Here is a 144,179-nt window from a genome sequence, read left to right as displayed (position 1 = left end):
GAAGAAAAATAGGTGACTTCTAGGTTTTGCTGAAAAGAAAGCAGAGAAATGGGATCGTGGCTGCAGGATGAAATAGGTGTAAAGTTTTGTTTCATTTTGTTTTGTTTCAAGATGGGAAAAATGGGACCATGTATATAAGTTGATGGAAACCATCCAAGAGAAAGGGAGAATTTGATGAACAAAAGAGAAGGGAGATAATGTCAGTAGTATCTTCCTGATTAGGTAAGATGGAAGGAGATGTTGGCCTCAATAGAAGAATGGACAGTTTAACCCATTAACAAGAGCGAGAGCAAGGTATGTTACATATATCTTCTGATGGATTCTATTTTCTTGGTGATAAACTCTCCCTTACAACTGGAAGCCTTCTTTCAGACACATCATTCATATTCAATAAAATAACTCCTAAAAATTTTAAGTATTACCCTCTTGAATATTAGTATAACAAAGATGAAAGCTCTAAATGGCAAAAAAGCCTAACTCCTTAAGACAACAACAGCAAAAAAAAAAAACAAAAAGCCAAGGTGGACTTGGTAGGGAGATTGAACCATCTCTCTGATATTGCATCATGAAGCAATTATTCCTTTATCCCATTTGTAAAACCTGTTCCATTTTATCAAGGAATTAGTTGGCCTTCTGTTACTCTAATAACAGCTCATAATATGAAGAAATTCAACAAAAAATAAAGTTGGTACAGAACATGCTGCATTGGGTAAGATTATTTATGTCACTAGAGGCACGACGTCTTAGCATAAAACCAGACAAAACTTAGGCCAGGGAATTGAAATACAAGACTGAGAAATCCCAGCATTGACATAGAGATTAGCTGCTGACAAACCACAAAATTTCCTCAGAAGTGATTTCAGTCAACAGAAAGGTGGGAGTTGAGAGAAGCTTAGAAACCTAGGTGATACAGTTTTGTTGAAAGCTTAAAGAAATTTTATTCATAACTCTAAATCACATTTACCGTAGCATATGTTCTCACTGTATAAGAACCACATAACTTTTTTTTCAAATTGATAATGTGATTTCTCCCTTTTCTGTCCACGTATCTCCATTCATAGATGTTTATGCATCGATTTACAACGATTTCTTTCTTCTCTGGGGACTGCTCCTTCTGAAGAAACTAATCCATAAAACTGCTTTTTAACAGTATTATAATCCCCCCAACTCATGCTCTCTCCTCTAGGAATTAAGAATTGGGATCTCCAGTTTGCTTTTTCCTTTGATAGACCTGCAGCAAAGTCAAGTCAATTGTGGAAAACCCGTCTTTCTCCTCACAGCAATGACAGTGGGAGTACAAGAATACATTTGCTAAGCATAGAGAAGTGGAGATATGCACTAGCTCTGTGGTTTCTTACTTCCTGGTTAGTCTCCTTGCCGAGGCCTACTTTCATGGTTTCCATTGATTCCATGAGACAATTTTGCAACATGATATAAAATTTCCTTTAAGTAAGCCATTGCATTGTTTCTGCTACTTACAGACAAAACAGTTCTACTTTTCTCCAACCCTTTCATCCTATCTAGGGTCTGAAATAATTAAAGTAAATGTTCTGGCACTGTCTTAAGATAGCAATCCTTTTTTTTTTAAAGATATTTTCTGGTCGGAAAATATCTCAAAGCATGCATTCTGTGGTCAGATGATACAAATAATTAGGAGCATCTATGCTTTGAATGTCTGGGTCTGCACCAATTTCCTGTAAAATTTGAAGTCAACCAAATTTCTATCTCTATATACTTATTTGTAAAATTATTTTAGGAGACTAAGATGCTGTCAGTGAGAAGTACAGTAGCAGTATTTGCATAAGCTCATGGAAGGACCAGTTTACAGTAGGGTCCCTACAAATCTTTCTTTCTGGATGACAGCTATTATTCAGTCAAAAATTTTTAAGTATTTAACATTATGAAATTGATTAAAATCTATCCCAACATTGTATTATGATTTCCTTACTAAAGGGTTATTCTTAACCTTCACACTAAGCCAAAATACATGGTGATAATCTCTGATCCGTCAATGATTAAAATAAATCTGAAGGTTTAAAATAAATCTGAAGGTTTTCTGAGAATGAAGAAAACAGAATTCTTTGTCATTGGTAGCTATACTATGAGGCTGGTGAAATAATCTGTGAGTAATATCTTAATTAACTTAAGAAGTGGTGGCTACAGATTTAAGTACTTCAGAAACTCTATCTTACTGACCGAGGGAAAGACAAAACTTATAAGTGTATTCTTTCTACAGTTTGTAATATATATTCCATATAAATTACAGCCAGAGCCTTTCTTTTATGCACAAGACATCTCTTGACACATGTGTCAACTGTGTGAAAATTGTGCATATTTGCAGCTTCTAAGAGTAGGAGTTTTATATGTAGAGAAATAAACATGTTAGAAGATTCTAATTACATATTGGCTTTTGGGGATAATCATTCATTGTATAATTTCACTGTTATGCACAATGAATTTTCTCAAGTTTAAAATGTCATTGAAAGTAGGGGCATTATCAATTTAATTACATCTTTTGAGAAACAACAAAAAATGACCATATTAAATGGACACAGTTATGTTATTGTTGCTAAAGAAAATAGCACAGATTATTTTTATAATTACAATTATATTCATCTTTGGACCAAGAAGTAACAGGGACTATATTTACCCTCCATCTGAAACAACTAAAAACAGAGGACAAACTAAATAAAACTGATTTTCAAACATTGGACATCAAGCAATGCAGAGTGTCCCTGAGTTGGGGAAATAAATAAAGTAGACCCTATGATTGCCCCAACTCACAGCCTGGATAAAAGGTTCTAAGCCTCCAGGCAGAGAACAAAATCCTAAACAGACTCTGGTGGTTTCCCTGATAGTGGAAACAGAGTTGAGAGTCTGTGGACATTAAGTCAACTAGAGTTCACAGGACAGAGTACCAAAGAGGAGAGACCGGCCCAGGAGTGAGGGCTTTGCAGGGGGAAATATGCAGGGGGCCCCCCTTCAATCTTCAGTGAGTATTGATCAGCACTTGTATGAGGAAACTACCCACGGAGCCAAGCAAAGAGCCACCCAAAAGGATTAAAGGATGCAATCCACAAAGCTCACACAAGGCTGGGAACAGTTTGTATTCCTACCAGCCATAGAGAAAAAAAACCTAAGCACAAGCTAAATGAAGAACACTACACCAAACCTCATCATAATAAAATGATTAAAAGTTACCTAAATAACTCTCAGCATAAATGGCATATGTTTCACTCCATGTCTACACATTTTTCCCATTCTAAAATCCCTGTCAGCCAAAGGGATTACTTGTCTGTACAACGTATGCTACAGCTTTCCAACACTTTAGGGATGTCTATTCATAATATACAAAACAGGACAGAGTTTAAAACTCACTCACAGAATATTTGAAAACCACTCTTATGTGATCTTAGGGATCTGTGCTTATGTCACTTGCATTAGAAGTTGACTAATATAGTAGTTTATAATCTAGTAGGAAAGAAAAGCCCTCTTTTCACAAGAACTTATAATGTTATATGAAAAGATTCCATATTTAAAAGTTTTAATGATCTTAATTTGGACTGGTTTACTGCTACATTATTAAAGTTTTTGTTTAATTCCTCTGATCACGCTACGAGGTTATTTTCCTCATTTTACATCTGAAGAAATGGAGACTCAAAGAGGATTCATCACTTGCCTCCAATAGCTTAACTGGAGTGGATGGAGCCATGATTCAAACTCCAGGACCTCTGATTCGAGACTCTGGCCCCATCTTATGTATTTTTTTCATGCCTCCTATATGAGCATTTTATTTATTGAATCTGAGTCTTACATGTATGCTTTTGGATGAACCAACAATAGCTGACTTAGATCAAAGGGAACTTATTAAAAGAAGATTGAGTAGCTCAGGGAAGCACTGGGCAGCTGGAAAACCAGGCCCCGAGCAGCCTGAAATAGTACCCAAGATTTTTTCCAAGCCCCAGACACAGACACAAAGTTGGCACTATGCCAGACATTGCTTCTGGAGCTAGGAACATGAAGAAACCACTGTAACGGTTTCTCTCTGGTCATGGTTACAGGATTGGTTGTAACAAGGTCGAGTTTTCAAGGGCAGTGGGCCTGAGGTAGGTGCAAAGGTATCCAGTGTCAACTGTCAGTGGTCAAACCTACCGTGTCTTTTGTTGAAGAAATCATCTTCAACAAAAAGGATTTTAAAAAGTTGCATGGGTGGTTCAGTGGTAGAATGATCGCCCTACATGTGGGAGACCCAGGTATGATTTCTGGACCATGCACCCAATAAATAAATAAATAAATAAATAAATAAATAAAGCAAAAAGGCAAGTATATAAGTTAATTCTACCTGTTAACAAACCTAGTTGTTTTTATTTTATTTATTATTTATTTTTTTAATTTATTATTTATTTTAAAGATAAAACAGGACAAAACTTCTGCTATGGTTTGTGGTCAGTAACTCCAATATAAAACAACTTTCAAATGTTTTTATTTCTAAAATTAGCTTCATTAAAATGCTTATAAATAATTAAGGTTTAAATTATAAACTCTTATAGCAGTCACACTTACTTCTGAGATTTTACTGTCATTTCTAAATTCTGAAATGCTTTGGTCTTTGTATTACCTAGTAATTCCTAAAACTTAAAGTATCCCTACAACTTTTAAGTAACTAAAATTCAAAATTAAAGTTCCCAACCTCTACAAGTCAACATTACTCCACCTAGGAACCAACCATTAAAAACCTGTACATTTTCTATAGCACACTAGTTTAACCTATCTAGTATTTTCAAAGTCCCCTGATGGACTAGATAAAAAGTAAAACTATTAAACTTCCCCATCTGGAGAATTCTTGCTAGTCTCTTAAGCAGTAGGGTCTCCCAATTTAACAAGCGAAACAGGGAGAAGCCAAAGTCCCTATCCCTAGGGACTTGAGCTCAAAAAGCAAAACTAAATGCCCTCACCTGAGCTCTAGAACTTAGAAAAGGGGAAAAAGCTATGCCTTCCTCATCTGCATTCTCATGTAGCAGTGTAAAAGGAGCAAGATTTTCTCTCAGTTAAACACTACCAAGAAATACTCAATTTCTTAATGCCATGCTCTTACCAACAGAGAAAATAAATGTAATTCATTGCCCTGGTCATCAAAAAATAATGCTAACATCTCCTGAAATAACTGGGCTGATATGGCAGCCAAAGCTGCTGCCTGATCAATCAAGCCCCTTTTAAACCTCATTCCTGCAAAATTCAACTAGCCACATGCAACCTCTTATTCCTCAGTTAAGTAGGAATGAGCCACTCAGCTACAATTCACTCTTGGACCTAAAAAATGGTCATTTCCTTCCCTCTTTCCTTCTTCCAGGGAGAGGGAATGTCTCACTTGGTTAATGCTTTTCCTAGGCCCTCTCACTTCTATCCTCTTGCTATTGATCAGCCCTTGCATTTTTAAACCAAGTTTATTTCTTCCAGACTAGAAGCCTTTCACACTAAACCAATGCTGATGGGAGGATTTTTAGCTGTTCCAACTGCCCTCCAGTCTTCTCCCCTCTCACCTTAAATGAGATAGCCAGAAAGTTCTATGTCCCTCAGGCAGGGCCAACATCCACCGAAAGCCAGCTACAGAAGCCAGACCCTTGTTCCTCAGTATTCCTTAAGATTAAGGGCTGAGGACCCTCTGAGGGAAGTTGAGGCAGGCTAGAACGGAACTGAGAGAAGCCCTTGAAACAAGGATAGTTAATCAAGGTCAAGAAGGTTCCTGTCCTCACAAACTCCCTGCCCAGGAGCGACCCGCTTACGAAAAGCACCCGGCAGCAGCCCACCCATCTGGGGCCAAATGGCCTCCACCCAAGTCATCCACAGAGAAGGGAGGAGTCAACCAATTCACCCAGATGCATTATCTACCACCAGGCGATGCCCTCAAGAGAAGGGAAGGGAAGAGAGAGCCCCAAACAAGGACGGGGAAGGGGGAGTAAGAAAAGTTAATCTACAAAAGCAAAAAAAAAAACTTTGCCTCTTGCCTCTTGCTTTTCTCATCTCTGTCTTTGTGAGAGTGCCCACATGTCCTCTCACTTGTGTTCTCAATAATTTGGGGGGCTGTTTATTCTAAAAAACAAAGATTAATAGTTCATATTATGATGGTGTAGCTAGAATATGTTCCACTTAAACAAGCCTGTTTATGGCCTTAACACTCTTTGCCTGGTCTCCTTAACAAATATGTTCCCTTCAACTTTCCCCAGTGGCAGCTGCTCATTGCTCCTCACTAAGTTTACTCTGAGGTCAAGAAGTGGAAGTATTCTCCTCCCTCTCCCCGCACTTCTGCCCCACTTCCTTCTTCAGAACATAACTCTGTTTTTTTCAAAAGCCCATCCTCCTCTCTGATTTAACTCAAATTCCTATCCTAGCATTTAATTCTTAGCCCACTCATTTTCTCATTAACTGAGATATCTCCCTGAATCAAGACCACTGCTCCTGCACTGCCATCCTCTTATCCTTCTTAATTACATGGTTAATGATGATGATGATTATTATAAAAAATCAACGTTTATCTAGTACATCTTAGTGCCAATAATTTAAATGGCCTTCCAAGTTTTAGTAATTTGTTTATTTTCTCATTTAATGCTTATAAAGACTTTATTTACTCCAAATTTATAAATGAAGACACTGGAGGGTGGTAGTGTTGAGATCAAACAGCTAGAAAACCCTGAGACAGTGTCAAATGCAAGTTGCTTGACCCCAGGGCTTTCTTTCTTACTGCAGTTCTCCACCGCCTCCATAAGCATTTTATTTAGTTCTATCCCTATTATTTATTATCTATTGACCATTTTGCAAGATTCTAAGCTTTGTAAGAGAAGGAACCAGATATGTATTGTTCATCACCATTACCCAAAATTTAGACCCATATATGGCATAAAATGGGTGTCAGATTTACAATTATTGAATAAAGGAATGAAAAAACAGTCAATACTCATTCATTTCTGGATTGCAACATAACTGAGAGGAATGGCTGAACGTTGGTGATGGTTCAGTAGTTTTGTTTTCCTATGATAAAATAGAGCATATTGATTAAAACAAAATCATCAAGATAAGCTGTTTAGTACTAATTCATATCACATGGTGTCTTCATATTTTTATTTTTGTAAATTTTGTTTTCATTTGTGTGTAAACTTCACAGTTCAGACTGGTTGGAAGAAGGTGAGATTCAATTTATGAAATATCCTCTAAGGAATAAAATGTAATGGCTCAAAGGTACATTGCAATAAACCAAGGCATATATTGGTAAATTTGTTTAAGCAATCTGCTTAAATGATGAATGGATGGTTGAATGGGTGAATGAACAAAATTAAATTTAGTTTTATTTTTCAAATAAATTTTTTAAAGATGTCAATACATATACCCAAGACTACGCAAAGTGTTGTGAAGACCATAGAAGAAGTAGATGGTCTAAACTTTGTTCTTAAGCACTTTGCAATCTGGTTTGATATATGAGCCAAATAGAAAGAGAACAAGAAACTCTGATTAAATGATATTTTGTTTGATACAGTTTTTTTTTCTATCTGTATGGTGGGGTCACATCTCATTATTTTTCCATGTGAGTATCCTATTATTGCAACACCCATCGTTGAATTTTTGTTTGTTTAGGTTGTTTTATTTGGCTCGTCTATTTGTTTTTTGGGTCTCCCACATGGCAGGCGGGAGTTCATTCTACCACTGAGCTACTCTTGTCCTCCCACCCCCACCTCGTACGATGCAGATTTTACTGTTATAGGTATTCTGAACTGGAAATTCTTCCTGTGGGCTGGAGCAGTTAGGAAGGTTGGGGAGGAGGGTGAGCTTCGGCTGAGACACTATGCGCTTTCCAGGCGTAGAGACGAGGGAATTCTAGGTGAAGAAGAGAGAAGGATGGAGAAATGGTCTGGCTATGGGGAACTAGTAAATACAAACAGAGAGGCACATTGCTTGCTATGAAGAGGGTTTGTGATAGGATGAAGTGAATTATTGTTCTTCATTAAAAGCAAGGAGATTGTTGCTGGGGGACTGCCATAGCCAAGCTGAGCATTTAGACCAGTTAGAGGTAAACAAACCATTGTAGATTAAGAGCAGTCTCAACACTATAGAGCGGAGTACTAGGAAGATAATGTCAACCTATCTTTAGAAGGATGAAGGGAGAGGTAGAGAGATCAGCTGGGAGGCTACCACCGTTACTCAAACATGAGCTGAGGTGCAGGGGACCTGACTTAACATTTAAGACAGGAGGAATCAGAAGGATTAAAGAGATAAAAGAGAGACCATGAAAGGAATTGAAAGGGCCTGTTGACTGACTGGGAAACTGGATCTAAGGAAAGGCAGAAATAAGGATTATATCAAAGTTGTGAGTCAGAAGAACTGAAACAATTATGGCATCTTTTTTAGAAATGGAGGAATTAGTTGTGGACTCAGTTGGTAGGGTAGATATAGAAAATAAGTTCAGGTTCAGACACTCTGTTCTGGAGATATCTGAAAGGCATAAACCTGGAATTCCTTAAAGTTCTTACAAGCAAGATACAAATTTAATGGAAAGCCTTGGCTAGGAATTTACTTGGGAATAAAACACAATCTACAAATTATTAATTTAAATAAGTGATAATGTATATAGATTTTTGAAACATTTCTTCTTTTAAGGAAAGAAACATTCTACTTATAAGTGGTTGTTGACTATAGAGCAACTGAAATTTACCTGCTAGAACTCAGATGTACCTCAAAAATGTAACTTTGCTTTCCATGAGTTCTACTGTTTTCCTGCCCTTATCCCAGTGATGGAGGAAAACTCAAGATTCAAATTGCCTGTCGGGGATGTTTTGCCTTGTCATAGGGTTCCTGTCCTATCTCTTCCTTTACAAAATTCATTCAGATACTCATGGAGGCATGAGGATAGCCCTCTGACCCACAAATTGTCATTTTCACACCGTACTGCCTGCCATTGAGATGTGCTTTGTCTTACTTAATTTCTAAGCATCCTCAATTGAGTCTACCTTGAAACAGCCTTTTGCCTTTGGTCTTTTAGGACTTTAAGCCAAAACCCACTATAAAGCCCTTGTGCCCTGTCATAGCATCTAATTGATGCCTTCTCTATTCCTCTAGTTTCCTCAACATTTTCTTTTCACCGCATTTGGTAACTCTCCAGCTTTTGGCTACCACACATAGACTTCAAGCAATTAGGAATATTTTCCCAAGCCCATTCACTTCCTCCACCATTGCTGATTTTCTGCTCCACATTTATGTTGTTGAAAATGCCATTCCAAATTTGAGTCTTCTCTTTGAGATTCATGGTCTCCTCTTCTATGTCCAAGGAATCAGATTTCAAGGCCCAATACTTTTGGATTCCCTCAAATTTTGTTGGATGTGTTTTACTATCTCACAAGGTTTTAATTGTGAGGAAGAGAGTGAAACAAAGATCCATAAATTATTTAAAATTAAATTAAATAACTTTATAATTAAATAAATTATATTAAAAACAAAGATATGAATACTCCAACTCATTACTTTCTAATAAGTTTACTTCATTTTACTAATGTCTATGCTTTAAAGGTTATTTATGGGTATTTTATCTGAATGGTATTCTACTGCAACTCTTCTTCAATGACATCAGATTGGTTGATTGAAATTGGCCATGACAGGACTATTTACACCAGAGAAATTGGGCAAATGCTGCAATTGTTAAACACTTAACAAATACTACTGCTCATGTCTCACCACTTGCTCATCACTACTTCTTTGTTTCTCCTCCTCCATTTTTTTTAAGTGCTCTGAAGGCTTTATTACTTATGTTTTATGTGTGGCAAGACCTGCCCCTGGACTATCCTATTCTGAATTAAAGAAAAGCAATGATGGTCAAAGACTGACAGAGAAAATACTAGATTACCAAAAAGAGAGAATATACCAGGACCTGGATTTTAAAAAATATCATCCCCATCACCTTGCCAGTAATTTGCTTTCCAAATCTCATCTTTATAGTGAGTAGTTGGCCACATTTCAACCCAGGCTACAAATCATTCCAACTTCAAATTAATAGATTGTATTAGTGAAGAATTAGTATAGAAGCAAAGAGTGATAAATTGTCTATCCTCCGCTCTGAATAATTAACAATTGCAAATGTGCTTCCATATTTCACCACCTTGACATTCTTGGCTCTTCATAACTTTCTTAGTTTCTCATGATAATAAAGCAGTTTTGATTTAGCTAGCAATTAGTGGATGCGAGCAATTGTATTCCCTTGGCATCTTTAACAAACAGAATCACCTTTGTAAAGGAATCCCGAGGCAGAGAATTTTCTACTCTTCTGTTTCCACAAATAGTACAGAGGAGGTAGGTGATTGCTTCATTAGTCAATAATAATCATTTATAAAATTGGAGAAATTGCAAACTAATGAGTGTTTCAGTTTCTTTCAGCTCCTATTCTCAGCCCTGGTCCAATTAAGCTCCAGACTACTTTTCTGTTTTTCCTGCTCTGTTGATTAAATGACCAGATAAAATTTAAAAGAGTAAGCATTTCAGAAATGAATTTATTGTCAAATTCTCTGATGAAATGCTTCCAATTCCGTAAGTTATACAACATTTCCCAAACACAATAAACTTAAAACAACAAAGTTCTGCACATGGGGAAATTCTAGGATATTTTTGCCCCTGAATACTTTAGGAAATTGGAATTTATGTTGTTGAAACAATTAATCTAGTTATTCTGGAGGGTTTCGATGTGGATACTTTAAGGTTCTATAGTGCTTTTTACTTTTCTCCTTCAAAAGGAATAACTGAACCTCATATGACAAGAAATGATCCTTGTGGTAGATCGTTCTGTAAGAAATACAAATGTAGCTACCAAAACTTTGACTCTAATGCAAAGTCCACCCATCCAGATATCCTATATAGCAAGGTCTAAAGGTTTTGTGTGATAGTTCTCTCTCTGCTCTAATGTAAGTATTTTATGGGTGGGCAGTTTCTACAACTATGGTATCAATGGAAAGGACACCTTAGCGATCTGAAGGAACATAGATCTCGCATCATGTAGCCCAATTAAGTCTTTGTAGACCATCTATCAAGCAGCAATGCTGACAATTTCTTGGTCATGAAGGTAGCACAGTACAGTGAATGTAACTGTACCTCTGAAGCACATACTTGAGGGACTAGGGTAGTCCGGTGGTAGAATTCTGACCTGCCATGTGGGAGACCCAGGTTCACTTCCCATACACTTCACAAACAAATTCAACAATGGTTTTGCAATAGTGGGGTACGCACACGGGAAAAGAATGAAATGAGACCTCGCCATGCAGCATACAAAAAATTTGGTTAAAATGCAAAAATTTGTGTTATATATGCATTGCCACAATAAAAAAAAAATTAAAAAAAAATCTGGGGTCAGTTCATGCTAAAAAATTCCACATAAATGTTCTTTATATTAAAGGAGACTAAAGAGCATGATAGCTAAATGAGACATGTAATCTTGGATCCTATACTGGACAGAAAAAGACTATAAAGGATATTATGGTAACAATTAACAAAATTGGAATTTTAAATGAACTTCAAATAAAAATATGTTGTAAATTCTTAAATTTAAAAAAATTGATAACAGTACAGTAATCACCAGTAGACTAGATAAATAAGGTGTGATATTACTAAACTGAAATACTATATATTAATGAAAAAGAAGGAATGATTGTCACACACAAATATAGATGAATGGCACAGTCATGTCTTTGGAAAAATAAGAAAAGCACAAAGGGGTTCATTTTTCATGATTTTATTTATATTAAATCTAAAATCACTCTAAATAATCTCTGCTGATAACAGCCAATACAATCAATCAGTCACATTTGGCCGTACATAGTACTAGATAGGGCCTTGAGTTGGTTTTTGGAAGTGTAGGTAATTTTGGGGGGGAGGGGGCATGGGCAGGCTCCAGAAAACGAACCCTAGGTAATATTTTATTTATTCATGTGTGCAGTGTTACACTTTGAAAATTTTGTCAAATGTAACTTATGATTTGTACAATTTTCTGTATTAATGTTACACTTCCATTAAAAAGCTTCTATAATAAATAAATGTGAATTTTTGGAGGGAGGCTCTTTGTTTAGCTACATGATGATTGTCAAAAGAGAACTACTAAAAATACAAGCAAACAAAAACTTTATTTTCCTAGTTCTATGTTGGTTCTACTATACATTGTTGTCCTCCATATATCTAAGCCTAAGGGAACATGATTTTATTCAAAGGAAATGTTTGGCATCCACCTTCATTTACCTATTAAGAAATATTAATTCAACAAACTCACATTAGGAACATTCCGTTGGTATGGTAGTAAGAAAGGGTATTTCTCTCCTTTACCAATGAGTCAGGAGCATGAAGGCGCCATGCCCAAGCCATACTGAGAGTTTGTTGAGATCTGGCATCTGGGAATTGCCTGCATAACTAGCCTGTTATGTAATGATCACACTCCACTAGGTTCCTCTTGAATCATTCCAGAGAGAGGAGGAGAAAAAGCACTGTTATTCAAGCACAGTTTCATTCAATCACCTAGCCTTTGCATAATGAAGAAATAATCCCTGTTTGGTGACTCTGGTTCTCTGGTGCTCTCTACTTACCCGTCTCCTCTGACCTCTGACATATACCTCCCTGATGGGGTAACGTCAGTTGTTAATCCATAAATGTCAGCTATAGGAGAAATCATACAAACCAAAGTATTTGTTTGTTACAACAGTACCTGAGGCAAGTTCAGCTTTAAACTGAATGCAAATATTTCTCTCGAAATATCATAAATCATATTCTTTGTATCTATGATCAAAAGAAAGTGGAGGGCTTATTTTACCATGGGATTTCAAGAGAATGTGTGCATGTTAAAAGTTTCTTAAGATAAAGGAAAGGAGACAGGGAAATTATTTGGTTAAATGAGTATGGCTAAGAGATTAAATTTATTCCCATTTAAAAGGCTATATGAATTTTAATTGAGCATGGCCGATCAATCTTCTGGGTTGATTTCATCCATCTCTCACCACAAAGATAACCCCAAGGGACAAAGACAATAGAGGAGATCTCAGTTGACATAATATTTGAACAACTTTTGGAAAACAGAGAGCCTATGGGTGACTAGTACCTGACTTAGAGCAAAAGAAACTATATGTTAAAAGCTCACCCAGGAGAATTCTAAACAGAGGAGAATCAGTTTTACCTGGAGAGGCCAAGGGGAAGGAGACATCAGCTTACCTCACTCAGCTGGGCAACCATCACTGCAGGATGCCAAGCTGAGAAATCAGATCTTACACAAAAAATGACGAGCATCAACAATGGAAAAAGCAATTTTTCTTCTTCATTTGTTTAAATACCTATGATTATTGAAAGAAGGTTCTCAACCTTTTTTTTTTAATATTACCCCACATATACACACACCTTGGAGGCTAAGACATTTTTTTCTTAATCACTCTCTCTCATGAAATTTTAATACCAAAGGCATGTTGTATATCTGTATAATGTAATATAAATATGTGTGTGTGAGCTTGTACATAATAAGAATAAATATAAACCTTACTCTTTCTGTCCAATGTAGGGTTAAGAATGACTAAATGTTTTCAAGTTAAAAAATGCAAAATTTAAAAAGCTCTTAACATTTAAGCTAACTTTATAGCTGAATGATTATTACTAAGTTACTTCTAGTGCAATTTTTACTTATATAAATTGCATCAATTTCATATGTAAATTAGCAGTAAATATAGATAAACAGTAATAAGAGCAAAGCATTCAAAACTATTATTTTTCCAGCAAAAGCAAAATAATTTAAAATATGAATTTCATTCAAAAAATTTTAATGAACTTAACCTTCGCCATTTGTGTGATATGAAAAATTACCTTTAAACTCAACTGGCTGCTGGATTCAGATGCTGTTAGCATTTTCAGCATTTCAGCACTTGACATATGATGAATTGAATAACTTTTTTTTTTTCATTCAGTGTTTTAACATGATTACTTTACAATTAGGTATTATTGTGCTGTCCATTTTTGAGTTTTTGTATCTAGTCCTGTTGCACAGTCTGTATCCCTTCAGCTCCAATTGCCCATTATCTTACCCTGTTTCTAACTCCTGCTGGACTCTGTTACAAATGACATATTCCAAGTTTATTCTCGAATGTCGGTTCACATCAGTGGGACCATACAGTATTTGTCCTTTAGTTTTTGGCTAGACTCACTCAGCATAATGTTCTCTAGGTCCATCCATGTTATTACATGCTTCATAAGTTTATCCTGTCTTAAAGCTGCATAATATTCCATCGTATGTATATACCATAGTTTGTTTAGCCACTCTTCTGTTGATGGACATTTTGGCAGTTTCCATCTCTTTGCAATTGTAAATAACACTGCTACAAACATAAGTGTGCAAATGTCCGTTTGTGTCTTTGCCCTTAAGTCCTTTGAGTAGATTCCCAGCAATGGTATTGCTGGGTCGTATGGCAATTCTATATTCAGCTTTTTGAGGAACCGCCAAACTGCCTTCCACAGTGGTTGCACCCTTTGACATTCCCACCAACAGTGGATAAGTGTGCCTCTTTCTCCACATCCTCTCCAGCACTTGTCATTTTCTGTTCTGTTGATAATGGCCATTCTGGTGGGTGTGAGATGATATCTCATTGTGGTTTTGATTTGCATTTCTCTAATGGCCAGGGACATTGAGCATCTCTTCATGTGCCTTTTGGCCATTTGTATTTCCTCTTCTGATAGGTGTCTGTTCAAGTCTTTTTCCCATTTTGTAATTGGGTTGGTTGTCTTTTTGTTGTTGAGTTGAACAATCTCTTCATAAATTCTGGATACTAGACCTTTATCTGATATGTCATTTCCAAATATTGTCTCCCATTGTGTAGGCTGTCTTTCTACTTTCTTGATGAAGTTCTTTGATGCACAAAAGTGTTTAATTTTGAGGAGCTCCCATTTATTTCCTTCTTCAGTGCTCTTGCTTTAGGTTTAAGGTCCATAAAACCGCCTCCAGTTGTAAGATCCATAAGATATCTCCCTACATTTTCCTCTAACTGTTTTATGGTCTTAGACCTAATGTTCAGATCTTTGATCCATTTTGAGTTAACTTTTGTATAGGGTGTGAGAGATGGGTCTTCTTTCATTCTTTTGCATATGGATATCCAGTTCTCTAGGCACCATTTATTGAAGAGACTGTTCTGTCCCAGGTGAGTTGGCTTGACTGCCTTATCAAAGATCAAATGTCCATAGATGAGAGGGTCTATATCTGAGCACTCGATTCGATTCCATTGGTCGATATATCTATCTTTATGCCAATACCATGCTGTTTTGACCACTGTGGCTTCATAATATGCCTTAAAGTCAGGCAGCGCAAGACCTCCAGCTTCGTTTTTTTTCCTCAAGATGTTTTTAGCAATTCGGGGCACCCTGCCCTTCCAGATAAATTTGCTTATTGGTTTTTCTATTTCTGAAAAATAAGTTGTTGGGATTTTGATTGGTATTGCATTGAATCTGTAAATCAATTTAGGTAGGATTGACATCTTAACTATATTTAGTCTTCCAATCCATGAACACGGTATGCCCTTCCATCTATTTAGGTCTTCTGTGATTTCTTTTAGCAGTTTTTTGTAGTTTTCTTTATATAGGTTTTTTGTCTCTTTAGTTAAATTTATTCCTAGGTATTTTATTCTTTTAGTTGCAATTGTAAATGGGATTCGTTTCTTGATTTCCCCCTCAGCTTGTTCATTACTAGTGTATAGAAATGCTACAGATTTTTGAATGTTGATCTTGTAACCTGCTACTTTGCTGTACTCATTTATTAGCTCTAGTAGTTTTGTTGTGGATTTTTCCGGGTTTTTGACATATAGTATCATATCGTCTGCAAACAGTGATAGTTTTATTTCTTCCTTTCCAATTTTGATGCCTGTATTTCTTTTTCTTGTTTAATCGCTCTGGCTAGAACCTCCAACACAATGTTGAATAATAGTGGTGATAGTGGACATCCTTGTCTTGTTCCTGATCTTAGGGGGAAAGTTTTCAATTTTTCCCCATTGAGGATGATATTAGCTGTGGGTTTTTCATATATTCCCTCTATCATTTTAAGGAAGTTCCCTTGTATTCCTATCTTTTGAAGTGTTTTCAACAGGAAAGGATATTGAATCTTGTCAAATGCCTTCTCTGCATCAATTGAGATGATCATGTGATTTTTCTGCTTTGATTTGTTGATATGGTGTATTACATTAATTGATTTTCTTATGTTGAACCATCCTTGCATACCTGGGATGAATCCTACTTGGTCATGATGTATAATTCTTTTAATGTGTTGTTGGATACGATTTGCTAGAATTTTATTGAGGATTTTTGCATCTATATTCATTAGAGAGATTGGTCTATAGTTTTCTTTTTTTGTAATATCTTTGCTTGGTTTTGGTGTGAGGGTGATGTTGGCTTCATAGAATGAATTAGGTAGTTTTCCCTCCACTTCGATGTTTTTGAAGAGTTTGAGGAGAGTTGGTACTAATTCTTTCTGGAATGCTTGGTAGAATTCACATGTGAAGCCGTCTGGTCCTGGACTTTTCTTTTTAGGAAACTTTTGAATGGCTAATTCAATTTCTTTACTTGTGATTGCTTTGTTGAGGTCATCTATTTCTTCTTGAGTCAAAGTTTTTTGTTCATGTCTTGCCAGGAACCCGTTCATTTCATCTAAATTGTTGCATTTATTAGCATAAAGTTGTTCATAGTTTCCTGTTATTACCTCCTTTATTTCTGTGAGGTCAGTAGTTATGTCTCCTCTTCCATTTCTGATCTTATTTATTTGCATCCTCTCTCTTTTTCTTTTTGTCAATCTTGCTAAGGGCCCATCAATCTTATTGATTTTCTCATAGAACCAACTTCTGGTCTTACTGATTTTCTCTATTGTTTTCATGTGTTCAATTTCATTTATTTCTGCTCTGATCTTTGTTATTTCTTTCCTTTTGCTTGCTTTGGGATTAGTTTGCTGTTCTTTCTCCAGTTCTTCCAAGTGGACAGTTAATTCCTGAATTTTTGCCTTTTCTTCTTTTCTGATATAGGCATTTAGGGCAATAAATTTCCATCTTAGCACTGCCTTTGCTGCGTCCCATAGGTTTTGATATGCTGTGTTTTCATTTTCATTCGCCTCGAGGTATTTACTAATTTCTCTTGCAATTTCTTCTTTGACCCACTTGTTGTTTAAGAGTGTGTTGTTGAGCCTCCACGTATTTGTGAATTTTCTGACACTCCGCCTATTATTGATTTCCAACTTCATTCCTTTATGATCCGAGAAAGTGTTGTGTATGATTTCAATCTTTTTAAATTTGTTAAGACTTGCTTTGTGACCCAGCATATGGTCTATCTTTGAGAATGATCCATGAGCACTTGAGAAAAAGGTGTATCCTGCTTTTGTGGGATGTAATGTCCTATAAATGTCTGTTAAGTCTAGCTCATTTATAGTAATATTCAGATTCTCTATTTCTTTATTGATCCTCTGTCTAGATGTTCTGTCCATTGATGAGAGTGGTGAATTGAAGTCTCCAACTATTATGGTATATGTGTCTATTTCCCTGTTCAGTGTTTGCAGTGTATTCCTCACGTATTTTGGGGCATTCTGGTTCGGTGCGTAAATATTTATGATTGTTATGTCTTCTTGTTTAATTGTTCCTTTTATTAGTAGATAGTGTCCTTCTTTGTCTCTTTTAACTGTTTTACATTTGAAGTCTAACTTGTTGGATATTAGTATAGCCACTCCTGCTCTTTTCTGGTTGTTATTTGCATGAAATATCTTTTCCCAACCTTTCACTTTCAACCTATGTTTATCTTTGGGTCTAAGATGTGTTTCCTGTAGACAGCATATAGAAGGATCCTGTTTTTTAATCCATTCTGCCAGTCTATGTCTTTTGGTTGGGGAATTCAGTCCATAAACATTTAGTGTTATTACTGTTTGGATACTATTTTCCTCTACCATTTTGCCTTTTGTATTATATATATCATATCTGATTTTCCTTCTTTCTACACTCTTCTCCATACCTCTCTCTTCTGTCTTTTCGTATCTGACTCTATTGCTCCCTTAAGTATTTCTTGCAGAGCTGGTCTCTTGTTCACAAATTCTCTCAGTGACTTTTTGTCTGAGAATGTTTTAATTTCTCCCTCATTTTTGAAGGACAATTTTGCTGGATATAGGAGTCTTGGTTGGCAGTTTTTCTCTTTTAGTAATTTAAATATATCATCCCACTGTCTTCTAGCCTCCATGGTTTCTGCTGAGAAATCTACACATAGTCTTATTGGGTTTCCCTTGTATGTGATGGATTGATTTTCTCTTGCTGCTTTCAAGATCCTCTCTTTCTCTTTGACCTCTGACATTCTAACTAGTAAGTGTCTTGGAGAACGCCTATTTGGGTCTAATCTCTTTGGGGTGTGCTGCACTTCTTGGATCTGTAATTTTAGGTCTTTCATAAGAGTTGGGAAATTTTCAGTGATAATTTCTTCCATTAGTTTTTCTCCTCCTTTTCCCTTCTCTTCTCCTTCTGGGACACCCACAACACATATATTTGTGCGCTTCATATTGTCCTTGAGTTCCCTGATCCCCTGTTCAAATTTTTCCATTCTTTTCCCGATAGTTTCTGTTTCTTTTTGGAATTCAGATGTTCCATCCTCCAAATCACTAATTCTATCTTCTGTCTCTTTAAATCTATCATTGTAGGTATCCATTGTTTTTTCCATATTTTCTACTTTGTCCTTCACTTCCATAAGTTCTGTGATTTGTTTTTTCGGTTTTTCTATTTCTTCTTTTTGTTCAGCCCATGTCTTCTTCATGTACTCCCTCAATTTATCGATTTCGTTTTTGAAGAGGTTTTCCATTTCTGTTCGTATATTCAGCATTAGTTGTCTCAGCTCCTGTATCTCATTTGAACTATTGGTTTGTTCCTTTGACTGGGTCATATTTTCAATTTTTTGAGCGTGATCCGTTATCTTCTGCTGGCGTCTGGGCATTTAGACAGATTTCCCTGGGTGTTGGATCCAACAGTTTGGAAGATTTTTCTGTGAAATCTGGGTTCTGTTTTTCTTATCCTGCCCAGTAGGTGGCGCTCGTGGCACATGTTTGTCTGCGGTTCCCAGCAGTAAAAGGTGCTGTGGGTCCTTTAACTTTGGAAAACTCTCACCGTCTGGGAGGTTCACCAGCTGAAGCGGCTTGGAAGAGTGCCAGCCGGCCCGGGGTCCGAACGCGGGGAGGGTCGCCGGCCACCGCAGCCCGGGAAAGCGCCCGTCCGAATTTCCTAGTTGGCCCGGGGTGCCAAGCGTGGCGGGAGGGCGCCAGCCGCTGCAGCCCTGGAGAGTGCACCATTCCCGGGGAGTCACGTGTTTGGAAGGGGCTTCCCCCACCCGTCACCATTCTCCGCGGCCTGGGGAATTCCGATCCAATTCTCTCAGTTGGTCCGGGGGGCCATGCGTGGTGTGGGCGCCAGCTGCCGCGGTTTGAGGGGACCGCCTGTCCAATTCTCCCAGCCGGCCCGGGAAGGGGGAAGGGAGTGACTCCGGCCGCTTGCCGCCCTGCCCGGTGAAGCCCGCACCCCTCGGCGATCTCACCGGAGCGGGTTCTCTCAGCCAGTCAGCCGTTCCAGGATGGGGTACGCTGTCTTTTTTTATCTCTGTCGTGGCTTTGGGAGCTGTTCTTTATAGTTTCTACTCCCCTAGTAGCTGTTCTGGAGGAGGAACTAAGATCCGCGCGTCTTACTAAGCCGCCATCTTCTCCGAAAGTCTCCTGAATAACTTTTATAGAGTTAAAAAATAAATATAAACTATTTTGTTTAATATTCCAAGCCCAAATTACACACAAAGCACTGAGGATCCAGTGTAAACAGTACCCACTGGGCAGCCAGTGACAGCTGACAGAAGGCCATGTCTTGCAATCTGTCTTTGAGATGGAGCAATCAATCCAAAGAAAGAAAACCATGTACTTGCCATAATTTGGCAGCACTGATCTCCTGTACAATATGTGTATCTTCCAAGAACTTCATTGTCAGTGCTACTCATATGGTATGCAAGAAAACTCATGAGAAATTCAATTAAATTATAAGGAAAAAAAACTTGTTGGATAAGTTTGAGTCCTACAAGGTCATAAACCATTGTAACATCTAAGATTTATCAACCCCTGCTCCAAGAACCAATTTTCAGCCTCCAGGGGGCGATATCATCCCTGTTGAGAATGCATAGTTTAAAGCAAAAAAATTATAACACTGCTGAGGCGTTTACAATGTAGATATAATACACATGAAAAATTATATCACAACATGTGGGATGGAGATAAATGTAGTTATATGGTTGTAAGTACTAAGAAACCTGGACACACAATCTAAAAAAGAGGGAAAAACTCTAATTTGAAAGTGGCTGGTTCTGGGGAGAACAGTGGAGTAGGGAAGGATGACACAGTGTCTTTGGTGCTTGCTTTAAGTCTTATGCAACTATTTTTATCTATAAAAATATAGATTATATCCACAGAAAATAATAGATTATTTTATCCATATGAATAGATTATGTTAATAAAGAAAATATTTTAATGGAGAATCTTAAAATTAAACTGCCAAGAATATATATTAGATCCTTGTTCTTTTATCTAATCTGGTTTATAAAAGGCCTTATTTCCATTATGCTCAAAACATTATTAAGTCTGTTAAAGAAAAATAAGCTTACAGGAATGGTTGAGGTGAAAAAGGGAATTCTGAAGGGCACAAAGAACAAAGCAAATCACGTTCTATTAGAGGGTGGGGACCGCCGATTCCCCTTCTACCTTTTAGGTGGCGCATTAACTTGGCAAATTCTTAAGTGCCCCAGACCTGAGGTTCTTTTTCATTAATAATGCCTTAACTGCGTGAAAATGGGAGCTGTCATGGTAAAGTTTTCAATGTCTTTCTAGCTTGAAGAAATGCTGTTATTCCCTCTTTTCACCTTCTTCTTCCTCTCCATTTACTAAATCCTTTTACGTCTAATAGGTTTCAGCTCAGATATTTGGCCTTCATCATTTCCAGACCCTTACTCTAAATTCTATGTCATTTATACTTTCTCTTTGTACCCTATTATTTTCCTTTACGTATTTGTCACCATTTTTATTATATATTCATTTGTTTGTGTTTATGTAATATCAGTATTGCCTAGTATATTGTAAGTAAACTCAGCAAAAGCAAGGGCATAATCTGTTTTGCTCACAATTATGTCCTCTGGTTTGTATATAGGAGGCACTCTGTAATTGTTTCCAGAATGAAGCTGGAAACAGGCTTTTAAAATATTTCCAATTTGAGGGCAAGTTGGAAAAAAGTTTGAGTTTATCACTTCTCTTACAATCAAATTTTGACAGATTGGTAAGAAAATGTGGCTTTTTATCATATCATAAAAATAGCAAATGCTAAATGGCCAGCCTGATTTTTGCAAAGTGCTTGAAAAATATGTCTAGAAATTCCTGTATCACACATTACCTAATGTGAACAGAAATTGAGTTTTAAGTCACAGTAAGACTGTCTCATTATGATTTTAAAAAAATGCAATTATTCATTAGAGTTTGGTTATTTAAAAAAATGACTTCTCCGAACACTTTTCAGGTTTTGTTTTGTTTTTTCTCTTTTACTTCATTTTCCTCTCTACTTTGTCCACTCCTGTGTTAATATGAAGAATGAGGTTTGGGAGCCACAATCTTCCACTGCCAGGTTAAATACACTGAACATATGACATTAGTGGGATTAAGCTTCTAAGCATTTGACTGTGAGAATCTCCCTTCTTGAAGAACATGAAAAATATTGATATGTTTTTGTGTAATCCAGGCCTTCCTTCTGCCTTTCATTCTTAGAATTGGTTCTTGCAGCAGGGGTTGATAAATTTTAGAAGGTTGTTAAACCTTAGAGTTGTTTACATGCCCCAACACAACATTTCTTCTTTTGCCTCCAGCCATGAACTTTGCCAGGACTCCAATTATCTCTGACCTGGACTTACTTGTTCCTTCATTCCATACTTCCTTCATTGCCCTACTAACTAATAACGCATCACTGCTGTTATTAGCCTTTTTAGTTTTCCCCAGCATCAGAATCCAAAATAAGCATTTTGCATCAAAGTGCTTTGTCAAAGCTATCTCAAGGATCTCCCGTATCCCTTCATTGGTTTTATTGCCTCGTTTGCTAGCTACTTGAAAGGAAAAGGTATTTACCATATGGAATAAGACAGAAGAAAGTACAGTTGGACCTCATCCGGGCAAAATTTACTCTCTCTGAGGACACCTGGTCTCAGCATCTACACATTTCTCCATGCTTCCGCCTTGCTCTTCTTTCCTTCTGCAGACACATGTTATCACTCCTCTTATATATGGCCTAAGCAAGCTTCATATTGGGTCTAAATAGAGTTTCTGAGTCCCAATTCCCAACCTTGGCACATAAAATCCAATTATTCCATACCTTCTCCTGACCAATCAGCCTTGATCAAAAGATAGACTCCAAGATTTTCAGCCAATACAGCAGATTCTGTAGGAGGAGATTTTCTGAAACAAGACTGGACAGATTTTCTTCAAGAAAGCAGAGGATAAGGAGAAAATGTTTGGTGAGAGAACGATTTGCGTTTCTAGAAAGCACAATGTTTGATAAACATTTTAAAAATACTTGTAACAAACCATGTAGCTTGTTTATTTGGTTTGTTTTCTCTCTTCCCTCCCCAGATTGTAAATTCAAGAAAGGCAGGATTTTTTTTCTGTTTTGTTAACTGCTCAAGGGCAAAGGACAGTACATGGCAATAGTACTTATTCAGTCAATTTTTGCTAAATGAATCAATAAAAGGCTTTGGGCCATGATAATGGTGGTAATTATAATGAATACAAGCTAAAGACAAGACAATAAGTGGCTGCTCGCACAACAGATGGTATGATTTTGGTGACAGGTTTTTAATAATGTTTGATACTTCTCACATTCATTTTCTTTTCTACCCCACTATCATTATCTTTGAACTGAACTTCTTGAAAGAACCAAGTCTTATTCCTTTTTGTAGCTTCAAGTCCCAAAATACTACCTGGTGCATAATAAGTGCTCAATGGATATTAATGGATTGAAGAAAATGGGTGATTCATCAAGATTTTGTTGCTCCTATGGCACTTTTAAAAGCACCATAAACTGCTACCCAAATATCAGGTTGTTATTTTCATCAGAATTGCTTGGTAACAATGTACAGATGCATGGAAATAGCTAGAACTCAAGAAACAAACTAGGAAGCCAACCTAAGGGTCTAGACAAGACATGTTTAACCTCGATCAGCATTTTTGGCTGCCTTTTTCCAAAGGGCTCTGAATTTGAATCTAATCCATATTTCTCTTTAATCCTAGGAGGGGCAAAAACCTGCAATAAGAGGTTTAACTTATTTAAATCAAACTCAGTTTCTATTAGAAGTCTAAATAACACTTCATATTCCTTATATTCTGAAGAATCCCCAAAGGGCTTATTCAAGCTAATAACATCATTATACAGTGCCCAACAATTCAGCAAATATGTAAATAATAACAAACATTGGAACACTTTGCTGCAGGAAAGATTGTTACCTCTTATAACAAATGAGTGAGAAGCTACACAGCAGAGGTTAGCTAACAAGACATCTATGAGCACAGTGTAAAATTCAGTAATTATCTAGCAAATTCTTTGTGTATAAACAATTCAATACTATCAACTTTGAGTCTGATAAATGGCGTTTGTGATAAGATGGCATACAAATAATCATAATACCTGGCAATATTGATACAGTGGATTCCTCAGCCTGATATGCTCAAATGACCATTTCCTGAGACTCTGGGGTTTCAAAGAGAGAAAGAGTTTATTGCCAAGCTTGAAGCGGGAGATTAGATGGTCTATGGGCCTAAAAATCTATCTCCCTGAACTGCAGTAACCCTGGTAGTTTCATAGTATTGAAAGATGGGCAGTTTTAGGATAATGAGCACAAGGGGTCTAGATGAAAAAGGAAATTAATTGCCTGAAATAAATGACAGGTGATGTAATTATTGAGCATGCACAGACTGATTACATGCTTGGTCACAAAATATATGTTTCTGGTGGCAAGCCATCTGATTTGCTTCATGCTTAGCAATAAACCCTCTCTCTCTTTGAAACTCAGGTGTCTTAGGAATTAGATATTTGATCACATTGGGCAAGAACCCACCACTTTGATCAATATCAATATCCCGGAAATATCCAGAAAGGCAGGATTTTTATAAGATCTATATAAACTAAAAGAATGGAGAAGTCATGTAGTATCTTCTTTTAATGGTGAAAGTGGTTATGAAATACAGAAAAGGTTTAAGAAGGGAATATATATGGCATGGACCTTGAGAGCAGATATTCTATACCCTAATATCTCGAAATGTGAAATGGAGGAGAAAATGTCTTAGGAATGAGATTCAACGGCCAGAGAAATTGTAGCTTATTTTGAGGACCAGCAGATTATCCAATTTTGATGTACCATGAAGTAATCCAACAGAGAGGGGAGAAAGGTAGCCCAAAGAAGTAATATGGGATGATACTGCTCAGGGTTTCAAATATTAGGGACTGAGACTCTGTTCCTAATTCAGTGTTCTGTTAAAAAGAGCAACATTGAGATTTACTTGAGGGCTGTGGCACTGAGGGGTGAGCTATAGAAAGACTAACCCATCAGAATAGTTGAGTAATTGCAAGAAGTCATGAAGCTCAGAGACCAGATAAGCCACTGCAGCAATCTTTAAGGTATGAGTTCACAAAGTTGGAAGTGGAGCTGTAGCTGTAGGCATGTAGTGGGGGGAGGTTGGGAATACATATGCAAGGGACATTGCAGAAAGAACAACTATAGGATTTAGCATCTAGTAGCATAAGAGTAAGGGAAAGAGGATACCATAACTGTTGACTTTTTATTCTGATGTTCTATTTAGATACTCTTAATGAAGATTAGAATACAGCGGCATGGAGATTAGGTAGCCATCACAAAGGTGATAGATAAACCACGAAAGTATACAAAATCTCTGGTGAAGGAAAAGAGGCTGAGAGTAGAACCCAGATAGGAGTAAGTAGAGAATCAGAGAGGAAGACAAAAAAAAAAAAAAAAAAAGGAATTAATTGCCTGAGAGTTAAGGGAAGAACCTGGATTAAAAAGAGGTTGGTCGTTCTGTGTGAGACCAAAAGAAGAGATGTTTATTTAGTGCAAAATTTAAATTTTCTATAGCACACTATTTAATCTAACCTGTCTGGTCAGTCCATTTAAACCTAAATACATGGAAACTAGAACAGAAAATGAGATCCTGTTATTCTGTACAGGTTAATGTAATACCTTGATACATTCCAGAGTATTGGGGGCAGAAAATTAAAGAAAATATTTGCACAGTCATATTTGCAAAGTCCCCTTGAAGGACTGGGAAAAAAATGTGGAACTATTAAATTTCTCCACATGGGGATTTCTTGATATTTTCTCAAGCATTAGGGACTCCCAATTTAATAAGCCAAGCTCTCAATCTTGAGGCTTGCCCTTATGAACCTTATTTTTTAATTACTAAGCTAAGCCTACTTACAATTATGCCTAGGAGTCACCCTCAGACAACCTCTATTATTGTTCATATGTGACCTCTCTCTCTAAGTCAACTCTACAAATTAACTCATTACCCTCCCCATTAGTAGAACATAACTCCCAGGGGTGTAATGTCCCTGGTAATGAGTTACTTGACTTCTAGGGATGAGCCTGGCCCTGGCATCATGGGATTGAGAATGCCTTTTTGACCAAAAGGGGGAAAAAGAAATGAAAGAAAGTAAAGTTTTAGTGGCTAAGAAATTTCAAATAGAGTTGAGATGTCATTTGGGATGTTACTCTTAAGCAAGCTTCAGCCAGATATTGCAAATTGCCACAGTATGCCAAACTCCCACCAACCTAAAAACTTTAGAGAATACCCTGGACTCTAAGACTCTATAAAAGTATTTCTCAGTAAGTTTATTTTTTTCAGAAGCTTAAGACTTCCAGATTGTTCCTATGCCAGATAAGTCCTGAAATCCAGAGGTACCAGTCTCTCTAAGAACATCAACAGGTTTCATTCCTCTACCCCAAAAGGCCAATACACCTTTCCAGTGTGGAGAAATTAAAAAGGTCATTGCCCAGATATCCCTGAAGATTGATAGAATGATCAAATGAGAGGGAGGAGGTGTAACAGAGAAATTAGGATCTAACAAATGATAATGACTCATTATACAGCTATTTCTTTTTAGTTTCTAGTTGCTTCTGTTTGCTAATGCTGCCAGAATGCAATATACCAAAAATGGATTGGCTTTTACAAAGGAGATTTGTTAGGTTACAAATTGACAGTTCTAAGGCCATGAAGATGTCCAAATTAAGGTATCAACAAGAGAATACCTTCTTAGAGGAAAGGCAGCTGGCATCTGGGTTCCTCTGTCACCTGAGAAGGCACATGATGATGTCTGCTGGTTTCAAATAGCTCTCTCAGCTTCTGGCATCTCCTAGGGTGTTTTCTCTCTGCATTTCCAAATGTCTGTGTCTTGGTTTCATCTTTCTGCCCTCTATATCTGCTCGCCAAGCACTTTTTGTACTTTCTCCAAAATGTATCCCTTTTAAAGGACTCCAGTAAGCCGATTAAGACCATCTAGACTGGGTGGGGTCTAATGAAGCAACCTAATCAAAAGGTCTCACCCACAATTGGATGGGTGATATCTGCAAGGAAATGACCCAATCAAAGTTTCCATCCAACAATAGGTTCTGCCCCCACGAGATTGAATTAGAAGAACATGGCTTTTCTGGGTACATAGCAGTTTCAAACCAGCATACTAGTGCATTACAAGAGCTAGAAGGAAATATATGAAATTGTTGAACTGTAATCAAGTAGTCTTGATCTTTGATAATGATTATATAACTATATAGCCTTCATCGTGTGACCATGCAATTGGAATAGACTTGTGTCTGACACTCCCTTTACGTAGTGTATGGTTATATGAGTAATAAAATAAAGACAAAAAATAATATGTGGGGGATAAAGGATACGGAATGTTTTGGGTGTTCTTTTTTATTTTTTATTTTTGGAGAAATGAAAATGTTCTAAAATTTATTGTGGTGATTAATGCACAACTGTAGGATGATTCTGCTGATCATTGACTGTATACTTTGGATGGATTATATGGCATGTGACTATATCTCAATGAAATAACATTAAAAAAAGAAGTCGATCCGTTTGGCAGTTAGAGGGTTGCTGGTGATCACTGAGAGAATAGTTCTTGAAGTCAGGTTATAGTCATAAGCCAAATTTCGAACAGTGAAATTAATAAGGAGTAGATAAGAAAGCAATTGCAGCCAACTTTTGCTATCCTTCTAATAATTTTGGTAGTAAAGGAAAAGACAAAAGCAGAAGATAGACTGAGAGCCAAAGTTAGTTTCTATTTCTGCCACATTTGGAGTTTTGATCTATATTCCCCCAAGTTAAATCATTCAATTTGCCTTTTCACTTATTGACAAAGTGCACTTGAAAGCGCTTGTGTAATAGAAAGGGTTATTAGTCTTGACTGTGATGAGGTTTATAGTGTTTTTGCCATAGTAATAAATTGGCATTAATTCCTAGCATCTGAAAAAGCCTTCACATAGCAGCTTCCGCCGTTCATTATCTAATGTTTGAGGGTTTTGTTTTGTTTTGTTTTGGCATAAAATACCATTTGGTTGTGACTTTATCATCATTAGGAGAAGAATAAAGGTTTATAACAGAATGCATATTCTCCTTCTGGAAAAATGCTAATTGCCCCCTCCTAATTTTCCATGCCTGAGCATTCATTTCCTCCTACTAGTCAGTCTGTATTTAAGCTCATTAGTGACTTCCATGTTATAAAAGTATAGGGCATTTTGTGTGAAAAGGTAATCACCACGAGCCAATACTTTAGAAGGCCTGCAGCTGCTGAAACAGCTTAGCAGGTGAACTTAGCTGGTGAATGCATAATTTGTCTCTCAGAAAACACATTCACACACTATATAGAGAGCGCCTACATTCTTGGCATGCCCAGAGAAAGACCTGAGCACAACTGCAAACAAGTATTCTGTTCTTAGCTCGGTTACAATTACCCTCTCATCAATCCCAAGTAGATGTTCCAAATTCTAAATGCCAACTGAACATTCTTGGGTAGTATTGATCAGACCAGAAATATCTCCTTCTGAGTTGCAGGATTTGGAAAACATTTTCTGTGAAGCACCAGATAGTAAATATTTTAGGCTTTGCAATCTATACAGCCTCTGTTGGAGCTGCTTGACTCTGCTGTTTTATTGGAATTGCACAAAAGCAGCCATGGATGATAACTGAGTGTGATTCTATTCCCAAAAAAAATTTATTAGCAAAAACAGGCAGCAAGGTAGGTTTGTCTCATGGGCGATAGTTTTCCAATCCCTGTTCTAGAAAAGGACCCATAAGTAGAATATGTCATTTAACTGTCCATGAGGTCCCAAGATGTGAAACCAAATATATTATTGGAAAAGTGATAGATTCTTAGATGATACCAAGTTAGTGCTAGTGTTTGGGTCACAGACATTTGCATTCCATTTCAGGAATTGCCCCATACCACCTCTAACTATTTCTGCCTGTGCTTTACCTGAGCTGTGATAAACAGTATTCTCACTTCTCTGTCCTCCTCACAGCCCTATGTAGCTCATCCAATTGGTTCTTGGCTTTGCATCTGTCTAGCTTATGACTTCTAGCATTTGCTCTCAGCTCCAAAGAGCATGACTTCAGTTTCCTTAAAACGGATTTTATTTTAAAGCCTCCACAAACTAACTAAAAAGAAGTGCACAGACTTAAATGATGTATTTTCTTACCTGAACATCAGATAGTTCTTCTTCTATTTATCTTCACAGGTACTCAGAGGTAAATTTGCTGCACCAATCACATTGTACCTTCAGCACTGGTCTGCAGCACACTGCTTTTTCTCTAGTTGAATAGAAATGCTGATAGCAGGCATCCTTGTCTCAGTTCTGATCTTAGGATGAAAGCATTCAATATTTCTCCATTGACAATGATATTTAGCAGATTTTCGTCATAGATACACTTTGTCAGAATAAGAAAGTTCTCTTCTATTCCTAATTTGATGAAAGTTTTTATCATGAATAGGTTTTGAGCCTTAAGATGCTTTTCTTCATCCATTGAGATGATTATTGGGTAGGAGTTTTTTCTTTGAACTTTATCTCCATCTCACATTGTACCTCCCCCAAAAATCCATATCCACTTAGAATCTCAGAATATGAATCTATTTGGAAATAGAATCATTTTAAATTCATAGACTTAGCCTTTTAGAACAGATTTACAGAAATTTTGAACTTAACGTACATGAGTTCCCATATGCTCCCTCCCACCCTTTACCCCAACAGTTTCTGCTATAATTAAAATTTTGCATTGGTATGATACAGTTTTGGAATTGATGAACCAATATTGAAACATTATTATTAACTAAAACCCATAGTTTTAGTTAATACTACAGTATCATATAGTATTGTATTTCACTGACCTAAATATCCCATGCTCCACTTATTCATCCCCTCCCCCTTCCCCTGAACCCCACGTAATCATTAATCTTTTTATTATCACTGTATTTGCCTTTTCCAGTATGTCATATAGTTGAAATCATTAACTGTGTACCCTTTGCAAATTAGCTTCTTTCACTTGGCACCATGCATTTAATGTTCTTCCATGTTTTTCATTGGCTTGATAGCTCATGTATTTCTTTTTCTTTTTTGTGGTGTGTTTGTGTGTGCATGTGTGTACTGTATGGCAGGGAACACATTTCATTCTTTTTCCGTTTGAGTATCCCGTTATTGCAGCACCAGTTGTTGAATTTTTTGTTTGTTTGTTTTTTCTTTCTTTCTATGTTTGCTTGTTTGTTTGGGGAAGTTCATGGGCTGGGAATTGAACCTGAGTCTCCCACCCAGGTAAGAATTCTGCCACTGAACTAGCCTTGATTCCCAGCTCGTGTATTTTTATAACTGAATAATAACGTTCCAACATATAGATGTACCACAGTTTACTTTCCATTCACCTATTGAAGGATATCTTGGCTGCTTCCAATTTTTGAAATTATGAATAAAGCTGTAAGAAACATTTGTGTATAGGTTTTAGCGTGGACATAAACTTTCCACTCATTTGGGTACAAACAGGAGCACAATTGCAGAATCGCATGGTCAGACTTTGTTTAGCATTATAATAAACTGCTGAACTGTCTTCTAAAGTATCTTCCCATTTTCCATTCCCATCAGCAATGAATGAAAGTTCCTATTGTTTCCCACACTCACCAGAATTTGGTGTTGTCAGTGTTTGGATTTTAGACCTTCTAATAGATATATATGGTCTTGCCTCATTGTTTCTATTTGCAATTCCCTAGTGATATTTGACCCTGAACATCCTTTCATATACTTATTTGCCATTTGTTTCTTCTTTGGTGAGAAGTTTGTTCAGATATGTTACTTTTTAATTATAATTAGTTAAGCTAAAACTTGGTCATGCTGGATTAGGTTAGGCCCTAAATCCAATTACTGGTGTCTTCATAAGAAGAACAGAGGAAACAGAGAGATACGTGCAAGGATGAAAGCCATGTGGTGACGAAAGCCATGTGGTGACAGAGGCAGAGATTGGAATGATGCAGCCACAAACCAAAGAATGCGAATGATTGCCAGCAACCAATGGAAGCTAGCAGAGAAGGGTGTAACAGATTCTGCCTTGTGGCTTCCAGAGGGAACCAACCCTACAAACCCTTTGATTTTGGACTTCTGACCTGAACCATGAGAGAATACGTTTCTGTTGTTTTAAGCTAGCTACTTTGTGGTAATCTATTATAGCAGCCCTAGGAAATTAATACACACACCATTTATAAAAATGCAGAACTGTAGGGGGAATAAAGAACTCTTTATAAAATATAAAATTGCAAGAATAACTGATGAAACTGTAGGAACTCATCTATAAATTCAGTTTTCTTACGCAAAATTATTTATTAAGCAAAATCTTCAAAACATAACTAGTGGGGAAAAATAGCTGGATTATAATACATTAAAATTAAGATTTTTTTTTTCCCTTTAACTAAAGACAGTATAGACAAAACTAACAGGTGACAGACTAGGAGAATAGTAGAAGAGAGCTGCAACTTCCCAAACTCAGAAATCAATATCTAGAACACAAGAGCACACTTAAAAATCAGGCAGCAAAAAAAGGAATACAATAGAAAAGTAATCAGAGCAAATGAATTGTTAATTCACAAAAGGAAACTCAAAATATCCAGTGAGAATACCGAGATGCAGAAATTCTAATGATCACATGCTCCTTAAGCAACTATGAGATACTTCTTTCCTTGTATCAGATGTAAAACTCAGTAAGCTGGCTAATAACAATTCTAGTGAGAATGTCGGGAAATGAAAATCCTCATGCCCTGCTGGTAAGAGTGTAAACTTGTGAAGTCTTTCTAAAGAGCAACCTGGAAGTCTTTAGGAAATTAGGTATGTGCTACTCAGTCACCCCGTGATATCATTCTTGGGTAAATGCCCCCCAGAGTCTCTCTCTCAGGTCACAAGGAAAACTGCACTTTGTTCAGAGTTGCAGAGAGCTGGAGGCAACCTAAGCGCACAATTGTAAGGGAATAGATAAGTAGCATGTGTTTGATCGTCGCAATGAAACCTTTTACTGCAGTAGATTTGCATAGCAATAAGGCTCAGAAGCATAATGTTGAATGAAAAAAGCTAAGAAATCAATAAAATGTATAGCAAAACACCATTTCTGTAAATTGCAAAAGTACACATGGAAAACTGCACTGTACTTTAAAAAGATAAGTCTATATCTAAACAATAATATGGAACAAACATTAAATACACTCACACAGGTAACTACTATGGGACAAGAAATAAAATGAAATGGTGGAATAAAATTAAATTAAATTAAAAAACAAACATCTTGACTAAATCACTGATAATATGGTTCTACAAATTGCAGAATATGATCAATTCTGTATATCTAAGTCTTTAGAAATGTGTGATGCCACTAAAAATTATATATGTATATATGTTTATGTATATAGTTATGTGTATATGTATGCACATTACTTGACTAGAAGTATTTACTCCAAAGATTAATTGTGGTTTTCTCTCCTTATGAGAAATAGTTTTAATTTTCCCTTTTAAAGGTAAACTAAATTATATTTTTATTTATTTTATTTCATTATTTAATTTTCACATCTCCATCTATTTAAATCTTCCTCAATGTTCCATAATAAAAGAAATTTATGCATATTTTAATCAAATGGATACATTACTAAAGAAGCCAATTTTGTTTCATTCTTAAGTAATCTATTTTAACGGGTTTGTAAAATGAAATTAGAGATTTCTTTTCTCTGCAGTGGCACTATTGATTAAATATCACTCACTTTGAATGAGAAAATTATTGTAAAATTCTGAATCTTTCTAAACTTCTCATGCTTAGAGTTTTAGAGTAGTGCTGATTGGAGTGATCTTTTGTAAAGTTCAGAGTTTCCATTCAATGTTTATTCTAACAACACTGTAGGTGTCCCAAGGTCTCTGTGATGTGAAGGCATTGCCTCATTTCACTAGCAGTGGGGAAAGAAGGCTTGTTAGGATTATCACATAAACTCTTTTCATTGTGAGTCCGGATCATTTTTTAACCATTTGCAGATTAGCTCCCTGGACACCACAAAGTCTGCTTAAAGGTGAGTGATATAACTTTTCATTATAATATAATATTGTAGACCTTGCTTCATCAAACTTATGCTTGCATGGATGAAAATGCATAAAACTCAGACCTTGGCCATTTCTTTATCTTAAAATAAGAAAGAATAGTTTGCTTGAATCTCAAAAGAACCAAAGATTCATGTTTCTTAAATAAGTGCCCAGACAGACAACTACCTCATTGAGATGGAGTTTTTTATGAGTTGAAGAATGGTTTAAAAGTAAAGCAAACAAACCCTTTAGCCAAAGTGTCAGTACACTCCTGGACTCACCAGCGTTCCTTAGCAATGGTAAACATCATCTCTTGTGCCTCTAGCACATGCTCAAAGGGAAAAAAAAAGAAGAAAAAATGAGAGATAAGAAATTCAAGAATTTTACAAAGAGATATAAAGGAAGAACCTACAGTTAGGGGTAAATTAGAGCATCCACAGGCATCTGTCCCGTAATACATTGTGCTGAACTAACCTTGCCGACAAATTGTTCATCTGAGTAAAGTTCATTGGAAGTCGACAGGTCAGAATAAAATGGACTTTGCTTTTTAACTAGAGTCCTTTGAATACTCACAAAGTCATTCTCAATATTCAATGGTATCAGTGATTTTTAGAGCCTTCAAGAGGGAATAGTAATTATGAGAATTTCTGTCCTTCTACTCCTGCACTGATGGTTACATTTTTCCTAACTATCCTTCTCCAGTCCCTGGACATTCTTTTGTTCCATGTTTATATGAAAATTGTATGATAATAAGTACAATCTCTTCATGTAATTTTAGATAACTTCAAAATACTCAAAGAGGTTGGAAATTAATAAATTAAGAACTATTTGATATGCATATCCGGGACCATGGTAACAAAAATATTAGAGAAATGTCTTTATCTGAATGAAAAGAATTGTTTTAACATAAAACAACTTTTCCTATTAATACTGAAATGATATAATAGGAGAAGCTGCCAATTAGCTCTTTCATTAGCTCTCATCAAATAAGGGGCTTTGATCTTAATAAATTGTTTCACAATAGTCATAGCCAAAGAACAGAGCAGAGCATTTTATAAGGGTTTTGTTCTTGCAGTTTTTGATGATGATGAACAAAATCCGCTGACCATTTCCAAGATTTTGGAAGTTGACATATATGGTGTCTGCTGAGAACTGAGAACTGGTCATCTCTTGTCATTGTACCTCTCCCAGTCATTTGCATGCTGATTCCACGAGGTGCTTCCAGAATTTGTATCCCCAGTTGAGAGAAATGTTCCTGCCCCCAAAACCCAATAAGAAAAAAATAAAGTTCTGTGACATCAGGAATATGAAGTAGTTCTTATATGAGAATATCCCAGTTGGGGGTGGGTAGTGCAGTAGTGGTCTGCCTACTGGCCAATAGGGAAGCTTTACATCGTTTAGGAGTCTTAGTCCCCACAGGCCGTAAAATCAATGAAAGCTCCCAATCTGGGGCTCAGGCCTGATGTTTGGGGTTCACACCACTCTAACTGATTACTGCCTAAATTCTGCCCGACTGCTCTTGTCCTAATGCCCTGTGGCTCTGTGTAGCTGAAGAAAACCAGGAAGTGAACCAGTTACTAGTGAGCCAAAATCAGCAGGCAAGCGCAGTGATCATTAAAGGAGATGGTCACTTTTTCTCATTGAACTAGGGCTGGCAGCTTATTTATGAGTTGAATGAAAAAGCTTGAGAAAAAAGTATGAGAATATATTCAATTTCCATTTACCCTCCCTAGACAGTGATAATGCCTTCTACTTCTTTGTCTCTCACGCAGTGCCTAGCAGCATGTAACAGATACTCAAATGTGTGTCAATTCCATTTTAAATTGAAGCACATATTCAGACATATGTCAAGGAATATGGTTGCTTTTATTCCAGCATTTTTGTCCATTTTGTCTAAGCTTCTAGGAGAGTTCAAAAGTTTACTTACTGGTTTATTAACAAGAAAAGTTCTAAATTTTGAGCACATAGATGAAATGGTTTTTATATCTGATCCCAAGCTAGGCTTGAGCCAAAATTTATGAAATACTGCATCCCATGTTTTCTTGTGTTTTTTTTTTTTCTTTTTGTATGCTGTATGGCGGGGTCACATTTCATTGCTTTTCCATATGAGTATTCTGTTATTGCAGCACCATTTGTTGCATGTTTGTTTGTTTGTCTTGCTTGTTTGTTTGTTTTGGGGGAAGTGCATAGGTCAGAAATTGAACCCTGGTCTCTGGCATAGCAGGCGAGAATTCTACCACTGAACTACCCTTGTATCCCCTTGCAGCCCATGTTTTTAATGACATTTCCTTTCATCATAGTCAAGAAACTTGCCTTCTTAGACACTGAGACAGTGATATTTTGGTAGGGCATCTTGGCAATATCTATTAAAAGTTTAATTTATATGCCCTTTGATCAAGCCATTCTACTGTTAGAGCTATGCTGTTTGGTCCCATGAATATACTGCAAAGTATACGAAAATGTAGTTAGAAAGATATATATTGCAGTGTGTGTCTGTGTGTGTGTACTAAATGTACGCATTTAGGATAATAGTTAAATCAAATGTAATACACCCAGATGGTATAAAATTATGAAGCCATTAAAAAGAATGAAGTAGATATGCACGTATTGATATGGAAAGTTCTCAACATCTGTTATGAAATCTAAAAAGGAAAGTGAAGAGGAGTATATATCATATATTCCTTTTGTCTCTTTTCTAAAGAACATGTGTGTATATATAAACACACACACACACACATGTATACATATAAGCTGATGTAGGGAATGCTTTTCCCTTTATTGGATATCTGAAAAAAAGAGAAACACTAGTTATGTATGGGGAAAGGCTGTGGGGGTAAGTAGGAGAAGAGAGCCTAAGTCTTACATTTTCATTTCTTTCTTTTCTGTTCTGTTCAATTTTTTTCAAATACAAGCATGTATTATTTGTATTTGTTTAATGTCAGCCAAGGTTTTCTGGTTGGGGATACTATAAGCTATCTTAGTTTCCTTCTTCAAGCATCTCTTTATTTTTCAGGACACAATGGTATCAAGTAAAATAAGAAGTGAGCTGAATAATTTATATGTGCTTTAAAAATAAATCTGAATCTCAAGAGATCTAGTTTTGGAGTTTAATAAACTATTACAACAAAACTAGGAATAAACTCTCACTCTTGTTAAAACAATACATGAATAGACTGACGAGTCCATCAAAAGTCTGTGAAATATCTATGCTGTGGTAGAAATTTTAAGAATAGTATTACAGAAGTGGATGTAATTATGGATCTAAATTACATCATTCAGATTTCTTTAAAATACATTTCTCAGATATGTCCTAGATTCAATTCAATTCAACAAATATTCATTGAATATATTGTGCTTGCTTTCTTCTTCTAAATGCTAAAATGAACAAAGGCAAAAAAAAAAATCACCATCATGGGGTTTATAGCCTAGAGAAGGAGGAGAAAGGGGAGAGGAGATAGTTACTTAAATTACTTCAATAATAATTCAATATACTAGGAAGGGATGTATAGTGGAGAAAAATAAAGTGGTGAAGGGGATAGGAAACTGGTGAAAATAATAATTTTACATAGAGTGGTAAGATCATATTCATAACTCATTTTGAATATGCTTTACCTTATTTAGTTCAAAACATTTATCTGACCTTCACATGATTTTTTCTGTGATTTGGGGAACCCCTAATTTAAAAAACTGTATAATCAAAAGCTATTAGTAAATCTGTAACACCCTTAAATATTATTATTAATTTTAAGAGCAAACATTTGGGTGATAACTCTATATAAAGAATAGTTCTAAGCACTTAACATGGAATTTTCTTCTTTATTCCTAACAAAAACTTTATGAAGAAAGTAAAAGCATCATACCCATTTTAAAGGTTCCTGTGCCTCTGAGAAGTTGGGTGAAGGACATTTTACTTCTTTAAATGAAAGTTACTATATTAATTACAGCAGCACTTTCTCTGTATCTGTATTAATCACGTTACTAGTTTTCTTAGAGATAAAAATTAAAATGACAATAATGGAGACAGAGAGGGACTCACAAATTCTTTCATCAACTCATAAATCCTCAAGACTCCACAACACACAGGTTGTTAAAGAATTCTTGCACATTCAGACATGTCTAGCTAAACCCCTTCATGACTGGGATGGTGGAGCTCCAAGTGATGTTAAAAACTCAGTGAAAGGAAGCATGTACTTTATGAAACCAGGTGACTTGCATTCTCATTTGTCATGCAGTCTAGACATTACTCCACCTCCTTGAGCCATGATTTTATCATATGTAATATGTAATGCATTTGACCTAGAGCATTTAAAGATTCTTTCTAGCTCTAATTTCTGTGAGTCTATATGAATTGCTAATTTGATGGCTGAGCTCTCTCTCTTCAAGTCAAAAAGGTTTCCAGAATGCCAGGAAACTAAGAGTTTCCAGAAGAGATGGTCTAAACTCTTTCCCCAGCCCCAGAAAAGTATGAAAAATTGAAATAAACTCAAGGGTATTATCCATAGAAAATAAGCAGTTAGTTTTGAGAAGTATAAAATCACATAAATCTCGAAGACCTGCTGGAATGAAATGGGTTACAAATATATACTGTATACTTTGTCTTGCAGCCTATCAATAACAGTTCAGAGAACTAACCCCTTCTGGCAAATACAATATCATTAAAGTGAAAATATGGGTGAGGCACATACCACAACTTAACTAATAGAAGGGATTTTAACTAGGGGAGCCTCCTACCCTAAAAACAAGTAGAAATAAGACTTATACTCATGAATATGTGATTTTATAGGTGTTGAGTCATTTTGAGAAAGCAAGGAGAGAAAGCAGATGTTTTCCAAAATCACATTTGGGTCTGTGTCTCAGAATACTAGCAAAGCTCTACCCCCAACTAAGGCTTAATATGTATTATAACATTCTATTTCAGAGCATCAAAGCTCTTCAGGCATGGCCAGACATCCCATCTTTTATTTCATGCTACTGAGTATGCTGATTGACAAGAGCCAAGCCTGCTTCTGTGATCACTACCCATGGACTCAGTGGTCCCACTGCTCAAAAACTTGTAATTCAGGAACTCAGAGCAGACAGAGGTTGGTATGAGCTATGTAAACTCTTCTTTGGGCATTGAAGAAATCTGGAAGATTGAATTAGCAACATCATAAGTGCTACAGTAGACAATGGGGAAAAATTTATCTTGAAGAAAGAAATCATGAATTTTGATGGTATTTGAGATCTTTTGCACATAGGTTGAAATGAAGTCTGCTTTGGATTCTTCAGTTAAAACAAGGGATTGCAAAGTAATTTAATTAATTCAATTTACTTAAAAATCTTTGCAAGTTCTACAGTTGACTATTTAACTTACTTAGAATTATTACTCAAGCTTTCTTTCATTCAGCATTTAACTGTCCTTGCATAAAGTTAGAGTTAATTATAGAGAATTTTTTACTCATTAAACTAAGTCTAACAGAACTTCAACTGACAGTACTGTTAGCTATTAGCTTTATTGTCGGCACGTACAAGAAGGCAAGAAAACTGTGTTTACTTGAGAATATGTAGTAATTCAGTCTTTTCACCAATTCAGACTTTTCATCTCCCACAGTTTCTTCAAATCTGTTAGATATTTTTGTTTCGGAGATGCTCACATGACTTGGGAGAGAAAGGCATACATTTAATGTTTTGAACATAATAGCACTATTTTGGGAGCTAATTTTAGAAAACTATTTTTTTTTATTAATTAAAAAAAGAATTAACAAAACAATTAGGAATCATTTCAATGTACATGTACAATCAGTAATTCTTAATAACATCACATAGTTGCATATTCATCATTTCTTAGTACATTTGCATCGATTTAGAAAAAGAAATAAAAAGACAACAGAATAAGAATTAAAACAATAATAGAAAGAAAAAAAAACAAAAAAAACAAAAACAAAAAACCTATACCTCACATGCAGCTTCATTCAGTGTTTTAACATAATTGCATTACAATTGGGTAGTATTGTGCTGTCCATTTCTGAGTTTTTATATCCAGTCCCGTTGTACAGTCTGTATCCCTTCATCTCCAATTATACCTTCTCTTTTTTTTTTTTTTAATTAACAGAAAAAAAGAAATTAACCCAACATTTAGAGATCATACCATTCTACACATGCAATCATTAATTCTTAACATCATCACATAGCTGCATGATCATCATTTCTTAGTACATTTGCATTGGTTTAGAAGAACTAGCAACATAACCGAAAAAGATATAGAATGTTAATATAGAGAAAAAAATAAAAGTAATAATAGTAAAATCAAAACAAAACAACACAAAACAAAACAAAAACCTATAGCTCAGATGCAGCTTCATTCAGTGTTTTAACATGATTACTTTACAATTAGGTATTATTGTGCTGTCCATTTTTGAGTTTTTGTATCTAGTCCTGTTGCACAGTCTGTATCCCTTCAGCTTCAATTACTCATTGTCTTACCCTGTTTCTAACTCCTGCTGAACTCTGTTACCAATGACATATTTCAAGTTTATTCTCGAATGTCCGTTCACATCAGTGGGACCATACAGTATTTGTCCTTTACTTTTTGGCTGGATTCACTCAGCATAATATTCTCTAGGTCCATCCATGTTATTACATGGTTCATAAGTTTATCTTGTCTTAAAGCTGCATAATATTCCATCGTATGTATATACCACAGTTTGTTTAGCCACTCTTCTGTTGATGGAGATTTTGGCTGTTTCCATCTCTTTGCAATTGTAAATAATGCTGCTATAAACATTGGTGTGCAAATGTCCGTTTGTGTCTTTGCCCTTAAGTCCTTTGAGTAGATACCTAGCAATGGTATTGCTGGGTCGTATGGCAATTCTATATTCAGCTTTTTGAGGAACCGCCAAACTGCCTTCCACAGTGGTTGCACCCTTTGACATTCCCACCAACAGTGGATAAGTGTGCCTCTTTCTCCGCATCCTCTCCAGCACTTGTCATTTTCTGTTTTGTTGATAATGGCCATTCTGGTGGGTGTGAGATGATATCTCATTGTGGTTTTGATTTGCATTTCTCTAATGGCCAGGGACATTGAGCATCTCTTCATGTGCCTCTTGGCCATCCGTATTTCCTCTTCTGAGAGGTGTCTGTTCAAGTCTTTTTCCCATTTTGTAATTGGGTTGGCTGTCTTTTTGTTGTTGAGATGAACAATCTCTTTATAAATTCTGGATACTAGACCTTTATCTGATATATCATTTCCAAATATTGTCTCCCATTGTGAAGGCTGTCTTTCTACTTTCTTGATGAAGTTCTTTGATGCACAAAAGTGTTTAATTTTGAGGAGTTCCCATTTATTTATTTCCTTCTTCAGTGCTCTTGCTTTAGGTTTAAGGTCCATAAAACCGCCTCCAGTTGTAAGATCCATAAGATATCTCCCTACATTTTCCTCTAACTGTTTTATGGTCTTAGACCTAATGTTTAGATCTTTGATCCATTTTGAGTTAACTTTTGTATAGGGTGTGAGAGATGGGTCATCTTTCATTCTTTTGCATATGGATATCCAGTTCTCTAGGCACCATTTATTGAAGAGACTGTTCTGTCCCAGGTGAGTTGGCTTGACTGCCTTATCAAAGATCAAATGTCCATAGAGGAGAGGGTCTATATCTGAGCACTCTATTCGATTCCATTGGTCGATATATCTATCTTTATGCCAATACCATGCTGTTTTGACCACTGTGGCTTCATAATATGCCTTAAAGTCAGGCAGCGCGAGACCTCCAGCTTCGTTTTTTTTCCTCAAGATGTTTTTAGCAATTCGGGGCACCCTGCCCTTCCAGATAAATTTGCTTATTGGTTTTTCTATTTCTGAAAAATAAGTTGTTGGGATTTTGATTGGTATTGCATTGAATCTGTAAATCAATTTAGGTAGGATTGACATCTTAACTATATTTAGTCTTCCAATCCATGAACACGGTATGCCCTTCCATCTATTTAGGTCTTCTGTGATTTCTTTTAGCAGTTTTTTGTAGTTTTCTTTATATAGGTTTTTTGTCTCTTTAGTTAAATTTATTCCTAGGTATTTTATTCTTTTAGTTGCAATTGTGAATGGGATTCGTTTCTTGATTTCCCCCTCAGCTTGTTCCTTACTAGTGTATAGAAATGCTACAGATTTTTGAATGTTGATCTTGTAACCTGCTACTTTGCTGTACTCATTTATTAGCTCTAGTAGTTTTGTTGTGGATTTTTCCGGGTTTTCGACGTATAGTATCATATCGTCTGCAAACAGTGATAGTTTTACTTCTTCCTTTCCAATTTTGATGCCTTGTATTTCTTTTTCTTGTCTAATTGCTCTGGCTAGAACCTCCAACACAATGTTGAATAATAGTGGTGATAGTGGACATCCTTGTCTTGTTCCTGATCTTAGGGGGAAAGTTTTCAATTTTTCCCCATTGAGGATGATATTAGCTGTGGGTTTTTCATATATTCCCTCTATCATTTTAAGGAAGTTCCCTTGTATTCCTATCTTTTGAAGTGTTTTCAACAGGAAAGGATGTTGAATCTTGTCGAATGCCTTCTCTGCATCAATTGAGATGATCATGTGATTTTTCTGCTTTGATTTGTTGATATGGTGTATTACATTAATTGATTTTCTTATGTTGAACCATCCTTGCATACCTGGGATGAATCCTACTTGGTCATGATGTATAGTTCTTTTAATGTGTTGTTGGATACGATTTGCTAGAATTTTATTGAGGATTTTTGCATCTGTATTCATTAGAGAGATTGGTCTGTAGTTTTCTTTTTTTGTAATATCTTTGCCTGGTTTTGGTATGAGGGTGATGTTGGCTTCATAGAATGAATTAGGTAGTTTTCCCTCCACTTCGATTTTTTGGAAGAGTTTGAAGAGAATTGGTACTAATTCTTTCTGGAACGTTTGGTAGAATTCACATGTGAAGCCATCTGGTCCTGGACTTTTCTTTTTAGGAAGCTTTTGAATGACTAATTCAATTTCTTTACTTGTGATTGGTTTGTTGAGGTCATCTATGTCTTCTTGAGTCAAAGTTGGTTGTTCATGTCTTTCCAGGAACCCGTCCATTTCCTCTAAATTGTTGTATTTATTAGCGTAAAGTTGTTCATAGTATCCTGTTATTACCTCCTTTATTTCTGTGAGGTCAGTAGTTATGTCTCCTCTTCCATTTCTGATCTTATTTATTTGCATCCTCTCTCTTCTTCTTTTTGTCAGTCTTGCTAAGGGCCCATCAATCTTATTGATTTTCTCATAGAACCAACTTCTGGCCTTATTGATTTTCTCTATTGTTTTCATGTTTTCAATTTCATTTATTTGTGCTCTAATCTTTGTTATTTCTTTCCTTTTGCTTGCTTTGGGGTTAGCTTGCTGTTCTTTCTCCAGTTCTTCCAAATGAATAGTTAATTCCTGCATTTTTGCCTTTTCTTCTTTTCTGATATAGGCATTTAGAGCAATAAATTTCCCTCTTAGCACTGCCTTTGCTGCATCCCATAAGTTTTGATATGTTGTGTTTTCATTTTCATTCGCCTCGAGGTATTTGCTAATTTCTCTTGCAATTTCTTCTTTGACCCAGTCGTTGTTTAGGAGTGTGTTGTTGAGCCTCCACGTATTTGTGAATTTTCTGGCACTCTGCCTATTATTGATTTCCAACATCATTCCTTTATGGTCCGAGAAAGTGTTGTGTAAGATTTCAATCTTTTTAAATTTATTAAGACTTGCTTTGTGACCCAGCATATGGTCTATCTTTGAGAATGATCCATGAGCACTTGAGAAAAAGGTGTATCCTGCTGTTGTGGGATGTAATGTCCTATAAATGTCTATTAAGTCTAGTTCATTTATAGTAATATTCAGATTCTCTATTTCTTTGGTGATCCTCTGTCTAGATGTTCTGTCCCTTGATGAGAGTGGTGAGTTGAAGTCTCCAACTATTATGGTATATGAGTCTATTTCCCTTTTCAGTGTTTGCAGTATATTCCTCACGTATTTTGGGGCATTCTGATTCGGTGCGTAAATATTTATGATTGTTATGTCTTCTTATTTAATTGTTCCTTTTATTAGTATATAGTGTCCTTCTTTGTCTCTTTTAACTGTTTTACATTTGAAGTCTAATTTGTTGGATATTAGTATAGCCACTCCTGCTCTTTTCTGGTTGTTATTTGCATGAAATATCTTTTCCCAACCTTTCACTTTCAACCTATGTTTATCTTTGGGTCTAAGATGTGTTTCCTGTAGACAGCATATAGAAGGATCCTGTTTTTTAATCCATTCTGCCAATCTATGTCTTTTGATTGGGGAATTCAGTCCATTGACATTTAGTGTTATTACTGTTTGGATAATATTTTCCTCTAACATTTTGCCTTTTGTATTATATATTTCATATCTGATTTTCCTTCTTTCTACACTCTTTTCCATATCTCTCTCTTCTGTCTTTTTGTATCTGACTCTAGTGCTCCCTTTAGTATTTCTTGCAGAGCTGGTCTCTTGGTCACAAATTCTTTCAGTGACTTTTTGTCTGAGAATGTTTTAATTTCTCCCTCATTTTTGAAGGATAATTTTGCTGGATATAGGAGTCTTGGTTGGCAGTTTTTCTCTTTTAGTATTTTAAATATATCATCCCACTGTCTTCTAGCTTCCATGGTTTCTGCTGAGAAATCTACACAAAGTCTTATTGGGTTTCCCTTGTATGTAATGGATTGTTTTTCTCTTGCTGCTTTCAAGATCTTCTCTTTCTCTTTGACCTCTGACATTCTAACTAGTAAGTGTCTTGGAGAACGCCTATTTGGGTCTAATCTCTTTGGGGTGCGCTACACTTCTTGGATCTGTAATTTTAGGTCTTTCATAAGAGTTGGGAAATTTTCAGTGAAAATTTCTTCCATTAGTTTTTCTCCTCCTTTTCCCTTCTCTTCTCCTTCTGGGACACCCACAACACGTATATTTGTGCGGTTCATATTGTCCTTGAGTTCCCTGATACCCTGTTCAAATTTTTCCATTCTTTTCCCGATAGTTTCTGTTTCTTTTTGGGATTCAGATGTTCCATCCTCCAAATCACTAATTCTATCTTCTGTCTCTTTAAATCTATCATTGTAGCTATCCATTATTTTTTCTATGTTTGCTACTTTATCCTTCACTTCCATAAGTTCTGCGATTTGTTTTTTCAGTTTTTCTATTTCTTCTTTATGTTCAGCCCATGTCCTCTTCATGTCCTCCCTCAATTTATCGATTTCATTTTTGAAGAGGTTTTCCATTTCTGTTCGTATATTCAGGATTAGTTGTCTCAGCTCTTGTGTCTCATTTGAGCTATTGGTTTGTTCCTTTGACTGGGCCATATTCTCAATCTTTTGAGCGTGGACAGTTATTTTCTGCTGCTGGCGTCTGGGCATTTATTCAGATTTCTCTTGGTGTTGGACCCAGCAAGGTTGTAATATTTTTCTGTGAAATCTCTGGGTTCTGTTTTTCTTATCCTGCCCAGTAGGTGGCGCTCGTGGCACACGTTTGTCTGCGGGTCCCACCAGTAAAAGGTGTTGTGGGACCTTAAACTTTGGAAAACTCTCGCCGTCCTGGGGGTTTGCTAGCCGAAACGGCTTGAGCCGGCCCGGGGTCCGAACGCAGGGAGGGTTGCTGGTCGCCGCAGCCAGGGAAAGAGCCCGTCCGAATTTCCTAGTCGGCCCTGGGCAACAAGCGTGGCGGGAGGGCGCCAGCGGCAGCGGCCCGCCCGAGAGAGTGCACGTTCCCCGGGAGTCACGGGTTTGGAAGGGGCCTCCCCCACCCGTCACCGTTCTCCGCGGCCTGGGGGTTTCCGATCCAATTCTCTCAGTTGGTCCGGGGGCTGCGCGTGGTGTGGGCACCAGCCGTCTTTGTTTCAGGGGACCGCCTCTCCAATTCTCCCAGCCGGCCCGGGAAGGGGGAAGGGAGTAACTCCGGCCGCTTGCCACCCCGCCCGGTAAGGCCCGCGCGCCTCGGCGATCTCACCCGAGCTGCTTCTCTCAGCCAGCCAGCCGTTCCAGGATGGGGTACGCTGTCTTTTTTATCTCTGTTGTGGCTTTGGGCGCTTTCTGTATCGTTTCTACTCCCCTAGTAGGTGTCCTGGAGAAGAAACTAAGATCCGCGCGTCTTACTAAGCCGCCATCTTCCAGGAAGTCCCTAGAAAACTATTTTTATATGTGTGTTATGAGTCTTGTTAAAATTGCCACTCGACTTCCCCAATAAACCACCCACTAAGCATACGGAAACAGATTTGTTAATATGACTACCGTACTCAAGAAATCTTCAGTAAGGTTTCCAAATAAAGTACAATATGTCTTGCCTTTATTAGTCATGCACTTCAAAGGACTGTACCATAAGCTCCTCCCTGGACTTGTCATGCTCTCCTTCAGCTTTAACCTTTGTACATGCTATTCCCTTTGAACATCCTTCCCTTAATTATACAGAAAATTCACACTAATTTTCCAGGCTGTATCTCTCAGGTCACGTTCTCTTTGAATCTGGACCCATAGCACTCTGACTCTATCTCAGTCATTGTACTTATCACATTGTGTTGTCATTTTTCAATAATCCACAGTAACTGTCTTCCCTTTCTTCTTTCTTTTCCCCCTTCCAATCCCTTCCAAGACTTCATGGATGTATGACCCATGCGGTCACTTAGCAGTGCTACATGATTGCTTAATGAGTTGCCATTACTGTCTCGAAATTCTTAATACTTTTTAAATAAGGGGCTCTGTATTTTAATTTCATCCTAGACCCCAACCCAATTATGTAGCCAGTTCTGAATTCCATTAAGTGTTGAGAACAACACCTATTCTACCTTGTTTGATTTTTCATAAAATCTTCTTTCCATTTATTTGTCATAGTAATGCTCAAATGATATCTTTCTTATGGGGCTGCAGCCACTCATTGTAATTAACTTTCTCTTCATTATTACAGACAAATAGTAAAAGATCAATACTACCAGGAAAACTCTTGTGACCAGCTTTGCACCAAGTGGGAGACCAGAGAATGCAATTGGCAAACGTGTCCTATCAACTGCCTCTTGGGAGATTATGGATCATGGTCAGACTGTGATCCCTGTGTTGAAAAACAGGTGAGTGCCTCATGGGCATACCCAGAAAATCTGAATCATGCCCTGATTCCTTGCCAGGTTCAACAATCAACAACCACAGAAACGTCAAAATTCTTCAATTTCTGCAAATAAGCTGTTCCAGTTTTCTCACTGGAAGAAAATTGCATTTAGTAATATTGGGGAAGGGGTATTTCATTTGACAAGCTTTACTGTTACATGAATGCCAAAAGGAAATTCTGCTGCCAGCATTGTACCATACCACCTCTGGATTCCAAACTGTCCCCTGTGACAGTTTAGGAAGTAAAATCAAATGCTAGGAAATAAGAACTTCAGTTCAAGGTTCTAAATCAAGCAGAAATTAAGGGAATGTATTAAAATCCATCATTCTCTGCCTTTCCTCTAATTTCCCTCTCCCTTTGAGAAAGCCGTCAGTTTGTTTACTGCTTCCAGTTACAATATTTACCCACTTTATGCTGACTCCTGTAAGGGTGTTGACCCGTATGAACCCAGTCAGATCACATGCTGGACATTCACTCATTAAGGAAGAAAAGGAAACTCATCTGTGGAGCCCCTTTCATGTGGGTACCTGCTCTTACATGTCACCTAGTTAGTCTTCTCATCATATTGTGTTTCTCCACCCATTTTAGAGATGAAGAAGTTGTTGCTCATCGGCGGTTAAATAATTTGCCCAAGCATTCACCACTGATTCTTGGTGAAGCCACATTTTGAACTTGAGATTTTCTGACTTCAAATTCAATGCTTTTCTGTTTTGTCATATTTCTATCCTTCCCTGACTCCCCTTTTTACCACTCATCAGTTAAATTTTTTTAAAGTGCAGAGAATATGCCAACCTTGGTTTCCATGGTAATTCCCATATGGAAAAAACTTCAAAATCTTTTCACATTTTCACTTCCACTATTGTTGAGATATAGAGGAACTATCATTAATGCACCCAAGAGACTCAGTAAATATTTGTATATTGATATTTATTTAATTTAGAATCATATGATTTGAGAATTAGAAGAGACCTTTCTCATTTTATAGGTTGGGAAACTGAAGCCCAGCCACGTGGTCATTTCTTTGAATCACTAGTAAAGTACATCACACTAACACTGGGTTTGAGAGGCTCCATTTTCTCGAATACATTTTGACCTTGACCTTACCCCAGAGTTATTCATGTTTTTCTCCTTCCCTTTCAGTTTAAGGTTAGATCTGTCTTGCGCCCTGGTCAGTTTGGGGGACAACCCTGTACAGAGCCTCTGATGACCTTCCAACCATGCATCCCTTCTAAGCTCTGCAAAGTCGAAGAGGTTGATTGCAAGGATAAATTCCGCTGTGACAGTGGTAATGTAGTATGTTCAGTCTCCACTTAAAATAACTTGACTAATCAGTTATTCCAATTGACTAACACTAAAAGCATGGTAGAGCAGTCCCATCACAGTTTAAAGCAAAAGGTGGAGAAAAGACTTATGTTACCAATTATGAAGCTATTCATGTGTGAAATTACAGCTTTCAAGTTATAATCATCTTGACTGCTCACCTGATCCATTTGCTCATCAAATACTGGTGCCCAGCTCTCCACATTGTTATAAAGCAGGAGGAAGAGAGAAAGGGGTAGGAAAAGGAGGCGTTGGTAGCTATTTTAAAAAATCGACTATTTTTAAGCACAAATCTCTATAATAAAATAAGAAAATGAAAAAAGAATAAAAAGATGTTGAATTCATTTATTAATATATTAAGTCATGGGGGTAACTAGAATTAATATCACAAATTTTCTTGGATGGTCCATTAGCTGACTCCAAAAACAGAATTCAAAGATTATTTAAATGGTGGCAATATCATCTTCAAGTCCAATGTGCATTCAGATGCCTAAATACTGGTATGTATATTGCATTAGATTATAATCAAATCTTGACCATACTACTTAATCATACATATTCTCTTCTAATTGATAGTTCTTCAGTGCTCACCATTCTGAACAATCTTAATCAGAGGTTAACAAACTTCTTCAGTAAAGTTCCAGATAGTAAACATTTTAGACATTACAGGCCATGCAGTCTCTGTTGCAACTACTCAACTCTACCACTGTGGCACTAAAGCAGCCACAGACGATATATAAACAATAGGCAAGATTGCGTTCCAGTAAAATTGGTGGCAGATCAAATGGATGTAAATGGTAGTTTCCAGACCTCGCGTCTAAACAGTCATTTTGAAGTTATAGTGGAGTTATCCTTCATTTCTATGTGTTCTGAAATACACTGAAAAGTAAAGTATTTTAACAGAATATTTCAAATTCCATAGAAAATTGTTCTAGGATGCTGGATCTAAATTTTTCTCCTCTTATTCCTTGCTCCTTGCCTTCAGTTTTATCAATCTTTACCAAATGTCAGACAGGAATACTGGTGTCAGGATTTTCCCTCTGTGTCCCCTGAGCCTAAGATATGGGGTAGAATATGGGTTGAGAGATATACATCATTTGTATATGAGTAAGTCATATCCCAATTTGATAAAAGAGAAAATGTGAACAAAATCTTGTTAGCAATAGCTGAGGGATATTCAGACCTTAGAATTACATTCAAAATATTGGAATCAAGGTTTAGAACTGGAGTCTAAATATTTGAAGCTTAAAAAGTTTTATAATAAATAACCATGAAGGGCTCCTTTATTCAACAGATGATAAACCTTGAGATTTATTACCAAAACAGCTTTTATAGGCCAAAAACATTCACAAGTTTGAGAAGGCTTTAGATAAATCCATGGACCACCAATTCATAACAAGCTGTTTCAGGAAAATTAATGGGGTAAGCACAGCTGGTCTCCAGTTCATCTGTAATATGTCCATAGATGTTGCTAAAACATGAACTACTAAAATACGTCTATAATGATTGGTAAACAGGTGCTACTCTGTGCTCCCTGCCATGCTGTCCAGATCCTTTGCCAAGAACACATAGATTTTTCCATGAGTCATTTACCGACAAGATAATCTCTGACATAGCTGTGGTCCATTCTGATCAAGTAGTGCCAAGGCATATTGCTTTTTAAATATTTTGCTGAAGATAATATACTACTAAACTCTCCTGAAAAATCCCCCAATGCCTCTTTTGAAGTGTATACGAGGTTGGATGGACCATTATTTCTCTGACTCAGCATGATGCATGGCCCTCAATCAACACAGAATGTCTATCCTAAACATTAATCCTCTTTCCTTTTCCTCCCTGATGTACTGTTTCAAAAACAGACCACTTTTTAGTTTGTATCTGAGGATTGAAAGAAATTCAATTTCATCTACATTTTCAGATATATAGGTGCCTTGTATAGTAATGGCACTTATAACTATAATTCTTTACAATAATGTTCCAAATTGAATGAATGATCTTGAATATCAGGGAAACACAGAATTACATTTGTTATACTCTAACTTCTAAGTGAAATTTGTTAAGAAAGTGAATTGAAATGAAATGCTTTCGGATAACCCTCTATCAATCAAAAAATTTTAATTTGGAAGAATATCCAATTTACCTCAATATTTCAGTTAGTCAAAATAGTAATGCAGAGCTGTAGTGAGAAGATTATCACAACTATTTTAAGTTGTTTTATTGAGTAAAACATTTAATCATTGTCATGTGAGATTCAACATAATGGCACAGATGCCAGCACCCTTGATTACAGGCAAGAGGGTGAAGGGAAGGAATGGAGATGTCTCTCATTGGATATAAGGCATTTCAATTTCCATAATATATAGTGACATGCTAATTCCAGTAATCTTTACAATATACAACAAGAAAAAAGTGGAGTTTGTACCATTTTCTATGTTTACACACTTTATCTGCAACCTACTACTTTAGTACCTAGGCACTTAATTTTTTCCCCAAAATTGAATATAGTGAATTATATAACAAAATAATTGTATATAGTGACTAAATATGCTAAAATATGTAGTAACTAGGTATAGCATAGTAATCATTTATAGTAAAAACAATTGTTTATAGTAAAATGCACAGGTCATAAGTGTGTATTTTGATTTTGACAAATATATATACCCATGTAAACAAACTCTAAAAAAAGACAAAGCTTCTATACACATATTGAGAAAATCCCCTTCTTCCCTTTTCCAGTCAAAGCCATCCAGCAAAAAAAACAAACATCCCTTCTAGTTCTTGAACTTCATGTAAAAAATAAATAAATAACACAGCATGATTCTTACATATCTGGCTTCTTTTGTGCAAAATAATACTTTTGCGATTCTTCCATGTGGTGAGTATAAGTACGTGTGTGTGTGTGTAAGTAGTTTCTTGGATAAAAACAGTGACCTTGATTCTGCCATTCTGGATTAAATAAAAATTCTGACCTTCTGTCATTTTCTTATAGAACATGATCTCTCCAGAAAGCTGTAATAGGAATATGATACTAGAATTAATTCTCATTTTTTAGGACAATCATCCCTACAGAAACTAAATAATCTTAAAATAACACTTCTAGTTCTCGAAAACAGGGGAAATACATGTTTTTTACTCCATTTTCATATGTTTCCAAATCTTTATTTAAAAATAATTAAAGCAATTATGAGGTGGGTCAAGATGTCAGCCTAGTGAGGTGTGGAATTTAGTTCACTCCCCAGAGGAGCTAGTAAATAACCAGGAACAGCACAAACAACTGTTGGGGGAATGTCAGTGACCAGATACACAGTGTGTACCAGACCGGACCACGTGGAATGGCTTAGCTCCCACCCAGAACTGTAAGTTCCCCAAGCTTCGGTGACTGGCACCCCTCCCTCACAGGCATGACAGTCTGGTTCCCTGAGGGGAACAGAAACAGACTTTACTAGTGCCAAAGGCTTAGCTGAACCAAGCTCCAGTTGTGAAACTCATTAACAAATTCCTACTACAGAAAATAGGCCCCAGCACAGATAAACCTGGAGTAAGCACTAAAGGAAGTAGGAGTATTTGCCTTGACAGAAAAGCAGTGGGGTTGATGGAAAAAGCAAACAAATGGACTTTTTGAGTTGGACAGCACAAAATACTGGAAAAGAGCTGGAGTTGGTATGTGACTCTATGTATCTTCAGGCTCTAGGGCACATAGATTGGCAAACCCGAGGAGAGGGGGTCACTCTCTGAAAAGTCTTTTTTGCTTTTTTTTTTTTTAACTTCTTAAATAGATCATTAGATGGAACTGTAAGCAAACTTCAGCACTGCCCCAGGCAAGGGCAGAACTAAAGAATGTCTGAGAGACAAAACAACTAGTCAGGTAAAAGGGGTTAATTCTCTAAAGGGTGTATCTTCCCCCAAGAAAAAGGGGGTGGGGCCCAGCTGAAGAAGAATCCCTCTTTCAAAGAATTCAGGCCCCAGGGAGTGGAAAAACAGAAGCAATCAAAGCCCCCCAACTGCCTCATCTCTGTCTCAACTATGCTGTTGGAAGGGAGAGTCTCTGAAATTAAAGTAACCATTTTAGATTGGTGGGAAGCTGAAGGCAGATAAGAGTCACAAGCTGGGCAGGATAGGAAAAGCACAGAGTCTAGAGTCCTCATAGGAAAGTCTGACAAGCTGTTGGGTCTCACCCTCAGGGAAACTTGATACTGGCTAGTCTCTCCTCCTGTGACATGGGTCTCTCTGCCCTGGGAAAATCTGACTGAAGTCTATAATATCTGAGGAGACCCTCCTCAAAAAAAAAAAAAAAAAAGTCTCCATGTAGAGAGGGCAAGAAACAGAAAAATAAGAATGGAAAAATTCTGATCAGCCAAACCGAACCTAGTCTAGAGGTCTAGAATAAGTTGAATTGAATATCAAGCAACAGATAGAGAACAAAGTCATCCAGCAAGAAAACCCAAGGTAAAAGAGTGAAAACAACCTCCAGAATAAACTAATTAAAGGAATCAAATGCCTAAATGCCAGCAAAAAAAAACAACTAGTTACATAAGGAAAATAGAAGATATGGCCCAGTCAAAGGAACAAACCAACACTTCTAATGGATAGAGAAGTTGAAACACCTAATTCAGGATATTCAAATAGACATATGAAATCTCATCAAAAATCAAATCGACATGTTGAAGGAGAACATAAAGAAGACATTGGATGAACATAAACAAGAATTCGAAAGTTTGAAAAAGCAAATCACAGAACACATGGGAATGAAAGGCACAATAGAAGAGATGAAAAAACAATGGAAACCTACAACAATAGATTTGAAGAGGCAGAAGAAAGGAATAGTGAACCAGGGAATTGGACATCTGAAATATAATACACCAAAGAAGATATAGGGAAAAGAATGGGAAAATAATGAGCAAGGTCTTAGGGAATTGAATGACAACATGAAGTGCATGAATATTTATGTTGTGGTTGACTTGAAAGAGAAGAAAGGAAAAAGGAGGAGAAAGACTGATAGAGGAAATAACCACTGAAAATTTCCCATCTCTTATGAAAGACATAAAATTATAGAGTCAAGAAATACAGTATACCCCAAACAGAATAGATCCCAAAAGACATACTCCAAAACACTAATCAGATTGTCAAATGTCAAAGACAGAGAGAATTTTGAAAGCAGCAAGAAAAAAACAATCCATCAAAAAAAAAAAAAAAAGCAATCCATCACATACAAGGAAAGCTCGATAGGATTGTATGTGGATTTCTCAACAGAAACCATGGAGGCGAGAAGGAAGTGCTATGATATATTTAAGACTCTGAAAGAGAAAACTGCCAAACAAGAATTTTTTGCTCAGTGAAATCGTCCTTGAGAATGAGAGAGACTGGTACATGGGTAGTTCAGTGGTTAGAATGCCCGCCTTTCATGCAGGAGACTCAGGTTTGATTTTTGACCATGCAAAATCCCCGCCTCCCAAAAAAAGAATGAGAAATGAGGGAGAGATTAAAATATTTCCAGATAAACAATCACTGAGAGAATTTCTGACTAAGAAAATGGTCTACAAGAAATACTTGTAGGGAGCAGTATAGGCAGATAGGAAAAGCAGGAGAAAAGAGAACGAGATCTGATGAGAGTGTGGAAATGAAGATTATCAGTAAGGTAAAAGAGGAAAAAAATTAAATATGACATATAAAATCCAAAAGACAAAATGGTAGAAGAAAGTTCTGCCTCTACAATAATAACATTAAATGTTAATAAATTAAATTCCCCAATAAAGACATAGACTAGCAGAATGGATTGTAAAGCAGGACTCATCTATATGCTGTCTACAGGAAACTCACTTTAGACCCAAGGACAAAAATAAGTTGAAATTGAAAGGTTGAGAAAAGATATTTCATTCAAACAACAACCAGAAAAGAGCAGGGTTAGCTATACTAATATCAAACAAATTAGACTTCTATTGTAAATCAATTAAAAGAAACAAAGAAGGACATTATTTATCAATAAAGGGAACAATTCACTAAGAAGATATAACAGTCATAAGTATCATGCACGAAGTGAGAATGCTCCAAAATACATAAGGCAAACACTGACAACACTGAAGGGAGAAGTGGACATCTCTATGATAATACTTAGAGACTTCAGTTCCTGCTCTCATCAACGGCTAGAACATCTAGACAGAGGAACAATAAGGAAACAAATTTTGATTAATACAATAACTGAACTAGATAGACTTAACAAACATTTATAGAACATTACACCCCATAGCAGCAAGATACACATTTTTCTCAAGAGCTCATGAATCATTCTCAAGAATAGACCATATGCTGGGTCACAAAGCAAGTCTCAATAAATCTAAAAAGATTGAAATCATGCAAAATTCTTTCTCAAATTATAGTGGAATGAAGTTAGGAATCAATAACAGGCAGAAGGCTGAAAAATTCGCAACTATATGGAGACTAAACAACACACTCTTAAACAACCAATGGGTCAAGGAAGAAATTGCAAGAGAATTCAATAAATATCTCAAGGCAAATGAAAATGAAAACACAACATACCAAAATTTATGGGATGCAGCAAAGACAGTGCTAACAGGGGAATTTATTGCCTTAAAATCTTATATCAAAAAAGAAGAGGGCAGGCCATGGTGGCTCAGCAGGCAGAGTTCTCGCCTGCCATGCTGGAGACCTGGGTTCATTCCCTGGTGCCTGCCCATGCGAGAAAAAAGAAAAGAAGAAAGAGCAAAAATCAAGGAATTAACTGTTTACTTGGAAGAACTGGAGAAAAAACAGCAAACTAACCCCAGAGCAAGCAAAAGGAAAGAAATGATGAAAATCAGAGCAGAAATAAATGAAATTGAGAATATGAAAACAATCAAGAAAATCAACAAAACCAGAAGTTGGTTCTTTGAGAAAATGAATAAAATCGATGGACCTTTAGCTAGGCTGACAAAAAAAGAGAGACAGGATGCAGGTGAATAAAATCAGAAATGGAAGAGAGGACATAACCACTGACCATACAGAAATAAAGGAGGTAATGAGAGGATACTATAAGCAACTATATGTTAATAAATTAGACAACGTAAATGAAATGGACAACTTCCTAGGAAGGCATGAAGAACCAACATCGACCCAAGAAGAAATATACGCCTACAGCAAATCAGTGACAAGTAAGGAGATTGAGTCAGTCATCAAGAAGCTCCCCAAAATGAAAAATCCAGGACCAGATGGTTTCACAGGTGAAGTCTACCAAGCATTCAAGAAAGAATGAATACCAGTCCTGCTCAAAAAAAGAAATTAGAGAGAGAAAGCTACCTAACTCATTCTATGAAGCCAACATCACCCTAATAACCAAAGCAAGACAAAGCTATCACAAGAAAAGAACATTACAGACCAATCTCTTTAATGAATATAATTGCAAAAATCCTCAAAAATACTTGCAAATCAAATCCAGCAGCACATTAAAAGACCATGACCAAGTAGAATTTATTCCAGGTATGCAAAGCTGGATCAACACAAGAAAATCAACTAATATAATACAGTATATCAGTAAGTCAAAGCAGAAAAACCACACTATCATCTTGGGTGATGCAGAAAACGCACTTGACAAAATTCAACGTCCTTTCTTGATGAAAACACTTCAAAAGATAGGAATAGAAGGGAACTTCCTCAACATGATAAAGGAAATATATGAAAAACCCTCAGCTAACATTATCCTCAATGGGAAAAGGCAAAAAACTTTCCCTCTAAGGTAAGAATCAAGACAAGGATACCCACTGTCACCATTGCTATTCAACAAGGTGCTGGAAATTCTAGCCAGAGCAAATAGAGAAAAAAAAAAAAAAGGCATCCAAATTGTAAAGAAAGAAATAAAATTCACTGTTTGCAGATGACATGGTACCCTATATTGAAGATCCTGAAAAATCTGCAGCAAAGCTACTAGAGTGAATAAATGAGTATAGGAAAGTGGCAGGGTACAAGATTAACACCATAAAATCAGCCATGTTTTATACACTAGTGTTTCGGTTTGAAAATATTTGATGCCCCAAAAGTCATTTTGTTTCGTCTTGCGGAGGCACCCGTTTCTTTTAATCCTGATTCATTACTGGAGCACTTTGATTAGATTATCTCCACAGAGAGGTGACACTCCCAGTAGTGCATGGGATCTTTCGATTAGATGGAGATGTGTCTTCACCCATTCCAGGTGGTTCTTGATTATTTTACAAGGATCCTTTAAAAGAGGAAACATTTTGGAGAGAGTTAGAAATGACAGAAAAGACAGAGCCAACAGAAATTTTGGAGCAGAGTTGACAAAGATGCCAAATACATGGAGAATAGAGACACAGATGTTTGGAGATGCTTGGAGCCCAGCAAACGTTGGCTTGAGAGGTTAAGCAAGCCAGAACCTGGAGAGAGCCAAGGGAAACTAAGAGATAAAAGCCAACCCTGGAGAAGCAAAGTGAGGAACCCCCACAGGATTAAAGGCTGAAAGCAACGGAGCCCAGGAGCAAGGGACAGTTGATGCCAGCCACATGACTTCCCAGTTGACAGAGTTCTGCCTGACCCATCAGCCCTCCTTAAATTATGGTATCTTTCCCTGGATGCCTTAATTTGGACAAGTTTATGGATTTAGAATTGTAAACTTGTAACTTATTAAATTCCCCTTTTTAAGAGCCATTCCAGTTCTGGTATCATATTGTGGCAGCTTGCAACCTAAACACTAGTGACAAGCACTTTGAGGAGGAAATTAAGAGAAAAATTCCATTGACAGTAGCAACCAAAAGAATAAAATATTTGGGAATAAATTTAACTAAGAATAAAAAAAACCTATACACAAAACATTGTAAGAAATTGCTAAAAAACAAAACAAAGCAAAAAAAAACATGGAAGACCTAAATAAATGGAAGAGCATATTGTGTTCATGGATTAGATGACTAAATATAGTTAAAATGTCAATTCTATCCAAAATGATTATATATTCAATGCAATACCAATTAAAATCCCAACAACTTACCTTTACAGAAATAGAAAAAACAATAACCAAATTTATTTGAAAGGGAAGCATGCTCTGAATAGCTAAAAATATCTTGAGAAGGAAAACTGAAGTGGGAGGTCTCACCCTACCTGATTTTAAAACATATTTCAAATCTATAGTAGTCCAAACAGCATGGTACTGGCATAAAGAGATACGCTGACCAATGAAACTGAATTTGGTATTCAGAAATAGGCCTCTTCATCTTTGGACAATTGATCTTTAATAAGGTGGTCATACAACCCACTTGGGACAGAGCAGTCTCTTCAATAAATGGTGTTTGAAGAATTGGATATCCATACGCAAAAGAATGAAAGAGGCTACATATCTCATTCCTTATACAAAATTTAACTCAAAATGGATCAAAGACCTTCATATTAGGACTAAGACTACAAAACCTTTAAAAGAAAATGTGGGGGATTATCTTATAAATTTTGTAATAGCAAGAACATTGAAAAATCTTGTAAAAGCAAGACCATTGAAAAAATAAATAAGTAAATGGGATCTCCTCAAAATTAAACATTTTTGTACATCAAAGAATTTTGTCAGGAAAGTACAAAGGCAGCCTACTCAATGGGAAACAATGTTTGGAAACCTCATATCAGGTAAGGGTCTAATATCCAGAATTTAGAAAGAGATTCTTTAACTCCACAACAAGAAGACAAAACAACCCAAATACAAAAGGGGCAAAAGGCGGCATGAACAGACACTTCTCAGAAGAGAAAATACAAATCGCTAAAAGGCAGATGAAAAGATGCTCAGCTTCCCTGGCTATTAGGGAAATGCAAATCAAAATGACAATGAGATATCATCTGACACCCACCAGAATGGCCATTATCAACAAAACAGAAAATAAAAAATGCAGGAGAGGATGTGGACTACGGGGCACACTCATCCGTTGTTGTCTGGATTGTAAAATGTACAACCACTCTGGAAGGGGGTGCGGTGGTTGCTCAAAAAGCTATGTGTAGGATTGCCATATGATCCAGCAATCCCATTACTAGACATATATCCAGAAAAACTGAAGGTAAAGACACAAATTGACATTTTCACACTGATGTTTATAGCAGCATGATTTATGATTGCTAAGAGATGGAAACAGCTCAAATGTCCATCAACAGAGGAGTGGTTAAATAAACTATGATATATACACACAATGGTACTATACCGCTAAGACAAATAAAGTTATGGAGCATGTAACAATGCAGATGAGGACATTATGCTGAGTGAAATTAGCCAGAAATAAAAGGACAAATCAGTGGTCTCACTAATGTGAACTAATGTTAATGAGTGAACTTTGAAAGTTAAAGTTAAGAACACATTTATCAGGTAGTAGAAATAGGGTAGAAATTGGGCATTTGGTGCTGAAGGAATATAGATTGTGCAACAGGACTAATTGTAAAATTTCAGAAATGGATAGCACAATACTACCTGATGGTAGTGCAGTAATAAAATACACTGAATGAAGCTGAATGCGAGCACGGTTGAGGGAGAAAGGTTGGCACATGTATGAAACCAGAAGGAAGGATAGAGGAGAAAGATTGAGATGGTATAATTCAGAAATGTCTAAAGAGGACAATGATGGGGATTAACATACAAATAAAATAATGATTTTGCATGGTGGAGAACAAATGAATTTTAACATTGTAAGGGGATGAAAATGGATAGTATACAGGGAAAGGTACCATCAATGCAAGCTGTAGTCTATGGTTAACAGGAACATTGTATTATGCTTCCACTGAATGTTACAAAGTGATTATGCCAAAACTAAATGTCAACAGTGGGTGACATTGGGGAGGGGGTATGATTCTTTGTGGAAGAAAAGTTAATGTCTTCATATAGATAATGGTGGCAAAGGCATGACTATTTACTTAGGTTGAATTGTGTGGTGTGCAAATAAAATTGGTTAAAAATGAACAGAGAGAAAATTGGAGAAAAGGATATACCTATTCACTGTTGGTAGGGAAGCTGAGAGGTGCAGCCCCTCTGGAAGGTAGTCTGGTGGCTCCACAGGAGGCTAGGGGTGGGGTTGACATATGATCTTACAATTCTATTGCTAAGCTATACCTGAAGGAACTGAGAGAGGGGACACAAATGGACATTTGCACACTGGCATTTATGGCGACAGTATTCATAATTTGCAATGGATGGAGGTGGCCTAAGGATACAATGACTGAGGAATGAAAGGGGGGAATTGAGGTGTTTACATACAAGGGACTTCTGATTGGTGGCAAGAAGGAATGAAGTTGTGAGGCATGCAACTAGGTGAATGAACCTTAATACAATACAGTGTATTGAATGAAGTGGCAGAAACAAAAAGACAAATATTTTCATGCCTCACTCATGGACTAACTAAAATATACAAACTCAGTGAATTGAAGTCAAGAGCATGGGTTATTAGATTGGGGCCCATTGTAAAGTTTCCTAGATTGTGAGCCCTTACAGTAGTCACATATATTCAGGGGTAGTAAAATAATTCTAAATTCTGAGATTCTGAACTATTTGTATGTAACCTGTTCATTCCCTGAAACTTCAACTATTCATGTGATACCTAAGACTCAAAGTTAGATCACTAAAGCCATGAAAGTAAGAATTACCTCATTCAGCAACTGTTACAAAAGCTCAAAAAGTGATCAGACTTCATCTAGAGATATGAATGAAGATGATCTGGATAGGACTAAGGTAAATCAGAATACTGGGTAAAGGATGGCATGACCCATATTTTCAAACTTCAACCTCTATATGAGATCAAAGGGAAAGATGTTTATGTGGTACAAATTTATATTTTGGGTAGCACATTACCTAACTTAACTTGTATGGTCAGTTTAGTTGAACACTATAAGTACATGGAATCTTAAATAAGGCATGAGAACGTGTTGATTTGTCCAGGTTAGTATGATGCCCCAATATATCCCAGAATAATTTCAGCAGTGAATAAAAAAGTATCTGCAAATTCCCTGGGGAGAAAGGAGGAAATGTACAACTTCGCCATTTGGGAAATTCCTGATATTCTTGCAAGCGTTGGGGACAACCAAATCAGCAGACTGGCACCTCAATCTTGGGGTTTGCTCTTATGGATCTGATTCCCGAAAAGGATAAACTAAGCCCACTTACAATTATGACTGAGTCACCCCCAGAGAGCCTCTTGTGGTGATCAGATGTGGCTTCTCTCTCTCTCTCTCTCTCTCTCTCTCTCTCTCTCTCTCTCTCTCAGCCAACTTGGAAGGTGAACCCACTACTCTGCCCCCTACATGGGGCATGACTCCCAGAGTTGTAAGTCTCCCAGGTAATGTGGAACAGAACCCCCAAGATTTGCCAGGACTGGCATCATGGGATTGAGAAAGCCTTCTTGACCAAAAGAGGGAAGAGAGAAATTAGACAAAATGAAGTTTCAGTGACTGAGAGATTTCGGACAGAATCAAGAAGTTATCCTGTAGGTTATTCTTGTGCATTATATAGCTATCCCTTTTTAGTTTAGGGTGTATTGGAGTGGCTGGAGGGAAGTACCTGAAACTGTTGTGCTGGGTTCCTGTAGTCTTGATTCTTGAAGATGATTGTATAACAATATAGTGTTTACAATGTGACTGTAAAAAAAACAGTCACATTGTGAAAACCTTGTGAAAACCTTGTGTCTGATGCTTCTTTTATACAGGGTATGGACAGATGAATAAAAAATATGGAAAATAAATAAATAGGGGAGTAAGGGTTAAAATAAATTGGGTGGATTGAAATACAAGGTTCAATGAGAGGGAGGGGTGAGGGGTATGGTATGTATGAGTTTTTACTTTTTTCTTATTTCTTTTTCTGGAGTGATGCAAATATTCTAGAAATGATCATAGTCATGAATTCACAACTATGTGATGATATTGTGAGCCATTGCATGTACACCATGTATGGACTATATGTGTGTGAAGATTTCAAAATAAAAATATTAAAAAAACAATTATTAGAACCATAAACTATCAATTTTTATGAGTAAAAATTTTATGAGATATCCTGAAGTAGCTTAAAATCATTTCTTAATAAATTTGCCACCTTACCAAAGTTCACAGTTAGTTACCACATATTCTTAAGGATATTGTTTTAATATTTCTAAATAAGACAGATTTCATTGGGCATATTGTATAGAGATACTATATGTAGTTTTGACCTCATAACATTGCAGGCATATTTCTTAAGGTTGGTTACACTGATAATTCTATTTAAGATCACATATCAAGAATGACTTGGAATAAAATTTTTAAGAATGTAATGAAAAAAATAGTTTCCCTCAACTTTGCCTTGAAATGTACAGTATTTGTGTCTCAAATTTATAAGTACTTTCTTTAATCATAATTTGTGTAAATGTTTTTTTTTCTTTTCCTCACTAGGCCGCTGCATTGCCAGCAAGTTAGAATGCAATGGAGAGAATGACTGTGGAGACAATTCAGATGAAAGGGACTGTGGGAGAACAAAGGCTGTGTGCGAGCGGAAGTATTACCCCATCCCTAGTGTGCAGCTCATGGGCACTGGGTATGTAACTTTCATTTATAATTTTGGGGACGAAAGGCATCTCAGTACTGAGGGGTTGGAAGCAATAATGAAGCAATAAGACAAGCCATTGTCCACCTTTGTCCTGCCTCTTTTTACTCCCACCAACCTTCTCTCTGTTAGCTGATTTCCATGATCAGCTTGCATGGGACCATGGCCTTACTCTTCGAAAATGAAAGAATTTAATGTTTGCACATTTACTTTGCGCCAGGCAATGTTATGGGTCCTCCATAAATAATGCCTTCTTTAATTTTTACCAATCCCCCTCACAACTCTGGAATGCACTGGGGCAGACTGGGGGGAGACAGGCCAAGCTGGTAGGTGCCAGGGTAGGTTTCCAGAGCTGGCTCTTGAAAAGGTTACTCTCCAGATCGATATGCCAGGTATCAGAAAAGGATGTCTAGATAGCATAGTAACTCAAAACACTAGGAGTGAAAAAACTTTAGGAAATATAAATGAAGTCATTGAAAACTGAAGAACTAAGCCCTAACTGAAAGCTTAAGAAAATCCAGTAAAAACACTCTTCTCTGACCTTTCAATCCTATGATAAAGACCTTTCTCTTCAGTTTTGGACAGAAGACAGATAATTTGCTATTGGCGTCTATTGGACTTTTCATATTGGATTTTTATTTATGTATTTATTTAGACTGCCAGAGTTGCATAACATGAAACCTTGAAGCACCAAAAGCAAACAATGACAAATTGCAAATACATTTGATTTAAAATGAAAATCAGAAGATATTGATCAAATTGGGCCACCAATAAAGCAGCCATTAGTCTGGAAGTTAGAGGAGCAGGAATTCAGACCTAGTTTCATATTAACTCACTACATCACAGCCAAGTTATTTAATCTTTCTGGACCTCAGTCTCCCATCTGTTTGTTGGATGACCTCAGCTGTTCTGAGGTTCTGCTATAAGAACTCCTAATTAGGGCTTACTTCCATGAGTGTTTCAATATCACCTTTGTATCAATGTACAGAAATAATTTCTTTCTTTTCCACGGGAAGGAAACCTCAGTTTCAAATCAGCTCCAAATTCCCACTGATAAATCACTTTTTCCAATGTTGTGATTGATGAGAGGTGACTTTATAAACTCACCTCTTGCTTAGTTGGTCTAGAGTCTAGAGTTACAGATGGGGAGGATCAAATGTTTGTGTACTTTGGCAGAAGTACTGCATGGCCCTCTGCCAAGCAGAGCTGTTGCCTCAAGAATTCTCAGAAATGAGCAAAACTGTTGGCTTGGGGACAGCCAGTCCTCTCTGGCTTCCCCAGGGACTGAGAGTTTTGAGAGCTGTTTCCTGGGATCTCTACTTATCTGCTGGCCTTAGAATCTCTGTCTCCCCATCATACTTCTATCTAAACAAGGTGGCTTGCTGAATGGCTGTCTCTCCTTTCAAATAGTGTCGCTGCAAGAGAGAACTTGGAAAAACATTCCCCAATTCCAACTCTGCCAACATTAATCACCAGGCCCTAAACCTGAAGCAGGAATCAGGCAATAGTAGCATGTTGTTTGATGTTGTTTGTTTCCTTTTCCCTTAGAAGTTCACGTCAAACCAAACACAAATATAACCATATTTTCAAATTTTAAATATACATCTATATAATATGTAGGTATATACACATGCATACATACACACACATAAAATCTCTGAATTGAATTAAAAAGTTAGAAAATATGATACAAAACTAAAGAAGATAAAAGCACATGAGAAACCTATTGTGTTAGAGGCCATCATGCACTCAAAATATCCAAAATTTAAAGTCAACTTACATATCTCAGTAGCATGGACAAAGAATAGAGCTGAAAATTGCTGCATAATCGTCTTAACTCCTAAAAGATTCTTCAGGCATGCCCTGATGGGCCCACCTCCATAAAAATGCTACCTTTAGATTCTCCACAAGCAGCTGCTGTCTTCCCAGATTCCTTATGTTAGCACTTTGCTCTATTTTCCAATCAAATAGTGTTCCATTGTATGAACATACCACATTTTGTTTATCCATTCATCAGTTGATGGATATGTGGATTGTTTTACTATCAGGCTATTATAAATAGCTCTACTTTGAACATTCATGATCAAGTTCTTGGGTGAATATATGTTTTCAATTCTCTTGAGTGTAACCCTAGGAGTGGAAATGATAGGCTACGTAGTAACTGTTTAAATTTTGGAAGAATGGTGACGTGGTGAAGGTACAGCACTTCACATTCCCACCAGCTACATAGGATGGTTTTGATTTTTCCACATCTTCACTGACACGTTATTATCTGTCCTTTTGAGGACACAAGCCATCCTTGTGGGTGTGAAGTGACATTTCATGTGATTTTTATATACACATCCCTAATGATTAATAATATTGTACATCTTCTTTGGAAGAAATCTATTCAGATGCTTTTTTTTTATTATTTGCCTTTTATTATTGAGTTCAAAGAGCTTTTATACATTCTGTATTTAAGTCCTTTATTAGATATACAATTTGCAAATATTTTCTCCTATTGTGTGGGTTGTCTTTAGGCTTTCTTGATACTATGTTTGGGAGTCCAACAATTTTTAATTTGGCTGAATGTTTATTTTTTCTTTTGTTGTGTGTGTTTTTTGGTGTTGTAGCTAGGAAGTCTTTGTCAAGCCCAAGACTTTATCTTATATTTTCATTTAAGAGTTCTCTAATTTTAGCTCTTAAATTAGGTCTTTGATCCATTGTTAGTCAATTTTTTGGATGGTGTGAAAAAGGGGCCTAACTGCATTCTTTTGCATGTGGCTATTCAGTTGTCCTAGCACCATTCATTGAAAAGAGTATTCTTTCTCCATTAAATGGCCTTGGCACCCTTGTCAAAAATTAATTGACCCATAGATGTATAAGTTTATTTTTGGACTTTCAATTCTATTCCACTGATCTATATATCTATCTTTATGCCAGTACCTCACTGTCTTGATAACTGTAGCTTTGAAGAAAGTTTTGAAATCAGAAGTGTGAACCCTCCAATTTTGTCCTTATTTTTCAAGATTGTTTTGGCTATTCAGGGCTTTGTGCATTTCCATATAAATTTTAGGATCATCTTGTCAGTTTCTGCAAACAGGTTGCTTAGATTTGATAGAAATTGTTCAAATCTGTAGGGCAATTTGGGGAGCATTACCATTTAAAAACAAACACTTTCAATCCATGTATATAGGATGTCTTTCCATTTATTTAGATCTTCTTTAATATCTTTCAACAACGTTTTATAGCTTTCTGCATTTAAATCTTACACTTATTTTGTTAAATTTATTCTTAGGAATTTTGCCATTTTTGATGCTATTGTAAAGGGAATTGTTTTCTTAACTTCATTTTTGCGTTGTTCGTTGCTATTGTACCGAAATATATTTGATTTTTGTACATTGATCTTGTGTCATGCAAGCAATCACTCTTGAATTTCGTTTGCAACTGCTTTAATGAAATTAATAAACACTTTCTCCAGCAGTAAGTTTGGAGAACTAATACGTATTAAGTTTCTTTTAGGGGACAGGCTGGGTCTCTGCTGATCCATATTAATCCTCACGATAATCCTAAGGCAAAAATTATCTCCATTTCTCAAATGAGGAAAAATAGATATAAATATAAATATACAAATATACACATACATAAACACAAATATATATAATTACATTAACACAATTATATTGATACAAAATTCAAAAATATTTATACTAGCTGTTAATTTCTTTTTCGTCAAGCTCTTTCTTTTCAATCATCATTTTGCATCATTCAAATTTTCCTTTGTCTTCTTTTATATAAGGATGTTATATCAAATGATTAGAGCAAGTACTTGAATAATTTAATTTTCTCCTTTAAATCTAAATGGCTAGTAGCAGATAACAAAAGTCTCACATAATGAACCATCTCTTACCCCAATCTCAAACATGAGTCCATTCGTCTTTTCTCACAACTCTATTTTAGTTGTGAAAATTGTAGCTTCTGGTAGAGTTGCAGCTTCTGGTAAGGGGGATGACTCATAGTTATATTTGGCTTGTGAGGTACAAGGGAAACAAATAGGAAGATGGTAGATGATTTTCTTGGGGTGTTTAAAGCTGCTTTGTACCACCTGTACCATTAGAGCAGGACAATAAAATTATAGATCATTGGGAAGGAGTATGGGTTCCTTTATATTAGATGGAATTTCCCAGTGATATTTTGTGGAACTATGTCATGTGTTCTTTCGCAGACAAGGTTTTCAGGTAAATGCTTTGGACAATACTATATATTCAATCTCTCCTTTAATGATTATATATATATATATATATATATATATATATAATTACATATATATATGCATATATTTGTAGTTTTTTGGTTTTTTTTTTCACATGGGAAGGCTCAGGAAATTGAACCCTTGTCTCTGGCATGGCAGATGAGAATTCTGTCACTGAGCCACCATTGCACTGCCCTGATAATTTATATTTTTAAAGGGTTTTGGTAAGATCTGTAGAAAAGAATTTTATAATGTATTTAATACAACGTATCCCAAACTGTTTTGACACAAAGCTCTTTTTTCCATAGAATATGTAATTATATATTATAAGAATTTGGGAAAATGTTAGCTTCTTGGTTAAGATTTTTATCAACCACAAAACAAGCTCTCAGTCACAGGATTCAGGCCAAGCTAACTCTTCTCTCTCTGCCTCAATTCTCACTTGTAAAATGTGTGTAATAATTGCATCTTATCTTTACACCTTTTATAAATATTAAATAAGTTAACATTCCTAAAGCACTTAAGACAGACTGTTGTATAATAAGTAGTATGTAAGCATTTAGTAAATAAAACATATATTAAATATATTACAGTTGCAATAAAAATAACAGTATTGCAATACTATTAAACCTTTACTATCACTATTTCATTATTAGCTCTATATAGAAATTATTTTATTGCATCATACTGAAGGACATGATATATCCCGAGTGGCATATAATATGTAATAATTTATTTCATAACTTGCTTCCAAAATTTGTACTGGATTTGTGAATTCTGAAATAATTATGAACCTGAATTCTTATTTCATGTTAAAAGCCTAGAACAATTAAGTGAACGGAATGAGAAGAACCTAACAGAGCCAGGAGGTCTGAATTTTGGTTTCCAACCTTCTTTGGATGCCTCATCATGGACTAGAAAAAAAAAGTTTTTTTTCTCAAGTCATTTGTCATGAGTCAAAAATGTCCAGGAGAAGAATTTCTTCCATATAAATGTCATAAATTTTAAAGATTGCTTTTCATCTACTGAATTCTTGAAAAATAATTTGTTTCTAGGTTTCATTTTCTGGCAGGAGAGTCCAGAGGAGAAGTCCTTGATAACTCTTTCACTGGAGGAATATGTAAAACTGTCAAAAGCAGTAGAGCAAGTAATCCATACCGTGTCCCAGCCAATCTGGAAGATGTCAACTTCGAGGTATGACAGCCTGTCACGGCAGTACCCCAATGCCAATGGTGATTATAAGCTAAATTTCCATGCAAAAATAGTGATGAGTTAAAAAGGGACAGAATGAAAAGGTAATGAGCATTTTATTTTAGTCACCTATTAAATGTTGGTATTTAATCCTTCTACAACTCAATGGGTTCAGTGGTCTTTATAAAAATATAGTTGAAGAAAGTTGAGGTAACTAATTTACCCAAAGTCTAACAGCTAGTAAGTACTACATTAGAGATTGAGCGCCAAATTTCTCTGACTCGAGCCCATGCTTTCTCCACTGAATACTCAGCCACAGCAGACTTCCTTCACACAAGTAAATGGTTCAATTTATTCAGAATTATCTATTGCCATAGCTGATTCTCTTAGGTAACTTTGAAATTTAGACCAAAAGCCTGGCTCCAAAGAAAAATCTGGATGTATCTAACAATAATGGGGTTAATTCTGCTTCCCTTCCTTTCTGTTTAATATGCTGATTTCTATTTTTTTCATAAGTGTTAATGTGCAACATACTCCCAGTTCCAATGTCTTACACATGATAAATATTCTATACTTGTTGGACTAAAGTGAACAATATGTTTCTTTCATAGTGTTTTTTTTGGGGGGGTGGGCATGGTGCATGGTCTGGGAATCGAACCTGGGTCTCCCACATGAAGGCGAGCATTCTACCACCAAACCACCTGTACACCCTTGTTTCTTTTCATTTGTGATAAGGGAAACAGGCAGGACATGGTTGTAATGGTGACATCCATGCATACAAATTTGACATGCCAGGAAGAATTTCAGAAAGTCGAGTGATTTTTCACAAATAGTATGAGTTCAACAGGAAGTCATTCAACTCTTCTTTTAAAAAACCCTTTATATACACAAAAAGGCAGTAATTTCTTAATTTAATATATTCAATTTAAAAACACCTAATATACCTTAGTGGGTGATGGAGAATGGCCATCAGGCTCACTAACAAATTCAAACCCCTCTGGGAAGACTTACCTGAGAAGTCCCATTAGGTAGAGTTGAAGGAATGACAGGGTAAAGAAACTGCCAAGTAAAGATGACCAGATAAACAAACTACCCTCTATCTCCCCACAGGTCCAAAAAATACTAACTTCAGAAGTGCTACCACCACCAAGGGTGGTGGAATAGGTCTTGCTGGCATACTCTAAAGGAACTCAGAAGAGGTATTTTTTTCCCAAAGAAATAATTCACAAATTCTATCAATGATGAATATTGAGATACATTGTATTGACTAGGCTTTGTGGAAAGAGTTAAAACCAACATTCCACTTATAATATTGTTCTATGGAAGGATGTTTTCTAGCTCCTAAACAACCAATCCACAAATTTACTTTCGAAATACAGTAATTTTCCAAGAAACATATTGCTTATATTCTCAGTAAAAAACTGCATCTATTTAATGCAGTTTTATAAGCAATAATTGGAACATCAGCATATGAGATTAGGACAAATTTGGGCTTAGCTAGCACTTTATACGTATTTAATACTTAGGAATTTTCAAAGTACTTCTGTATATTGTATTACCCAATTCCTAAAATACCTCCCCAGATACATAGAAAATGAATTATACCCATTTTAAAAATAAGGAGCTCGTCTTCCTCCTCTCCTTCCGCTCTCTATCCTTCCTGCTATCCCCATCTCTCATCTCCCCAAACCCCCCCTTCCACTCCCCCTCTTTGCCTTTCCTCTCCTACCCATCTACTGTCTGGCAGAACTTCCCACTCGGGTCTGGAGTCCTCCTCCGCATACCCTTTCTCAGATCTTCCTAACTATTCCCCTCACCGTGCCCCAGTGACACATGGCTACCAGGAACCTCCCATGAAGTCATACCAGGCAGAAGGGCTTTCATGAACCCTGGGTTGAGCCAACTTGCTTGGGCTTGCCCAACCCCTTACCTCCCCCCAGGTGCCACTCTCCCACCTGACCCACTTCTAAAGATTGGACTCTTTGAGGGCACAGCCCCTTTTTCTTCTCTCTTCATTGCCTAAATAATCTCATCCAAACTCATAGTTTTAAATTGAGCTGTGTTTTGATGATAGCCACATTTCCATTACCATCTGAGACTTCTCCTTGGAACTCCAGATTCCTCCATCCTGTAGTCCTTTGATTATGCATCCATGGATGAATCGCAAGCATCTCAAATTTAAGCTAAAATGTGGCTAAAATAAACAGTGTAGAAAGAGAAAATAAATCATAATAGAGGATACCTCCAGGAAAAATGGAAGTGAAAAGCCATTGCAAGCAAGGTACAATGTTGCAGGCTGTTCAATAGAGAGGCCCCCGTGAAAACAATCTGAGGGTGGCCTCCAGCCCACAGCCAGCAAAAAGCAGGATATTTCTAACAGGCATATGCATGAATTTGGAAGCAGATCTTTTCCCAATTGAGACTTGAGATGTCTACAGACCTGTCTGATACCTTCAATGCAGTCTGTCAAAGACCCTGAAGCAGACAAGCCAGCTCTAAACTGCTTATGGATTTCTGACTCAGAGAATCTTTGGATAATAATTGTTGTTTCTTAGACCATAACATTTTAGGGCGATAAGTAAGACACTGAAAATGCAGACATTCAAAAGCCCCTGAAGTCAAAGGGTTCTAACAGGCATATAGAGCAAAGAAATACCATCTCATCAGAGTCAGTACCTGAGAAGAAGATAAGTGGTTTTATTTGAATCTAAGATGAATTGTAGGACTAATAGTGACATTAGTTGAAAGTTCACATAAGAATCCACCACAAAATAAGGAGAGAGCTCCCCTCCACCTCTCTCACTGGGGATTTATCCACTGGAGAAATTTCACCCATGAGACTCCAGATCCTGAGACAACAGGTATAGTGAAGATAGGAATGAGAGACTACTGAAAACAGAGGGATTATTAAATCTACATATTTAATCATGAGATTTCTAGTCCACTTTTCCTCAAGCAGAAGATGGGAGGATTTTTCTCTTTGGAGGTAGAAGTGAAAGATACTAGCATTTGAGAATCCCCCAGTAAAGCAGCAGGTCCCATCCAGTTCCCTACTGTAAAGCTTCAGTGAGCGTGCTCCCCATTGCTCTCCATCCCTCTCCATACACAGTAGCAACTCAGCTTTTTAATGCTTTATCCAAATATAAACAGAGAGCTATGGATCATTTAATTTTTCAGGGAAGATTCCACCAAGACAGAAAGAAAATTCAGAAATGATACTAAGAGCAAGAAAAGCAAACAAAGTATTACCAAAGAGGTAAGAAAAGATGGAGCATCCATACAGTCATGATGCTACCAAAAAAGGAACACAGAAAAAGTAAGAGTTCTTGAAAATTAAAAAGACAATGTGCAAAATTCAAAATGTATTAGAAAATCTGGAATATAGTCAAGGAAATCACCACCATACAGAGCAAATAGAGATAGAGATGGGACTAGAAGATATATTTTTTTGAAACCTGAAGATTATTCCAGGAGGTAGCGTAGGAATTTCCAAAAGAAAATGATCAAAGAAATAACTCAAGAAAATTCTCTTGGAATTAAAGGAAATGGGTGTCTAGATTAAAAGACCCATCGATTATCCTATACAATGAATGAAAAAAAAATATCGTCAAGGTATCTCGTGGTAAAATTTCAAAACACCACAGATAAAAAAAAGATCATAACAATAAAATCAATATATTACAACAACTATTTTTTTAAATCTATGCATTAAAAAAAGACCAGAACAATTTAAAAATAACGAGGTTTAGGCTTATCAGGGTTAAAAACTTTCTCAGAGCTATACAATAAATAAGTGACACAGCAGAATGAGAACTCTGGCTCCTGAATCCTAGCCCAGTGCCTCCTGTGCCAGACCAGATCTTGATGGTAATCTCAAGAAAGACATTGACAACTGTTCAATATATACAAGGTGTGAGCATCTTTCATAAACCGTGACTTGAAAAGTATCAGTTGCGAGATCCATCCGCGGTGCGGTGGAGCCATTTGTACAGGCCAAGAGATCCCATTGCTAACTTTTCAGAAATTTTGCAAGCCAATTTTTAAGCATTGCTATTATTAAAAATTAAATATATAGTATTACAATTAAATAAATTATATTAAAAGCAAGAGTAATGACTATTAAAAATTTTACCATTCCTTAATTATCTTGCTCACCATTATCTTAGTTTATTTACATCTTCTGGATCTATTTGGTGGAAATACTGTTGAATGGTAGGCTTGGGAATATAGATTCCCAAGTTTGCATTCAGGGGAATCATGTAGGTAGCTTGAAATCAGCTGTGGTGGTAATATATATCGCAGAAAAAAAGGCAAATACTATAAATCCCCACTCCTATCCCAGGAAGCTGGTTATTAAACATTTACCATCAGACCACTGGGGCCCACACATGTAACTTGTTAACTAGAGCTTGACTGGCAAGTTACATCAGGAAATAAGCCTGAAAGTTCTCATTAAGATTAAGGTGGACCCATTCTACTATTAAAATAGCTCTAAAACTGTTCGATCTTAAGAAGCTAATCTATACAATACGTCATTGAGTTTCAGCTAATATTCAACTTCTGAAAAAGGTCTTGGTAATATTTCTTCAAAGATTTTATACTGGCCGGACTCAAGACCTCAAAATTTTGGTTTACTTTTCATATATTATCTCTATGACACTTTATCCATGGCCTTAGCAGGCAGGTATGCAAATCTAAGCTATAACTTATTGAAAACAATAGAGGAGGAGCAAGTCAGAAGGCATCTAACTTCCCCTTTCCTTTAGTAATGGAGTTTATTAAGATAGGTGAAATAATGCACTGGCTGAAACATAAAGACTAGAAGGCTCATGAAGGTTGAGGAAGGGAGCACAATTGAGCAAGAAGTCACAGTAGAAGGCCACAGGAATGCTACAGGACAGGCGATAGAACATAGAGCAGACACCAGGTTAAGCATCTGATCAGTCAGGATAGGTTAGGTTGTGCTGCAATAACAATTCCAAGATGTCAGTGTCTTCAAACAACAAATATTTATTTATCACTCATACTATATGGCCAATGCAAGTTGACAAGGGAACTTTTCTGCTCAAAATAGTTACTCAGATACCTAAGAACTCAGTGTTTATGGGATGTCATCTTGACTTATTCTTCCATGATCAATTTCCAAAATAAACATAAGTGAAAGATTGCCCATCAGTTATTAAAGTGTTCACCCATAATAATAGATATCAGTTACATTTCAGTGGTCAAAGGGATTCTCATGTCCAAAGGGAATCTAGAAGTAGAAACTTCCCAGAAGAAGTGAAGACTACAGTGTGAAGAAACTAACAACTAGCACAAGGGCCAATTAAGCAGTAGACAACATTGGGAATTTTGGTAACAGGCAACAGGTGCCCAATCATACCAAATATGATCCAGTCTCTTAAAAAAGTATAACACAATCATAAAGCAAGAAAATAAGAAGGAACTTGATAATAAGGAGCAAGCCCCATTACAAGAACTATGATCCCAGGGATGAGGATGCATTTGGGGTGTATCCTGACTGAACTATATGTGAAGATGGGAAGAAGAGAGTTGTGGAAGGAGTTCAAGAGGTCTAGCAACAACAGTTGAATCCTTAGCCATTAATCTAACTGTAATTAATGCCTTAAATACAACCGGCACCCATTGCGGGTTTTTTATTAAATCTCAATATTTTGTGTGAGGACCTTCAAATGAGCTCACATTAACAGCAACCCCAGAATTCTGCCCCTTAGGGCTCCCCCAATTGCTAAATGCAGAACTTAACCCCCATGAAGTCCCTGCACCGAACCCATAGCTGTATACTCAGACATCCTCCTCTATTTTCCTTGGTACCACTGCTTTCCTACTAGGTCCGTCTTAAGCATTTGCTTTCATCAGTAAGCTGCAGAACATGGTTACCACTAGACTTCCATATTTACCATACTGACCTATCCCTAGACATTGTCTCTTAGTGGATTCCAAAGCCTAGCTCTGCAATCCCTCATGTCCTTACTAAATACCTCATGGAATTCATAACTTCAGGTTCTGCCTGTAACCCTACCAGCACAGAAAATAAATAACAGCATGTCCCCTCCATTCAGTCTTTCTTAACTCCTTTCTGCCTCTCCCTACAAAAAAAAAAAAAAAAAAAAACTCCCTTCTAAACAAAGTAAAAGTGTCAATGCATATTAAGCCCCAGGAAATTACCAGCTCACCAGATTCAAGAAGAATCAGGTACTGAATCCCAGGACAGGTTCAGCTGGGACATCAACAATAAGAGGTAAAAAAAGGAAAAAAGAAAAAAAGGGACTAACCCCTCTTGGCCTCTGGTCAATATCTCCTACTGCAGAAATCTAAGGAAAAGAAATTCATAAGAGTCATGCTGCTTTTCTTTGCATACCACTAAAAGAAGTAATCTTCCTCATTTCAAAGGTTGCCTAAGCTTTCTGTATTCCTTCTTGTAGAAAAGCATTCCTATCATCCAAATTCTCCCTCCCATCCCATCTATATGTATTTCATCTATTTGATCAAATTTTGTTGTTTCCCATGATCTTAAAATTTTTAAAAATCTGCCAGTTTCTTTCCACCCCAACCAAAGTCATTACTCCCTTTAGACCAGGTCATCTTCATATCTGACTTGGCTTATCTCAATAGCTGTTTAAAGCTCTTCTCCTTACCTCCACATTAGTTAGCTATAATTAAGGAGATCTTTATAAAACTCAAATATGTTGGTGTGTTTTGCATGAATGGATCATCCAGTCAATTAATATTTATTAAGAACTTTACCGTAAACAAAATCCTGCATTTAAAATGCAATCCAAATACTTAAGCGAGGCATAAAACCTAGCCCCTGTTTCCAGGCCCAATCCAATTACTCCCTCGGGTTGACCAGTAAACCAACCCTTCCACTAAGCTAATGTACATGGTCAGATTTGTTATGCATCTCTGTCCAGACTACTTAATCCCTGTTCCTAAAATACCAACATTTTTTTCTTCAAGATAACACAACTTTTCTTCTGTAAAACTTATTCACAAAACGTGAAGTATCTATAATCTGACTTTTTAAAAGAAGGGTAAAGAATTATCTGCAATTAAGTTTACATACATTGTATTACTTCAAAATTATCAAAGAGCTTCATCTTATGAATATTTTAAATGCAACCTCCATGCACTGCAATATCTGAAAATAACATTGACCTTTTGACTATACTGTTGAGCAAGATTCATTTGAAGCTGGATTATTTTGTCCTTCCTTGATTAGTTGTGCAAGTTATTTGTTACATGGTTTGTCTCATCGTGCACTTCAATTTTGGCTACTTTAAACCATTTCCATTGCCAACAGAAAAGCATCCTCAAGATAAATACTCTTCATATTGAAAAAAAAATTTAAGCCACCCACTATTCCCTTACCAGCATAAACATAAAAAGAACCTAACTTGTAACTGGAAAATACCTTGCTCGACTCACAGTGTTAGTCAAGTCCCACTGTTTTTGTTAGGTATTTTTTCATTAGGCTTTTTTTTGTCAGGCTGTTTTTGTTAGTTTCTTTTCCTTTTTTCCTCTTCTACCCAGATCAAGTCAATGAAAATTCAAAACCACTCAGTAAGCAGACCCAAACCACTGCTCTTTGTCCCACTGACTGGGGCAATAGAATACTGAAGCTCAAGATCTGAATAAAACTAATGAAATGGAGATAGAATCAGAGGAGGTCCCAATAAAATCTGGTCTTATCTTTTTAGGACTCAGTTTTCTGAAATTAGATTGAAAACTGCAACAAAAACAGACTCTTTTTTTTTGGACAGACTAAAAATAGTCTACGTTGCTTATAACCTCCTTAAATCTCAGCTTTAGATGCCATCTCCTTGAGGGAGATTTTCATGATAATGTCTCTATGAGTTTTGTGGTTATCTGTGGTATCCCTTTGGTAGCACAACGCTTCCCATATAGAATTGAGTGTCTCTGGTCATCTCTCTCTTAAGAAAACTTTTAACTCCCTGAGTTAAAACATTTTTCCACATTCTCTAATAAAATGGGGGTCCTCAAAAAATATGTGTTAAATGCATAAACATGAACTATTATTGCATTAAATATCTATGAGTAGCTCCAATATTTCCTGTTATGTTGTATTTCATATGGATTTTCTCCAGGTAAAAACTGAAGAAGATGATTTGGAAACTGAATTCTACAAAGATTTAACTGATCTCGGAAAGCATGAAAATCAAAAAGCTTCCATTTCGGGCGAACAAGTAAACTCTGCGTATGTACCAATTTTCTACTCCTCAAAGAAAACAGAAAGAGTCACCCAAAATTCTGCTTTTAAACAAGCCATTCAAGCTTCCCACAAAAAGGTAATACAAATGTTTCCTGATCTTTTTATTCATTCTTAAAAATTAACTCCAATTCATGCAAAGGTCCTATGAAAAAGGCAGTTTTAATGTCGAATCAGCAGGATTTCTAACAGAGACTTGAGTAATTTCATATTTTTTTGTTACACCCCACTTCAAAAATTTTATAGGTAATATGTGTAATCATGCTTCCTTTTCACATGCATTTGGCTATGCTTATATTTGTGTTTCCTTTATTTTCACTTTTCATTATAATGTTGTTTTAGGCATGTTTCTTATGAATCATATGTAACAGACCTTTGTTTTTCAATGTAATCTGACAATCTCAGGCTTTTGCTAGAGAAATTCAGTCAACTTACATTTAGTATTCTTACTGTAATACTTGATCTTATTCCTTCTATCTTATTTTATTATTATTATTATTTTTTTACTCATTTCACTTTGTTGCTGATCCCTTGTTTCCCTACTTTTATTGTCGTATTTCTATTTATTCTCTTTTGTTCTTTGGGCTAAGGAGGTTCTACTATTCTTTTAAATTTTGCTGTCAGTTACTTTTCTCTTAACAAGCATAATTCAACCTGTGTTTTTCTTTTATTGTATCACATGAAATGATATCTGTAGCCTCTGCTAAAAGATGTTATGCTTACCTATTCCCCACATCCCAACCCCACTAACTCCCTGAGAACACATTTGCTTCGCACTCGCCCATTATAGACTTCCAACATTTCATATATATTGAAATAATTAAAAACTTTCAAATGCCAAGCTATTGCTAGGGATTATTTTGTCCTTTTTTATACATAAATATACTTACATATACATGTTTACACACATTTACTCATCACAATTTCCTCTCCTCTTATCTTCCTTTTATTGAAACCTCAATTGCAATTGAATCTCTCTTGGTCTTCAAGTAGTAAAACCAAGATACCACAAACTAAAAAACCAATTCAAGCTTTTTATAGTTCTTAATGCTGTATTTATTTTGCCCAAGCAAAATTGAGTAGATAATCTATTTCAAGGTCAAAATACCAGTGAACATTCAGTAAGCTTTCATGATTTTCTGGTTTACTTTATGAAATTGAAACCATCAAAAGATAACAAAAATAAAGCAAGACTTGTAAATTGTTGAAACAGGTTATATATGGCTAAATAATTTACTATAATGTAATTGAGTATAAAATAGCCAGTTCTTGCCATCAGGCACTGCCAAATGGAGCATCATTGAAGTGCTTGTGTTTAATTGAGTTACTGAAGTTTAATTTGTATTTTTCATGATTTCTTTTTTAAAACAACTTGGCAAGTTCTATAATGACCACTTCAGACACTTAGGGAGTTAATGTGTGTGCTGGTTGCAAAGGATGTATGTACCCTAAAAAAGTCATGCTTTAATCTTAATCTCATTTTGTTAAAGCAGCCATTTCTTCTAATCCCTATTCAGTACTGTATGTTTGAGACTATAATTAGATCATCTCCCTGGAGATGTGACTCAATCAAGAGTGGTTAATAAACTGGATTAGGTGGAGATGTGTCTCCACCAATTCAGGTGGGTCTTGATTAATTTATTGGAATCCTATAAAAGAGGAAACATTTTGGAGAAAGTGAGAGATTCAGAGAGAGCAGAGAGTGCTGTAGCACCATGAAGCAGAGTCCACCAGCCAGTGCTTTGGAGACAAAGGAGGAAAATGCCTCCCAGGGACCTTCATGAAACTGGAAGCCGGGAGAATAAGCTAGCAGATGATGCCTTGCTCACCATGCGCGCTTCCAACTGAGAGAGAAACCCTGACTATGTTTGCAATGTGCCTTCTCACTTGAGAGAGCAACCCTGAACTTCATTGACCTTCTTGAACCAAGATATCTTTCCCTGGATGGATGCCTTTGATTGAACACTTCTATAGACTTGTTTTAATTGGGACATTTTCTCAGCCTTAGAACTGTAAACTAGCAACTTATTAAATTCCTGTTTTTGAAAGCCATTCTGTTTCTGGTATATCACATTCCAGCAGCTAGCAAACTAAAACAGTGTGCTTCTTACTAATAGCACAAGTCCTCTTACTTTTGAAAGCTATGGTTCAATGACAAATTTAAGTATTAAACTTAAAAATAAAATTAATGGGCACTTACTAAAATGCATGCTCCACAAAGACAAACTTGCTGTGTCCACTTCCATATTCACAGTGTCTGATATAATAAATGTGATAAGCAATAAATATGAAGGCAAGAAGGAAGGAAGGATTGACAGGAGGAGGGAAAAAGGGAAGAAGGGAGAAGGATGAATGAAGATTCTTTTCAATTTTTGTGATTATTCTTTTTCCCTTTTGAGTTACCTGTCACTTTGTGGCATAATTATAACATACAGGAAGATGGCTTTTCAATAATTTACAGCTACATGAAAATTCTTTTGCTAAAATGTGTTCCTCAATTCATTACTATTACTCAAGCATTACAATTCGCTAAACTGAAAAGTTTAAATTTTAAACTGAAACTGCATACATGATTACACTAAAAAAAATTTAGTTTCTGTACAGACAAACAAATGGAATGAGATTTTAGGCATAATACCAATCCTAAAGTTCAAGAAATTATATTTAAAAAACACAAACAATTATTTCCTCAAATGGGTAAAACAGAGAGAATATTAATAATTTTAATTTTACTCCCTAAGTAATTTAGAATCATAACATTTTGGCATTGAAATGGATGTGAAATATTACTTGGTACACAGCCCTCACCTCAGGTGAAGACAAAGGTCTAGTGTAGTTAAATGCTTTGTATCAGTGACAAAGCTTGAATTCCAGCGCATAAACCCCTTGAAAATTTACACAATCCTTTTATTTGCATTAACAAGGCCTTCTAAATAACAATTCAGTATGAAAGCAACCATGATTGGCAATCAAGAGAGAAAGATTTACTTTTCTGATAATCAGTATCTTCTTTAGGTAGAATACATTTGTCCTCAGTATGCTTATACTTGCTGAGCTAATCTTATCTGTTAAGCACTTTGAACATTTTAGGAAAAGGTACTGGAAAGTAAAGTAAGAATTATAATTTTGTATGTGACAATATGCAATAGAGAGTTAAAATTGTTGTAATACTAAGGTAGGGATGATGCAAATGATAAGTCAATGACATTCAAATGCTTGACACCAAGTTTTGTTTGTTTTACTTTGCATCACTATTCTTTAATTCTTCTCTTCCATTTAGGATTCTGGTTTTATTAGGATCCATAAACTGATCAAGACTTTAAACTTCACAATGAAAACCAAAGATCTGCAGCTTTCTGATGTCTTTTTGAAAGCACTTAACCATCTGCCTCTGGAATACAACTCTGCTTTGTATAGCCGAATATTTGATGACTTCGGGACTCACTATTTTACCTCTGGCTCCCTAGGGGGCGTGTATGACCTCCTTTATCAGTACAGCAGTGAGGAACTGAAGAACTCAGGTACTTTTACATTAGCCCCCACTTCCTCTAACTTTTAGGATAGCACGTGACACTTTTTTTTCCTCTATCATTCTAATTATTGTTACTTACTGACTTTCTTTAAATCCTGCTATTTCCAAAAATGATATGAAGAAAAACCAAAACCAAAGAGATTCAAATGAAAGTAGAAAATCAGGACCAAAAAACAAAGAATAAATAAATGAGTATAACCTCTGTGGGTAAGAATTGGATTTGTCTCTGAGTTTCTTCGCATCTGGGACCATTATAAGCTTCACAACAGTAGTTACCGAGAAAGGGGCATATCAGCATCTCTGCAGAAACAAAATTTGTCCTGAAAAAATAAATAAATAAGCATAACCTCTGTGGTTAAGCATTGGATTTGTCTCTGAGTTTCCTGGCATCTGGGAACTTTATAAGTTTCACAGCAGTGGTTTTCTAGAAAGGGGAGTGTCAGTACCTCTGGAGAAACAAAGTTTGTCCTGATACTAAATTTGAAAAGACAATCTACTAATAGAATTTTTATTGAAGACAATAATCTTATAAAACAATAATTTCATAGAGAATGTAATAAGTTTCTTTTAATTATTATAAGTAAAATCCAAGGACATAAAATGTGCGAACAATTGAGAACTGGAAAAAGAACAGTTAATGGGTACCCGATATATACCTACTTGTGATAAAACTTAAAACCAGATGGGGAGTACTTCATTTGAGGTGAGGTTGTAACTTTATATCTTGAGATCTAATCAGTGATATTTTCTGTTTATATATAAAATAAGACCATGAACCAAATATCTTAGTTCCTAAAATATTATCTTAATTTGACAATGTGACAGAACATTTCGATAAATTTGTTTCCAGGCTGCTGTGTTATGTGTCTCTTGAGAACAAGGCTAACAAATTGTACAGTGATCAGAACCCAATTCACCCATTGCCCTAATAAACCAGAAGTATTATTCATTCCATTTTTATACAAAAGAAGTCACGTTTTTTTAAAAAGACAGCATCGGGTCTGCCCTGGGGTCAATAGTTTCAACCCCTCTGATCTTACATCGCAATATAACAAATCCTAATGTCTAATATGGCTGCCCCAAGTCCTGCCAAACTTGAAGTCAGCAGAATTTCCCCATGATTTTCATCGTAGGAGAAAAGATGGGATAAATACCTTTGAGAAGGATTTTCTGTAAGAAGGTTTTAAAATTATTCCCCTGACTTCGCTGGAATCTAGAAGATTTGTTCTCTGAAGGGCTTTGTACACTGCCTGCCCCTTTTGTTTCATTTCAGTTGTTGTCCTTTCCCCTGGAGTTATGCATGTATGAGAAAATTGATGTCTTCTACCCCTGAAAATAGCATCAACATTAATGTTAAACAAAATGGTTGGGAGGGACCTCTGGCCCTTGACTTTATTACATCTGACCCTTGGGATGAAATTATTCTGGTCATATCTATACCCCAGGGAATTATTTCCTACTTAATGAGCTAAGCTCATCATACATTCAGAGTTAAGCTTTTAAAAAAAGGCTTAAAGATTAGGACAATTAAAGAGCTGTAAGAATCTTTAATCAACCATTAATCATTTCAGTGGTTGAATTCCGATAACTGTATGGGTTGAATTCCCATACAGATAGAGATAGGGAGCTTGAGAAGAGTTAAAATTATGTAACCATACACACACAAATAAACATATTTGTATGTATACAACACATATAAACATATTTGTATGTATACAACACATATATAAACAAAATACATATGTGCACACTATATATATAGTATATATAGTGCATATATATGTGTGTCTGAATTTATATATATATATGAATCACAATACTATATTGATGCATAATTTAAATTGTTGAGATGTAGTACGCCTAGATAGAAACATATTTCAAGGAAATGGAATTCTGCAAGAGATATACTCACCTATTTTTATCCAATCCCTAGATGAATATAGATCCTGGCCTCCTTTTTCTCCCTTTCTATCCCTTCTCTCTTTACTTAGCTATAATATAGAACAAGAGTGTAATTTTAGTTTATATATTCTTTAGTCAATCAAAATTATATGGACTTGAATATTTCATATTACTTTCTCCCTCTCAAGAAGGACAAAACAAAATTCCATTGCTTTTTGTTTGCAACCTTTGATTTATTCCATTATTGTTCAATGTCCCATAGTCAATTGAAATCCTGAATAAAAGTTGGTATTGCTTCAGTGTGCAAGGTGAATAGAATTTCAGGAATACAATGAAAACATTAAACAATTAAATTGTCATAATGTGCAAAGGGGGCATTTTAAAGGCCTTTTGTTGGGAAATCATTTTCTGTTCTGAATTGGGGGTGAAAAATCATCATCCATATATCAAGGTGACATTTTTCAGCTAACATTATTGACCTAGGGTCAAAGGAGTTGAAGACATCACTGCAGACGATGCGCAGGTGGGAAAAGCTGAGGGCTGCAGCATCAAGGAGTTATAACCCTCAATCTACAGGGACTATTTCAGGGTAGAATAGGCTTGTATAGAAGCGTGTTAATAGCAACAATGACCTGATATTTTAATCACTGCATGACCAATGCCACAGTTCATAAGTAGGGTTCATCCTTCAAATCTTCAAGGAGTCCCCTATAACCCCCAGAACATGAAACTAAGTATTAGGCTGGAACATATCAAATTTAATTTTCACTCATATGTAATAAAAACCTAATGAGAGGGGCAGGCCATGGTGGCTCAGCAGGCAGAGTTCCTGCCTGTCATGCCAGAGACCCGGGTTCGATTCCCGAAAAAACCTAATGAGAGAAGATTGGGGGGAGATGGCAGAGTGGGAAGCTCCAGGATTCAGTCGTTCCACCAGAACAACTGATAAACAGGCAGCAACTGTTTGACCCAACTATTCTGAAACTCCAGAGCCAATAAAACACTGTACAGTATCTAGAGAGCAGGAGGAAAAGGCTGGCCAATTATGGTAAAGAACTGCAAATTGCTTTCTCCAAAAATACAGTGCCATTATGCTGTGCAGTCCAGCCCCTGGCAAGCTCACCGGTGATAGAAGGGGGCATGAAAATTCTCTTCCCCAAGACCAGTGGTGGGGATGATGAATTGCAGATGACCACTTTGGATTAGTGACTTCAGATCGCTGTGGGTCTGGCACTGAGGGCAGCAATTATTCCCACCTGGCCCAGACAAAGGTAGCAGAGGAGACAACTTAAAGATATTATGTTTCCTCAGTTAGTTGAAGGGCTGCATTTGCTGAGCAGGTCAAGAAAGCTCAGTTTTGGACAGCTGGGAAAGAAGCTTTGGATACACTTCCTGACCCCTCCCTCGGGCACTTTGGAGCCAGTCTGCACCGTTTTTCTAGGTTCCTGGTCCTATTTCAAATGAGAAAAACTGACTCAGGTATACCTCAGTATACACCCTCCCCTCTCAAAATTTGTCTCCCAGGCAAAAAACAGCATGAGACAATGAAAGCAGTATAAGAAACTATAGAGGTAGACAGTCTGGGGCAAAGGTTTCTCTTTAAGCCTCTAGAAGAGGCAGGTATATCTCCTGGGAAGCAGAGGGGGAATACAACCTCCTGTAATTAGAGGAACTCCAAACAACTAACAAACTCAAGCTTAGGACAAGGTATGGGCTCAGAAAAGAAAGGAAAAGACCCTCTACACTGAATCGCTGAATTCACCTTGGACAGATTCTCTTGAAGAGCTGAAGCTCAAGAAAATCCGTCTTATCTCATCTGTTACAAATTTAAGGGACAGTCATCTGAGGGAATAAATTCCAGGGTTAACAAAAACGTTAACAGTATATAACAGTGTGTAACAAAAGTGTTTAACCAAAAGAATATAAGGCAAACAAAGAAACAAGAAATGATGCTCATTCAGGGGAAGAGGAGAAAAATCCAGAAAACCCCAACAAAGAAGGCAAGAATGTGGACACACCAAAAAAATACCTTGAAAATGATCTTAAAAATGCTAAAGGAGATGAAAGAAAATTCAGAAAAAGAACTAAAGAATATCAAGAAAAGAATGAATGAGAATCTTAGTAAAGAGAGAAATTTTAAAAAGAAACCAAATAGAACTACTGAAATTGAAGACCACAGTAACTTAATAGAAAAATTCCCACGAGGGTTTCAAAAGCAGATTGGAGCTGGCAGAAGAAAGAATCAGCTACTTGAAGACAAGACAACTGAAATGAGTTAGGCTGAGGAACAGAAAGAATAAAGAATTATACAAAGTGAAAATAGCCTACACACCTCTGGGACATCATCAAGTGTGCAAATATACACATTATGGGATTCCTAAAAAGGGAAAGCAAAGAGAGAAAGGGGAAGAAGGAATAGTCAAAGAATAATGTTAGAGAATTTGCCAAACTTAGCCAAAGACATGAATATGCACATCCAAGAAACCTGGAGAATGAAAAGCAAGATAAACGTGAAGAAAAATACATCCCTTAATATATTGGTCACACTATCAAATGCAGAGGATGAAGAGAGAGTTCTGAAAGCTGCAAAAGAAAAACAATGTGCTATTTACAAGGGAGTCACAATTAGAATGAGTGTTGATTTCTTATCAGAAACCATGGCAGCAAGAAGGCAATGGGTTGACATAAAGTCCTGAAGGAAAACAACTGCTAGCCAAGAATTTTAAATCTGCTCAGATTCTCTTTCAGAAATGAAGGAGAGATTAAGACATTCCTAGATAAGAAAAAGCTGAGGGAGTTCATCATTACTAGACTGGCCCTACAAGCAATATTAAAGGGAGTTCTTCAAATTGAAATGAAAAGATGCATGAAAATGGTTCAAAATAGCATAAATAAATAAATATCTTTGATAAAGGTAAGTATTTGGGTCATTAAAAATGACAATATTACTGTATTGTTTGATATATAATTCCAGTTCTTAATTCCTAGAGATACTAAAATGCAAATGCACAAAATATAATGATAAATTTATGGTTTGGGGCATGCAATGTACAAAGATAAAAGTGGTAACAAGTACAAAAAGAGGTGAGGATGGAAGGGTATATGAAATGTTTATGTGTGTACTATTGAAGTGAAATTGGTGTCAAACAAAATATGGTTGTTATATATTTAGGGTGTTAACATTTAGCCCCATGGGAAACCACAAAGAAAATATATGAAAAATATACCCATATAGAAAAGAGAAAGCTCTCAATATGGTAAAACACAGAAAATCAAATAAATATAGAACTAGATATTAAGAGAAGAACTGAGGGGAAAAAAAGACATTCAAAAGCTAAACAGCAATATGACAGAAAGAAGTCTTGCATTATTAGTAGTGACTCAAAGCATAAATGGATTAAACTCTTCAAACAAAAAGCAGAGATTGACAGATGGATCAAAAAAAAAAGCATAACCCAATAATATGCTGTCTGCAAGAGACTCACCTTAAATTCAAAGACATAAGTAGGTGGAAAGTGAAAGAATGAAAGAATATATACCATGAAAGTAGTAAGAAAAACAGAGCTATGGTAGTTATCCTAACACCAGACAAAATGGACATTAAGCAAAAAATAGTTATTATGGACAAAGACAGTTGTTATATACTGATAAAGGGATCAATTCAACAAGACGATGTAACAGTTATATATGTACATAACAGCAGTGCCCCAAAATATATGGAACAAATACTGATAGAGTTGAAGGGAGACATTTATCGTTCTGCATTAACAGTAGGAGACTTTAACACACCACTGTCAATAATGGATATAACATCTAGTCAGAAGATCAGTAAAATATTTGAAAGATACTCTAAACTAACTAGATCTAACAGATATAAATAGAATACCTCAACCAACATAAACAAAATACAGATTGTTCTCAAGTGCACATGGATCATTCTCAAGGATAATCCATATCTTAGGTATCAAAACAAAGTCTCAATAAATTCAAAAATATTAAAATCATACAATGTATCTTCTCCAACCACAATTAAGTGAGGCTATAAATCAATAACAGAGATAGAAATGGAAAACTTAAAAATGTACAAAATACTCTTAAACAACCAATGAAGAGGAAACCACAATCAAAATTAGGAGATATTTGGGACTGAAAATACAACATACAAAAATGTAAGAGATGAGAGGTGCACAGGTGCTTCAGTGGTAGAATGCTTGCCTTCCATGTGGGAGACCTGGTTCGATTCCTGGACCATGCACCCAAAAAGAAAAGAAAAAATACTTAAGCGATGTAGCAAAGGCAGTACTGAGAAGCAAATTTATAGCTCTAAATTCTAACCTTAAAAAAGGCAAAAGAAGAAAAGCTACAAATCAGAGAACTTACCTCAAAACTGGAAGAACTAGAAAAAGAAAAGCAAACTAAATGCAAAGTGAGCAGAAGGAAGGACATAACAAAGATTAGAGTGGCGATCAATGAAGTAGAGAACAACAACAACAACAAAAAAAAAACAATAAAGAGAATAAAATCTGGTTCTTTGGAAAGATCAATTAAATTGACAAACCAAGAGATTGAATCAGTAATCAAAAACATCCAACAAAAAAAGCCCAAGACCATAGAGCTCCACAGGAGATTTTTTCAAACATTCCATGAAGACTTAACTCCAATTTTGCTCAAACCCTTCTAAAAAACTTGAACAATAGGGGCCCCTCTCCAACTCATATTATGAGGCCAACATCACCCTTGTACCAATGCCAAATAAAGATACCACAAGAAAAGAAAATCACAGGCCAATACGTCTTATAAATATAGATGCAAAAATCCTCAACAAAACACTAGCAAAGAAAATCCAACAGCATATTAAAATAATTATGCATCATGATCAAGTGGGATTTATCCCTTCTATGGAAGGTTGGTTCATAAAACCAATTAATTTACTACAACATATTAACAGAATAAAAGAAGCAAACATATAATCATCTCAACTGATGCAGAAAAGGCATTTGAAAAATCTAGCATCGTTCTTGATAAAAACACTTAGAACACTGTGAAAAGAAGGAAATTTCTTCAATATGATAAAGGGCATATATGAAAAACCAACAGCTCGTATCTTACTTGATGGTGAAAGACAAAGATGTCCATGGTCATCACTATTATTTCACATTTGCTGGAAGTTCTTGCCATACCAAATGGAAAATAAAGAGATAGAAAATATCCAAATTGGAAAGGAAGAAGTAAAACTTTCCTTATTTTCATATGGCATCATATATACAGAACATCATAAAAGTTCACAGCAAAGCTCCTAGAGCTAATAAATAAATTCAACAAAGTGGAGGGGTTATAAGATCCACACTTCAAAATTAGTAGTGTTTATATACACAAGCAATGAGCAATCAGAAGATATCAAAAAAATTATTCCATTTACAATAGAACTAAACGAATCAAATATCTAGGAATAAAACCAGGGATGTAAAGGACTTGTACATACACACAAAAAACTATGAAACATTGTTTAAAAAATTAAAGAAGAACTAAATAAATGAAAGAACATTTCATATTCATGGATTGAAAGACTAAATGTTGATAAGATGTCAATCCTGCCAAAGCAACTTGTAGATTCAATGAAATACCAATTGAAATTCTAACAAATTTCTTTGCAGAAATGGAAAAGCCAATCATTAAATTTATATAGAAGGGTTAGGTGCCCCCAACAGGCTAAGCCAAGTTGAGAAAGAAGAATGAAGTTGAAGGACCCACACTTCAGATCTTAAAACTTATTAGAAAACCACAATAATCAAAAGATCATGGTACTAGTATAAGGACAGACATATAGACCAATGGAATCCAAGTGAGAGCTCAGAAATCAACCCTCAAATTTATGGCCAGCAAATGTTTTACATGGTGGCAAAGATCATTCAATTGGGTAATAGTCTCTTCAACCAATACTGCTGGGAAAACCAGATCTCTGTTTGAAAAAAAAAAAGAGAGAGAGAAAATTCCCCTACCTTGCATCTTATTAAAAATATCAACTCAGAATGGATCAAAGCCATAATTTAAGAATAAGAACTATCAAACTCCTAGAATAAAACATACTCAACATTGTTAATCATCAGGAAAATGCAAGTCAAAATCATGAGATACCATTTCAAACCCATGACAATGGCTGCTATTTAAAAAAAAGGAATATAAGTGTTGGAAATGATGTGGAGAAATAGGAACACTCAATCATTGCTGGTTGGAGTGTAAAGTATTGAAGCCACTGTAAAAGACAGTTTAGTGGTTTCTCAGAAAGTTAAGTACAGAATTATTATATGACTCAGCAATCCCACCAATAGGTATTGTTTCAGTTTGCTGAAACTGCTAGAATGTAATATACCAGAAATGGATTGACTTTTACAAAGGAATTTATTAAGTTACAAATTCAGTTTTAAGATCATGAAAATGTCTGAATTACAGCATCAACAGGAGGATACTTTCACTAAACAAAGACCAATTATGTCCAGGTTTCCTCTGTCACATCAGAAGGTAAATGGTGATGTCTGCTAAGCCCTTGCACCTAGGCTCCATGACTCTCAGCCTCTGTTTCCAGTGGCTTTCTCTTTAAGCATCTACAGATCTTTGCTTGCTTCTCCAGGGATACCTCTCTGAGCTCTTTGTGTCTTGCAGGTCTCCTCTAAGTGTCCCCAGTGCATCTCTCTCCTTCTGTGTCCTTCACTTGAATTCATCTTTCTGCTCTCCATATTGGGTCTCTCCAAAATGTTTCTGGTCATTTATTTTCTCTCTTAGGTTCTCCCAGGGGCATTTTTCTTCTGAACTCTCTCTCTCTATGAGTTCTCTTAAAGTATGGCAGTAAAGTAATTAAGATCCATCTTGAATTGAGTGGGTGACAAATCCATGGAAATAATCTAATCAGAAGGTCCCACCCAACAATGTCTGACCCCACAAGATTGGATTAAAAGAACATGGATTTTCTGGGACATATAACAGATTCAAACCAGCACATTCCACTCTCTGAACCCCACAAAGAAATGTTGTTTCCATGTGCAAAATATATTCATTGCATCATAATTTCACAAAAGCTTAAATCATTTAAATGATAATATTAAATATGAAGTTTCATCAAAACTGTTCCAGATGTCATTTGTCTTAAGGCAAAATTTCCCTCTGGCTGTAGAGTTGTGAAATTCAGAACAAGTTATCTGCTTCCAAAATAAAGAAGCGACAGTCATAGGAAAATATTCCCATTTTCATAGGGAGCAATTGGAAGGAAAATAGGAGTCAAATTTCCCAAATAGTTCTGAAAAACTGGAGGTCTGAGGGTCATTTATAGAATGATGTTTTAGTCTTGGAGCTGAACAGAGTGGCAGTTCTACCCTCTCTAAGGGCTTATGCAGCTGCCCTGCTCTCTACAAACACTGGGGTGAGGGTTTTATCATATCAAGGCATTGGGGAGACCACCTTGTTCTTGACTCCACCCTCTTTCAGCACTGGGACAGTACCTGGACTCTGTGCCATCTCCAGACACACACTCAATTCCCTTGGAACAGTGGGGTGGTGGCCAGGCTCTCCCCAATCTCAAGAGAATGTGCTCCACCCTCTCTGAGGCCTGGGGAAGCAGCATTCTTCCAGAACAATGGGGCAGCCAAGCTCCTCTCAAATCCCTCAGCATCTGAGAGCCCTGGGGTAGTAACATCTTCTGAACAATGGGGCAGAAGGCCCATTTTCTGAAAACTCCAGAGCAAACTCACCCTCTCCATGTGCATGTCTGGGTCTGCTCTCTTGGCCTGAAATTTCCTGGCTTCAGACCTCAGCTTCTATGGTCCTGCCTTTGAAGTATTTTTTCTTTCAATCTGTCCCTTTTCTCTCCCTTTTTAGTCCAGACTGGCAGTAGTTCTGTTTATACAGATCCCACAACAAATTTTTTTCCATTCAGTGTACAGAGATCACAACCATCAGAAAATAGGACTTCCCACAAATTCTTCCTGGGTATCTCCATTTCCAATCCCAGCTTATACTGAAATGGCTGGCTGGTTTCATATTTGGATAAATCCTCATATCAGGCACTATTCTCTGGGGACTCATTTTCCAAAAGCTTAGAATATCCCAAACTATCAGTTTCTGGTTCCATTGTATTCAGGAGTTTCAGTTCCCAGCTAGTCCCTTTCCTCTTGAATTTTACTGTAAACTGCAAGGGGAAGCTAGGCTGCATTTTCCACATTTAGTTTGGAGAGCTCCTCAGCTAGGCATTTATCTCAACTCATCACTTTCAAATTCTCCTTTCCATCCAACATCAGTACTCAATTTTGCCAAATTCTCTGCCACTTTAAAACAAATGTCACCATTCTTCTAATTTGCATTTCCACATTCATTATTTCTGACTAAGGCTTCATTGAAAGTGCCTTTAGCATCCATATTTCTACCAACAGTCTCTGCAAAGCAGGCTAGGCCTTTTCTATCAACATATCACAATTCTTCCAGAATCTTCCCCTAACCCATTTATAAAGCAATTTCAGTATTTTTGGTATTTGAAAACCACAGCACCCCATTTCTCTGGTACCAAAATCTGTTTTGGTTTGCTAAAACTGTCAGAATACAATATGCCAGAAATTGATTGGCTTTCACAAAGGGGATGTATTAGGTTACACATTTACAAATCTAAGCCCATGAAAATGTCTGAATTAAGGCATCAACAAGAGAATACCATATTTTATTTAGAGCCATCTTTTTTGTAGCAATGAAGATGAAAGGAGAACAAACAAATGGACCTTCACTGGAGCTTTCCCATAGGGATCACTCTTGAGATATTTTGGGTAACTCTTGTTAAGTTTTACTTCATTGACTAGTTGTAATCTCTATGATTCCCCAGACTTCCAGTATATTTCAAGAGAAGAAAGTTTTGATTCTAGAATTGTGAGTTCAACAGTCTAGCCATTATGATTAATGGGTAGTATACTTAGACTTGCTTTTTTTCAAGTTTTGACTTCCAAGGATATCCTATATAAGTACATCATAGTTAAAGGATGTTCTAGTCAATAAGTGATAGTCCAAGTCAGGGAAGTGGCAGTGAATTGGTTATATGACATCTTTCAAAACAAGGTACTAGCCACTAATCAAGAACTTATCATACTGCTTGGTACATAGTGAGTGCCCAATCACTGATAGCTATTATTATGATCAAAAACTGAATTTTATAGAAAATAGTATGGAATCAGGTCACCAACCAACTGGCTAAGCCCCAGTATAAAGCTCAAACCATAGAGAAAACTTTAGCTCTGAATAGAAAATGCAGTTATAAAAGTAACTCTTAAAAGTTATTCTTAAAAGTTCAAAGCAGAGTGGAAAAGGGACATTATCAATCAGAATTTGAGTTCCCAGGTATTTTGCTGATAAGAGGAATATGGAAAAAGATAAAGGAAGTCATAGGTAAGTTTGTAGTTTTGATGTTGTATGTTACAGAAATTAGCAGGGAGCAAAAAAAGTTAAAAAAAAAACTGTAGTTAGAGTAAGCAAGAAAGCTTACTTGAGGGACACAACAAGATTGTAGGGCAATGTTGAAGGTTACATTAGGGACAATGAATTTGTAGAGGCACAAATTGGCATGATTTTGTGATTTGTCCAGCAACTCTTAGCTATTTGTGAGCAGGCACAGAAGAAGAATAGCAAAGTTTATAAAGGAATATAGATTTTTCTGGGTTGACATGAATAAATGAATAAGACTTTTAGTATTTCTCAACAGATTAGTTGAAATTATGACCATTAAATCCAAGAAAAATAAAGCAGAAAGTGAAGAAAGAAAGGGATGAGGGATGAGTAGAAAGTACAAGGGCCTGGTGGGTTCTCATGTGGTCAAGAAAAAGAGTAATGAGCAGACAGAAATAGCAGGACATTATTGTCTAAAACTCAGTCTTGAGTTTCTGAATTAGTGATGTTAAGGGTAGACTAATTTGGATGATGATGATGATAAGTACTCTTGTGTGTTCAGTATTCTTTGCAATCAGTTGACTAAAATACAAAAGAATTTTCACATACTACAATGACCTCTCTTATCTGAGCTTTTAAAATGTCTCATTCTTCCTACATTTTGAATGATACTGTCTCCATCAAATGGTGTAAGATTCTACTCTTAAATCCCTTTCTCATGCAATATATTCCCATCTTTCTTTGCTAAACTTTATTTTTTAGTGGGCACTGCCTTTATTTATGTTTTTTTTTTTCATTTTTTAGTCATCTTTGACACCATCTCCATATCCAAATCACCTGTAATATTATAAGTTCAGAGGACGAAGATCATTCTGTCTTGCTCATTGTTTTATCTTCAAATATTAGCATGGTCTGACACATAATACGTATGAAACAAATTCTTGTTAAAAAGCTAAATAGGTGACATGCTCCTATTTATGAGTTTGAATGTGGCAGCAGAGAGGCAATAACAATAAGATGATTGAGGAGAGGCGAAGGAACAGAATATTTTAAAAACAATAAGAATGATGGCAAGTATTACAATTGGAAAGTGTGATTCAGATGCCAAAATCTTCAACAATTGAATGTTTGTAAGTTTACTAAAAGAGAAGAGAAATGAGAGCTAGAAGTATTATAACCAGATCTCTTGAGCTTCAGAGCATCAAAGGACTTTACAATATTTCGATATGGAGGGGCATCTAATGGAAGCCACACCAGGAAAATAGAAAGAGACCAATTCCACTCTTAAACCTAGTAGGAGTTTGAATGAGGCAGTATCAGTTTTCTCTGGAGACAACAGGGAAACAGTATGAAGTACAGGCTTGAAGGCAAAAAGGTAGAGGGAACAGTCAGTGAGGCTGCTGACAAGAGAGGATTATGGGTCAAAGAGTCAGAATTTCTGAAAGTAAAATAAAAGTATTTTGGGAGGAGGAGCAGAGTGAGTCACTAGATGAGGAAGAGGAAGTACAAAAAAGTATGAAACAAAGCATTCAACAAAAGAAAGATGACTAGCAAAGCTGATAGTCTAGGTGATTGTTATGGACTGAATCACGTTTCCCAGAAAAAAAAAACTGTTTAAGTCCTCACTCTGGATCCTTTGGATGTGAACCTATTTGTAAATAAGATCTTTGAAGTTGTTCTTAGCTAAGGTAAGGCCAAGCAAAATAATCAGGGTGGTTCTTAATTCAATATGACTGGAGTCCTTATAAGTAAAGGTTGTTTGGACACAATATTAGGAGGCAGATGGGAGAGAGAGGACCAAATGACAGAGGCAGAGATTGAGTATAGATTGCCGGCAAGTCACCATGGGAACACTACAGACTTCAGAGAAAGCATGGCCCTTGACTTTGGGACTTCTAACTTCCAAAACTGTGATACAATGAATTCCTGTTGTTTAACCAACTGGTCTGGACTACTTTGTTACAGCAGCCCTGGCAAACTAAAACAGTGATGAACAAGGAAACAAGTGAAGTAGACTAGATGGATTTATTTTCCTGAAGGAACTTGGGCATTCAGGTCTCACAGAATCCATTGTAGTGTAGACAGTGGGTCTGGGTGTGGGGTACAGAACACAGCATGTGTTAATCTCTTGATCTACGGGAGTACACAGTAACAGTAGCCGCTAGGAAGTGGAAGTTTAGTAGTTCATTCTGTGGGAGTGTCAACCAGAGGCAAACAATGAAGAGAGACAAACTGGTCTACACGAGAAGTGCCATAGTGATGCCATGTGTGCTTCTTGGGGCCAGCATTGAAGGAGGAGATGGGCAGACTTGCAGGTACCTTTTATATTCAGGGTAGATTCAGCACCTGTGCTGGATTAGATTTATAAGTAAAAGCCATTAGTCACTCGAATTTACAGAAACTGGAGAATATGGGGATGACATGTAGTATCTGTCGGAAATAAAAATTAGCTCTAGACGCAACCAGAGTCTCATGATCCTCTTCTCTCAATTCTCAGTGGTACATCTGAGTGTTTTCTGTTTGTGCTCCATTTCCTAGGTTTAACAGAGGAAGAATCCCAAAATTGTGTCCGGATTGAAACAACGAAACGCTACCTTTTATTTTTTAAGACAACAAAAGTGGAACACCGGTGCAAAATAAACAAACTGTCAGAGAAATATGAAGGTAACACTAGCAATGCATCCCCTGTGTCCTGAAGCTAGCTGTTATTTATCATATTGAACATGATTATACTATGTTTAACTTTTTATTTAACCATTATCTATCCAAAGTCCTTGGGTAGGAGTGAGAAAGGGAGGAAGTCTCACATAAAATATCATTAACACTCCTTGCAAAGGGAAAATGGTTGAAGTTTTCCTTATCTTATACTTATGATGTTCAATTAAATGAACATGTATTGATACCTCCAATGGACAGACCTCAATATTAGGCACTGTAAAGTAAAGAGTGTGAATCAGGCCTTCCTATCAAGGAGCTACCAGTAAGTATACATATAAATAACCTTGGAAAATATAGACTGATAAGGATCTAAGAGAGGTGTTAAAACAAACTATGGAAGTACTACTACTGAACATGATTCTCCAGATCAGAGTACTTCAAGTTTTATAAGAAAAATTACATTGGGCTGTGCATCAAAGACTATAGAAGATTTTGACAAATAGAAAGAGAGGGAAAGAAAATCCAGGTGAATCCAAAATCCTCTTACTGAAGAAAGAAGACACAAGTCAGTTTGATACAAAATTTATATTTTGACTAGTGCATTTCCTAATATAACTTATGTAGATAGCTTGGTTGAACACCATAAGTACATGGAACCTTGGGTAGGTCATGAGATTTTGTTGGTTTGTCCAGACTGATGCCCCGATGAATCCCAGAGTGATTTGATCAGTGAGTGGAAAAGCATTTGCAAAGTCCCCTTCGGGGAATGGTGACAACAGGGGAAAATTCTACCTCCTCAAGTTGAATTCTTGATATTCTCACAAGCAGTATGGACAACCAAAGCTATAGACTGAGCCCCCAGTCTTGGGGTTTAGAAAAAAAAAAAAGTGATGTGATGATTAGGCAATGTGATGCATGTAAGAGACTATCACAGTGGCTAACAACATTTGGCTCCTTTCCCCTTCCCTCTCCTTCAATAGTCCTAATCTTGATGAATGGCACCACCATCAACTCAATCAGCCAAGTCAGAAACTTGGGTCTTGTGTTTATTTCTCCCTCTTTCAGGCCTCCTCATGAAATTAGTAACCATGCATAATCCACTCTACCTCCCTACTAGCTCTACTATCTGTCCCCATCTATTTCCATGGACCCACCCTCCACTGAAGTTCTCATTGTTTCCCACCTGTTTTATCACAGAACCCCCCCTCACTGGTCTCCTTGCCTCCCTTCAATAGATTCTAATTATTTCCAGAGAGGTGTTTTCTCCAAGGCAAAATCTTATCATAAATCCTCACCTTCAAAAAAAGATAAGGTCCTGCCTCTCTCTCTATCTTCCTAAATATTATGCAGTCTTCCAAACAAGTCATGCTCTCTCTTATGCCTTATCATTATAAATAACTACTTCTTTGTAAAATTCTCTTATTTCTTGAATTTGGCTGGCTGGTTGCTACTCATTTGGCTCAGAACAAAGGAAATCAGAATCACAGAATCTTTCAAAATATGAAGTATATATTATCATGGGATTGACAGACAAGGATCAAGTAAAAATATCATATTACCATAATACTAAATATAAGTTTAAACACATCATCAGAATATGTAAATGGTCTACATATAGATGCCCATGTACAGTGTTAGCAAAATGAGAACTGTTTTGACAGTTATGCATTTTGTTCTGATATTATATCAGAACAAAACAGAAAAAAGGGGAGAAGGAACATAGCTTATAAAAGCTATGTTATATTACTAGATATGCAATCTAGTAATATAAACCAGAGAATGGATGCAGATTCTTTATTAGTTTATCATACAATAGAATAACTTGATAAGAATATGAATCAATAAGTCAAGAGCTCAGAGATAGAAAATATTAAATATCTGAATTAATTAAAAAGGGGGATTTCAGAGCTAGAGTACAAAAATAAACATTGAGATACATCATCATTATGGTTATAAATTAGACAGTGTAAGGACAAAATATTACTGTCTGAAAATAAAACTAATGAAGTTGACTACACAAATAATCACCATGAATTCAGAGAAAAAAATCAGATAATAAAAGTAATTAAAGAAAATATAAAGGAAATAGAATGACAAAATGTAATTCAGCATATTTTAGCATGTCTGAAATAGAAATCTTAAGAAATTAAACAGAAAAGCTATTAAAAACTTGTTTATGTCCCCAAAGTAAAGAATGAAATTTTTCTTGAATATATGTAACAGGAATATTGCTTCAAATATGCAGCTTCAAGACAATTTCTGGTTAATTTACAAAATACAAAGATTTTTTAAATGAACTCTTCAAGTATCTGAGCTGAAAGAACAAATCTCCTACAAAACAAGAGTGACAGCCACATCTGACTGGCCTCAGACTTCATAATAAAATGAAATTCTAGAAGACAATAAAAGAATGTCCTTAAGTTTCTGAAAGATAGAAAATGCATTTTATCTAAAGATAACAAGACATCTCAAAGTATAAAAGATTCTGGAAAAGTAAATTCATGAGTACCCACTGGAAAAAACCACTCAACAATAAAATCCATCCAACAAAGAGATGAATGAAAAGAATAGTTGGAATAAATCAGCTGTACTAAAATAGAATTTTTATTTGTCTAAAATAGAACTCAACATATCTCTTAAATTCCAGAACTTTCTAAGTGGTAAAAATAAAATAAAATCGCCTATGTAATGTCACCCAGTTATTCTGGGTTTCAATTCTTGGACAAATTCAGCATCAACTTTATTCTTCTTTTTTCCTATTTCCAGGGATTACCTGTGTATGTGTGCATGTGTGTGTAAGTGTATATTGAAGGCATCAGGTAGTATCCTGGCATCAGAGGAAGAATAGGGCCTTTGCCTAACATGGTGTACCCTGCCTCTTCTGGTCCAGAAAAGATGTCATTTTCCCCCTCTGATTTTCATCATTATGCACTGGTGTCCACTGCCAGTGTACATGACCTTGCCTTGGCCTTTGTTTATTAGGTCCATATCTTTTGAATATTCTTCATACAACTTCAGCCCCCTTTGTATCTTTAACCCTCTCCCAAGACTTCTTCACCTTCTTTGAGGTCTAGGGAACTCTTTCATGCTTTCCACACATCATAATGAAGTATGAGAGACTTAAAGACTACATGAGGGACCACATACCTAGGTGCCATGTTGAATGTAGGGATTCCTTACAAGGCTTGCCATTTCCATCCTAGTCCTAAAGAAAGCAGGTGATTGTTCCTCCTGCTGTAGATTCTTACACATCTATTTTGGTTTCTATCAAGTATCCCTTGTACTACCACTCCACCCGACACTGCCCAATGTGGTAGAATGCTTAGGCTTCCTGAGGAATGCATCAGCTTCTAAATTTTAGTCATCACTTATCCAGTGTTTTCAAATCTCCCCATTGCTCATCTTTTTCTCCTTTTGGGAAGTAAAATGGCTTTTATGTCATGATGTGTCATTCTTTATCATTCTATTATTGAAGTTATAAATTCTATGTTTTGAGTCATAGCAGATTTGCCTATTGATATTTAAACTCAAGCATTAGGCACTCAAGACTTTTTGGTTAGTTGTTCAACCTTGACTCTTGACACTGAAAACCATGGCCTTAAAATCTATGATTTTTTTTTAATCTAGGATTTTTGCTATTGATTTACAAAAGTATAATTGAAGTCTTAAAAGACAAAATTTGATTCTTTTTCTTTCTGGGTTCTCTCTCATCTGAGACTGTATGTAGAGAAAGTATATGATGCAGCTTGAATTCTAAGAGGAATGATAGAAAGTAAGGGAGTTAAGAAGCACATATAAAAACTAGCATCAAGTTATTACTCCAATAGATAAATGCATAATTCAGGAAAGAAGAAATGGTGAGCAAAGGTAAGACAATGAAAACTGAGTCCATTTAATGCATAAAACTAAAACTAAGCAACAAGCAACAAGGGGAATAATAATTGTGTTTTTCTGTATTACTTGATGTTTTAATACAAAATAAAAAGATGTAATGTTTATTTGAAACCAGTCAATTCATGAAAGTATCACTTTCAGCAGACAGTTCAAATGTTATATCTTCTAAGAAGGGTTTTCTGGTTACCACCTTCAGCTTTGTTCATAAGGAGACCTTAGCGCCCTCCTACTTGCTTTCTCTGCAACCTATGTTTACAACATCATATCACTCATCACACAGTATAATGTTTACTTTCTGTTTCTTCCACTAAGCCATAAGTAAATTTAGGACAGTGGCATGGATTTTATGTCCTCAGTGTTTAGCATTGCATCTGGCACATTGAAAATGTTTAATAGATATGTCTCAGTATACACTTAAATGAGTCAAAGAGAGAATAATAACTTATCAACCTTTATTCAACTTTTAGCAAATACCAAGCACTGTTCTAAGGGGTTTGTGTTTAGGTTTTTAATCCTCACAACAGTCCACCTGGTGAGACTGGTACTATTATTTTCTCCATTTTATAGATGCGAAAACAGGTACAGAGAGGCAAAGAATGGTAAATAAATATCTCAACTTGGCTTGAGCACTGGGTAAATAAAAAGGAGATTTGTGAAATGAAGTTGAAAAGGGAAGTTTGGTTCACAATTAAACAGGACTTAGATGCCTTGCTAAAGAATTTGGACTTAATCTTGTTGAAGATTCATTATCTGCAGGATGTACATAGGTATTACATGTGAAAACTTTGAGTATAACAGAAGTATATAGAACTTTTTAGAGTTTTTCAAATTGGAACATTGTGATTTGAAGAGGCTGATATGGAGTGCAGTTTCCCCACAAAATGCTTTACCAAGATACTCACAAAATTAGTATTGAGCAAAACACTGTACTGGAATCTATGGGGAAGTAAAAAAAAAATTATTAAGTAGAAAAGTAAAATGCTCTTTAGAAAGATTATTTCTAGCTGTGGTGCATTAGATTCACCAATTAAATTTGTAGACCAGACTGCCTGTGTTCAGTCTTTGGCTCCCCTTTTTATTGTCTGTGTGATCTAAACCAACTTGCTTAATCTTTCTGTGCTTCAGTTTTCTCATGCATAAAATGAAAACAATAGTAATATTTGCTTCTTAGACTTACTATGAAAATTAAATAAAATAATCCATATAAAGTGTTAAGAGCAAAGTCTGACCCATATTAAATATTCAATTCATCATATTTTGCTATTGCCCAAGTGGTGTATAATAGAGACATATAGTATAGGTAAATAGGCAGTAAAATTTTAAAAAATACAGAAAAATGCAATCTGACATAGGACTCAGATACAGAATATGTGAAGAATTTCTACAAATCAAAAAGAAAAAAGGCAAAAAATCAATTTAAAAAGTAATCAGCATCAGTGTCTAACCAGCACTTCACAGAAAAGGATATCCATTAAACACATGAAAAGATGATTGGCACCATTGATATGGAGAGTAATTATTTGGGCATGTTCACTTTGTAAAAATTAATTAAGCTGTATACTTATGATTTGCGTAATCTGTGTGTATGTTATACTTCAGTGGAAAAATGTGTTAAAATATATGAGACAATACCAGGGTGGAATCAGGACTCCCAAGTAAACTAAATTGATATAGAGGAATTGGAAGAAGGGAATGACAAATATCGACCAACAGTTTTTAGTTTGTACGAAAGAGAGGAGAAAATGGCAAATTCAGTGAACACAACTCTGCCAATATTCCTGAACAGTGCCAATTCCCCAACTAAAAATCTCACATTGTTTCTAGAGATTGCAGTTGTTTCTAAACCTTGAGAATGAGGTCCCACTCCCTTGACTTTATATCCAGATCTGCTCTATTCAGCTGTTCCTTCCTTATGGGAACCTTCAACTTCAACTCAGACTGACGCCTACACACATTTGTCTCAGAACATGTCTCTCCTGCCTCTGATTCCAGGTCTTGTCCCTGTATTCCCAAGGCTCAGAAAGCTATCATTTCCCTTGTAGAACTTGCCTTTGTTTCAAGGTCCATGTTAGTCCTCCTTAAGGCATACCACCACTCTTTCTAATTGCCAAAGAGCTCAGAATTCTTCCATTTTGCTAGCTCAGGAATCATTGATTTTTCACTTAGCCAAGACCACTGTTTGTTTTATTGGTCTTTGGTTTTCCTTTTCTGTCTTTTCCTTTTTCTCTTTCCTTCCCTTCTTTCCTTCTTCTCTCTTTTTTATCCTTCCTTCTTCAGTTTTCCATAGTTTTGATATTATTTCTAGGTACCTATCCTGCCTCCTCCTCGAGAAACTGTCTCTCGTATACAGAAACCACATTTTATATTCCTCTCAATTTTAATGCCTGACACATAGTGGATTCTCCAAAACTGTTAATTAATTAGGATGACAATTTGCCTGAAATCAAAGAGACAGTGGAGAGCAAAGCACATCCAAGAACACAGATTTGTCTACTTCAAATCCTGAGCTGATTCTATTAAATCATTGGGCTTCAAACTTTTTGAATTTGTGACAAGAGTAAAATTTTTAACATACCCCTAATGTGTGCATATTTATTAAACATTATATGAGTTTTATTTTCAAAATAGATTATTCACAAACATTGTACAAATGTAGAAAAAAGAAAATTTGAGTTAGCATATATGAAATAGAATTTTCATTGTTTTTCTTAAAGTGTTGTTTTTTTACACTTAGGGCCAGGTGCATCATTAATGTACATCCATATTTCACAGAATCTCCTTGAAATTTTTGACATGTGTTTAGCCAGCTTTGATTTTAATTTCATGTTATGGCTTGTGAGAAGTTTGTATTAGGAGTAGCAGTATCCACTTTTACTAATTGCTTTGCTTATGCTTGCATTATTTGTATCATCTTCAATCTGCATTTTCTTTCTGGGTTATTTGTAAGTCACTTGCTCACTTATGAGGGTTAGTACTGTTCCAATTAGTGAACAGAACTATAAATAGACTTAGCTCTCACTCTTCCTTCAGAATACCATGTCTATTATATGTCTATTATGTAACCCTGACCAGTGTCAATCAATTTACGAAATACAGGGTAACAATCCAAATGTGAAATGGTGCATCATAACCACTGACCAGTAGTATATGATAAATTGGCAAAAACTAATCTCTCCCCTGTTTTTATATGAAAAATAAAAACTTCTAAAATTTTCTTCATACACTCCTCTATATTATGCTATCTCACTTTGAAAACAACTATACTGCCTTCTTCATAAGGAGAGCATTTCAGTCATTGCTCTAACAATTTTAGATTATCTTACTCTAGCAGTAGAAGCATGGCTAATTCTTCCAGGGACTCATGTATAGATACCCAAATTAACACTCCTAGCTATCAACCATATCACTAACTCCCTTTTCATTTGCTTTTTATTTCTCCCTACAATTTCCAATTACTCAATACCTACCATATGGGTAGTTAAAGTTATCATTAATTGATAGGAATTATTTTGATAGTTTATATAAAAGAACTGTTCAACATTTAAAGGTCATTTCCTCTGAAGAAAGATTGTGCCAACTCTCACTCTGAGGTTTACTTTTGTCCCGCCTTGGCTAATTGTGCTTTTCTCCTTTCTTTACTCTTATAAGCATTCTATCATTTTCTGTAATTTGTAGTCTTGGCATTGCAGTCAATTGGTGGGATGTCAGAAGCCATGTGGTTTATATTAGCTTATGCCCAAGATATAAGCTAATATAAATCAAAAGCTGGGAGGCAAGCTCAAAGAGAAGGGGGCAGAGTGCTCAAGGACTTGGCCTGCCTTTGTTTACCAGCACCGCTTCTTAGTAGCCTTGTGATTCAGGTCAAATTACTTTTCGAATCAATGTCCACGTTTATAACATCTACTTCTCAGTGTTGTTGTGAACATTATGTAAGTGAATGTATATGAAGTACCTGGCATATACAAGATGTTTAATAAGTAGTATCTGTCAGCACAATTATCATTTCTAATATTAAACTCCCTATAGGAATGAAACAAGAGTAATCTCTTAATTTTCACTTAGCTTACTTAATGGAGCTAAATTACTTTGCCACTTACTTCTCTCTCCATGCAAATAGACTTTTCTTTAAAATATGAATTTGCAATAGAACTAAATGGGTAATTTTCTTGAAATGCCTTGCAGGTTCATTTACTCAGGGAGCAGAGAAAGCCATATCCCTCGTGCGTGGAGGGAGAAGTGAGTATGCGGCAGCTTTGGCATGGGAGAAAGGGAGCTCAGAGCCAGAAGAGAAGGTTCTCTCTGATTGGTTAGAATCAGTGAAGGAAAACCCTGTTGTGATTAATTTTGAGGTAAGATTAAAAAGCATTATGGGTGAAAGAATTGAAGTAATTCTTTAGCAGCCCAAATTACACATCACACAATTCCTTTTCTATTTCTCTCTTAGATGACAAGGTAAATGACTTCTGTTAGTAGGCATGCACAATGTACCTTTTTTGCTTAACACTAAATTGCTCATCTATTGCTTTTGCATTTCAAATAACCATTCTATAGTACAGTATTTAGTATTCCTAACATGTGAAATATCAGGAAAAGGAACACAGGGAATAAAATTGCTCAGATTTGTCTTAAGAATTACTTTTGGTTTCCTCCCACGTATATAAGAAAACTGATTTCTGTGGAAGGGAGATGAGGTTGGTTGATTTTTTGTTTTGGGGGCGTTTTTTCTTTTCTTTTTTTCTTGCTTCATTTTTCTGGTTTGTTTTGTTTACAACTTTTTATTTGATGAGCTCTTGTAAATCTTCATGTATGACCCTGTGGGATAAATGGGATTTTAGAGCTATTTATCTTTCTGTTTTTATCACTAGTGATTCAATTCACCAATAGTATATTTGTTGTAATAACATGAAGAGGTGATTTTTATTATTGATTGTACATCATTTTAACCAGCATTACTAAAACCACAAGTATGTAGCAAATGACCCCAAGGAAGATATTATGTTCATTACATGTAAATGAAGAAAAAGGAGTTTGATCATTATATAGTTGAAATCATTTACATACAGCAAATAAGGTACATTGAGTTCAATAGGTTATGATAGGAGAACAAGCTCCAACTGCTCAGCTTCATACTTATAAGTTAGACCTTGCCCTAAAATAGTCATTTCTTGGGGATTTAAAAAGTTAATAAAATGAACCCTGATTTTTGGTTAGCTCCATTTGTTTGTTAAGTCTTCCATTCATCCTACTGGAAGATTCATTTCTTCATTATCTCCCATGCCACATTTTCTCATCTGGCTGTACCAAAAGCCAATACTGTCCCTGGAAGGATGGAACAGTGAGAGACTTCCTTCTTCATTCTCAGATTTTTCTGCTTGAGTCAAATTTAATGAGGTTTTGGCAGAGAATTAATGAGCTGTCTAAATCTTGGCCACCTCTCTCAGTACACTAATGTAGGCATTTGATGCCTAATATATAATGTGGGATGCCTCAAATGAGACGTCCTTCAAAGGAGACTTCCAGGGAAAATAAGTTCTAGATATGTCACACTTGCCGTACATTGGGGACAGCAGAAGCTGATTGATTTTGCCTAGAGTTGTTCTACCCAGGCCTTCTTCAGAGGACTTTTCTCCACTGGGTCCTATACCCAGATATTTTATATTCTGCAATAATCCGCATGAATTGTAGGATTTTCCATCTCTTGTCTTTCATTCCATGAGAATCGGGCAGCAATGGCAGCATATTGCTTATCTGGACCTCCTGTTTATCATCTGCTTTTAGCTTGCTCCCATCATGAACTTGGTAAGAAACATCCCCTGCGCAGTGACGAAAAGGAACAACCTCAAGAAAGCTTTTCAAGAATATGCAGCCAAGTTTGACCCTTGCAAGTGTGCTCCATGCCCTAATAATGGCCGGCCCATGCTCTCAGGGACTGAGTGTCTGTGTCTGTGCCAGAGCGGCACCTATGGTGACAACTGTGAGAAACGTTCCCCGGACTATAAATCTAGTAAGTATCAGAAACATATTGTGAGGTAGGCACCTTTCCCCTCCCAACTGCATTCTAGGTGGTCAACTGTATAAACAAAACCAAACAAAATCTTCTGCTCGTAACCTCCATTCTGTGTGCAAACTCACAGGAAAAATAATCCTGTGATTATTATAATCTAATGTCAAACAGACCTGATCTAAGTCTCAGTTGTAACCTACCTTGTTTCATTTTTTATGCATGTAGTGGGGATGATAATAGTATCTATCTGAGGATTAAATTCATTAAATACGTAGCCCAATGCCTATACCACAAAACAAAACAAAACAAAATATACTATAAAATAAAATATACTGTTATTATAAACCTCATATAAATTATAATATGTAGTGAAGATTCACTTGTAATAAAGCATACATTAAGCCAAAGCAATGTTCATACTGGGCTAAGTAATGTTTATAGTTACCTCAAATCCTACTTGGGATGGATTTTATATATTAAATGTCTTTATAGTTGATTCAAGCTTGAGGAAATAGGGAAAGGAAGTCAGCAATGTGTCAGGCACTTTCCAGAGGTAATTTACTTTAATCTTCACAAAAACCCTGTGATATTACACAATCACCCTATGATACTACACACAGCTAAAAAGTGTGGAAAACAGATTGGCCAGGTTGCAAATCCAAACTCTCCCATGATCCTCTGTTCCAGATGCAAGAGATGGAAACTGGGGTTGCTGGTCTGCCTGGAGCACATGTGATGCTACTTATAGGAGATCAAGAATCCGAGAATGCAATAACCCTGCACCCCAACAAGGAGGGAAGCCCTGTGAGGGAGAGAAGAGGCAAGAGGAGGACTGCACATTTTCAATAATGGAAAACAAGTAAGCATGGGTTTGGGGAAAGAATGGGGCATTTAGCCCCACTAACATAAAGGGTTAAGATATTTGTTATCCTACAGCTGAGTAAAGAAATAATTAGACTTTTACCTATTCCAACAGAGCATACTAGTGGACATTGTATCTGCTGTAACTCCTTCCTCTCTATGTAATACTTTTTCTCTTTTTAAAACACACAATACACCCATATTTATTTACACACACATATGTATATATGTACATACATAAATACATAAATATGTATATGCACATATGGATATGGATATATATTCATATATTTATTTTTCCCTTTTAGTGGACAACCATGTATCAGTGATGATGAAGAAATGAGAGAGATAGATCTTCCTGAGATAGAATCAGATTCAGGGTGTCCTCTGCCTTTTCCTCCAGAAAATGGATTTATCAGGGTAAGCGTCCTGAACTACACTTTAGATCTGATGCTCAAAAATATAGAACTTGAAAAGTATGAATTTTCTTTTAATAAGAGTTATTACTTTCTTATTTCAATAATCAATGGACTTAAAAAGTGAAAAAAAAACAGAACTTTGGAAATACTTTGCGACATTGGAAGTTATAATGGTATATTTATGTGAATGGAAAGAGATTTAACACAATATAGGTTTGGTCAACTTTGTAAGAATATTCAACAAAGACCTGGCTGCTTATTTCTGAGTCCAAGCAAATTAAGCTGCTACCTAAGGCATGTTATCAGAGGGATATCAGCATTATCAGATACCAAACATCAAGAGAACTATCAGAATCTTGGCTACAATCATGTAATGTCTTATTAGGTTAGAAATCTATAGAAATCTTAACCATTCAACACAATTTCAATGTGTTTTTAAATTAGTTTTATCTTTTTTATTAAGTCACAAGAGATTTCTATGAGTTTTTTATTTAAGAAAATGAATAGTTAAAACAATTACAAATACTTTGTCAGAAAGGCCAGTGGCTTTAGATATATATTTTGCAGGAGGTAGATAGTATTTGAAATTGATCACAGAAAGCATGTTCCCAAATCAGTTTTATGTTTCTTAAATTCAGTGATGTCTATAAATCAATCTTTTTTCCAACTGTATCATATTTATAAACAAAGTCAATAACCCTTGATTCTCCAAGACCAGCAAATAAATATCTGCAGAGCATAAGCTGGGCTAATATATCTTCTGTGGTCATTTGTGTTCTGCCCATGCATAAGGTACCATGCTTAAAAGTTCCTGGGCGAGGGTGGGGAGGGGTGTGTGTGGAGTATTTTGTGTGAAGAAAATTTAAGTATCTTTACTCTAGAAGAGAGGTTTTTAAACTCTAAAATACAACAGAATCAGCTGGAGGGCTTGTTAAAACTCTAAAATACAACAGAATCAGCTGGAGTGGCTGCGTCCCACTCCTAGGGTTCCTGATTCACTAGGTCTTGGGTGCAGCCAAGAAATGTCCATATCTCACAAGTTCCCAGGTGATAGCAATGCTACTGGTTCAAGAGACTGTAGAATAGGTGTGAGCCAACTGTGGTCCTCAGTCCAAATCTAGCCCACTACCTGTTTTATAAATAAAGCTGTATTGGAGCACAGTCATGTCATATGTTTAAATATTGTCTCCAGCTGTTTTCTACTACAATGGTAAAGGTGAGTAGCTGTGACAGAGACCATTTGGCCTGCAAAGCTGGCCCTTTATAGAAAATGTTGCCAATCCCTGCTCCAAAATATTATCTCAAATAAGTTATATATTGTCAGATTCAGATACCTAAATAACTTTTCGTCTATCTTGCCAGCTACCTGAAAACACTGTTAAAAGCATAGACATTGTCATTTTAAAAACACACAAGAGATTTTTTTTGACTTTTTTTTTTTTTTAACATGGGCAGGCACCGGGAATCGAACCCAGGTCCCTAGGCATGGCAGGCAAGCACTCTTACCTGCTGAGCCACCGTGGCCCGCCCCACACAAGAGATTTTAGCATTGACTTTTTATTCTTATAACTCCCATTATAAATTTAGGTTATATGTTTGCTTTTTTCACACAAATACATTCTTTGTTTTATTAAAGGTCTACTCTCTATCTGACACTTGCTTTTACTCAAAAGCAACATGGTTTTAATTTTTCTTATTGAGCACATCTTAGAGTTTCTAACAAAAAAAAGGCCCCTTGTACAGATGCAAACAGAGGCAGATATGCCCAATTCCAGACTGGAACAATTATGTTATAGCACATGATAAAATTTGTTCAGTGAGCAAGAAACAAGTCCTACCCCTAAGAGGCAAGCAGCAATGACTTTAGATGTTTCCTGGTTTTGTCAGTCCAGCAGAGTGTGTTGGCCTAAACTTGACAGTTGCCACATATACTTATAGGTTTTAAGTCAAGAAGGTGAAAAGGCAGCTTACTCAATGGGAGAAAATATTTGGAAACCACATAAACAAGATGGGTTTAAAATCCAGAATATATGAAAAAATCCTACAACTTAATAAAAAAACAAACAACCCAGTTTTAAAATGGGTGAAAGACATGGATAGATACTTTTCCAAAGAAGATATACAAATGGTTAAAAAGTCCATGAATGATGTCCACCATCACTAGTTATTAGCGAAATATAAATCAAAACCAAAATGAGATATCATTTCACACCTACTAGAATGGCCACTATTTTAAGAAGAAAAATAAATAACTACAAGTGTTGGAGAGGACGTAGAGAAATAAAAATACTTATTCACTGTTGGCGGGAAGGTAAAATGGTGTGAATGCAGTGGAAGACAGTCTGGCATTTCTTTAGGAAGATAAAATGCAATTGCCATAGGATCTGGCAATCCCACTTCTACGTATACACCCAGAAGAACCGAAAGCAGGGACTCAAACAGATGTTTTCACATTGATGTTTATAGTGGCATTATTCACAATTGCCAAAATTTGGAAGCAACCCAGGTGTCCATCATTCGAAGAATGGATAAACAAAATGTGGTACATACATATGATGGAATATTATTCAGCTGTGAAAAGGGATGAACTCCTGGTGTATGCAACAACATCGATGAAACTTGATGGCATTATGTTGAGTGAAATAAGCCAGTATCCAAAAGGACAAATATTTTATGATATCACTGATATGAACTAAATTATAATAAATAAATTCATAGAGTTAGACTCTAGAAGATAGACTATCAGGGCACAGAATGGGGGTAGAGAAAGGGGAGTTGAGGCTTAATTTGTGCAAAATTTCTGTTTAGGTTGATTGTAAATGTTTGGAAATGGAAATGTTTTGGCATGGGCGGGCACCAGGAATCAAACCCGGGTCTCTGGCATGGCAGGCGAGAACTCTGCCACTGAGCCACTGTGGCCAGCCCTTTTTATTTATTTATTTTTTATTTTTTTGTGAACAGTAATATTTTAATATTCTTTTATCAGTTGTAACAATGGTGCCAACCGATGAAAAGTGTTAAAAATAGGGGGTATATGGGAACATGACTTTTCTGTAAACCTACAACTCTGCAATTAAAAAATATACATATACCAATACCTTTTTAAAAACATTATGGTAAGTACAAGAAACCAGACACAAAGTACTATATACTGTATGACTTGATTTATATAAAATATAAATATCAACAAATTTATATAGGCAGGATTCGATTAGTGTTTATATAGGGCTGGGGAAGAATAGAGGAATTGAGAAGTATGGGGGTTTTTTTGGAGTAATGAAGATATTCTAAACTTGTTTGAGGTGATGAATGCATAACTCTATGATAATACTAAAAGTCATTAATCATAAAAATTAAGAAATATAAAAATAAAAAATCCTGTTCACAACAAGTTCATACTCACGGGAATGGATTAAATTTAAGAACATGTTTTTCTGGGGAATATATAGTTGCAAACCATCACAGATAGTTACTTCTTTGTCAATTCTTAGTGCTCTTCTCCCTTTCAATTAATGAAAAGAACATTACAGTATCTCCTTAAGAATGATTTTTTATCCTTTCAGCGAACAGATATGGAGCTCTGTACAAAGATTTTTAATGCAGAGTTCTGATACTGGAGTTGTCAATTAATTATTAGGGTGGGCTGATAAATGTGATAAACACTATAAAAATAGAATTTTGTACAAGTTGCTGCCAGAGTTGAAAGCTTGGTTCAGCTCATGAAGCTGGAGAAGTCAAGGAAGTTTTCACAGAGGAAGTTACATTTGAGTTTGGTCTTGAATGATTTTGTCAAGATGAGAAGAGAGATGGTATTGAGGAAAGAGGGAACAGCCACGTAAAAAGATAGAGGCATGAAAGAGAATATTATAGTCAAGCAATGGCAGGTGGACTTGTCTTGCTAGAACAAAAGTTTTATGGGAGGAAATGGCAGGAAGTCGAGATGGTAAAGTAAGTTAAAGTTAATGTTCTCAGCTAAGAAGTGTAAGAGCCATTGAATCTTGAAAAATTTAACTATTCCCGCCACAAGAGAGTAGTTAATTAGCTATTAATTGAGAAAATATGTGATGACCAAAAGGTTATTGCAATTGAGTAACACTTTGAGGTGTTTAATAGTCAATTAGGCACCATAGGACTTGTATATATTTGCTGCAAATGTGGAACACACTATTTATTCAGTTTATAGCCAAGGCTTGGTGAGTATATTGTCTCTCCATTCTTGTGGTAGGCCACAGGTTGAGAAGCACATGTTGAAAACAACCCCTCTGTGGTGGGGAACCAATTTTTAAGTAAAAATATATCCTAATCAATTTAGGGTTGCAGTTTAGGAAGACGGATTTAAAGAGGAAGATTCTAATTAAAAAGATCAGTTAGAAAGTTGTCTTGGCAAGAGATAATAAATGCCCTGGAAAAGGCGGTGGCAATGGCATAGGAAAGAAGGAGAGGACTTTGGATGACATGTAGAAGTAGAAATTGACAGGACTCAACGACTGAGCACTTACAAGAGAGAAGAACAGAAAGAAGCCAGGATAACTCTGAGGTGTTTAGAGTTTGCTATTCATAGTATTAATTGTTTGCTGGTTTCGGTTTTAATTCTAGAATGAGAAGAAACTATACTCGATTGGGGAAATTATTGAAATTTCCTGTCTTTCTGGATTCCAAGCTGTGGGCTACCAATATTTCCGATGCTTACCTGACAGGACCTGGAGAGAAGGAGATGTGCAATGCCAACGTGAGAATCTGGGCACACATTTTGGGTGGCTGCTTTAAAGAATGAATAGAGCAAATTCACACCTTTAGATGTGCAGATTTTACTATTTTTTTAGTAATGCTGGTAAAAAGACAGTGAAGCAAAAAAAAATGGGGCTCATTTGCTAAATTTAAATTTCAGAATATCTTCATATTTCAGTTCCTCTCTCCCTACCTTTTACCTTCATACTTATAGGACTGTGAAGTATGTGCTTAAAGAGAAATCCAGGAATTTGCAAACTGCATCTAACCACAGACATCTGGTTGTGTGATATACAAATTGATGCAAGTTTAATGGGTCCAGGAAGATGATACTTGTGTTCTTTATGTGTCAGAAATAGGATGTTTTTAAGATGGAGTTTTCTCCACAGCACTGATCTTTGGAGGACAATCACCTTTGCTGAAGTGAACATATTGTCCTTTTAGGAGGGTCTTGCCCCCATAACTTTGTAGGCTCTGCATACCCCTGTGCTGCAGTAAAGTCAAAACAGGATTCAAAGAGGCTCAAATAGGGACCCCAAAGAGTTATTCTGGTGTATCATGAAGCTGAACTGAAACTGGGCTTTCCACAAGGGAGAACAGGGAAGAAAAACATTTCTTGAAAAGGCCCCAGTAATGTTATGAAAGTTGAATGTGTCTGGATGCAGTTCCTTAACAAGGAAAGCTCAGATAATGGAACTAGAGTTTCTCAGTGGAGGAGACTGAGGAGAGGACCAGAAGGATTCCCCCATGAGGCACTAAAGTTTAATGAATGCAGTAACTCTTATCAAAGTTGACTTTCAATTACAAAAACAATCTGCCTGCATTTGTTTACACACCTGCTCCATGAAAAACATCTGAAATGTTTCTCATCTTACAGGAACAGGGTGCCACAAACCAGTTGTGGAGGAAGTCCTGACAATCTCACCATTTCAGAGATTATATAAAATTGGTGACTCCATTGAGCTAACCTGCCCCAAAGGCCTTGTTGTTGCTGGGCCATCGAAATACACATGCATGAAGGATTCCTGGTCACCGCCTATTCCAGACTCACTCACTTGTGAGAAAGGTGAGTAACAGCTCAGGAATCTGGTGTCTGCTTAACTGATGCTCCCCAAGATTGACATATTCTCATCTGCAGTGTCCTTATTTCTTGCATGTGTTTTGAGAAGATTCTGCTGAAATGCTTGGCTATATTTCACCCTATGTAACTAATAAGATAAGGCAGCAAATGAGAAGCTATTGGTCAAGTGGATATCTTTAGAGAGTGAGTTTAATTTTCTCTTTCAATATAAAACTTCAATATTTTGAGGCATACAGCTCTGTCCTCTAACAAGAACAGAATTGACAGTTAACTGTAAGTTGTGTTGGAAGTGGAGAGCCATAAAAAAGTAGTACATATATAATTAAGCCCTCATTCTAACCTAAAACATCAAAATATATACTCATTCACCAATTTCCTTAAGTAGGAACAGGTCTTTTATTTCCCAAAGTCTCTTCTGATTGGAGTTCCAAGTCTTATCCTTCGGGTAAAGCCATTCATATTTATGTTATCTTGTATCAGTTTCTCTAAAACAATGGCTTTGCACTCTAGGTGGGACACTTTAAAAACAAAAAATTACTGAAAAAAATTCCATCTCTGTCTGGGCCCCATATTCTGATTTTATTAAGCAATAACTGGGGGTGGAGGGCCTATAGTATTTGATGTTTCCCTCTATGATCTCCTAGCTAATCCACATGGACATTCAATGTTGAGGACCATAAATTTGGATTATGGAATTATCCCTTCCACATTGTGACTTTCCCCATCCCTGTTTCTATATATTGCAGATTATCTTAAGAAATTAAATGAAAATTTGGGGGGAGTTTGCAGAAGCCACAAATGACACAAGGAGGCCAGCAGATGACACATAAAAGGCTAGAAATGTATAGATATCATAAAAGGTTTAGTTAAAAAAGGTTTATCCTATACTGTGTAAAAGTAATAAGAAAGGCAGCATTTGATGGGAAAAAAACACAGCTAGGAAGTTTCCTGAAACCCTGAAGAAAACCTTTTTATGTGACTTTTCCAGATTGCAAGGATGCCATGACCTTGACTTCCATGATGTAGAAGGAATAACTATAATCTCAGAAATTCTTGAGAAGCAACTTGACCAAACACTTTTAGATTTTTTCCCTTAATCTTTTTACTTGTCTTTCCCACAACTAGAAATTTTTTTAAAAATTTCTTTTGAAAATCACCTTTGTTCAAACAAAGTTTTTAATTGGATTTTCATTAAAGTAACTTTTTTTACTCCTTTATTTTATCAGTTTATATAATTGTCAATCAACCTACATGATTACAATAACTAGTATAACATGTAAACAGATTTGGAAACAAGCAAAAACCATTCTTGATAAAGATAAAATTCAGTTGCTGGCAAGATGGTGGTGTAGGGATGTTTGGAATCTTGTTAGTCCTCTAGGGCAGCAAGTAAATAGTCAGGAACTGAATGAAACAACTGCTGGGAGAGGGGAATTCTGCAGCTGGACACACATCATACACCAGTCTGTAACAGGGGGAAGGGCAGTGACCACACCGCAGAACTAAAAGTAAAATCTCCCAAATTGTGGAGACGGGTGCCCCTCCCCCACTGGCACAGCAGTCTGTTTTGAAGACATGTCCCTGAAGGAAAAAAGAAGCAGTCTCTACTAGGAGCAAGGCAAGGGGTGCTCAAGCAAGCTCCAATTGCAAATTTAATTAACAAATTTGGACTGCTGAATACAAAAACCAAGCACAAATAAACCCAGAGCAAGCACAAAAGGAACTCTGAGGTCTCTCCAGCAGAGAGGAAGTGGACCTGATGAGAAAAAAAAAAGAAGAAGAAGAAGAAGAAGATTTTGGAGCTCACTCACCTTAGAATAGTGGAAAGGGGCTGTGCCCAAGGAAAGGGGCACACAGAGAAAGATACCAACTCTAGCTCTTTGTTGGTGAACCTCAGGGGTTGGGACTGACTCTGAAATGAATTTTTTGTAACTTTATTAGCAGCCCATTAAAAAAAAAAGGTTTCAGGCATTTTCAATTATCAGCACTGCCCCAGGCAAGGGCAGAGTTAAGGCCTATCTGAGAGACTAAGTGACCAGCCAAGTGATGGAGATAATTCCCTAAAGGGCACATCTTCCCCAAGAAAAGTGAGGGGTAGGCAGGGCCCAATACAAGTGGCAGCTCTCCTTCAGAGAATTCAGACACTAAGGGCTGGAAAACAGAAACAGTTTAAGACCACCTTCTCCAGCCTCTGTCTCAACCATGCTGCTAGCAGGGATAGATTCTGCTGAGAATTAAAGACACCATACCACTTTATGCTGGTGAGAAGCTGTGGGCTGACTGAGAAGCACACTTGCTGGGCAGGATAAGAAAAGCACAGAGTCAAGAGTCTTCCCAGGAAAGACTGGCAATCTGCTGAGTCTCATCCTCAGGGAAACTTGATGTTGATTACACCCTCTTCTTGAGACCGGGGACTGTCTTCGTTGAGAAATCTGATTGGAGTCGATCATATCTGGGGAGACCCTCCCCAAAAAAATTTCTATATAGACAGAGCAAGAACCAGAAAAACAAGAGCTGAAAAATTCTGATCAGTTAAACAAAAACTATGCTACAGGTCTAGAATAAGTTGAATTAAATGTCAAAGAAAAGATAAAGATCAAAGCCAACCAAGAAGAAAACACCAGCTGAAAAAGAGAAAATGACCTCCAGAATAAATTAATCAAGGAAGTCAGATGCCTAAACCTCAGCAAATATCACAAGTCATATAGGAAGAATGAAGGTATGGCTCAGTCAAAGGAACAAACTAACACATCAAATGAGATACAGGAATTGAAACAAATAATTAAAGATCAAAAAAATCTTCTAAACCAAATCATAAAGCAAACAAATGAGGTGAAGAAACATATGGCAAAAGAAATGAAGGATATAAAGAGGACATTGTGTGACCATACAGAAGAACTTGAAAGCTTGAAAAAACAAATGACAGAACTTATGGGAAGGAAAGTCACAATAGAAGAGATGAAAAACACAATAGAGGCATACAACAACAGCTTTGATGGGGAAGAAGGAAGGATTCATAAACGAGAGGACAGGACATCTGAAATCCTACACTCAAAAGAACAGATAGGGAAAAGAATGAAAAAATATGAGCTGGTTCTCAGGGAATTGAATGACAACATGAAGCACACAAGTAATGTGTGATGGGTGTCCCAGAGGGAGAAGAGAAGGGGGAAAAGGCAGAAAGAATAATGGAAGAAATAATCACTGAAAATTTCCCGAGTCTTATGAAAGACAAAATTACAGATCCAAGAAGCACACAGACCCCAAACAGAATATATCCAAATAAACTTGCGCCAGGGCACTTATTAATCAGATTTCCAAATATCAAAGACAGAGAGAGAATTCTGAAAGCAGCAAGAGAAAAGCAATTGATCCATACAAGGGAATCATAGTAATATTTTGTGCAGATTTCCCAGCAAAAATCATGGAGATGAGAGGGCAATAGTATGATATATTTAAGGTACTGAAGGAGAAAAAAGCATCAGCCAAGAATTCTATGTTTTGCAAAACTGTCCTTTAAAAATGATGGGGAATAAAGAAAAAACAGACAGGGAATTTAAAATATTTGTAGATGAACAGAAACTAAGAGAGTTTGTGAACATGAGACCTGCCCTCCAAAAAATACTAAAGAGTGTGCTACAGGCAGATAGGAAAAAACAGGAGAGAATGTTTACAGGAGAACGTAAAAATGAAGATTATTAGTAAAGGTAACTTAAAGGGTAAGAAGAGAAAAAAATAAGATCTGACACATAAAACATGAATGACAAAATAGTAGAAGAAAGTACTATCTTTACAGTAATAACATTAAATGTCAATGGATTAAGCTCCCCAATCAAAAAACATGTACTGACAGAATGTATTAAAAATGGGATATTTCATGCAAACAACAACCAGAAAAGAGCGGGGGTAGCTATACTAATACAAAACAAATTAGACTACAAATGTAAAACAATTAAAAGAGACAAAGAAGGACACTATGTATTAATAAAAGGGGCAACACATGAAGAAGACATATCAATCATAAATATTTATGCATCAAGCCAAGGTGGCCCAAAATACATGAGGCAAAAACTGAGAACGCTGAAGGGAAAGGTACCTCTACTTTTATAGAAGTACCTCTACAATAATAGCTGGAGACTTCAATATACCACTCTTATCAATGGATAGAACATCTAGACAAAAGGATCAATAAAGAGAGTCTTGAATGTGATAAATGAACCAGACTTAACAGACACTTACAGAATATTGCACTCCATGACAGCAGGATATACATTTTTCTCAAAAGCTCATAGATCATTCTCCAGAATAGACCACATATTGGGTAACAAAGCAAATCTCAATAAATTTAAAAAGATTGGAATTGTATAAAATACTTTCTCAGATAATAATGGAATGAAATTGGAAATCAGTAACAGGCAGAGGGCCAGAAAATTCACAAATATATGATAACTAAATAACACACTCTTGAACAACTAGTGAGTCAAGGAAGAAATTACAAAAGAAATCAGTAAAGATCCTGAAGCAAATGAAAATGAGAACAGAACTTATAAAAACTTATAGGATGCAGCAAAGGCAGTACTGAGGGGGAAATTTATTGCCCTAAATGCCTACATTTAAAAAAAAAAAAAGAGCAAAAATCTGGGACTTAATTACTTACCTGAGGGAACTAGAGAAACAATAGCAAACTAACCCCAAAGCAAACAGAAAAAAATAAGTGACAAAGATTAGAGCAGAAATAAAGAAATTGAGAGCATGAAAACAAGTCAACTTAGACAAAATAGACAACTTCCTAGAAAAGCATGAACAACCAACATTAACTCAAGAAGAAATAGATGACCTCAACAAACCAATCAAAGATAAAAAGACTGAATCAGTCATCAAAAACTCCCATAAAAGAAAATTCCAGGACCAGATGACTTCACATGCAAATTCTACCAAGCATTCAAGAGTTATTTAGTACCAATCATGCTTAAACTCCTCAAAAATATTGAAGAGGCAGGAAAGCTACCTAACTTATTCAGTGAAGCCAACATCACCCTAATACCAACGCTGAGCAAAGATGCTAGAAGGAAAGAAAATTACAGACCAATCTGTTTAATGAATATAGATGCAAAAATCCTCAGCAAAATACTTGAAAATTGAAACCAGCAACACATTAAAAGACCAAGTGTGATTTATTCCAGGTATGCAAGGCTGGTTCAACACAAGAGACTAAATTAATGTGATGTACCACATCAGTAAATCAAAATGGAAAAATCATTCAGAAAAGGAATGTGGCAAATTCAGCATCCTTTTGGTGAAAACACACCAAAGGATAGAAATAGAAGGAATCTTCCTCAATGTGATAAAGGGAATGTGAAAAACCCACAGCTAATATATAAACAATGGGGAAAGACTGAAAGCTTTCCCTTTAGGATCAGGAACATTTGTTATTCGACATTGTGCTGCAAGTTCTAACTAGAACAACTAAGTGAGAAAAATAAATAAAAGGCATCCAAATTGGAAAGGAAGATGTAAAACCTTCACTGTTTGCAAATGATCAAAATTTATGTCAAAAATCCAGAAAAATCTACTGCAATGCTACTAGAGAGGTTTGTACCAGCAAAGTGGCACGGTTCAAGATCAATATGCAAAAACCAGAAATGTTTCTATATATTACTAATGATTAATCTGAGAAGCAAATCAAGAAAAAAAATCCATTTACAATAGCAATCAAAAGAATATTATATTTAGGAATAATTTAACCAAGGAAATAAAAGACATATATATAGAAAACTACAAAATATTGCTAAAACAAATGAAGCAAGAACTAAGTAAATGGAAGGGCATACCATATTCATGAATTGGAAGACTATAGTTTAGATGTCAGTTCCATCCACACTGATTTATATATTCAATGCAATACCAATTAAAATCTCAACAACTTACATTGCAGAAATAGAAAAAGCAATTATCAGATTTATTTGAAAGGGCAGGTTGCCCCTGAATAGCTAAAAATATCTACCTGACTTTAAAGAATATTGCAAAGCTACAGTGGCCAAAACAGCATGGTACTAGCAAAAAGACTGATATACTGACCATTGGAATCGAATTGAGTGTTCAGAAATAGACCCTCTCATCTGTGGACAATTATCTTTGATAAGGTCATCAACTTTACTCAACTGGGACAGAGCATCCTCTTCAAGAAATGGTGCTCAGAGAACTAGATAACCATATGCAAAAGAATGAAAGAGGACCCCTATCTCACACCTTATTCAAAAAATAACTCAAAATGGATCAAAGACCTAAACATTACAGCTAAAATCATAAAACTTTTAGAAGAAAATGTAAGGAAATATCTCAAAGATCTTCTGATAGGAGTTGATTTCCTAGACCTTATACCCAAAGCGCAAGCTATAAAGAGGGAAATAGATAAAGTTGCTATTCAAATTTGAATATGTTTGTGCATCAAAGGACTTTGTCAGGTAAATAAAAAGGCAGCCTATGCAATGGGAGACAATATTTGGAAACCACATATCAGATAAGGGTTTACTATCCAGAATGTATAAAAAGATCCTATAACTCAATAATAATAAGACAAACAACCCAATTTTTAAAATGGGCAAAAGCCTTGGAAGATATTTTCCAAAGAGAAAATACAAATGGCACAAAACATATGAAAAGATGATCAACTTCACTAGCTATTGAGGAAATGCATATCAAAACCACAATGAGATATCATTTCATACTTAATAGAATGGCCATTACTAAAAAAGAAAAGTAAAAGTGTTGGAGAAGATGTGCAGAAAAAGTTACACTTATTCACTGTGGTGGGAATATAGAATGTTGCAATTGTATGGAAGCCAGTTTGATGGCTCCTCAAGAAACTAAGTATAGAATTACCGTATGATCCAGCAATCCCATTACTAGGCATGTATTCAGAGCAACTGAAGGCAGGAGTACAAATTATGTTTATGACAACATTATTCACAATTGCCAAGGAACGGAAATAGCCCAAAGACCCATCAACGGACTAGTGGATAAACAAACTTGTATATACATAAGGTGGAATTTACACAGCTGAAATATGGAATAAGTTCATGCTGCATGCAAAAACAGGTATGAACCTTGAGGACATTACACTGAGTGATATAAGACAGAAACAAAAGAACAAATATTGTATGGTCTCAATAATATGAACTAACTATAATGAGAAAATTCTAAGAGTTAAAGTTAAGGACATAGATTATCAGAAGCTAGAAAGAGAGTAGACATTGGCATTTGATGCTGAAGGAGTACAGAACGTTCACCAGGATTGATTGCAAAGATCCAGAAATGGATAGCACAATACCATCTGATATCAGCACAATATTGTAAATATAATGAACAAAGCTGGGTGTGAATATAGTTGAAAGAGGTAGGCCAGGACATGTAGGACACCAGAAAGAAAAGTCAAGGATTAAAAACTGGGACTATATAATTTAGTGAAACCTGGAGTGACGATGATGGTGATTTAATGTAGAAATACAAGAAACTTTTGAGAGAGAATAAATAAATGTCACCATTGCAGATGTTCAAAAATGGGATGGTATATGGAAAAAAGTAGTACCAATGCAAACTAGGATTTATAGTTAACAGAAACACTGTAATAATCTTCCATTAAGTGTAAGAAAGGCCATATATCAAATCTACCTGTCAATAAGAGGGGGATATAAGGTAGCAGTATAGGATTCTTGTTCTTGATGTCCTTTCTCCTTTTTATTATTTTATTCTTTATTCTCTTTTTCTTTTTTTATTTTTTTCTTCTTTCTTTGTAGAAGAAATGAAAATAGTTGAGAATATAGATTGTGGTGGAGAATGTATAACTATGTGATTTACCAGGAACCATTGATTGTTCACTTAGGGTGGGTTATATGGTGTGTGAATAAAACTGTGTAAAAGAATAAATAATGAGTCACAAGTGCTGGAGAACATGTGGAGAGAGAGAGATCTAGCTATTCACTGGTGGTAGGGAAGTAGAACAGTGCAGTCCCTCTGGAGGGCAGTGTCCTGGTTCCACTGGAGGCTAAGTATAGGGTTGTCATAGGATCCTGCAACCCTGTTATTTGTATATACTTGGAAGAACTAAAAGCAGGGACACAAATAGACATTTGCACACTGATGTTTATGGCAGGATTATTTATGATTCACAATCATTGGAGTTGGCCCATGGGTACATTGATGGATGAATGGAAGGAAAAATGTTTGGTGTACACGTACAACAGAATATTGAGCAGCTGCAATAAAGGATGTAGTTGTGAGGTATGTAACTAGATGAATGAATCTTGAGGACATTATTTTTAATGAAATAAGCCAGAATCAGAAGGACAAATATTTTAAGGCCTCACTAATATAAACTAGCTATTATGATCAAACACTGAAAATTTAATTTGAGAACATAGGTTGTCAGGGGATAGAACGTAGCAGAGACTGAACAATAAATGATTGAGTACAGAATTTTTAATAAGGCTTCTTGTAAAGGTTTCTAGAATGTAAGATCTTACAGCAGTTACAACTATTCCTGAGTTTTAACTTATTTCTAAATTCTGACATGATGTGCTTTTTATGTATAACCTGGTATTCCTTGGAATTTTGGGTATCTGTGTGACACCTGAGACTCAGAGTTAGAGTTCTGCAGCTCTGAAAGTCAGCATTACTCCATGCAGCAACTGTTAAAGAAGCTGAAAGATCAGTCTTCAATTAGAAACAAGAATGAAATGCACTTGGTTAGGACTAAGGTAAATCAGAATACAGGGCAATGGATGCTGTTGTCTGTGTTTTTAAACTTCAACTTCTCTGTGAGACCAAAGGAAGAGATGTTTATTTGCTCCAAATTTATATTTTCTGTAGTACCTTATCTAATTTAACCTGTCTGGTGAGTTTATTTAAACAACATAATTACATGGAACCTAGAATAGGGAATGAGATCTTATTATTTTATAGATTAATGTAATACCCTGATACATCCCAGAGTATTAGGAGCAGAAAATAAAAAAGTATGTGCAAGGCCCCTTGAGGGTCTGGGGGGAAATGTGGAAATATTGAACTTCCCCACTTGGAGAATTCCTGATTTTCTCACAAGCATTAGGGACTCTTGATTTAATAATTCAAGCCCTTAATCTTGGGACCTGCCCTTATGAAACTTATTCATGCAAAGGAGAAGCTAAACTTACTTAAAATTATGCCTAAGAGTCACCCCCAGTGAACCTCTTTTGCCGCCCAGGTGTGACCTCTTTCTCAAACCCAACTCTGCAAATAAACTCACTACCCTCCTCCCTATGCAGGTGTAAGTCCCTCTGGCAACTTAGAACATGACTCCAGGGATGAACCTGACTCTGGCATCCTGCAACTGAGAATGCCTTCTTGATCAAAACAGGGAAAAGAAATGAAACAGAACCAAATTTCAGGGTTTGAGATATTCAAATAGAGTCAAGAGGTCATTCTAGAGGTTATCCCCATGCATTATAAAGATATTCCTTTTTAGTTTCTAATGTATTAGACAAGCTAGAAGGGAATAGCTGAAAATATTGAACTGTAATCCAGTAGACTGGCTTCTTGGTGATGATTATTATAAGTATTTAGCCTTTATTGTGTGACTATATAATTGTGAAAACCTTATGACTGACACTCCCTTTATCCTGTGCATTGGTGGATGAGTAATAAGATAAAGACAATAAATAAATAATAGGGGGTAAGGGGTATGGATGTTTTTTTTTCTTTTTTTCTTTTTTTTTCTTGGAGTAATGAATAAATTACAAAACTGATTGTAGCTCTGAATGGACAACTATATGATGATATTATGAGCCATGGATTGTATGCTTTATATGAATTATTTGGTGTTTGAATATATCTCAATAAAATTGCATTTTTTTAAAAAAGCTCTACTGGTGGGAACAAAAGTGTGAAGCTATAGAAGACAGTAGCCCATGAAACATAAAATCGGTCTGAGTCAGTAAGAAGCTGGTATGGGGGGACAGGAGAACATCAGTCAATCTGTAAGTCTGTTAACTGGAAGACAGCTAAGTGATCTCCCATTAATTCATAGCTTTCAAATTTCTCGATATGCTTTTCAAATAATGTCACATTTGTAATCAGAGAATCCTTGAGGATGTATCAGAGATGATAGATGATTAGGGCCATTTTGCTTAGCAAAAAACCAGAGGCTCAGAGTGGCTACATTAAACATAAAGTTAGACAGTCTGGGTCAAATAGAAAATAGACAACAGTTGCACTAATTCCCCAAGCTCTTTGCTATCCTGTGTTCTTCATTCTTTTCTGGGCTTTTATAACATGTGAAGGAAAGGGAGGAAGAGTTCATCTGTTGGAATAACTTTAAATAAAACTATTGATAGAGCTTTTGGAAACTGGTGACAACATCAGATTAATATCATATCTTGGTTTCACTAGGTTCCTGATTATAAACATCAGAGGGAAGTATGTGTTGGGGAACTATAGGCTTCAGAAAATTAAGATCATCTAGGCATCTTAAATAGCATCCTCTTCCTTAATAACATAATAATAACATAATAGCATGAATCCCCCACTCCCACCCCCACACATGACACTGGGGTTGGAAAACAAAATGGAAATTATAATCCAAATGGAGGGATAAAAAATATCCTAATCTAGATAAAGGAACTAAATATCCCATCTTATATACTTTTTCCTCAATTATTTTTCTCTCAGTGAGGGCAGTCATAGGAGAAAGAAAATCATTAATAAAACTGGACATTTTCTCCTCGATGTATGGGGAGCTGTGAGGTAAAGAGAATTTTCTTGGCTGTCACTTGGTCAGAGAAAAACTCTTAATTCTTTTAATGTGAAAGAGTTTTGAAATTTTCAAAGTAAAAACAAGTTCTTGAAGAGTGAAGAGCTCTTCATGCCTCCATAGTCACTTTCTTCCTTCTTCTTAGAAATTAACTTCTCCAGCAGCACTTCAGAAGACCCCTTTACCCTCAGGACTTTGAAGATCACAGACTGTCTCCATTCACATGTTGCTCACCAACAGTGTGTAAGTGTGTGGGCAGCTTAGTGCCAGGTCCAGCTTCAACCTCACACTTAGTGGAGGAGCAAAGTCTCTTTGCATCTGATCATTGAAAATGCCAAAAACCCTAGGGAGGGAGCAATGCTCTGTGCCACTTAAAAGTTGGTTCTCCTTGGAAATGGTTTATAGCTAATGGTCCCTCCTTGATCTAAGTGTAGATTTATTTACAAAGGGCAAAGAGGCATAGCTATGAAAGAAACCAATGAGTAACAATCCCATATCTTATTACCTGGGGCCTTGCCAGGTCTCCAGATTCACAAAGATTCTGATTCAAATTTTACCAGGTAGAATGAGGGTCCTAACAGATGATATAAGAAGGTACCAGAACTAGCAGTGGTGAAGAAAATATACAAAATTTTTTAAAATCATTATTTTCACCTTTAACATAAACTTCCTTCCCCTACCAAAACTTCTATCTATCAGGCTAAGAGGGAAAGCATGAGCTGGATTTTCTCTTCTGCCATTTAATGTGGCATAATACCTAAATAAAGGTTGTCTACTACCCTCCTTGACAATTCCTTGGTAACCAAAGCCATTTTGGTCTGAGGATGCCTGATTAGTCAGATCTAGGTGAAGGAGGTCTACTGTCATCTAACAGTCTCAGACCCAATTAAGTCACTCTAAAGGCTCTCTGGTGGTCCTCAACTGTAATAAAAGACTACCAAGATTTTCCCTTCCATATAATATGCCCCAAGTATTATTCCCTCTACCTTTATCCTCCTCCTCAAATATGCACGTTCAATTCCTCATCTTAGCTCAAACAGCATTTCCTCATGGATCTTTCCTTAAATTTCCCAGTTGGGTTCTTTTTTTATTATTTACTCTCTACTTGACCATTGTATATTTCAGTTCTTCAAGGCTCAGATCTGCTCCCTTACCTTGAGTTATAATTTTCTGCTGGGACTCTTACCCACACATATAACTTCAATGATCCTCCACAGACCAATAAATTTTAAATCTTTAGCATAGATTTCTCCACCAAGCATGTCCAAATTCCCATACATCTCTTTTGTTTGAATGTCTCAAAGATAGCATGGATTCAACATATGCAGAGAACTCTTGATTCATAACCCACACTACCCTAAAAAAAATCATTTTTTAAAATTTTCTATTTCAATTAAGGCAACATCGTCTACTCTCTTATGCAAACTAGAAACCTGAAAACCATGCTTAACAACTCTCATAACTTACTACAATGTACAATATCACCTATTTTACCTTCTAACTATGTCTCAACCTTATCTCCTCTCCATTTCCATCTCTGCCACTCTAGTCCAAATGACCATCCTCTTTTACATGAACTATTATAATAACCTCCTAGATTGTCTATGCATAGCCCTCCTTTCCACCATGCCTCTCCAAATCCACTCTTCACACAGAAGCCAGAATGAATTTCTTTTCAAAATCCAGACCTGATTTGATCCCACCATCTCATGTTTAAAACCCATCAAAGACTATCCACTATTTATAAAATCAAGTCAAAAATCCTTCTCAAAAACAAAAAATGAAAAAAATTTAAAAAATTAAAAAAAATCCTTCTAATGTCCTGTTAGACCTCACATAGCTTGGCTCCCACCTACTTCTTGCTCTTATTTCTCTGCACTTCAACAACACCAGTCTTTTCAGCTCCAGGGAAGTCACATACTACTCTCTTTTGAGCACTTTTATACCTTATATTTTCTTGTGCTTTCAACATTCTCCCTTCTTTCCCCCCATTGTACCATCTCTGCCTTACTTTTCCAGAGCAGCTATGGCACATACCAAACAATGGATTAGCTTAAAGAACAGCAATTTGTCGCTCATGGTTTTGGAGGCTAGAAGTCCTACATTAGAGGTGTTGGTCTGGCTTGCTTTCTACCAGTCTGTAGTATTTTGGCCATCCTTCATTACATGGTGAGCTAACACACTCTCTCGCTCTCTCTCTCTTTCTCTCTCTCTCTCTCTCTCTCTCTCTCTCTCTCTCTCTCTCTCTCTCTCTCCTTCCCTTCCTCCCTCCCTCCCTCTCTCTGCATCTGCTCCTTTGGTTTCCACTGACTTCTGTTTCTACAAATGATTGACTGCTTCCAAATTTTCTCTGCCTAATAAGGACTCTGGTCAAATTAATTAAAGCCCACCCTGGTTCAATTTGATCTCATCTAAACAGGACCTTCAAAGATCCTATTCACAAATGAGTCCACACAACTAATAAACACACAAGTGGGTTCATGCACACAGGAATGCAGATTAAGATTTGAACATGTCTTTTGTTGGAGACATGATTCAATCTCCAACACCAACCTTCTTGGCTGCATTAATTTTCTTGATTATGTGCTTTTTCTTTAAAGAGAAACAGCAGTAACACCAGCAGTTCTATTTATATTAGTGTGTTTGATTAACCTCTGTCTGCCCCACCAAGACTGCAAGGTCTAAGAGCACAGGGTCTGGGTCAGATTTTGCTCACTTCACTATCCTGAGCTACTGATACAGGTGAGAACATCATAGGTGATCAGTAAGTACTTGTAAAGCCAACCAACAAAAACATGATCAATTTCATGTTCTTTAGCTCGCCAAACTTAATGGCAGTTCCAGATTGGAAAAGGGCAGTATATGGGAGCTAGAAAGGACCTCTTGAATGGAGTATTTCATTACTACATATTTGGAAAAGCCAAAATGAATATTCTAACTCCAAGAGTAAATGAGAAACTTTCACCACTGCCTTTCTCTCCTGAATTCAAGCTTGTCACTTGGAATCCATACTGTGCACTGTTCTTTTCTCCTTTTCATTTGTTTCAGATTTTCTGACAAAATTAAAGGGCCATTGTCACCCAGGACAAAAACAGTTGGGGTCTGAATGCATTTGCATGTCTCCAGAAGAAGACTGTAGGTAAGAGATATTCTATTGAGTGTTTGGAAATCAATAAACCTAATCTAGTGCAACTAGCTTGATGGAGTTGAGCTTAGTGAAGCACAAAAATGAAATGTATTAATTTTCACATAACTCAGATCCCTGTGTTTTGTTGAATCCCTCCTTTGCCACTGGGTAGCAAGTTTTTTAATTATCTCTCAGCCTGGTTCCCTGCATTTGCATGGCTTTTGCTTCTTAAAACGGTCTCATTTTGGTTATACTTACTTCTGTCCATTTTAAAACCTCAGATTCAGTTATCTCAAAATTCTTGCCCTTCTCCTAACTTCAGTGCAGTGTTGTGGTGCCACAAGAGCTTGGAATGGAGGATGTAACATGGGCATGGATTTTATACATACACACACACACACACACACACACACCTTTTTATCAATTTGCTCCTTCATGCTGGAACAGAGATCATAGAGAAGATAAAATCAGATATACGCAGGTAACTGCTATGACTCTCTCCTGTTAGTTGATATAACTGTCTTGTCTTTACATAAACAAATGCAGGAGTGGAAGGTTGCTTATTAATTTAGAGGCTACTTTCAGCTGAATTTAATAGACAAATCCATAATAGCATTAGCTTAATATAAAATTATGTCTTTCATTAAATAAATGCAGAGGTGGGCAGTTTAGGGTTAGTATGATGATTCTATCACTTCACAAAAGTCTGAAGCTCTTTCCAGCTCTGTGCTCTGCTATCTTTAAATTTATTTAATGGCCCAAGATAGCTTTGCTCAAGCAGGAAGGAAGGATAATAAAAAATAAGCACGTACCTTCTTTTTAAGGAGATTTTCTAGAAGACCCATCACTTGCTTCCATCTCTTTAACCTTCAGTTTTTCACGTGGCCACTGCTACCTGCAAGGGAAGCTGTGAAACACAGTCCTTTGGCTGGTTGTATAGCCACTCTAAATAAAATTAGAGTTAAAGACTAAGAAGCAAAGAATGAATGATTTGGGATAGGAAGCCAACAGACTTTGCCACAGTTATTACTGCTTCACTTCTAATACATTAGCTCTCATGTTCCTCTGAGCTGCAAGTGGACAAATGCTTATAAAGACACAGTTATTGTTTTTTTGGAGAGTACTGCTGGGGTCTTTCCCTGAATAATTCCACTGAGATGGGAGATTCAACCCATAGGTGGCTTTATTTGCCCTCTTCAGTATCTACCACAAGTCGCTCACCTCGTAATTCCTTGTTGTTGGATTTTCCTCACCTAGCAGATCTGGCCTTCTTGGATTTCCATTTAATCCAGAGAAAACTGCTTTCTCTTTCTCTTTGCCATAACAAATGGTGAGAATACAGACTGGACCCTTAAATTCTCAGCTCTGCTATACTTTTCTGGCTTTTTTCTTTTTTATTTGGTGTTGAAGGTATTTGCGGTAGTAGCTGTCCTCCCTTATTGGGTTCTTCAAACTCAGAAAGTGGCTTTTTGTTCCCAGCTGTGGGCTCTAAAGGCCAGTTCCTAGAAACAATCTTATGTAGTGATGTTCTGATTGGTGACTCTGAAGTTGACATCAGAGAGGAAGCTCAAGTTTGAAGCAACCAAGATCTTGTTCTCTCAGCAGGAGAAAGACTATGGCCACTTGTTATCTCTTGTTAGCGGGAGCCATCCATCTTCTTAGAGAAATTAAGCAAGTTACCCAGGAAATGACTTCAAAGCTCATACTCTTAATCACAATACAGACACATTTGCAAAGCTAAGTAACATAAAACTGTGTATGGCATGTGTCCAATTAATGTGCAATTAATAAGTGTTATCAAATTCAAAGGGAGTACAAGCTATCATGGTTTAGATTGGTTGGGTGAAGCTCAAAAGTATAGCCAAGAACTGAGCTGGACAAACAGAGGCAAAAAGGAGAGAGAATGCACTGTTGACTGAGTAGGGCATGGAATGGTAGCAAAGGGAAAATACTCTTACCAATTTAGTAGATGTACGATACAATCATCAGATGATAAGGAGGGATTTAGGTGGATAGGGAAATAATAGGAAGATCAATCGGAGCCAAATTATGGAAGATTTTGATTACCAGCATTTAAGAATTCAGCCCTTAATTTCTGGGCAATTGGGAGTAATAACAAGATCAAAATGAATCCCAGCCAGCATGCAAGATGAAATGAAAGGACTAAAATGATACAAATATTGATTTTGAAAAAGAAAGCAGTGATAAGTTAACATGATAAATTTGCTATATGCCCTTTCTTCTTTTCTGGTCTTTTTATGTAAGTACTTGCTTTCCTCTCTTGGACAGTCATTATTCGGAAGAACTCTGTGTGTTTGATACAGACTCCAATCGTTACTTTACTTCATCTGCTTGTGAGGTTTTGGCGGAAAAATGTTTGAAAAATCAGAAAATCCACTTTCTACATTTTGGTCCTTGCCAAGATGGCCTACAGTTAGAATGGGGTCTTGAGAGGACAAGACTTTCAACCAATAGCACAAAGAAGGAATCTTGTGGCTATGATACCTGCTACGATTGGGAAAAATGTTCAGGTAAGCTCCAGTGATGACTATATATTTAAAATTTTTATCCCAGCTAGTATATCTTGTTTGCATTTATGCAGTCTTTCTTTAAAACAACTTTTCCTTAATCAAAAATAATTCCTTTTCATTGTAAAACATTTTATTAAATGATTTAATCCGAAGGAAAAATATATAGCCTGCCTACAATTAGAAATAACTACTTTAATAATTTTGGTATATGTATATCTTTCCAATTTTTTTCACTGTGAATATATAATCAGTACCTATCTTAGACCCCAGCAAGTGAATGATCCCATGCTTCAGAGGACTCTGGGCTTTGGAGGACCTTCATTAAAATTTTCCAAGTCCCCCTCTGGTGTTGGAACTATCTGGGGTCACAAGTGTTTTCCAGGTAGGGTTCCCTGAGCCCAGACTGAGTTCCTTGTGAATATCAATTGTTAAAAGCATCTTCAATTTTTTTAAAGTCTCCTTCCAATTCCTGGGACAAGCCAGGGCTGGCAGAACTATTCAGGCTGGATGCCCTGAGCCCAAATTGGGTCCTGTGTGAATCTGGGCAGCGTTTCTCCTCTTTGGTCCACCTCTGATCCTCTATCGCTACTATCCCCCACCATGCATGGGGTCAACCAAATGCTCTGAGGAGCGCTGGGGCTACTCCAATGGAGTCACACTGTGGCGGGTCTAGATATCATTCCCCATATGCCTGATGAGCAGATTGCCCCTGCTCTCCAGGGACGTACCCCTTCACAAGTTTGCTTGGAGGTAGACAGTTAAAGAATAGTGCTGACACTCTGATTTGAGGTGACTCAAATTGTTTATATGGACAGGAACCCCATTAAAAAAGATGACCTGAAATCTTACACAAGTCAGGCTGGCCCTGCATATAATATAGATGTTTCAAAAAATAAAATGAGGCCGTACTCTATATACTATTTTATAAATTGTTTTTTTTCCCACTGAATATATTGTGAAACTATTTCCTTGTCATGTTTTTCTGCCACATCATTTCAATGTCTGCAAAAATTCTGTATGGATTTTCTGTGATTTATTTAATCCATCTTCTTTAGGTATCTGGATTTTCTCCCAGAATTTTGTTATTACAAATAGTGCTATAATAGATAAATCTATTACCTATAAGATTATTTTCTTAGTATTTGCCTTAGAAAATGGAATTTTGGGGTAAAAATTATTTTTAAATATAGTGTTTTTATTGATACAACATATCAACTTGCTTTCTAAAAATACTTTTACCATATTGTATTCTTTTTTTTTTTTTTTTTTTTTTTTTTTTTTAAAGGAAAGACAGAGAGAAGGAAGGAAGGATAGAAGGAAGGAAGGAAGGAAGAAAGGGAAACATTTTTAAACATTTTCTTGTTTTATTGTATTCTGTTTCTCCGTTTTTGTTACATGGGCTGGGGCCGGGAATCGAACCGAGGTCCTCCGGCATAGCAGGCAAGCACTTTGCCCGCTGAGCCACCGCGGCCCGCCCCCATATTGTATTCTTATGTACAATGTGTGATAATGACTACCCACCCACACCCTCACCAAACCTGTGACTATCACTCCTTTATATCTTTGGCAATTTGATCACTAAGAAGTGGTATTACATTTCCATTTTCCATAAGTTTATTGGATATTGATATTTTTTAAGTGAGTTGCTTGGAAACAGGAACTTCACAGTGCTACATTTGCTCTGAAATGAAATTTAACCTTGAAATAGCCAAACTAAGCTTCACATAATACCCAGTAGGATTTAGCAGAACCCAAACAGGCAGCTAGATTTCTCTTGTGATAAATTTTCAAAAAATTATCTTACATGAGGGCATAAAGTATGCAATAGAAACTCATTGAATAGTTAATTCTAACTTTTGCTAAGAAACTACCAGACTTTTACAAAGACAAAAACCTTATTGTTCCCTTTGGCTTCTCTTTCACTTTCCAGCCCAACGTTCTTCAGCTCAGACCCAGAAAAGGGACTTATTACCCAAATGCAGTTCCCTTCTGTTCCACTTAAAGCTGATCACAGGATCCACCTCCCCTGACAGGCTGTAGATTTGAACTCATGGCCAAGGACAGATACGGGCAGCATAGACCAGCAGGTCATATGTCATGACAGAGGGTCAGCATCTGGGGCTCTCAGCCTTCATGCCATATCTGAATGAGGCCGTTCCACATAAGAAACTGCAAACAAGACCCAATATGCACACTGCCAGTATGGATTAAATCATCTTGTCAATAAAAATAAGTATTTTTGTTATGCTTGACCAATACCATTGCCCAATTGGCATCTCTCCCAGAAACAATGATTTGTGGTAGAAAAGATTTGAAAATATTATGCAAGATCGTTTTATATTTAAAATATAATCCTTCATCTGAGAGTTGCTAGGTAAAAGCACTGCTGTCAAAAATCCATACAGAAAAATCAAAGGATATTGGACAGCAGAAGAGAATAAAAATGGTCCTCAACTATAATACAATAGGTAGGTCAGTTATTTGGGCATTGTTTAGTGTGTTTGCTTCCATTCTTCCTCATTCATCATGAAGAAAATGTCTTCATTGAACTCTTCCATTGCAAATAATTTTTTTTGCTCTTTTCCACATGAATTAATCTTTCAAATCTGTCTGAGTGAAAAATCATTAATGGCTTACAATTTCACCAAAATATCTGCCTTTACAGTTATCCCTTTGCTACACATAACATCTAAATTCCCACAGATTACGGAAGTCTAGGTTTATCTGGAAAAAAAAATACTAAAAAGTTTCAATTCAACAAGATTGAATACTTCTCAATATAATTCAAATTAGTGGAATGTCTTGGGTAATTACACTAAAACATGGACATTTCATCAGAAGATTTTTTATTTACGCAATTTAAAATATTTTTTAGTCCTATACACAACCAGAAAACTCAAAGCAGGTTTTTTTTCTAGAAATATAGCCTGCCTCTGTACCCTTCTTTAATTGGACAGCAAGAGTCTATGCCCCTGAGAATTCTGTTTGGGGTGGCCTTTTAAATGGTATCAGTGGACAAACCATAGCCTTTGTGAAGAAAAAGAAAGAAATGCATTTTATACCCAACCCATTCATGGCAAGTTAGATATTATTGATTTTGAAGTGAGGTGTATGTCACCTTAATGAAATAGTTATTGATTATATTATGTGCTTTACTATCTATTCCTATTCCATCTGAAAAGGCATAAGAAAAATTTAAAACGGAGCTTTAAAATAACATGAAGCTTATTTTTCAAAAGTTAAAAAATCAGTATCTTCCCCAAGAGCCTATTTTTATGGATATTAAATGTTTAGCCTGAATTTCTAAAATATTCACTATCAACCAAGAGGAGGGAAAAATTTATTCAGCAAACATGCATCTCGCATTTGATATATAAGTCACTGTACTTACATGGTGAGGAGTCCGAAGGTAAAGGACCCTATCGTGCTTCTCAAATTGTTCACGGTATTTGGGGGAGTAACTTTACACAGTAATTGCATGAATAACTTTAATACAAGGCAGTATGTAATATTTGAAGTTTTCATTAGATGGAAGCATGAGAACTGAGTGTGGAAGAATGAATTAGTGGCAGTGGTGGGAAGGGCCTTTTGCTGCTGATTGTCTGAAGATAGTCTTCCTAAGAGCATGTAGGCCATAGTCAAACTAAAACTATGGAATCCATGGCCGTTCCATGAGCTTAGGGAACTGACTTCCCCAAGATGAGAGAGTCCCTGTCCTTTCCCAAAGTTCATCCCTCCTACCAATAGACAAGAGTTTCCACTACTATAATCTTCTGTAGCTGATGACAAAAGGGTGAATAAGGGAAAGACATGCTTTCTCATGAGATGTAGCCTACCAAGGGTGCATATGACTATTTCCTCCTCTTCCTTCCTCTATTTTCTCTCATACATGGTGAATTAGTTAGGGTTCTCTAGAGAAACAGAATCAGCAGGGAACACTCGCAAATATGAAGTTTATAAAAGTGTCTCACGTGACCACGGGAATGCAGAGTCCAAAATCCGCAGAGTAGGCTGTGAAGCTGATGATTCCAATGAGGGTCTGGACGAACTCCACAGAAAAGGCTCACCAGCCGAAACAGGAAGAGCCTGTCTCTTCTGAATACTCCTTATAAGGCTTTCAGTGATTAGATTAATCATCACTCATTGCAGAAGACACACTCCTTTGGCTGATTACAAATGGAATCAGCTGTGGATGCAGCTGACATGATCTTGATTTAATTCTATGAAATGTCCTCATCACAACAGACAAGCCAGCACTTGCCCAACCACCACTTGGCTAAGTTGACACACGAACCTGACCATGACGCATGGTGCTCTAGATTGCTAGCTGCCAGAATGCAACACACCAGAGATGGATTGGCTTTTAATAAAAAGGGATTTATTTTGTTAGTTCTTCAGAAGAAAGGCAGCTAGCTTTCAACTGAGGTTCTTTCTTACATGGGAAGGCACAGGGTGATCTCTGCTGGCCTTCTGTGCAGGCCTCTGGATTCCAACAACTTTCCCTGGGGTGATTCCTTTCTGCATCTCCAAAGGCCTGGGCTGAGCTGCAAGTGCCGAGATGAGGTATGCTGAGCTGCTTGGGCTGTGCTACATTGAGTCTCTCATTTAAGCACCAGCCAATTAAGTCAAGCATCACTTGTTGCAGCAGGCACGCCTTCTAACTGACTGCAGATGTAATCAGCAACAGATGAGGTTCACGTACCATTGGCTCATGTCCACAACAACAGAACTAGGTGCCTTCACCAGGCCAAGTTGACAACTGAATCTAACTACCACACATGGGAACAGCCCCATGTGTGCTTGAAGGAAGCTACTTAATGACATCATTACTGATGCTCAGGCTGGCTCAGATATTTGAGCAACATCAGATCTATCAAATACATCTCTTTGTTTATATTTCTTTTTTAAACATGGGCCCCAAATTCAGAATTTGAAATCATTTGATCGAAAAGAATTGTTTAAGCACCTTGATAGGGGCTGAGGGGGACAAAGATATGGATGATACATGATTACTATTCTCAAACAAAGTACTTAAAATTGTCTTGGGGAAAAGATATATATAAAATGCTAGTATGAAGGTATTAAAGTGTGCAATGTATTACTAACGAATTCATAGTTTAAGTGAGTTTAAGTGAAAGAAAAGATCAGTATGGGACTACGTGGCTGTGGACTGCTTCATAGAGATAATGAAAGCTGTGCTTAAGACTGGCAAATAAAGTGGGTATTATGGGTGAAAGGACACAGACTGGAAGACCTTTGAGATCTTTTTTGAGAAATAGAGGTGGGGCTAGTTCACCTAGAATGGAGAAAGCAGAGAAGATAGTGTTGGAAAGAGGTAGTGAGACCAAACTATGAAGGACCTCGAATTTGGATTAAAACATGCACAAATATAAGTGAACATATATTCATTTACTCAAAATTGATTTAATACACTAGGCTTTGGTAACTTTACCCCTAAAACTTATTTTAAAATAATCTCACGAACATAACATGTATATGAATTATGAAGTGATTGATTTGGTGGTTCCAAGACCAGACTTCATGAATGAATCTTCCAATTTAATTTATTATTAAAAATACAGATCCCAAGGCCTAACTAAGGAATATTCTAGAAAGAAATAAACAAATGTGGTATAGTGTTATGTAACGAGTTCAGGCTTGTGAATCATTTATGGTTTAAAACCTGACTGTACCACTTACTAATTGTGGGAACAAAGGGTAAAATCACTTAGCATCTCTCACTTCAGTTTCCTCATCAACAAATTTAGTGTGATCATGTAGTGATAATATGTTTATTGTGAGGATTAACGTAAATAAAAGCATGCAAATCATTTGGTACAATGTGTGGTTTCACAGCACCTGTTCAGCAAATGGTAACTATAAATGTGCTCAGGCAGTGCCAATGAGGAAAAAAAGGTAAGAATAGACTGAAGACGTTGTGGAAATAGAGTTGAGAGGAGTGTACTGACTAACTGAATGTGGGCAGTGAGCAGAGGTAGGTGTCAGAGGTAGAACAACTCCTGAATCTTACTGGTTTATCAGTACATTCTGGTCTCTTACATCCAGATCACTCTGTTCAACGTTGATTGTGCCTTTTGGGTGATTGCCATTGTTTCAACTTTCTCATGCATTGCACCAAGGAGCTCACTGCTCTGTTGAGGAGTTAGGTAAAACCAAACTGAAACTTAACTGTGGTGAGTCAAGTCATCCTGTTTCCTCTCCCATTGCAGCCTCCACTTCCAGATGTGTCTGCCTGTTGCCCTACCAGTGCATCAAGGGTGGAAACCAACTCTACTGTGTCAAAATGGGATCGTCAATGAGTGAGAAAACTGTGAACATCTGTGAAGTGGGAACTGTAAAATGTGCCAACAGGAAGATAGAAATACTGCATCCTGGGAAGTGTTTGGCCTAACATGATTTTTGATAAACAGACTTGTTATCCAAATGTAGTCCCTACAAAAGGGTATTCTTGTACAAACAGCAGACTGGTGTACCTAGCTGTGGTGGACAGGGATTCCTTTACATTAATTTCATATAGTTATTCTCCCCCAACTTCCCTGTCTTGTCCTCCCCTATCAGTTCCAGATCACATCTGCTTTTAGAATATACCTCTTAGTAATAACTTACATAACAGTCTTGTTCACTGATCAGTCCATTGTCCTAAAATGTTGGGGCTGTTGAGGACCTTAAGAAATCTGTGATATTAAGCCTCCTCACTATTAGAAATCAGAACACATATCATAGTTTCAATGAATCAATGACAAATATCAACAACAGCATGTAAAACACAGTTTGGAAACAAAACTTTTATACATTCATTCAACAAATAATTTCTGAGTGTCTTCAATGTATCAAGTATTGTTTAAGGTTCTGGGGAATCAGCAGTGAATAAAATAGGCAAAGTCTTTGTCCTCATGCTCATGTTGGAAAAGACATACAATAAATAAAGTAAATCTGTAAAATATATAGCATATTTGATGGTGAGAAGTCCTATAGAGAAAATAAAATAGAAGATGAATCCCACCCTTAAGCCTCATCTCATGTAAGAAAACATTCTGTAATAATAGCTATAAAGATGATTGGACTCAAGTGGAAATTACCTTGTTTAATGTAGTTAAGAAAAACATCTGGAGTTCTTTCTAGAAAGAGAAAAAAAGCTTCTCTTTATCTCTGCTATAAAGTTCATTCCAAAGATTTTAAGCTGAAGTATGTGATGAAAGGAAACGGTCAGAGAATTTTGAAGGAATGATTTGCAGAGTAAATTTTACCTTTTTTATTTATACCATAAGAGGCAGATACCAATTTCTCAGAGAGGCCAAGATGTCATTTCGAATTGGGGAAGAGAAGAGTCTTTAGAACAGTGGTTCGTAAATAATAGCCCGCATCAGAATCACCTGGAGAACTTGTTAACTGATGACTGAGACCCACCCCCAATTTCTCATTTACTCGGTCTGAGGTAGAACCTGAGGATTTATATTTTGACAACTTTCCAGATGACACTGTTGCTGCTAATTAGGAGAGCATATTTTCAGAACCCCTAATTTAGGAAAGGAGTCACCAAGCAAACTAGCCCTGATTTAGTAATTGACCTCAAACCTGACCCAGCCATCTCCAAACAGGAAGTAAATTCAGATCCCCACCAAATTAAATGTACCACATCTACCCAGCAGTAGCTTCATTGGGTCTTACATATTAAATGCAGCCCCTACTCCATCTCATTAGTCATAAGACTCAGCAAAATCTAAACAACTTGTAACATCAAAAGACAAAAATGAAGGAGACAAAAACCTAGAAACAGAAAATGTATTTCTCTGGTATGACAGAGAAAAAAAGTTGAATGGGACATTTTCTTTTCCCAGGAGTTATCAACTAAGACTCCAAACTGAGAGCAAAGAAGTATTAAGTATTCCCACATCCTAATAAGGGCCAATAATATTGAATCAAGAAACCTTCCTCAGGACCGAACTGGCTCTGCTCTACCCAATTCTTATACCAAACCCAACAGAGGAGGGAGGGAAGGGAGCCCTGGCAATTTGAAGCCACACGAATGCCATGTTCATAGTGAAAGGTAAGTACTTTTCCTAACGTGGGGAGGAAGAGGAGAATGCTAAAAGTATCTATGGAAGCCAGGTGACTGAAAAGTCAAGAGAATCATTTATAGGGTGCGAGGTTACCTACAATAAGGATCTATGGGTGCTACTCTTATTGGCTGGAAGCTGTGGACTCTTAGAGCTTCCTTTGGAGAGTTGGGGGCTGACAGAGTTCCTGGAGCTGTTGATCCATGCCGGAGGAATGGACTGCATGTCTAGGGAGGTGTGAAGGCAGGATGTTCTTCAAAAGTGGCCTGCAGTGTTCCCATACTGAGAAAGGAGTGGGGCAGAATGCCTGAGTCCCATTTGAATCCCAGTCCCTGGGAAGGAATGGAGAATTTCTTGGTTACCACGGCTCTGCACGAAAGGGAACACAGTGAGGGAAAGTCAGAAGCTCCGAGGCCACCCTGTGTCTGGAGTGGGAACCTCTGGAAAGCACCAAAAAGGGACACAGCTGACCCTCTCACACACACTTCTTGGATTACAGGTAAAGCAAAGCACCATCTGAAGGAGACACAGGTACAATCAATAATATACAGAGCTAGAGTCAGTAAGGACAAGTCCAGAGGTGACCAAAATATAATGAGTCTAGATTTGTGTTAGATTCAATTGTCAACTTGGCCAGGTGAGCATACCTAGTCTTGTTGCTGCAGACATAAGCCAATGGTATGTGAACCTCATCTGTTGCTAATTACATCTGCAGTCGGCTAGGAGGTGTATCTGCTGCAATGAGTGACGTTTGACTTAATTGGCTGGGGCTTAAATGAGAGAGCGCAATGTAGCACAGCCTAAGCAGCTCGGCATTCCTCATCTCAGCACTTACAGCTCAGCCCAGGCCTTTGGAGATGCAGAAGGAAGTCACCCTGGGGAAAGTTGTTGGAACCCAGGGGCCTGGAGAGAAGACCAGCAGAGACCATCCTGTGCCTTCCACGTAAGAAAGAACCTCAGTGTAAAGTTAGCTGCCTTCCCTCTGAAGAGCTAACAAAATAAATCCCCTTTTATTAAAAGCCGATCCATTTCTGGTGTGTTGCATTCCAGCAGCTAGCAAACTAGAACAAGTTTGCTAAAGCTGATGAAATGCAATACACCAGAAATGAGGTGTCTTTTACAATGGGAATATATTAATTTATAAGCTTATAATTCTTAGGCTGTGAAAATATCTAATCAAGGCATCAATAGGTTGATATCTTCTCACCAAAGACCAGCTACCACTATCCTCAACTCCTCTGTCACCTGGCCAGGCACTTGATGGCATCTACTGGTCTCTCCCTTCTTTCCCAGATTTTGTTTCTTCCAGCTTCTAGCTTCGGCAGCTTTCTCTCTGAGCTTCTCTACGTGCCCCCTCTCTCTCAGTTTCTCTGGCTTTTCACTCTTTTAGCTTCTCTGAATTTCATCTCTTAGTTTCTCTGGGCTTTTTTCTGGGTCTCTTCTCTTACTTACGATGGGTCCACGCTCACAGGAATGGATTAGTTTTAAGAACATGCTTTTCTGGGGTACATCCAGCTTTAGACTAACATAACCTCTTCCCGGCTTCCACAACCCAAGGAACTAAACTCAGGAATTGAGGAGGAGAGGTGTCCTAGAATGAGACATGGTCCTCCCCAACTTCCATGAGGCCAGAGGGGTTGCAAAACATAAAAGCAGCCCCCATCCTTTCCCAACCCCAAAGCCTCTGGTCCACAAGCCTCATTGGCACTGGAAGAGAAGGAGATGACATTCAAATTAGATATGAGATTGAAGATGTAAACTGGATCAACTTTCAAACACAAAAACTGACCAGAAAATTAACAGATCTGTTCCAAGTTTAATTAGGGGAAGAGAAAAATGGAATCTAAAAAACATAGTGAAAGCTGTGATTGGAAAGAAATGTTCCCTGATTATATCCATAGTTAAATCATTGGGTTATACCAGCTATAATATTCACATTGTTTAATTAAAATCAGTCATGCTTGCTTTAAAGTATTTTGTCCTTTTACTTGTAAACATCTTCCCTTTTAATGATAATTAGTTGGTCGTTTTACCATTTCATCTACTTTTGTTTTAAAGAATTTTTTAAGTGCCCTAGTCCATTAAAGTTTGCATTAGGCTAATTTGCATACCATTTACCAACTGAATTTTTCACACTCGTATTAATATTAATATAACAATTTAGTTCAATAATGTTAAGACCTAGTGATAAAATTATCATCACGAAGCAGAGAGCAAAACTAAAACATATTAAATACGTGGAATTTGGACCTAGAATCTCCAATTCTGTTCTAGAAGATTAAATAATTTCTAAGTTAAAGGTAAAAGCTTTTATCTTCTTAGGCTACTAGAGAAGAAAACTAAGTACACATTATTCTACCTTAAGTAACTGGAAATCAGTTCAGTTCTTTTTTTAAAATATGGATTTAATTCTTATGAGTTCCACAGGCAAGACACTGCCAAAACAAATGAACATCCAACTTTAAAGAAATTTCTGAATGAACACATTATATATCTCAGATGACTAGGAAGCAAAGAACAGCACAGTTCTATGTCTCTGACTGGTAATCCATTCCTCTGCTTAGGTGACATGGGGCTTAGCTAAAGCCCCCCTTTACAGGCAGTTTTCATTAAAGTACACTAAATTTTGAATATGTTATTATTTCCTCTCTTTCTGTAAAAACTTTCCACTTCCACAACCAAGACTCTTCAATTTTAAAGATCATACTTCTTTACTATTTACAAAGCGGCACCTACAAGCTCAGCCTCATCTATATCCCTTCCTAAGTTCTGATGGTAACAAGAAGAATTGGAGACATCATATATGTTTGGATGGTGTTGAACAACAACATAACCTGGAGCTTGATTAATTGGGTTCTAAATGGCTGGCTCTTTCTAAGGTGACCTTCACTCTTTTGGAATATACTTTGTCTGGAATCATTGAGGCATTAAGTTTCTAACCAAACAAATGGCCTGAAAAATTATAGTCATATCCGGTCTGTTTTATGAATGTGAGACAGGCCACTGGTACTCTATTTGTCTTCTTGACAAGTTCTAGCTGCACAGCTTCAGTTCTACATGTCAAATGTCAGTTATTAGAGGTGTGTGTCGCTAATCAAGGGTCTCCAAGTGACAGATGGTGCACTGGAAGTCATGCTCACAAAGGTTATATAGAAAGAAGCTCATCACAACGTTATTTATACTAGCAAAATTGACAGACCCTAAATGTCCAATATTAAATTACGGCCTCTCCATATGATGAACAGTTTGAAGCCACTGACAAATATGCTTTTGAAAAGATTTTAAGGGACAAATGAAAAATGAAAAACAAACTGTAAAACTATAGATACGATTAGGTGAAAACTGTGCGTTTAAATATAAATGCCTTTAAAAATATTGACTGGGAAAACTAGCTGGCATTTGGAGTGATTTTTTTCTCATTTATATTCTCCTGTATTTCATCAACTATAATTAGCATGCATTTTTAAATAATTAGGCATGAAAAGTAATTTTTTTATCTTTTAGTTAGGTAAGAAAAACAGATATTTAATTCTGCCTGTATTAATGCACTGATGGGCAAATGACCATAAAGTTCAAGCCAATCCCACTGGTCCTGACTTTCTCACATGAGGGAGGTGACAGCTTTCAGTCAGACATGTGAGCCTCATATTCATTCATTCACTCATTCACTCATTAAAGTATATTTTAAAGGTATACTCAAAGCAGTATTACATTGCATAAAAAGAATTAACTTGCTAAGAAAAAAAATTTACAGGCCAGATAATGTCTTAATTAGACAGTTAATATAATAAAATCAAACCTAGATCTTCAAAGTTGGATAATAGCCGGAGATACTGAGTAGCTATTTGATGTTAGACTAATCTCTTTGAGACTCAATTTCCTCAGTTGAAATATGGGAACAATACAATCCACCTCACTATGTTTGTTCTGAGAAGTGCCTGGAGTGAAATACATACAAATAGATTGTGCTGGTTTGAGACTGTTGTATAACCCCCAGAAAAGCCATATTCTTCTAATCCGTGCTTGTGGGTGCAGATCTATTGTTGGATGGGACCTTCTGATTAAACTGTTTCCTTGGAGATGTGACCCACCCAATTCAAGGTGTGTCTTAATCCTTTTACTGTAGTTCTTTACGAGAGGACACACAGAGCTCTGAGCTCAAAGGCCTTTGGAGACAGAGAAACAAGATTCCCCAAGAGAAGCCAGAAGACCCACAGGAACTGGGAGAGCCATTCTGAAACCAGCTCAGGAGAGAAGGGCAGCAGATGTCGCCATGTGTCTTCCCATGTGACAGAGGAACCCCCTACGCCATCGGTCTTTCTTCAGTGATAGTATCTTCTTGCCGATGCTTTAGTTGGACATTTCCATAGCTTTAGTGATGTAAATTTGTAATCTAATATATTCCCTTTTCAAAAGCTAGTACATTTCTGGTATATTGTATTCCAACAGCTTTAGCAAACGAGAATATATGCTATATAAAATAAATATTAGAAAACCTAGAAAAAAGCGTACATTCAAATATTTGGGTAATAGTATTAATCACCAATGGGATGGGGTGTCTGGACTCAACAATTTATTTCCTATCACATGAGACATTTTCTCTATTGCCAATCTTGCCATTGAAGCCTGATTTATTAGAAGCACCTAGCTTACTTAGGAGGAGAGAAATGGCTGGAGTATTCTGAATCTATATTTACCAAAGCTGATGAAATGTGCTTGTTCACTGGAGGCATGCAAGCATGATCACAGTAATCAGCATCAGTAACAATAAAGGTTTTAGGTTCTCTTTAGAATGGATCACCATCCCATACGAAATACAGAGAGCTTAATATTTGCAACTGAAAACCTAACAATCTATGACGTCAAAGTATGATGGACAGAAGACCAGTGAATAGGAAGTGAGAAGGAAATTAGACGAGGTAGTTGAAAATACACTCCAAGGATTTCTGCTTGGTATCACCCTCCTAGGAGGCAAGGACATAGTACATTTGGAAAAGGCTATATTCTGCCTAAAAATGACCCTTAACATAAGTGTAAAGCCATATCCAGTTCAAAGTCCATTAGACCAGAAGCTGTTGCCCCTCATACAGCTGTATTAATAAAACCACCAGTGTTAGAGCACACCTAACCAAAGAATTTTCATTTGTTTATCACAACCAAAAACTAATTTTTCCTTTGGGGGAGGGGCATGTTGTCCCTTCTGTTGAAAGGCAGTGATGTGCACTGGCACATTTCTGCAGTTGTCAAAAATACTGCTCCCCGGTAATGCTTACTCTCCGTCACTCAAGGACATGATAGGATAGCACTTCCTGGGTTGGGGCTCCATGCATGCCATGTGAACAGAAGTGAATGCATGCCTTCTGACCAACCATTTGCTTTCCGGCATGAAGATGCCCAGAGCTCCTTTTCCCTGTGGTATGTTTGAGAAGGTGACCGCGCCAACCGTCTGAGTTCCTGCGTCATTAACATGGGCAGAAGCCCCTACCTTCCACCGACTTTCTATGGATATATGGCATGAACTAAATATAAGCATTTCTTGTTTTAAGCCATTGAGATTTGGGGGTGGTTTCTTTGTTATGATATAATAGCCTAACCTACCCAGTGTGAACACTCAGTATAGTGAAAGAAATGATGCCATTAGAAGCTGATATCTCATTTTCCAAAATTACCTTCTAGACACTTTGCTTTCTATGTGCATTATTGAAGGAATGGGCATTGCTGTTGTTTTAAATATGGCCTAAAATCACTAGTAAGCTTGAGGAACATCACAGAAACAAATCAATATTAGAGGAGGGCAGTAATTATGTTTTGTTCTTAGATAATTTGTAGTTGCATCCATTATTACACTGCAAATGGGGAAAACTGAATAGGGAAAACTTAAAATTACAAAAACAATCCTTCCATGTAGGGTTAGCTTGCTAGGACTAAAAATAAACATAAATGTAAAAATGAGAAACACTCTCTTAAGAAACTTTTTTATATTTGAGTAATTTTGTAGAATTCAGGAAAAGTTTATTGTTTAAAAGAGCATTTCAAAGTAAAATGAATCCCCTTGATATTTCTTGATTACTAAATCATACCCATTATGTTTTAAGTCAATTGCTTATCAAACTATATTCTAAAGAACTCCAGACATTTACTAAGGATGTAGATATACAAACAGATTTTTCATTCCAATTTTAGATGTTTGAAATCTAATTAGCTTGAAGTAGCAGGTAATATTTATTCCCTCTTCTCCCCCACAAAATATCTTCAGCTTTCTCCCAATGGCCATTATTTCTGAAAGGCTGGCCCCAGTCCTACCCTAGGCCCAGAAGTGGATCCTAATTAGTTTACATTTGTCTATAGGGTCCCATTTTCCTTCTCTAGGTAGTTTGTGTGTGTGTGTGTGTGTGTGTGTGTGTGTGTGTGTGTGTGTGTGTGTGATACAATTCTACTGAATGAGAGATGAAGGGTATCTTATGGAGAGTTTCTGAGGATTTCTCATTCTTCAAAAGTTCACAGGAAATGATGGTCTCTTCTGAATGTTGTCCTGTGATATTTGGCAGCCATCTTGCCATCATGAGGTAATTTCCCTTTGAGATATAGGCCAACAACACAAGGGGGTGCCCCAGGAGAGACAGCATCCTTAAGGATATCATCAAGCCTCTGAAGTAACCACCCTTGGAGCTTTCCCACTTCTGGTCATGTTGTTATAAAATAATAAATATTCTCTAATTATGGGAGTGACCTTAGATTAGATAGCGATGTGAATCCACCCACCCATTCAAGGTGGGTCTTGATTAGTTTCCTGGAGTCCTTTAAAAGGGGAGACATTCTGGAGAAAAGACAGTGGCTTCAGAGCCGACAGATATGCAGACATTTGGAGATGCTTGGAGTGCCAACAGAGAGAGCAGAGACCTAGATACAGACATTTGGGGATACACTGCCCAGCAAACATCACCATGTGTCTTCCATGCGATGCTAAGCAAGTCAAAACCCAGAGTTGTGACCCAGAGTTGCTAAGCGAAGGGCCACATCAGAAGCTGGAAGTGATGGAACCAGTAACAAGGACCAGTGGATGCCAGCCATGTGCCTTCACATGTGACAGACTTCGGCCTTTCTTGAGCCAAGTATCTTTCTCTGAAGCCTTAGTTTGGACATTTTTGTAGCCTTAGAACTGTACACCTGTAACTTAATAAATTCCCTTTTTAAAAGCCATACCATTTCTGGTGTATTACATTCCAGCAGCATTAGCAAACCCAACAGCCTCAGGAACTGAGACCATGGGTTGCTTGCTAATTGTCATACACCTCATAAGTGACAGAGGCAGAGTTCAAATCTGGTCAGTCTAACTCAAGAACCTGTGGACTAACTGAACTATCTCAATTTAAACTTACTGAGTTTTATAATTAACTCTGGTTATTGTAGTGATTATATAGATAGCTGTAAATTATTTGGCACTCTTCCAATTGAGAGGTGGGATCAAATTCCCCTCCCTTTGAAGCTTGGTGGGCTTGTGGCTGCTTCAACTAATGGAATACAGCAAAAGTGATGCTGTGGCTTCTGAGGCTAGACATAAAAGACCTTGAAGCTTTCAGAAACACTTGCTCTTGGTGCCCTTAGCTGCCATACTAAAAGTCTGACGATCCTGAGGCCACCATAACATGAGAAAACCCAAGACACAAGTAGAAGGCCTGGACAACAGTCACAATTTAGCCCATATTTCCAGACATCCCAGACGAGGTATCAGACCTGTGAATGAAGAGTGCTCCAAATAGTTCCAGATTCCAGATGTCTAAAACACCTCCAGTTTGAGTCTTCCCAGTTGGAATCCCAGACAAGCCATTTCTACTGTTCCCACTCCAAATTCCTGACACAAAGAATCCATGAGCAATACAAAATAGCTGCTGTGTTTCTTTTTGTGTGGCAATATATATATATAACATAAAATTTTCCATTTTAATCATTTGAAGTATACAATTCAACGCCATTAATTACATTCACAATGTTGTGCTGCTTTTACCATCATTCATTGCCAAAATTTTTCATCACCCTAAACAAAACCTCTGTACCCATTAAGCAATAACTCCCTCTCCCCCAGCCCCTGGTAACCTCTAATCTGCTTTCTGTCAGTTTGTAAAACAGCTGCTAATTACACCATCAAGTTTGGACTGCTTTGTTACCTAGCCAGAGATAATCAAAATGGTTATGTAAGAGAATATCTCTCTTCTTAAAATATGCACTAAAGTCTATAGGGGGTGAAAGGATATGATATCTACAGCTTACTCCCAAATGACCCAGGGGAAATAAAGATTAAATATATAATGCACATATATCTGTATATACTATAAATACCATATATGTGTATGTGTATTTGTATACAGATGTTCACATACATGTATATGTATATGCAGAGAGAGAGAGAAGATGAACTGTGGCAAATAACTGGTGAATCTAAGCAAAGTGCATATGGCGTTCCTTGTATTATTCTTGAGACGTATCAAACATAAGTTTGAAGTTATTTTTTTTAATTGTAAAAAGAAAGAACCTATGGGCCTTCTACCGCAGCTTGGAAGAGATGTCATGCCTATGTAAAACCACAGCTAATAACTCAATGCAGTATCTAATCTTCTGTTCAGTCACTTGGTACAAACCCCATCATACCATTTCTATGCATCGATATCAATTTGTAAGGGAGATATTCAGAAATAAATAGAATTTCTCTCTGTCTCAGAGCGAGAGATAAGAATCTAAGCAAAGCAAGGCGCTGTTATTTTACCCGAAATATGGGACATATTTTAACATGTACCCATTTTTTACCCAAAAGATGCCTTTGTACTTGCAAGACATGATTATGATTTTATCACCAAAATGCCTGTTTGTGTAACTATTTAAAAGGTAACAGGCATACAAGAACTAGATAAAATCTTTAGCTGTTCAAAGAGAGGTGACAGTTGAACAAGTTTTGTGCTCTTTTAAAGCTAAAAACCTAGCTGGGAGTAGATTGGAAAAAATAACAAAAGAAAATTTCTTTTGAAATAGAATCCATTAACTATAAACAAGAACTGTTTCATGGTCTTATCTTGGCTGACTGAGATGCTGACAACAGCTAAACATGCTGCATTGAATATTGGCGATCAATTCTGATTGTTCAAAAACAATGTGCTTGAGCAGAGACAGTAGAGCTAAGAGGTTGAATTTCCCTTTGTGAGGTGGCTGTGTTCTTCATCTGACCAATATGCCCATTTTACTCAAGTTTGAAAATCTCACTTTTCCCACTGTTGTGAGTTTTTGCTCTTAGTTCTAAAGACAGCCTTTGGTCTTTGGAAGACTTTATTGCCAAGCTCCCTCCCCAAAGAGGATTGAGTTGGAATAAAGAAGGAGGGCTGAGTCTGAACTCAAAGACCTCTATGTCTGTCAATGCACAACACCAATAGTCAATGACCACAGGAGATGCTTTCAGGGGCATAAGGGCAACTGAACATGATGCATTTATTGTTCTCTTGAGTTATGATGCCAGGAACTTTCAGCCTCTTCACCTGAGGAACCAACAACAGAATGAGAAAGAAAAGAATGATGGCATAATGGCAACTTCCATGGAGGTGCTAAGATATATTCAATCAGAAACCCAATGGGGAAAACCTGTGACACAGAAAAAACTATTTTGTATCTATTTCATGAAATTGCTTGATGTTTAAATAATTTGCTTAATTTTGTGTTTGTTCCAGGTGGAAACCCATTCAGCTTAAGTGTTTCTTGCCAGTTTTTTAATTTCTAAATGCACTAAAACAGAACTGAATTTGGCAGAATATCAGTGCAGTATGCCTTCGGCAAAATGCCTGAATGTCTTGAAAAAGTATTTAACAAAAGGACAAAAATTCAATTAATTAAGCAATCCATAAAACAAAAATAAACAATAAAATTCAAATTCTTTTGAATTTATATAAGTACGTTGAAAGACTATGATCCACAGGGCTGTCATTATCAAGTTAACATTTTATAATTTTTATTATCATTTTTTCAAATGTTTTTCATAGCATGTCATCTATTTTTTTGCTCATAAGACATTGCGTGTCTTGGCTAATTTATTTCTTTCCCCCCCTCTTTAATATAAGTGAGCAATTTGATTTATTTCTTTTGCTAATTTGTTATAAACTATAGAATTCAACTAGCTTCATGAACATAGCTAATTTCTCTCTTCTGTTTAGAAAAACACATGGCTCTTCCACAAAACTACTGCTGTACAAGCAAAAAACTCAAAGGCTGGCTTTGCAACAGTTCACATAAAAAAATCTCAGACTTTTAGGTGGTCAGAAGCTTAAGCTTACCTGCTATGCTGGAGACTCGGGTTCAATTCCAGGAGCCTGCCCATGCAAACAAAAAAAAAAGTTAAAAGCTTAAGCCTAATGTGAGCCAAAATTGCAATAATTACTACTTCTATACTACTATTTCTACTGCTACTATTATTACCACTGTTCTAGTTTGCTAGCTGCCAGAATGCAATATACCAGAAATGGAATGGTTTTTAAAAAGGGGAATTTAATAAGTTGCTAGTTTACAGCTGTAAGGCTGAGAAAATGTCCCAATTAAAACAAATCTATAGAAATGCCCAATCGAAGGCATTCAGGGAAAGATACCTTGGTTCAAGAAGGCTAATGAAGTTCAGGGTTTCTCTCTCAAGTGGAAGGGCACGTGGTGAACACAGCGTCATCTGCTAGCTTCTTCTCCTGGCTTTCTGTTTCACGAAGCTCCCCGGGAGGCATTTTTCTTTCTCCCCTCCAAAGGTCACTGGCTGGTGGACTCTGCTTCATGTGGTTATGTCGTTCTGCTCTGCTCTCTCTAAT

General features: G+C 36.6%; 1 protein-coding gene across 1 annotated transcript; it reads left to right on the top strand.

Moving 5' to 3' along the window:
- Window positions 1-32,548: 32,548 nt before the first annotated feature.
- On the top strand, window positions 32,549-132,375 carry C6 (complement C6). Its single transcript, XM_077117068.1, has 18 exons — window positions 32,549-32,696; window positions 37,625-37,787; window positions 45,623-45,779; window positions 46,958-47,102; window positions 60,515-60,656; window positions 65,952-66,090; window positions 74,217-74,417; window positions 77,619-77,859; window positions 91,725-91,850; window positions 99,921-100,087; window positions 101,517-101,742; window positions 102,430-102,601; window positions 102,912-103,023; window positions 107,619-107,751; window positions 108,628-108,816; window positions 122,666-122,756; window positions 125,034-125,275; window positions 131,506-132,375. Exons 2-18 carry the CDS (start codon window positions 37,645-37,647, stop codon window positions 131,685-131,687), a joined length of 2,808 nt encoding a protein of 935 aa, XP_076973183.1. The 5' UTR covers window positions 32,549-32,696; window positions 37,625-37,644; the 3' UTR covers window positions 131,688-132,375.
- The last annotated feature ends 11,804 nt before the right edge of the window (window positions 132,376-144,179 follow it).

This window comes from Tamandua tetradactyla, chromosome 9 (genome assembly GCF_023851605.1).
Source record: "Tamandua tetradactyla isolate mTamTet1 chromosome 9, mTamTet1.pri, whole genome shotgun sequence".
In the NCBI taxonomy this organism is placed as follows: Eukaryota; Metazoa; Chordata; class Mammalia; order Pilosa; family Myrmecophagidae; genus Tamandua; species Tamandua tetradactyla.
The sequence above is the reverse complement of the archived record's forward strand: the minus strand, read 5'-3'. Positions and strand labels throughout refer to the sequence as shown.

Bases quoted from the DNA above. Each gene is read 5' to 3' on its own strand.
- C6 (XM_077117068.1), top strand. From the start codon at position 37,645: ATGGCCAGACATCCCATCTTTTATTTCATGCTACTGAGTATGCTGATT. The intron at 102,602-102,911 runs GTAAGCATGGGT...TTTCCCTTTTAG, and splicing joins TTTTCAATAATGGAAAACAA to TGGACAACCATGTATCAGTG. The intron at 103,024-107,618 runs GTAAGCGTCCTG...TTTTAATTCTAG, and splicing joins CAGAAAATGGATTTATCAGG to AATGAGAAGAAACTATACTC.